General features: G+C 40.7%; 1 long non-coding RNA gene across 1 annotated transcript; it reads left to right on the top strand.

Moving 5' to 3' along the window:
- The first annotated feature begins 29,727 nt into the window (after nucleotides 1-29,727).
- On the top strand, nucleotides 29,728-74,306 carry LOC308057058. The gene is made up of 2 exons (XR_013925102.1): nucleotides 29,728-70,404; nucleotides 70,542-74,306. It is a non-coding gene; the product is annotated as an uncharacterized lncRNA (long non-coding RNA).
- Nucleotides 74,307-144,179: the final 69,873 nt, after the last annotated feature.

The raw sequence follows: 144,179 nt of genomic DNA, 5'->3' as shown, positions 1-144,179 counted from the left end.
GAATGAAAAAAAAAACATGTTTTTGATGATAAACACATAAATGATTTTACGTAACCAATGTACCACTAAATACAACGAAACACCAGTAAAACCCTTGTACAAATCAATTTTCAGTAGTGAGCTATGTTCCGGGGTGCCCCAAAATCTTGGACATCAAAAATCAGACACCCTAAAAAGTGTTATTGATCTAAACATGGCTGTGAAGCCCACTTAATATGTAAGAAATAGAGCATTTAAAATAATTCATCATCTTTGAAAATTATGATCTATTTAAAATTAAATATAAGATATGTCTAAAAATGGTTAAAAGCATTCTCAGAAAAGAGATTTGTAATGGCATAGAAGATGGGTATCTGCATTGTTGAAGTGTGAAGGATAATAATAAATGTGAAAGATTATTCCTAAACTAATACCTATAACTTCTGGAAATTATGAATTTAAGTAATGATCAAAAGACATTTTACTATGTTGAGTAACAAATTTATAGTGAAGAGTTCCTGTGTTTCTGTACCACAGCAGTGCTGGTTGTTATCTTAAAGCTACATCTAGAATAAAAAAAAGTACATTTATGATTGCCAAAATTCAGTTCACTTCCTTAAAAAGGTAATTAGATTCTCTATAATTTCTGTTTTTCTGATCCTCTTAAAAGATCCAAAAGAATGCCCTGTTGTCTGCATGATGATCAATCTCCTAGATAATCAGAGACAGTCTAATAACGCTTTGTTTTGCTTATAAATAGATATAGTGATGAAGGCAGAAAATACCTGTGCTTATTCCATTGCAGCTGCCAACGTCAGCTGAAAGGTTTTAGATTTTACTTCCAGTAACCTGAGTCTTTAAAAGATTTTTATGCTTCCCTTTTTCTCTTGCCTGCTTCTTTGTATTATTATCAATTTTTCTAATTTATCCACTGCTAAATAGAATCCTATCCAAAAAATATCACTTTGTAGGGATAAGATCATTTTCAAATATGACTTATTCTTGGAAGTACCACTGCTCAGTTATGTTCACAGCAAAAGTGTTTCCTGATGTTCACAAATCCTACACACCCATTTTGTGATTTTACTATGTTGAGTAACAAATTTATAGTGAAGTGGAGAATTCCCGTGTTTCTGTTCCACAGCAGTGCTGGTTGTCATCTTAAAGCTACATCTAGAATAAAAAAAAGTACATTTATGATTGCAAAAATTCAGTTCACTTCCTTAAAAAAGTAATTGGATTCTCTATAATTTCTGTTTTTCTGACCCTCTTATAAAAAGGTAGTAAAGGAAATGCCCAATTCAACAATAGAAGGATGGGGAAACCTTGTTATGAGCAGCCAAAATATCAGAGAGACTGCAATATATAATCATCATGCAAGAGAGAAAGTTATCACAATTTGATTGATTACCCACTCAATCACCTCCTTAAACTCAACAGCACAATAATTTGTTATCAAAGAAACATGTCTATATTCATATTCTGAAGAGCAGGAAGCCTAATAACCATTCAAACTAGCCCAGAACTTGATGCACAATGTGGCTATTGCCGCAGTAGCTGGAGATCCAGCTACTCCAGCTGGAGCTGCAACTGTGCAGCCAAGCTACAAACCCTGGTAAAAGAAAACGAACATACACCTTTGTTCCCCAAGGCACCTCTAACATTCCTTGGCTGAAGGGAACTCAGCTGAAAATTTTGCAGTAGATTTGCGCTTGTCTATTAAAATGTGCCTTATTAAAGTATTTTACAAAGCAAGAGTAGTATAGCCTGCTCATTTTCAAGATAGCAAGACGAGAAATTTTAGTTGCAATATGTAGGAAAAAAAATTTGCTTTACCTTACAACAGGTTTTGGAACTGTCTCCCACACACGCATTTTGTGATCAGCCCATATTGCCACACAACCACCCCTGAGCCTGAGGACACCCAGCAAAACCCACGCAGAGGGCTACTATGCAAGAACACAGTTGCTCTGGAGATCGGTAATACACAGAAGTGCTACTTAGAAAAAATACCAGTGAATACCTGCCCACCCCGCTAGGGAGCCTTTGACCTACACCAAAATCATGTAATTTCAGCAGAAGCCAACATATTCCTGCCTATCATTTTTGTCTTAGCACCCACAGAACACCATTTCTCTATCTCACGTGTGTGCAGAATCTCAGAAGGGCTAAGGTTAGAGGGGACCTTTGGAGCTCATCTGCTCCAACCTGCTTGAGCTGAGCAGGGGGCTTGGAACAGATGGACCTAGAGTGCGTTGCCCAGGACCATGTCCACAAGCTTTTGAAGATCTCCAAGGATGGAAACTCCACCAACCTCTCTGGGCAGCCTGTGCCAGTGCTCAGCCACCCTCCCAGTAAAAGAGTGTTTCCCAATGGTCATACAGAACCTCTTGTGTTTCAGGTTGTGCCCATGGCCTCTTTCCCTGTCATGGAAAGAGCCTGGCTCCATCTTCTTTGCACCCTCCCCCCAGGTATATAAAGACATCAGTAATAAGATCCCCTTGAGCCTTCTCTTCTACGGGCTGAACAGTCCCAGCTCTCTTAGCCTTTCCTCATAAGACAGAGACATGCTCCACACCCTTTATCACCTTAGTAGTCTTTTGCCAGACTCTCTCCAGGAGCTCCATCTCTCTCTTGTAGTGGGCCACCCAGAACTGGGCACTGTACTCCCCATGGGGCCTCGCCAGTGCCAAATAAACCACTTTCCTCCACCTGCTGGCAACGCTTCTCCTCATGCAGCCCAGGACACCGTCAGGTTTCTTTGTCACCAGAGCACAGTGCCGCCCTACGTTCTGTTTCGTGGCCACCAGAACCTCCAGGCCTTTTCTGCAAAGCTGATGTGCAGCCTATTGGCCCACAGCATAAACTGGTGCATGGGGTTGTTCCTTCCCAGAGGCAGGACGTTGCACTTGTTGTTAAACTTCATGAGGTTCCTGTCAGCCCATTTCTCCAGCCTGTAAGGCCCAACACGGTGGCAGCCTGGCTTTCTGGTGTTCCACCTGCTCCTCCCAGTTTTGTATCATCAGCAGACTCACTGCAGGTACACCCTACCCCATCATCCAGATCATTAACAAAGGATGGACCCAGTAGCGAGCCCTGGGGTACGCTGCTAGTTACTGACTTCCAGACAGATTTAGTGCAAGTGATCATCTGCCAGTTTTCAGCCTCCCTCACTGTCTGCTCATCCAGCCCATACTTCATCAGCTTCTCCGTGGGAACGTCGCCTGTCTATGGTGAGACAGTTTCAAAACCTTCAGTGAAGTCAGGCGAGACAACATCCGCTGCCCGTCCCTCCTCTACCAAGCCAGTCATTTCATCATAGAAGGTTACAAGGTTGGTCAAGCAAGACTCCCCCTTGGTGAACCCATCCTGACTACTCCTGATCACCTTCTCTTCCTTCACGTACCAGGAAACGGTTCCCAGGATGAGCTGCTCCAGCAGCTCTCCAGGGATCAAGATGAGATTGACCTACCTGTACTTTGCTGGGTCCTCTTTCTTTCCATTCTTGAAGAGTGGCACTTGGTTTCCTCCAGTCCTCAGGCACTTCTTTCATCACCGTGATCATTCAAACGTCATCAGGAGAGGCCTTGCAATGATACGAGCCAGCTCCCTCAGCACCTGTGGGTTCATCTCAGCAGGGTCCATGCACTTACGCCTGCCCAGTTTGCTCAAGCATTCCCTGATCCGATCCTCTTCCACCAAGGTAAACCTCTGTTGTTCCAGGCTTTCCCCCTGCTCTCTGAGACCTGGGATTCAGGAAGGCCAGGCTTGCATTTGGTGCCTCAGCCTTTTCCGTGTCCCGTGTCACCAGCTCTCCTGCCCTGTTGAGCAGGTGGGCCCATAGTTTCCCTAGCCTTCCTTTTGTCACCTAGGTATTTATAGAAGCCCTTCTTGTTGCCTTATATGTCCCCCACCAGCTCCAAATCCAGCTGGGCTTTGGCTTCCCTAACCTCATCCCTGCATGCTCAGACACTGTCACTGTATTTCTCCCAGCTTACCTGACCCGGCTTCCACCTTCTGAATGCTTCCTTGCTGGGACTGAGTTCAGCCAGGAGCTGCTTCTTCATCCACACAGGCCTGACATTTTTGACTGACTACCCGTTCATTGGGGTGATCCATGGGTATTCACTAGCTTTCCTGGGCCCCTCTTCCTTCCATGGTTTCATCCCGTGGAACTCTCTGAAGCACACCTTTGGAGAAGCCGAAGTCTGTTCTCCTGCAGTCGAGGGCTGTGACGTGGTTTTGCCTCTCTCCTCTCCTGAACGGCACCATCTCATGGCCACTGCAACCAAGGTTCCCTCTAGCCTTCACATTCCCCAGTGAGACCCTCCTTCTTGCCGAGTATTTAATACAGCAGTGCTACTCTCCCTGTTGGCTGCTCTATCAGCTGGGTCAGGAAACTGTCACTGGTGCCCTCCATGGGCAATCAGTCGTCCTGTTTTGTTTATGTCCTGCTTGGTTTTCCTTTCCGGTAAAGGTCACGGCAGTTGAAGTTCCCCACGAGGATCGGGTTCTCTGAATGTGAGGCTACTCTCATCTGTCTGCGTAGGACCTCATCTGCACGGTCTACCGTCGGGTAGTCCAGATCCTTTGCCTGAAGGCATATCTGGATCTTCCAACTCTGAGGGCAGTGAGCCTATTTTGTAGTTGTAAGCCCCTAGGCAGGGCAGAGCCTTTGTCTTCATGCCTGAAGCCACCAGCTTCCATCCTTCGCCTTCTTCAGAGGCTGCACTCTACACTAGAATCTGACACTGCCACACCTCGATAGCGGTTGGCGTCCAGGGCTTTTCAAGCTGTTGCACCTCAGAGAAGATCCTTGTCTATCTCCTGGTCATCTTCTCTGATGCTGTGCAGACTGCTCACCTCCTTCCATAGCTCCTCCACTTGGAGGCACAGCTCCCCCAAGATGGCACACCTCCTGCAGGACAGAGGGGCACCTGTCCTGGTGTAAGACAGAGGCCCCAGGCACTCCCTACAGCCTGGGGCTTGGAAGGACACTTCTGCCATCTGGAGCTCTGCCTGCGTCAAAGCCTCTGCCCTGGCAGGGACAGCTGCTCCAGCACTTGCTGAGGAAAGTGCCCTGTGGCATGTAACCACTGTACCTGGTGCTGTCTGCACTGGCACAGACCCAGCCGAGGCCTCCTCCTTCGTGCCTTCCCACAGCAGCTGCTGTACCTGCCAGCTGTGCTCTAGGCCTGGCTCTTACGTAGTCTTCTCCCAGGCACTGACCACAAGGTGCCTGACCCTCCCTAACCAGGGGGATCCTGCAACAGATGCTGCAGGCGCTCCGGCTCAAGGGCAGCTGACCACACTCGTGAGAAGCTGCCAGAGCCTCCTCACGAGGACGCAGGTGTAACTGTTTGATTTGACTTTGTGGGACAGAAGTATGGTCTCAGTAAAGTGAAAGGTGAGGTGCCATTGACGCCAAAGAGAAAAAACAATTGAATCTTAATAACATGCATTAATTCTTCATAGGGTCACGGGAAAGCAGGTATTGTATAATTTCTCATCTGTAGGAACCGATGCTCCTCAGGCACTTTGATTGGAAGCAATGAACGGGGTTATCAAAACTTGAGGAATGCAGGGACAACCCATGCTAGCTGTTTGCTAAGAATTCTCAGCATGTTTTCCGGATTTTGTAGCAAGGAGTGGAAAAGCAAGAAAATGCACTGGACTAAGCCACAGGGCTATGTCTTAAATGGCCATATTTAGTACAAGTATTTGAGAAGCTAAGAACATCTGAGTCACCGGTGGAGACTGCCGTAGTGAGCGGATGGAGAGAAGTGATCTGGATCCAGAATGAGTAACTTCTTCATTCCCCAGCAGCAGAGGAAACCCAGGCCCCAGGCTAAAGCATACCAGTCACAGCTGCTTGGGGTTACTGGCAACCGCAACAAAAACATGTCTGACCGTAGATCCTTAGACCCATGGGCCAGACACAAATAAAATAACTCTGGCTTGCAAAAGAGAATATCTAATGGTGGAGAAAACCTCTGAATACCAATGTGTGGCTGAAAAGACAAAGTCTTATCTCCATGCCGTGGAATTCTCTGTTTAGCTCTTCCATACTGACTTAGAACATCCAGACACAGGCAGCCCCGGTGCAACAGCTGAATGCGGTCTCTTTCCCGAAGAAGAGGCACTTTTCCATTCCTAGGGCAGCGGCACAAATTCATCACAGAACCTCCAAAATTTCCACACTAGTTATGCTGTATATAATTAGGTAGAAGTACTGGGGGGAAAGCTGGTACCATAAGGAGCACTAGTAAGATAGTACTTTCATGGTAATTTCAGGTAGACGAGGGAATACTTAAATCACAGGAAGAACCAGTGCTTTGCTTTTTTTGCTCTACATTCTTTCAGTTATTGATACACCAGCTCCAAGCTTCAGAACTGGGAAAGAAAGAAAAAGTATTTTTTAGCCATTGCAGAGTCTGTAGGCTGACACGGGTGCTTAGAACAGCGTAGACAAGACATGGAAGTATATAACTTTGTATGGCAACATTACGAAGAACTATATGCTGTGCTGACAGCACACGGCGTGAATTATCTTGTTACTATACAGAAAAAAATCATCTGATTAGCCTACAGAGTATTCACTGATTTGAGCTGATTGAGCTGCCGCGTACAAAGCAATTAGTAAAAACATTCCATACACCACTTGTTTTCCACAGCCAACAAGTAAATTGGTGTCACCAATCCCCTTCAGCTATAGCTGTATTTATTACATACAAGTTCTAGTTTTTAAAGGAATATACTACATTCTCGTATATACTCATCCTATATCTTGCATACGGCAAGCCGTAAGACATAGCTAGGGATTTATAAGACCTAGTTAGATCTTATAACCCTTGAATTAAAATTCTGTAGTTTACTGTACCTGTCTTCATAGGGAAAAATTTCAGACAGCTCAAGTGCTGCCTTTGTTTCGGAAGTAACCAGAAGTTCGGTTTATCCTTGCTGAATTTCCTGTGCTCAAGAGCAAGAAATACTGGGGCGAGGTGCTGCGAAAATGTGTATTTTAAGGAGTGGTTCCTTGTTCCGTGAGCTATTCACCCCCAAATCCTAAGTTAAGGGAAATCATTACACTGCAGAGGAAAAATTGGTTTGGCTGACATTTAATCTAAGACTGATGTGTAAATGATAATAATAAAGCAATCCTGCACCACGTTAATTTAATGTTTCATCAGCTTCCAAACAAGAGCCACATTCTGATTTTCAGTTTGGGTTTTAATATGAATTCAAATGTCTTTTAATATGAATTCAGAAGCGCTCTATGGTGGATTTAGCATTAACCAGTTTTGTTAAAGACTCTGCTGATAGAATGTCTTGAGAAATATAGTCTCAAGTCACACATATAGTAAAGAAGAGTGTAGACTACGGGTAAACCAATGAGGTAAGCAGCGAGGCTCTAGAGTGGCGCAAAATGTGTGTAAATAACTGGATGCACACAGGCAAGCAGCTGAGCTGCTCATGGTAAACTTTCTGTCTGGAGCCCAGATTACGACTCCTGTTAAGCTCTCCCTCCTGGGAAAAGTTGCAACTGCAAAACGATTTGCTGACTGCATTTCCCCCCAGAGTTCTGTTCTGAGAGGTGTGACAGAATCGTTTAATTTCATGAGATCAGACTATCAAATGGTATGAATTGCTGCAGTTCCTATCATTAACTTTAAAGAGAGCAGGGGACTTCACAGAAGTCAAGAACCTATTCTTCCTGCTGAACTGTAAGACCACCTCAAGGACTTGAGTTCCGCATCTCTCTAAGGCATATCTTCAGGCATATACAGTGTATATTCCCAAATCCTAAATCTGCTTGTCTTGTAAATGGAATTCAAGCACCTGCCTGCGCTGTTTCCTTCAATAACAGAAAGAGGTAGCAAATTTGGGGATTGCCAATGAAGACTTCCTCAATATTTCTGAAGAATTTTGCACGTAAGAAGGAGAAAGTTAGCTTGAAGAGGTACTCAGATGTTCAAAAGTGTTATTCATTACTCAAGGAAGAAGTTAATCCTGGACTGCCACTTCAACAAGAAGTTCTGGGTCGGAACTGGCGCTGTTACTCAAAGGTGCTGTTTAATTTTCATTGTGTTTACCTTCCTCTTAGCGCTGCCTGCTTACTGAAACATCACAGCCAAGTACTAAGACAACATGGGGGAGTTATCTACGTGATTTTCCCATTTCTTTCTTCTTCTTCAATTTTAGCTGCAACAAAATCAAAGCAGGATTGCCTGCCCCGGTTTCACAGCTGATACCACCAGTCACTTGCAAGCCTCTTTTGTAGTATTGAATCAATACTCTCTCTCCAAGACAGCACCACTTGGTCTCCCGTACATGGGTTTTTTCCCGGTCCTGCAAACTGAGAAGGTTGCTACAAGGTCTGTGAAAGCAGAGCACCATGAAGTGGAAGGGGCAAGTTTACAGCTCTATAGTGCCAGTAGGATGATTTAGCAACATGTAGTGACCTAACCTTGGCAATGGAAAACAGCTCCTTTGAAAGAGAGAGCTATAGACACGCACATTTATTATACACACACACACACACATTTACTGGGATATCTGTCTTTTCTACTAACTTGCAATATGGCACACTACATAATTGCCCATTGAGGGGAAAATAAGTGCTCGTAAAAGGTATTGCACATACCTTTGGAATCCTACTTTTTTTTCCCTGCATGACATACATCTTCAACAACATTATGCATGATCTTTGTTTTAAGGGGACATTCCCTTTTTAATTCTGTAATAGAAGGAGATTCCTTGGTATAAGGAGATGTGTTAAAATACTAGGTATTCTTAAAAAGGCAGGTCTGGATTTCTGAACTTGTTTTCTAGACTATTTGACAAATTACCTCAACTAGTTTACGTGACATGCAAACAACACACACTTGCGTCATCCATGTTTTTCATCAATCCTATTTCTGATCAATATAGGTTGCAATGCCAGGGAATCATTCATGTGAGTCCATACATGCGCAAGTGGCTAAGTGTTGAACAATTGTGTTTTCAGGTAGTTAGTGATATAAACCTAGTCACGCATGTGGAATCGAATACGTTGGAAAATGGGGGGAAAGTGTCTAAGGCGATTTGCTGAAGATATTGTGAGGTTTGTAGGTGCTTCCATTGCATTCAGCTTTTTTTTTTTTTTTTTCTTTCTTTTTTTTTTTTAAATTAGCTTCCCATTCAAAGAAGCAATTCCAGCCAACAAAATGTAAGAGTTGCTTCTAAGCTGGCTTGTTACCACTCTAAGCAAAAATAAAAATAAAAAATAATCTGGATCTAGAGAGATCTGAAACTATCTAGTCATTTCTTTATAGTAATCAAAGGCAAATGAAATGGTAAGAACTAACAGAAAAAGACCAGAGAGCAAGACAATCGTACTACCATATGCATCCCGGTTGCACCTGCATCTTGAATCCTGCATGCATGCAGATATGATGATTTGGTGTCAAAAGGATACTTTAGAAATGAAAAGGTACATAGGGGAGCAACTGGAATTATTGGAGTTGTGGGAAAATGTCCATATAAAGGGAAGTTAAATAGACGACGACTTCCTAGCCTGAAAAAGAGGCAGCTGGGGAAGACTATGACAGGTCTACAAAGTCCTGAAGGAGAGAAGAATGATGAAAGTTCTTCTTCAGGAAGTCTATGGTCACTGTGTGAAATTCACTGCTACAAGATGCTGAGGATCTCGGATTATAGGAAGGCTAATCATCGGTTAGGTAAGTGAATGGTAGAGAAACACAGAGGTATTAAACTGATTGAACATCACTACACCTCCCAGCTCAAGCAGTGCTGAAGCACAGATTGCTAGAAACTAGAATTCTGCTCTTAAAATACTCTGTGGGCTCCCATTTTGCAGTTTTTCCTCTGTGAGCACCGAGGAGCAGGGAGTTCAGGTACTGGTGTTCCTGTGGATTAACCTGACTTAGGCTTTGGCCGTGAGCCCACACATAGATGCCTTTGATAAATCTGCTCCTCACTTTGAGGAGAAAGTTAAATTGCATTGGGAAAAACGTGATCTGACAGGGGCAACTAAAGAGGATGATACCCGGGGGGAAAAAAAAACTGTAAAAGTACCTCTCACAACAAATTTGGCAACATTTGAAGCATTAGGAAGGAAGTTTGGGGGGGGTTTAGTAGTATTTCAGGACAAAATAGCAGACATGCCTTTATTGGTAGAACAATGTGAAACCAAGGTGCCTGGCTGGAATTAGAGAAATTATTGTTGCTGATGCTGAGTAACAGCATACAAAATCCAGACTGCTGTATCCTGTGTGTATAATAAAAATATGGGATCATCTTATGGTAGATGGTGGGTTTTGTTCAGCAGTAATTAAATTGCTTTAAAAGTGTTCTAAACACTGCTTTTTTTTCAATGATTTTTTTTTCCCCCTGTTTTAATGAAACCAAGCTAAAAGAAATGAAAGTACAAGATCTGGACCACTCAGTATGAGGACAGAACACAGAAACCCTCTCTTGAGTCCCAAATAAAGAAACTTTACGTGTATTCGTGTTCATCAATTTGGAAAATGACTTGGAAATGAAATATTGCCAGTTAATGGCTGGTTGCCCCAGGTTCCAGGAAAACTAAAAAGTAACTTTGCAATGTAAGTACCTCATGTCTTCACAAGCGGTCAAAACCTGTCATGTGGTCCAACTGGAATCTCGAGTGCTACTCACAACATTCACTAGGGTAAGGGATCCCGCATCATGCCGGAGTCAGAAGACTGTTTTTCACAAGTCACTCGTGTCAGTACCAGTCTCATGAGAACAGGAAGCTATAAAATGGCACATAGGTTTGGCAGCAGAGGGAGGAGATTTTTTAAAAAGCATTAAAATATGATCAGGGAGCATTTACAAGACAATAATTTCCAGTTGCATACCTAGAAATCTTGATAGGTTCTCAACTCCTTTCAAAAACCATCATCTTAGTTAGACTGGAGAGCTATCCTATGACATCGTTTAGCTAGGAGACCAAAGGATTTTATTTTACCTCCTTGTAGAAACAATCACTTAAAATTAGATTCTTTCACAGAGAATCTTGCTCATCTTATTGTTGCTCTCCAAAAGTGCAGAGAGAAGAAAAGACAAAGACTCTCCTGAGCTCGGTTTCCCTCCATAGCGGAGTTCTTCAGTGACAAATGACCTGTCAGATTAGATTGGCAGAGAGATCGTTTTTGCACCGATTGCTTCAGCCCTCTGAGAGTCTAAACTTCTTATTAACAAACTGACATAATCCTGGAAATGAATAAGGGGTTATAAAGTAGTTAGATAATTACAGGTATTTGAGCTTTCTAACTCACAGGAAGATGAGGTAACAAACTGGCACTTCTTAAATTAGGCCCTTATGTGAGAGCAGGTGGGCTGGGTGAAAGAGCAATGTGCAGTAACTGCGAAGCTTTCTCTGGTTTTGGTGTCATTTGAAAATGGGAATGAAGAGCACGGTCTGAGAGGACCTATTGCTGTGAAAATGGTAGGTGCCATTGGAAGTGAAAATGGAATTTAAAAAGACCGTCCGGCAGAAACAAGAAAAAGCAATACAAGTTCACAAACAATGGGCACCAAGGAAATAAACTGCAAGGCAGGTGTATCAGCCCTGTCTTCACCTCCAAGGAAAAGTCTTGCCTCCAGTTCTGCTGGCTTCCCCGCCTCCACCCTCTCCAGCCTTCCTGAGCTCTCTCAGATTTGTGTCGACCATCACTCCTTTGTGTGTTATTTCTTGAAATCAGACAGGATTCCACAGTCCCTAGCTCTAAAACCTCGAAGTAGCTCTGCAAAGCTCCTACTGCGCTTTGGGGCCCTATAAAACACTACTCCTGGTAGCAAGAACAACATTCGGGGAAAGCTTAGAGTGGAGCAACAATATTTACTGTGATAATCGCTAATATCCAGTAACAGCAGAGCTTTTCATCTCTTTTAATTCCTTTCTCAATATGTCTTTCCACTCCATATCCTCTGGGTTTAACTCAGAAGTAATACCATTGAATCAGCTTCAGCATTGCAGAGGGAGCCGGAACAAAATCAAGTTGGAAAGGCAGGTGGTTAAACAAATAGATAAACCTCATAGACATGGGCAATGTCTGTGCCCCACTGACAAAGAACTATTCAACAGTATTTTTAGAACTAAAGCCCTGAACTATTTCTATAGCAACTAAGGATTTGGTCTATAAATCACATATTCCACTGTTCCTTTTTTTTTTTTTTTTTTTTTTTTTTAATTGCTGTTAAAAATATAGCATTAAAAACTCATTTGAAGGTTAGAGAAGTAAATGACTGAAAGCTTTAACAACATGCTGATTGTTACTATGCTGCATTTGAGAGCTGTCAATAAGAGGCTGATTTCTTTTGAAATTATCCTATTTTATTACAGCTTTAGGCTTCAAGGATTTTGCAAGATTGTGCTTGTCAGCCACTTGCCAGGCATGAAGCATGGTGCCTTGAAAGCAGATTATAATTAGTTGGGTATCAGAGGTGACTTGTGCAGTAGAGTTTTAAACAGGTATGCTGATCCCCCTTCTTATGTCACCGAGGAAGAAGTGTCATTTCTAGAGGCTTTGACTTTGGAAAGGTTTTGAGCACTTACACAAGGCTAATGAAAGATATCCTCGTTGTAATTCACACAAAGGAAAGGAGTCGTGGTGTTGTTCATGCAACAGAATGACATCGGCAGTCTGTCTTAAGTGCTGCTGCTTAAGGCAGGAAGAGAAGGGAAAAGCGTGGCTGGTGACTTCAGCCTCAGTTTGGATGACACTTTTAAAGCCATGTTAATAACTCCCTGGACTCCTCTGCAGTATGATTTCAAAGGTACTTGGCCAACAAAACTACCTCGATTGCCATGTTTTCCTCATTCTGAAAATCCTCTCAAGAGCTAAACGAAAGTTTTGATGAATTATTCTAGTCTTCCGTTTGAAATTTCTACGGTCCCCCTACAAATGCTGCGCAAACTGCTAGACCAAACTTCTGACAAAGTGAAAACATGAAACACTCCGAGGTGTCATTCCTCTCCAGGGCTGGTTCTTCGGGAAGGAAGATCAGCCAGCCTGTTCACACTGCTCTCAGCAGAAAAAGGCTTATTCCTCACCACACCAAAGAGCTTCCAGAGAACGTACGTGCACAATTCACCACCCACTCCAAAGGTGCTGTATTATGCATAAGTTGGTGGTGTAACTAACTAATTTCTGTACTGTGCTTCTCCGCCTGAAGGATTTTCAGTGTCTCAGGCATTCATAATTTGGGATTTCACACTTTTAAAAAAAACATATGTGACAACATAGATCTTACCGTTTGGGAGAAATGCCTGGATGATGGCAGTCAGGGAAGTAAGATGGGAACTTATGGCCAAAGCCCAGCAGAGAAATGCACGGACTCCATAGGTACTGACATCTGGTAGATAAAACACACGTGTATCAGCTTGCTTGCCCTCACTTGCCTAGGTCAGAGGTAGTCCATCACGACCACTTGAACAAAATGATCTTCAGTATCTTATAATATCCTGACTTTCTAAATGTGGTTTAGTTTCCAACAGAGCAAACCAAGTTTTTAAGTCTTCTTAGGGTGTGAAAAGAAAACTCCTATGACAAGAAAGCAGTGGTGAGGCTGAAGGGACCTTTCAGCAGCCTATTAATGTCAGATTCATTAACGATTTTGGCTGGGAACCTTAATTCTCAGCACTTTCTGTTTTTTTTTTTTGTTTGTTTGTTTTGGTTTTTTTGTTTTTTTATCTGTGGTAGGTGAGCACTTAAATGATGGTAAGAAGCAATAGCAAAGAAGTAATTTGCTGTGCTGTCGTCAATGTCAATTATTACATAAAAAGACCTAAGACTTAAAATTTGCTAAACATCTGCTGATCATCTAGAGGAAATCTGCTTTATCCTGCAGCTTACACAAGAAGTGCTAGGACAGATACTTTTTTGTTTGTTTGTTCCACCTGAGCACGTGAAATAAGCTGTAATGAATGTACTCAAATTGCCTGAGGCGCTTCAGGGCCGTACTGGGTTTGTGGTTTATAGCTGTGAAGCTGTTGAGCATATGAACTGGCCAAATTTTCTGAACACACTGCCGCTTTGGCATCCTCTTAGGATGGTTTTGTTCGAGGCTAAGAATGCACAATAACTCTTCAAATGGATACCTTGATGCTGAGCTGAGCTGAAAACAGAAAGTCTGTTAGTGTCGTGTGTTCCATTTTTCCTCAAATATGACCAGACAAGGATTTAGAGATCCGGGATGCAGGTCTTGTGTCTTTCCTTGCAAAGACAACAGCAAGAAGAATTTGGTAGCTAAGGTGACAGTTTAAGTGGAGCAAATGGAAGGCTTTCAGAGGTTATCGCAGTTGATGATCTTTGGACCAGATGTTGACATTTCAGAACAGAGGGTAAACATTTTCACAGGTTACAGACACAGTCCTCATGTGTCTTGACTGATCTGCATGTTCATTTGAAACGGAGGGTAATTTAAACAGTTTGGTTTGTTGTTTATTTTCTCTGTTGGTGGAAAGTGACTTTTACACACCTTGGCAGAGCAATCAACACCAGCCAGGTTGCAATCGATTCCTAGGGGGTTTGGCTTCTACAAGGACCTTGAGAAAGAATCCTCCTTTCAAGCCCTTGCTCTGTTTTCTCCAACTGCTTAAATGCCACCAAAAAAAAGGGGGAAGTTTTAAAATCTGGGTTTCAACCTAGACTCTAAATTCACCTCCATCTGTGACAGCATAGAACATTCTGCATAAGCCTCTACATTCTGCTTGGGCACGGGAAAGTATGGATATTCTGAGAAAGGAGAAGTTCACAACAACTCTCTTTTTTCCTTGTGTTCAGCACTTCAGCTTACCAATGTCATTGTATGCATGTTCTAGATGAAGAGCGATACCAATCTCTGCAACCCGTGCCTTGAACCATTTTTTTCCTGTGTTGCTATTTATGACAAAGAGAATCATCGGATCATTTAAGTTGGAAAAGACTGGTAACAATCATCAAGTCAAACCACTACGCCAGGACTGCCACTTTTCGAACACTTTCATGGATGGTGATTCCACCACCTGGGCAGCCTGTTCTAGTTCTTGAGTACCGTGGCAATGAAGAAATTGTTCCTAATATCCAATCTAAACCTTCCCTGGCACAGCTGGAGGCCATTTCCACCTGTTCTATCACTTGTTACCTGGGAGAAGACATGTGCTTCCATCTGTCTATAACCTTTCTTTTAGGTAGGTGTGGAGAGCGCAAAGGTCTCCGCTGAGCCTGCTTTTCCTCCAGGCTAATCGTTGCCCATTGCCTCAGCCGCTTCTCCTAAGACTTGTCCTGCAGACATTTCACCAGCTTCATTGCCCTTCTCTGGGCACGCTCCAACACCTCAGTGTCTTCCTGGAAGTGAGGGGCCCAAAACTGAGCACAGTATACAAGGTGTGGCTGCAACAGGGCCGAGGACAGGGGGACGACCACTCCCCTAGTCCTGCCGGCCACACCATTTTGGGTACAGGCCGGGATGCTGTTGGCCTTTCTGGGCACGCTGCTGGCCCTTGTTCAGCGGGCTGTCAACCAGCACCCCCAGGTCTTTTTCCACCAGGCACTTCTCCAACCGCTCTTGCCCAAGCCTGTAGCATTGTGTGGGGTTGTTGTGACCCAAGTGCAAGACCTGGCAGTTCTTGTTGAACCTTGTACCATTGGCCTCAGCCCATCAATCCAGCTGGTCCAGACCCCTCTGCAGAGCCTTCCCACCCTCAGGCAGGTCAACACTCCCACTCAACTTGGTGTCATCTGCAAACTTACTGAGGGTGCACTCGATCCCCTTTTCCAAATCATTGGTAAAGGTTTCCCGTGCTCTGCCAGGGAGCAGGTGCACAAGAAGCCAGGAGGGAGCAGAGCCAGGACAGCTGATCCGAACCAGTGAAAGGGGTATTGCATACCATAGAATGTCATGCTCAGTAGATAACCTGGGGGAGCTGGCCAGGGCCTGCTGATCGCTGCTCGGGGACTGGCTGGGCACGAGTCAGTGGGTGGTGACCAACTGTATTGGGCATCACTTGTTTGTGTTGGGTTTTTTCCCCTTTGGGCTTTATCCTTCTCTCCTACTCCTTCCTTTTCATTACAGTTGGTTTTGGTGATTATTATTATTGTTATTTTATATTTTACTTCAGTTATTAAATTGTTCTTATCTCAACCCAGACGTTTTCTGATTTTCCCCATCCTTCTCTCCATCCCACGGAGGGTGGGGGCAGATGAGCGAGCTGCTGCCTAAGTGATACCCAAGTACCTAAGTGGTACCCAAGTACCTAATTGGTACCCAAATACCACAACTAAATTGTACTTAGTTGCCAGCTGAGGTTTAACCATGACAAGGCCTCAAACACTTGTTCTTCCTAGTAATTTTTTTCAGCCTAATCTGCAAATGAAAGAAGCTTGTAACATAAAAGCCATTGTAAGACATCATAAAAGTTTACCAGACTGCTCAAAGTTTATCAGACTTTACTCAGTGGGATGTCTGGCAGGGTGTCTTTTATTCTTTTCTGTTGAAGTGATGAGATTCAGGGCTGTGACTTCTGCTTTTGGAGTTCCTTGTATTTAGAGATTGACAGCATCATGGATCAAAAATTATCTTCCAAGAGCCATATCACCTTTAGTGGTGAATTTTATCCCTGGATGCTGATAGGGTATTTGTTTGTATGAATTAGAATTTAATATATCTTCCCTCGCAGAGAAGGGAGACTTACATTTCCTAGTGCTGCATGGCTGCAGGTCCATAGTAGCTTCTGAATTTGTCAATCATGCAACTTCTAATTGACTGACTTAGAAGTTTAAATACCTAAAGGGAGTTGTTCTACCTTGTATAATAGGAATTGTGCTGCTGGTTTCATGTCTTATTTGTCAGAATCAATGGTGTATGGTTCATAACTCATTGTGATGATCAGTCTGACTTAAAGAGCAAACACTGTGTAACCAGTTTCATCCTTATCTTTGTATTGCATTAGTCCCAATCTTGGCATTTATTTTGCAACATTGAAAGTGTTGTGACCAAGCATTTTGTGAATCCTGAAAAGCTGTTCAGGTGACATAAAAGTGACCTACAGAAGCTAACTTTTACTACCTAGATATGCCTCATTTGGTAATTTGTTTCTTTTTCTGAACTGATCCCAAATTTAAGCTAAAGTTAATGAAAGTGCTTTTCATAAGAATGTTCTAAATACTGTGCAAGACCCTGGGACTGCTTCAGGTTTCAAAATAATTCGGCAATTCACTTGCTCCATATTTCTGCTGCTGTTTTGTGCCTTTTTTTATAGGTGCCTGGAATTACATATTTTTGGATGTTTAAGTAACAATCTGCTGGCTGTTGTGGTTACAGAGCTGATTTGTCACTGTCCCTCTGTTATCCTTTCAATGACAGGCAGAGCTTTGATTTCTTTCTAGGTAGAATTTCATGATTTTTTTCCACTCTGAATGGTCCTTTATACACCCTATGAAAGAACTCCTATTCAAGCATGCTGACTTGATTTGGCACCTGTATATCTGTCTGGAACTGCACTCATCCTCCTCAAATGAAACCTTATGAAGTTTCAACTGTAAGAACTGAACATAAAATGGTTTTAACACAGTAAGAGTTCAGATTTCTTGTGCTAAATCATGTAAATAAATATTTTAGGAGATGCAAGTGCCAAGCAAAGTGTTGAACAAGTGCATACAGTAACCAGCTGTGTTTCTGAACTTTTCACGCACAGGCTGGTCAATGCATTGTGGATTTATCACATTCACTGCACGTGTCTGTGTACCACTTCTGTACATGTAGTATTTGTTTGAGGGGACTGGCAGTGAAGCATTGCAGTGCCAATGGTCAGAACAATCAAAGCAGCAGTTCCAACTGTTTAACATCTACAAATCCCAGCAAAACTTCAACAGAAAAAAAAATGTAAGTCTTGCTATTTTTACAGCTCCCTACTTCATTGAGGTATTCGAAGTAAGTCGTAAAAAATCCTGGGGAAAAATTTTCTGGGGAAAAACAATATTAAAAAAACCCATCGTTAAGAGTATTGGTTTGGACCAGGTGCCATGGTACTAAGTAATGCACAAAATTGCCATTCTTGTAGCTGATGTCCTTAGGCGCATCTGCAATTTATACTTATAAGGACAAAACTGGTGTTTAGAGACACAAAGGACAGCTCCCTTGATGAACGCAGTAGTCTTTAAAAACATTGGTACTTCATGGCAGTATCTTTATTAAATTGCATTCAACATACGATTGTCCATAGCTAGAGACTGATGTTATGAGGAGTACTTTCTTATAGTGACTTTATAACTAAGGGCAAGCTGGTAGTGCATCTGTGATCTCTGCTTCATAATACCCAACTATAATTTAGCCAAACGCTCAGATATACTGGAAGCCAAAACACTAGTGACCTTTCACAGAGGTATTAAGTGTTTAACCCATTGCAATGTGGAGTTAAACGTAGCACCACAATGCTACTGTATAGTAAAGTTACAGTTGTGGCCTACAGGGAATGATTTACTGACAGGTATTGAAGAGCTTTTCTCTTTTACAACAAAGATCCTTTGAGACAATTGTTCTTGCCTAACCTGATATGTACCATATGTAGAGTTGCATTACAAATATCTTCACTTGGCATTTCTTTAATAGCCAGGTCACATTGGTTGCAGAAAGTTTCAGTGAACCCTTGAGGCCCTTATTATTTATGAGATGTTAATCTTGGAAATGCATAAGCAGCAGCTGCTGACTCCCAGCCCATACCATCAAATTTAGTGAGAAGTACCACAGTCCTTAAATGTCAAGAATCCTTTCAAAGCAAACTTTAAAGTTTTAGTTTCTTTAAAATCATTACTTGCCTTATTTTATTTTTTCCCCTTATGAAAATAAACCCCTATATATTCCTTCCTCCAGAAGGAATGGCTGGCAGTGTGGTCTGTGAAATGAGTAGTCCTATCATGGCAGGCATCAGTCAGAACATGTGGAGTAGGCAGAGATGGTGACCTAATCTTCCAGCCTAGAGCTGACATTCTGCTTTGCAAAATCGGAATATGCAGTACACTTGGGAAGATATCTAAATTCTCCCCTACCTCTGCAACTGTGTGATTACTTTGTTATGGTGGGAAAGCTACATCAGAAATATGAAGTCCTGTGAGTGGAAGTACTCAGCAAAAAAAAAGCCCTTGCTTTCAGTAGGGACTGCTACAAGAGCTGTATTTCTGGATTGTGTTCATTACAGTGCATGACAGCTCCTACCTAAAGGTGTATTCACAACTTCATTGGATTTTTCCAAGTAATATTTCAGTGGGAAACTGACTCTCCAATTCTTTTTTAGGATGCAAACCTTTAGTCTCTGACAATGGCTGTCTGTTCTGGGATTTTAGCCCTACTTGTACTGAAATCCCTTTTCTTCCATGGTGCCAAGATGCTGGGATTTGCCAGTCAGCATCACTGTGAACAGAAAAAGAAAGTTCTGAACTAAAGGAACTGGTCAAATGTCAATACTGTATTTGCTAGTTACCTAAAAGATGAGGCTTGAAGTTTTAATACCAAAAAATATATTTGTTTTTTTCAGGAAAGACTGCTTCAAAATAGCATATTCCACAAGTTATCTTAAGGACCATGAACTGAGTGATATGGCTGGGCAATTAAGGATGTATGAAACACAGTGAAACTCAGTGAGAGCATTAGCTCTCTTTCTTCAAGCTCTTGTTTTCTCTTTTGGAACTTGGAGTACAATATGGGTATGTAAAGCTCTATTTGGGAGCCTGAATAGCAAGTAAGAGGGAAATATATGTGACGGGGGGGTGGAGTTGGGGGGGTGGTTCTGCATAGTTCTGTCTTACAATATTTAAAGACTATATTTTTAGCTTTTTATTGTTTAAGACAGTATGTATGTGTAGCCTGCACAACGGAAACAAATCCTAACTATCCCCTGTGACAAGTATAAGTGGTTTGTTCCTTACAAACATATTAATATTCTATAAACTCATGACTGCTGGTGACTGCAAAACATGTTCAAATGCACACTGGGCCCTATAATTTTATATACGGTACCTCAGTAAGTCTTTCAGCAGGTGCAGGTAGGAAGAGCAGACCAAAGCCAGATTAGAACTATTTACTTTACATTGCTGTTTGGACTGGATTGCAGCCAGCAAACCATACGTCATCATCTTCTCCTTCTTACTGACCTCATTGTAAAAACTAGTCCTTTTAGCTGCTGGATCTAAACTCATTCTTCCATAATTTTAGCCAAGACTTATAAAGGAACTTTATGAAAGTGTTTGCTAAGCTAGAATAAGGTTTCCATAACTAGGTGAATTCATCCAGAAAAATTTTTAAATAAGGACTCTATTCATGGGAAAAAATACAAGTTGTCCTGTTTGGCTTGGATGAATTGTACAGTTTGTGTGCAGTATGGAGGAGAGATTCTGCAGTATGTGCTGCTTCAAAAAAGCTCTGTGTGCTGTCAGAGAGTGGATGCACACTGAAGAATTGCTCTGCCACTAGCATCCATCTCCATGCTGATTCCCTCCTCTTTCTGCTTTTGACTCACCATCTTCTTGATTGCCCCACTGTGGAGACTGAAAAGCCCCAGCTCAGTGCTTTTCTGAGGTTTAGGAAAAGGCTAAAAAAGGCTTCTCCTTTTTTCTATGTTCCAGTTCATAACAAAGCAATTCAAATTACTGTCTTCAAGAAATGTAGCAGATACATTGGCTCAGAAAATTCAGTGAAAAATCCAAAGAGATTTCATTTCATCCTGAGATCTCTTAAGCTATTATTTCAGGGCTTATTGTATTTCAGCCCTTAGTAAATTATAGGATTTGCAAACAAAATGTGTAACTGTTGTTGGACTCTCAAAGGAAGGTAAACAAAGTCAGTACTGAATTGTTCGTATGTTCCTATGCAATAGGCATGATGGAGGCAAGTACCAAACCTATGAAAATGTCAATATCCGTCCAAAAATAGGACAAATATTGATTCAAAACAGAGAGAAAGACTAAGCTAATTTAGACTGAGCAACAATGTGGCAATGATTTAAGATTAGGCTCACTTGCACAAATAGTGGATTGCATTATTCTAGAACTGGCTTAATTTTTTTGAGGACTACGTTGTGTCCAAGTTGTGTGGTGTAAGAAGTGAGTTTTCAAAAGGCTGGCTGCCTTTTGTGTCTCTGGCCTTTGTGCCCTTATCTCTCCCAAAACAGGGACAAACCCCAACATATTAGAAGGCTTATCATGTAAATTTACATGAAGATTTTGGATTCTGATGCAGTGCAAATATAATTAACTAAAATCTAAATGTAAATAAATGTTGGGTTTTTTTCTAGAGACAGTCCTCTACATTTAAGCATAGAATAAGTAGCAATTAAACACAAAGATCACTAAATTTACTCAGTTTTCTGGGGTTCGTGCCTTTAGAATACTCTTCATTTTTGTTTTTGTGTTTTCATTTAGAACCAACAGGTTAACAGACACTCTTTGCAAATGTTGGGAAATTCTGAACCTTGTAACTGATACCAATATGTGCTACAGTTTGTTTTTAGAATATATTTTCCAAAATCAGTTTCATAGCTTGGAGTTTTAATTTTCACTTTTTTAAAAATTATTATATTGCTGCTCATAAAGTAAAGAAGATGATGGTGTCGTGGGGAAAAAGGAGGATGTTGCTTTTTTATTGAAGGCATGTGGAGTAATTCACATACAGGTATGCTATAACTGCAAAGCTGCAATACATTTTCCATCTTTCCTCCCATCCATTAATGTTCCCTCTCATGTAGAAGGTGAAAAACCAAATATTTTAAAGGCAAGTATTTGTTGAAATATATAGTGCAAGGTTACATGAAGATTTATCATGCAAAATGACACTTTAAAAATCTGGAAGCAGAAGATTATCTCTGTGAATAAGTTGGTCAGGAGAAGGTGATACATATTTATAGTGAGGAAAAACAATTCTAAACCCACAACAATTAGGTTGAAAAAAATATATTTTTGTTAAGTTTTTTTGGTCATTTGCTCATAAGCAAGTTATGGAAGTCATTAAGTAAAATATGTATGCTGGCATAGTATAAGGAAAAGAATAAATTGTATACCTAACTGATTTCTATAAAGCTGATCATTCAAATAAATTTAAATAACCTATTTGATAGAAGTAATGATGCTTTATTTTTTAATTGATGTCTTCTGTCTTCAAAAAACTCGTATCCATTGACAAATCAATTTCTGTTATTAAAAAGAGCCAGCTATTTTCCTTATTAGTAGTAATTTTTCCCCCTCTATATCTTAAAAGCAAGTTTAAGGCAATATGTAAAAAGTTAAATATACAGCCTGGAAGAAAAAGAAAAAAAGAAAAGAAAAAAAAAGCTGTTTCAAGCGCTCCTTGCTTGAAGTAGAGGAAATAGGTAGCTTTACCTTTTTCACTTTTTAAGAAAAGATAACACTGCTTCTTAAAGACTGAAGTCTTAGGGATTTTGTTCCATCACTGAAGTGGAAAAGCCAACATTTTTAGCAAGTTCTTCCATCTGTTGGAGGGACTTAGGACAGGATTCACACAGCTAAATTTTAGGTTAGACTGTATGTTAACTTCAGCGTGGATCACTGACTTCTTCCTTCAGTCAATGCAGAGGGCAGTTCATTTTATTCTAAAGTGGTTTAGAGTCTATGAATTTTTCATTTAGCTCCAGTGATTACCCTATCTTGGTGCAAATCTATGACTTCCCTTAACGGACCTAATAGCTTCTTTAGGCAGTCTGAGTTCACAGACTATGATTAAATGATGTATTCCTCCTGGTACATTCTTTGGTAGTTGCTAATAAGCATAGCTCCAACTTAAACTACAAACATTTTTCATAGCAAAGAAGTTAGCTAATGGCTATTTATTAATTTACTAGCTAACAAGGACTAGATGCCAGCATTTCATGAGAGAGATTTTGCCTGTCTGTACTTCAGCACAACTTTATCGCAATGACTTGCTTAACCTTCTGTAAGGTTATGCAATTAAAAATTTACTTACAGACAGACAGAGGAGCCCAGCATGTCACTGGCAGGTGAGGTGACCCAACAACCTCATGAGAGAGCTAAGCCCCTGCCCCATGAAAACATCAGCCCCACTGCCCAGGAGGGGCACCAGAAAGTCACCCCATCACCGCTCACTCTGAGAGGTGTGCTACCTACCATGGTACAGACTTTACTACAGGATGCAGTGAACAGCATTTTGGGATTATAGAAAACTTCTTAGGGGAGGACAATAGGCAGGAAATGGAAAAATCAGGGTGGGTTTGGGAGTAACAAGTGCGGAAAAGCAGAGGGATAAGGGCCAGAGTGTTGGTTCCATGTAAAGGGGTTGCTGGTCAGTATGCATATCTGGCCATGCCCTGTGCCTGACAGGGCAGAAGACAGTCTGCCCTGTCTTCTCATTAAACTCCATTTTCCTGGGTAAGGAAAAATATCCTGTTTTCTGTGCTTGGAGTTGTAAGTGCCAACCACTCAGCTTGGACTGTGGATGAGAGGGGCCTGCGTGCATGGGGTAACAGCAACCAGGCAGGCTGGGTATGTGCATACTGTGTGGTTACTGCCACTGTGTCAGTGTGTTATCATTAGCGTAAGCCAAGCCAGATTTGACAGTGAGCAGGGCAAATTGTTTGGGAAGCCAGGAAGAGAGAAGTGGTCTGTGAGTAGGCTACAGAAAGAACCAGGAGTCCAAGCTGGCTACTGGGGACACTGTGGAGTGTAGGGCCTGGCCGAGTAACACATTTGCATGTGTATTTGGTCACGTATGAGGTGACTGGAGACAGGAGGATCTGTGAGCCGTCTACTGAGTGGACTGGGTGTCTGAGGGAAAATTACTGGAGGGATGGTCAGCAGGTGTGTCTCTGTATGTGCATTTCCATGTGTGCAAGGGAGTTCTGTACCAGCAGTGGGAATGGGTCTGCAGCCCTGGAGGGTCATGAGCTCAGATGCTAGCAGCTCAGGGGACCACAGATGCAGGGGCAGCCACGAGACTGAAAGTCTCAGACCAAGTATTGGAGAGTTCTATACTGTGTAAACAGTGTAAATATGTATCCATATAAACATTTTCCACTAACGGACCTTCATCCTGACCCTGACCAGTAACTGAGGGGAACAGGGTAAGGTTGTTCATGCTGCTTTTGTTTGAGCACTGTGTCTGTATTTGTCAATCTTTTGACTGGCTGTGTATATATGTATGTATGTGTTGTACAAGTATGCTTGGGGTGTGTACCTACTGCAAATAAGAGGCCAGCTTCACACCTGGTCAGATCTCAGAGCACAGAGCTGCAACAACCTTGCCTGTATCATAGTACCTAATTCAGTAACACCGAACACCTTCTATCTCCCAGCAGCTGGCAGTGCACAGATACTTATACAGCAAGTATAATAATATATGCCCAGATAGAGTAACTTGGGTCATGTTAGCCTGCATGTCCAACTTTAGGTAGCAGCAATCAGATAAAGAATTCTTTAAATACTTTTGATCCAGCTCATTTTATTTGTCTATACAAATAAGATATTTTTTTCCCTATTCACTCCTCTTTTTCCTCCTTTCTCAGCAAACTCTTCTGTTTGCTTTTTCCACTAACAGTGAACAGAATATACAACAAATAAGCAAGATAGGTAACTGCATTGTTGATATGCATACCTTAAAAAGAAGATATCTTCAAAATAGAACTGCAAAATTCAAGCCAGAAATTAAAAAACAAAAAACAAACAACACACACAACAACAACAACAAAAACAACAAATAAACTAACCCAACCCAACCCAAACCTCTTGGAAAGGGTTGGTTTTCCTTGGAGTTGCTTCATTCCAAGCATTAGGGTAATAAGTAGCTTTGGCTTCTCAAGCAAAGCACCGTGTTCTCTTACCATGACTTTTTGTTACAATATTATGCAGTTCAGAAAATGATGGGTCTGTCTGAAGAGGAAAAGCATATAAAGAGGGGCTTTTTCCTTTGTTTTTTAAAAAAATCTCACAAAATCATTCTGCTTAGGAAATATGGATACAAAGATACAATAATAAACACTTATTCTATACCTATTTGGAAAATTGCAGGGTAGTGATGCTTTCAAGCCATTCATATGAGCAATTAACTTGATCATAAAACTGATAAAGCTGATTTAGGCATGTAAAATAGAAGTAGTCTTCTACTTGGAAGAAAGGCTACAATTTGCACGGTTAGTAACAAAACAAGGTTTGTTAAAGAATCTCCTTCCCTTCCTAGAAAGCAGGGTTGGATATGCATTGTAAAGTCAAATGAGAATGTTTTATTGAAAAGATACAATTTGCTTGTTTTAATATTGATGAGTCTATTTTGGGGTTTGTTGCATAAAATCACTATGTGTCAAAATATATAATCTGAACAACTAAATTGTGGGGAAAACCAGCATTGTTCATACATGTCAGTATCCTAGATAGGTAAACTGTTTTTAATTTACTATAGTCAGAACCTATGCAGACACAGAGATTTGTGGGACAGAAATACTTGTAAATTATACAATAATAAGTACAACCATATGAAGAAGACATGAGGGTAAATTGGCTGAAAATGCCTAGCAGAAAGTTTTCCTGGCATCAGGGAACTCCTCGTGATAAGATACTGGTTCTGGGTCCTGAACTGCCACACAGCCACATATCAGACCTGGAAAAGGAATAAAACAGTGACAGGAAGACTATTCTAATGCAGGCATTCCCTTGCTTTTTTTCTTTTTTTTCCTTCTTTTTTTTTTTTCCTCTCCCTTTGCTCATATCAAGAGTTTTTGTGCAAAATAGTATGGTCACCATCACTCCCAACAGTAACCATCTACTAGGAGGTTCTCAAAGTTCACTATGAATTCTAGGTCATAGACCTCTTCAGTTTTCTTTTAGTATTTCATATATTTTTAAGATGGATGAGTCTATGTAGCCATTGAATTTGAATGAAATAATTATAGTGTGCTCCTCAGACAGTTCTGTCTACTGACACTGTGAAAGCTACCTTCCTACCTCAAAAGATAGTCTGATGATTATTTAGGCATCTTTTAGGCCTCTCATTTGACATTTAGATTACTTGTACCAAGAACAGTTCATCTTAAAGGAAAATATGGCTGGGAGCTCATGTGTTCTGTGTAGGCTTTCTTTGCCTACTGCAGGTCAACTTTTTTAATTCCAGAGAACACAATCTAGTGCTTATACAAAGAAGTTCTAAACATAAAATTGTTTACTTGTATATCACTAGGAATATTAGACTAGACAGAAAAGTTACACAAGCATTTGATCATCAAGTTGTTTGCTGTAAATACCTTTATCTGGATGTAATGATTTTATGATCATTATCCTGAATGCCCAATGGGAATATCACAGTTTTCACTACAAATATATTAGCTTATTGACATCTGTTTTCTAGGGTTTGGGTCCCTACCAGTGAAGTTTCAGTGTTGTCATTGACCACAATGTATGTTTAATACCTATAGCATTATGCATCTGTAGGGAGGAAATAGCAATTTCACATTGCCAACATTATTTTTTTCTGATTAGGTTGGCTATGTACAGTGCTCACTGGATTTAAACATATCTTTAATTGAGCAATCAAAGTGCTGAAGGTTTTCCTCTCAAGTTTTGAGAAAAGTGAGCAAAATTATTAAAGGGAGTCCTTAATGTCTATGAGGATGTAAAGAAATGCTTCAGTGTTAAATTCTTAAGAAGATTTTTTAAAGAATTATTTAAACGGGAATAATAATCACATTGTAATCAACTAGGAAAGAAACTAGGAACTACTGTATTGTTAGGGAAGATGTAGAGGGCTTGAGGCAATGAAGAACCATCTTCAGGGGCTCATCTTAAGTTATCCATTTATTAAAATATGGTTTAATCAATGCCACTGGATGCATAATTATGCCAAGTTTCCAGTAGTGACTACAAATTCAAAATGTTTCTGTGAAGGCAGTAGCCAAGCCACCATTAGAAATGACACTGTCTGGTATTATTGTCAGCAATCCTGTCATTGAAAATAAGTGTCAGGGAGCATTGAGTGAGGGCCTGCCCCACGAGGGGGGGAGGCAGAGGCTGACCCACACAGATGATGCCCCCCCACCCTGTATCTGAGCAGGGGACAGAGCTGGGGCCTGTAGCATCCATGGCATAGCAAAAATGGGGGAGCAGGAATTGGAGAATAGATGTGGGTCGGAGGAATCCACCAGGACATGGGGCTAATCATTGTCATCCCATGGAATAGATTCAACATCCATCCAGAGAAGATCTGGGTGTTCCAGTCTGAGCTTATAAATGGGACCCCTGGAGTGGGTGCACCAAGCAAGACTGGTCAGGGCCATTAAGATCTGACACTGGATATGGAATGCAAAGTGGGTTTTTAACTGCTAGAAGGATCCCTTCAAGAGTGGATTTTGACATCAGCAGGACAACACTTACTACTGCACACTTGCTATACCTATTCCATGAACAAATACCTAGATGGCTTTACTGCTTCAGGTCTTTTATTTTTTGTATGCATTTAACCATCTGACTGGGCACAAAATTTCCAGTGGGATGTACAGAAAGAAGCTGAGTTTGGTTCTGTGGAAAACAGAGCTGTTGCAAGTGTAGGAGAGCGCACCGAGGAGTTTCTAAGTGAGCTACAGACAACACATTGCATATCATCTCAGGAAAGGGAAAATCTGGATAGTGGAGATTGGCACGTTCTGCATCCTCTTACTCCTGCTTGGTCTGCCTTCCTTTTCCTTCAGAAAGAATATGGTCCTTACGTCAACCCTCACAATACAGTAAGTCCATTACATAGAGCTGAATGGACTTTGCTCTGAAGAAAGAAAATAAACTTCAGCAGCAGCTAAAATGCATTCTTTAGGCTCATGTGGTGTGAGAGTTTCCTCTTTGTTTCCCTAAACATGCACCTGAGCCAGGGAGCCTAAAAGCAAAGCAAAAGGACAATATCAGATCTAGTGCTTGAAGTACTAAAAGAGGTGGTCCATGATTGTGAGATGTTTTTTTGCCAATATGGCACTTCTTACTATCCTTCCACAATAGAATTTTTTCTTTCTTGCCATACCGCAAAAATAGCTTACAGTTCTAAATCAAAAATGCATGATCCTACAGTAGATTTTTCTGTGGGAAAGACTTGAAAGGGAATTTGTCCAGAAGAAAAGGGCAGTAGAAGATCCAATGTGATTGTATTCTGAAAGGGTAGAGTTTACCAACTTAGAGTAAGTCATCAATTTCATAGAATCCTAGAATTATATCATTATTTAGATTAGAAAAGGATTTTAAAGTCATTAAGTCCAGCTTCAAACTTAACACTGCCAAGTCCACCACTAAACCATGTCCTTAGGTGCTGCATCTACATGCCTTCGAAATACCTCCAGGGATGGTGACTCAACCAGTTCTCTGGGTAGCCTGTTCCAGTGCTTGATAACCTTTTCGGTAAAGAAATTTTTTCCTAATACCAATCTAAAATCAATCAATTTAAATCAATCCCTCTTCTACTAATCATCACTCTGAAGCAGTGTTTCAAACATGACAGTGCATCAGAATACTATGTAAAAGACAAGGCAGCGGGGTAACACAGTAAGCATGGTTTGAAACTACTTTCATGAGAGTCTTTCAGGTACTGTATGGCTTTACTGAGGGTGATCTTCTAATACTGAACACAGAAATATAACATATGCTGATGGATGAAATGCTACTGAAGAGACGCAGAAAGCTCGCAAGTCAGAATCTTTTTTCTTTTTCTTTTTTTTTTTTCTTTTATAACAACAGGAAATGTATTAATGATTAAGTTCTACCAAAAACCCTGAATGCTGTGTATCCTAGATCCTGCCCTTGTCTGTGGTGGAGCTTGTGAAGTGCAGTAGAAAATAACATTGTGAAATCTGTTATCACAATAAAGCCTAGCTTCAGTCGTCTCCATTTATTCTGGAGCAGGCCAAGTTTCTGTTAGGATAATGAGGATCTGTGCAGGGAACCATACAAAAACAAAAAATAATCTTAGTCCAATAACATGAAGATAGAGCAGAGTTATGAGAACAATGGGTCAGATGCTTCAGTAGATCAGATGAGTCTCATGTCACTGTGCTGAAGCAAAGCCAGGAAACCCACCACTGTGGTGTTGGTTAATTATAAAGCATTCCTGTTTATAATTATATATAATATATATGCACAAATATCTATACAATATATATAAATATTACTTTTAAAGTATATTCACTGTTGTGAAACAACACCACTGTGTTGTGGGTTAATTATAAAGTATTCCCATTTTCAGAGCACTCTGGCTGAAGTGGGGTATCAAAATACAAATAGCACGTACATTGCATGAAACCTGTCTGGTTTTTGTACAGTATGTTCTGGCTGTACCCAAGGGATGCTGTTCAGTGTGTGCATTTTGCAGGTGGGGATGCCCTGGCATTGTACTCAAGACAGAGAGGAACCTCTTCATTCACTTGCTACTCTTCTCTCACAACCCTCCAATATTTGTTAAACTTTGAAAGTGGTGATGTTGAGGAAAGGGGAGACTTTCTGGTTTCCCTGTAATGGTATCAAAACCACCGATGTTAGTGCACTTTTCTAGAGGAGAAAAGAAAGTTTTGGAAAGTCATGTCTTTGCAATGTAGAGGTTATCTCAGTGTGATAAGCCATTCTAGATCTGGGAATCTACAACATGCCTGGCTCATTAGCTGTCTTGCTGATCAACAGTTTTTGTTGTCAACAACAGACAATCAGTCTGGCTTAGGCTACATGCTCTCAAAAATTACAATTCTTCACCTCTTTCCTCTCATCAACAGTATGTAATAAATTTCAGAGTTATAGCCAGTGAGCAAGGCTGAAGTGCTATTTATGAAGTGCTCTCTAGATGGTCAGCACATTGTTTAGGTCTGTATAATCTGTTGCTTTTAACTGTGACATGTCCTGGGACTTTGCTATTACAGCCTGATGTAATCATTGCCTCTGTGAGGATTTTTTGAACAAAAACCTCAACAGCTTAATTCTCTGCCTGCTGGGATCTGCAGACATCACTTAGCTGTGTTAAGTGCCTATTTACCATTTGCCTGTGTTGTTAGTGACAGCCATCAGAGATGGACACATCCTTGTTTTCACAAAATGTTGGCAAATCCTGGAACTTCATATTCTGACTATATTGTTTTGCCTTCTTTGCCAGTACACACCTGCAGGTTCCTAGCTGCCCTGATGTTAGTTTCTAATGCAGGCTTTAAAAGGTCAATGGTGACAAGTGATGTTTCACCAGTGCTGTTCTGTTTTTCAGCCTAACTAAATAGGCATCAGAGCCTGACTTGTATCATTTTAGCAGGGCATATTTTATTATTTTCCCACTGATTTCCATTAAGACATTTTGCACAGGAATAATGGAAAGTAGTACTTCACCTGTGTTTTGTTGAAATGTGGGTGTCCCTGAGGTATTTTCATAGCACATGCTTCATCTAAAAATGAAATACTCAATATACAGAATCTCTTATTTACTTGCATTTTAGTAAGACTGTTTCAGGGAACTTAAAAGATAATTAATTTTTTCTGACAGCAAGCTCCACCTCTTCCAAGGGCTATTTCTTTACAGTGTTGGCAATATTGTCTATAGCGCTTGCCTTGGTTTATTTTTGGCCATTGCATTTCTCAGTGTCTCTACTCATTTAAAGCTAGGGAAAAAAAAAATATTTGATTTTTTTCCAGATCCCAGATGATTTTCATGTACACTAAAAAAGATATTTCTTCCATGTCAAGCTGAGGAACTGCCATGCTGATATCTTCAAACAAAGTTTCATCTTGATTGAGAGCTCCCTCTCTTAACCAATAGTAGGGTGTGGACATATGCTGTCACATACTGGGTCCCAGTTGCTTTTAATGCTAATGAGCAGTGTCTCTGATACAACTTGAAGATGCACAGGCTTTTTGTTTACATACTTGTCTACTTCTCTTATCTAAAAATTCAGGATCTTGCTCTGCTTACCTTAAAGATTTTATCAAATACAATAAAAAATTGTTTTAATTCAAGTATAATTGAGCTTGTAATTCTGATGTAACCACTTTATTCTTGGATCTGGCAGTGCTGATGTGGTGTTGCTTAGCACTGAAAATAAATGTTCATTTTAGCTAGTCTTGCCTTCTTAATTAAAAAAAAAAAAAACGGAACAGGAAAGGAAAGGAAAAGCAAAAGAAAAGCAAAGCAAAGCAAAGCAAAGCAAAGCAAAGCAAAAGAAAAGAAAAGAGAAGAAAAGAAAAGAGAAGAAAAGAAAAGAAAAGAAAAGAAAAGAAAAGAAAAGAAAAGAAAAGAAAAGAAAAGAAAAGAAAAGAAAAGAAAAGAAAAGAAAAGAAAAGAAAAGAAAAGAAAAGGAAAGAGCAAAGCAAAGCAAAAAGAAAAGCAAAGCAAAAAGAAAAGAAAAGAAAGGAAGAGAAAGCAAACAAACAAATCTCTCCAGCTCTGTAGCTACAAGCCACCCCCCTCCTTTTTCCTCTATTCAAGAGTACAGATGCCAGGGTTTCACTAGTACCATAATTCACAAGAGTTCAGTTCTGACCGTTTTTTAGATAACTATGCTAATACCTTCCTTGCATGTATCCTGCATGTATCATACTCTTGTGTCTTAACACCTTGGGAACCTTTTTAGTGAAATCTTCAACTTTATTCAATATTTTATTTATAGTGAAATCTCATGTCCATTGGATATGCCTTCTAAATAGTCCTCATGTGCTGGTTACACACTTAGAACGGCAGCACATTCTTTGCAAAGCTGGCCACTCTGCAACTTTCTATCCCTCATTTGTTGGTCTGGGGATATGGCCATGTGTTTTGAAATTGGAGATGTGCTTAATGTACCTTGCTGTCCTTATTTCTGCTTTAGCTCCTAGTCTTAAGCCTAGTAGCTTTGCCTGTTTTAATATTCTTGTGAAGCACTGTATTGGATGAGTTCAGCCCAAATAGCAAATCATCAATCAACAGTGCTTTTTGTTGAATGCACATTTGCTCTGCTGTGAACTGCTTTCCTAATCACACCTACTATTAATCAGCTGAATATCTAGCAAGGTATCAGACATCTCTCAAAGAATCTCTGCCTGGCAGATAGCACAAAATATATTCTCTTTTTCTTATGGGATTTCATACCTAAGTAACCACTTCGTCTTTTTGAAAATTATTATTAGCTTTCAGACAAAATTCAGGCAAAATATTTTGTACTGCAATATTTCTAAAGAAATACACTGGATTGCAAGAATCATTTTGGAAAAAAGTGTAGTTAAAGGCAGTCATACTAAGAAAGTGTTTACTGTTATGCAAGGGGAACTATATCATTTATAATCTTGTTAATGGCTCATCAGTAAAATATGTAAGGCATCAAGGTTTATACTGCACGTATAGCTTGTTAAACAAGAAATGTAAGGTCTATCAATTTTTCTTAGTTAAAGAAAATAGTCAGAAACTTATTTTCTTCCTGCATCACTCTTTAGCAATATCTAGACCTCAAAATTTTTTGGTTATGTTAAGGCAGAAAGTTTCATCTTGATCCAAACTTTTGTGCAATTTGGTTATGTTCTGATTTCAGAATGAAATTTGGCCTGCAATAACTTAAATCACAGAGCTGTGAATGCAGACAGAAGACAGTCTAGGCACTTCCTGTGTGCATCTGGATTTCCGAGTGGGACCTATGCTAAATAGTAGATTTTACATACATCATTAGTAGCTACATAGAAGAAACATGTAAGGTAGATAGATGGGGATGTAATATACAGTACAGAAACACTGCTGATCTTTAGCTTCCCTGAATGGATCTAGGCTGACAAACGATTTTCTGCTCCTATGGATTTTTGGTCAACTAGTATTCATGCACAACATTTCATTGTAGAGGCCAGTGTTGAATGTGAGATTTATTTTAGAAAGGAATCTCCATAGAAAATCCTTTGAATTGGAAACTTTTGGACTGGACAATGAGTAATAAACATATTTTGGGTGGTCCTTGTACTTGTTTGTTTAGTAAGTGCCTGATATAGCGCTGTATCCTGCATGTGATATATTAAAAGGTTCACTTTTAGATTTATTCAGTTGCTGGAATTTTTTTAAGTTGCTTTTAAATAAGCAAAGTCATGCAATGGACTGGTAATTATATCATTCCACTGACAATCCTGCTGGAAAAGGAAATTACAGATCAGAAAGACACCAGTTTCTAGTGAGGAGCATAGCCTGATGTGTGTGTTTAAATGATTTCTTATTTCAGAGAGATTCTCACTTCTAACCTATAATACCCATTTTAGGCAGAAAAAAAGATATCAGAAACAGTGCAAAACGTCAGCAAAGAGTTTTCCAGGTGTAGCACGCAACCCCCATGAAAGCAGTTGAATAAACAGATAGATGCCTGAATTTGACTGCAGAGGGAATGCTTGCACATGAAAAATGACTAATCAAGTTGATAGAAGGGTGGCAAGATGTAGCAGTCCAGTGTTACATGCAATGCCATGCATAGTCATCACACCTTGTCTAGAAGGCTCCACAGAACAGCAAACAAGCTTTATGTAGGCACGTAACGTAAAACTGTAATTCAGTTTTACAGATGAGGAAACAGGCTTTGGAAATGTAAGGGCTCTGCAGTTCAGTGAGTGCCTTCTATTTTATCCTGGGTACATACAGAAGAGTGGGTCACATTTAACTATCCATAATAGTAGTAAGGAATTTGCGTTGTCATAGAAATCTTCTCCAGATTTAAATATGAACTCACCCTTAAAATACCTTCTGTTATTCTACATGGTTTGAAAGGCATTTACATTCCATTATTTTAAAAATTTGGTCATAAATGTGCATTTTACTCTTAAATTTGACATTTAGCACCACTTTGCATTGTGTGATCCCTCTTCCTCCCTGCTGAACCCCACTCCACCCCCAGCCTTAAAAACAAACTTGAGACATTCTCTGATCTTGTCAGTTTAGTTTGCTGCTGTGAGCTGAAAATTAAAGCTCGTCTAGTCAATGCCTTAGTAACTCAAATGATTTTGCCTTTTCAGAACATATTTTATTCTCTCATTCATGCATCAACACAGACATGCCTTTCAGATGCTCTTCAACTACAGCTGTGTATACTTGTATTGATAAACTTAGCAAATAAACTCAAGGAAAATTGACTATCAAAGGGAAAGAGATAACAAAAAATGAAAGAAAAAGAAGAAAACATCAAGTATTCTTAAAAATAGGCTAAACCAATGCAAATATTTTCTCAAATAGACAATAGCACTCTGTAGGAAAGGCAGTTGTGATTATTACTTGCAGTTATTGAATAGCTTTCATCTAAAAGATATTTATAATACATGCAAGGTATGTGGGATGTTTGATTGAATGCCCTTCTATTATTATATAATATCTTACAATTTATGCACAACAGGCTGTCTCATAGAGTACTTGTATTATGTCATTCTGCAGATGGGTCATCCCAAATGCCTGCCACCCAGGACACCCTGTTTGTGCTTGTTTTCTCACTGCACATAGTTTTCCTGCCTTGGTTTATACAACTGCACTGCTGTTTGCACCTGTGGGAGGATGCTGCTGTACAGCACCCCTCACTCTGAGGACTCTCATGGGCAACATGTTTGACATCTTTAAATGAGAATGCTTCCTTTTTGCTGAGTGCCTGCCACTGTTTATATGCTGCAGACATCTCCTACCATATGGCCAGGCCACTAGGGGAAAAAACAGTTGCAAGAAACAGAGCAGCCTCTGCAGATATACAGGGGGCAGAACAAAGACAGTTTCTGCCTGGATAATGTTTTTTCCAGACCAGCCAAGAAGAACAATAGCCTGTGGAGAGCAAGGAGAAGAGGCAGTGGAGATTGGTATCTTATTTCGCCTGAATGAGGTAGTGGCCAAAAGAAATGGATCTAGTAGTTGATGGCTCTTATTGTACCTTGTCAACTTGCTTGCACACAGGTCTGTGGCTGTAAGAAGGAGATACTGCAGCAGCACCTGCAATATGTTAAAATAGGAATCTTCCATGATGACTTCTGAGGGTCAAACTCCTGAGAGCTAGGCTAAGGCACTTCACTGGGTATTTTTTAAACGGTATCTGAGGCTGCTAATTAAAATAAGTCATAGGATTAGATTAATATAAGATAGGAGGAAGGTACAGCTGAAGTAGCCAAAGCAGCATGATAGAGTTGTTACAGATGTGCAATATTTTCACTGTCTTTGGCAGCTTCCTGTGTGGTCAGATTTAGTCCCCAGCAATTTTCTCACCCACCAGATTTAGACCAGGTTATAGTGGTTATGTTGCATTGAGCTAGTCCACTTACTAGTTGCTGCAAGTTAACTATATCAAGCTATGTCCCTTGATCCAGTCCTGTTAAGGCAACTTGAGGTAGTTGGGCCTTCCCATCTGGGAGTTCTGCTGGTGTTCATTTCAATGTTCTGGCAAGAGCCGTGGTGGGGTGTTTGTACTTCAGTGTTTGATTTTGCCTTACGGTGTGATGGGCTGAACACCGCTGTGACAAACCAGCTGGGAAGGAAGAGGGAACCAAGCAGCTGCTAATGTGTAGCATCTGCCTGAAAGGGATACTTTGAGGTATTGCTGTCAGCTAAGCAGTTTGATGGTATTAGATCATGTGTCAGGGCTGATGCCAGGGAGGTTTGTTGGCTTTATTCAGAGGCTAGTGGCGTCCAGGGTCAAAAGGAAGCCAGTGAGAGTGTGCGTTATGGATGCCTTTGCACAGACGTGGATCTCAGATTGTATTAATGGGACACAAGCTGCTCCAAGCTAGACATAGCTGCTGTTTGGTAGGGTGACAGGGATGTGTTTGATACAAGAATTATTTACTTTAAAGAAAACAGAACTGGAAAAACAGAGGATGTTAATCAACCTTACAAATAATTAACAAGATATGGCCTTGGGAGAAGGAATAGACACCATAAAATAGGTCAAGCTAAGAAATAAGATAAACTCAGGGGGAACCAAATGGTTAATGACAACAAGCAGAAAATTACTTGAACTATGTGTGAACGATCCTCATTAATATACTAAATGATCCACCCTCCAGCAAAGAAAGCCCACTAGTAACAAAAGGACCTCCCCACAGGACATGGACAGATAAGGCTCCTAAGAATCAGTGAGAATTAAATGTGATCGAATGTCACTGTAAACAATTGTTCAAAGTGTATGAAAAAAATTCTCATGAGTTAAGAGGTGTGCTAGCTTTGTGGATTTACCACCTAGCACCCATCTCTGCAAAGACATGCAATAAACAAGTATCTCAGCTCTGTGTGTGTATCAGTTCTTGCACACTGGGTGGAGAACTCAGACTTGGGATAACAGATGTGCAACACTGAACATCTCCCACGCGATGTGATCTGTAGTATGTACTGTGTCAGACGGTGCTAATGAAAGAATCCATGACTCCCTCAGTGAATTGATACATTCTCCTCGTCTTACCAATTTATCTCCCAGGCCAGGGCAAAAACATTATTTTGATCTGGGGAAGCATATTTCATATCATGCTATGGTGTTTTTCTGCCAGATTTCCCTGCAAACACTGTACTGATCTATATCTGTGATACTAGGCTTTCTAAAGATTCTTGTTGCCATTGATGAGTCAAGGAGGAGATGGGTTATTCCTGAAACATCTCTCAGGTCTTTAGCAAAACATGGTTGCTTGTATTACTCTAAAATAATCCCTTCTAGTAAATGCTTGAACAAGAAAAAAGAGATGTTTATGTATAGGAATTACATTGGAATGTGCCCCAGGAATAAGAAGGTAAATGGGACTGACTTACGAACAAGCTCCAATCTTTTCTCATCATGCATGTTCAAGTAGAAAATTAAAAGGCTTATAAAAGTGTTCACTATCCTTCCATTACTTCTGTTATTAAAATAATTGAACTTCTGGTAATGGTTTTCCTATACTTTGTGTCCTTGTGGAAAGCCAGAGGAAATGCATTGTTTAAAATTACAATTAAAGAAAGTATCCTCAGAATTTATTGCCTCTGAATTGTGATATTCTGTCCCTCATGCCCTCCACTTCATTTTTCTAGAGTTTTCAATAAGCTATTCAGTTACATTCCTGTCTTAATGGAGTTCTGATGGGATGGATACAGTTACAGACAAGACCCATTCCAGTTATGCCTGCCACTTTAAAAAAAATATTTTTCTTTCGAGACTCACCACAACTGTCTGCATCTGGTACAGGAAAAGGTGGTCAAGATACACCTGTATTCCAGATCATAAAAGGCCCTTAAGCCTCACATTAATTTTGAGATGAACCCTCACTCCATGGAAGGTATCATTTCTAGTCCATGGCTGCTCCAGAAAATGTTGCTGAAATTGATCTACAAAGGCTTTTTTGTGGTTGTTTCTTCACCATATTCCATTCTCCCAATGCTGACTGTGATGTGCTGTCTTTGGTACTTTGATACTAGATTTGGCAGTGGAATCACTTGCAAAAGTAGTGCTCTGATTCCTCAGGCTACAGGCAGGAGTTGAGACCATTAAGGGTGTGTTTTTTAGATCCTTGTCTTTAGACAACTCTAATTTCTGTTCAAATCTCTGATCTAAAAATATTTGCATTCTGGTCAAACATATCATGGGACCAAACAGATAATAGATCCCTAAAAAGGAAAAGAGTCCAGCACCCAGGAAGGACTATATTGGGGAAGCATGGTCCCTCTGTTAGATATGAGCAAGCTCACATCTACTCAAACCAGAGATTTCTTGCTGTAGAAAACTCCAAAATTCTGATCTTAAAATTTGTGCCTGCATGTGAACACAAGGCACATCAGGACAAGCGTACATTTGCTCTGTAATACACACCAGCTTTGAAATCAATTGCTTCAGTTCTTCACATCTGCTGAGCAGGGTCATGTAAGGCAAGGGAAAGCAGATGAAGAACAGTACAATTCTTATTACCAGTGGGCAAGAGGCCTGCTGTGATGCTCAAATAATGAGAAACAAGTTAACAACACACCAGCTTCTTCAAGTGCCCTTAGTTATCATTATCTCACTGTACCATTAAAAAAAAGTGAAAGGGAAGTCTGATATCAGTGATACCAGAAGTTTAATGTATAACATTAATATATGTACAACCTTAATATAATTCTTAGATTTCAATTGAGAAGTCCCTGTATTAGTATAATTATTAGATTGTGATCAAGAAGGCCCAGTATTATATGGATGAGATTTATCATCCAACTTGAAAGGATTATCTAGGATGAAAGAAAAGAACTGGTTGAATCTCATGGAAACCTAGCAGGTTTTGCCAAGAAAACATCGTAAAAGGACTAAGATGACAAGGTCATGATGTTTAGAAGCCAACAACATCTCAGTGGTCACAAAAGCAGCCCTCTAACTCAAATAAGAAGAAAACTATGCATGTGTAAAAAGAGGAGAGACTAATGTAAATGAATTCTGACTAATAACCAAATATGAATGGGATTTTGGGGAAATGTAATGCATGCGTATGATTATACAGAGTACAAGGAACATGTATTCGAGGACAAGGTGAGTACATTAGGAGGAGATATCCCCCGTGCTCCTGACACCTTAATAAAGAATGTCTGCTTTCTAAACTTCAAAGCAAGTCTTACAAAGTTAATTCAACTGATCTTTCAGCAGTAATCAGCTTCCACTACTGACAGGAAGCTGAAGGAAAATAATCTAATGCCAAAAGCACCCCCTTGGAAAAGAAAAAAAATGTCCTAGAAGTACTAACAAAGATCTTCAATAAATAAAAGTAAAAGTAATGTTAACTGTGTTTGAGTAAAGGACTATGACTTCCAATGGCTTTAATGATGTTTCATTGTGTCTGTATTTATCTCTTAGCAACGCAGGAAGAAGTTCATGTTAAACTCCAGAGGAAGAGAATCACTAAAGCGTAATTCTGTCACTGAAACTTTGCAGTAGATCTCTTACTATTCCAGGCTGTTGCAATTTTGAGACTTGAACATCATCCCTCACTTATAAGGCAGCTGCTTTTTAAAAGCAATTATTGCAGGTCTAATGCTTTAGAATGTGTAATTCAAGATTAATAGTGATGCGCTTTGGTCCTGAGCTTAGAGATAAGCTTTCAGAAAAATGTACATATACATTTTTTGCTAGGGAGACAACCATTTTCATGGTTTTGTTGTTCAGTCAGATAACTAATACCCTGATGTAAGCACCAGAGTGCCAGGCAGGTAAGTGACATCCAGGCTGTTGGTCCATTTCCCCTCAATATACTCTGCAAACTCTTTCAAGCCACTTCCCTCTATGCACGCTACTTACTGCACCATGGTATTCTTGTAGTAGCAGCATCTTCAGCCTTGATACATCCCGCACTGAGTGTCCCCAACCTGGTCTTTTCCCTAACTCTGGCAAGGACAACTATTCCTAACTCATGTTTGAACACTTGGAGCCAGTTTCTTAGATCTTTTAATCTTTGCAGAAGTCGGTCTTTAGCAAGATACAAGATAACATCTGAAAATGGCTGTCCATCACCTGGGGTGCTCTTCATGAATACAGAATTGCCATAGCTCATCTTAGGCCATAGTTTACATTTGTGGGGATGAAGGTGAAGGCTATGCCCCATAGCTCTTATTTGGCTAGCTCCAATGGCAGCACCTAGTAACCATTCCAATCTGTTCTGGTGGCTATGTCCTGAATGCAGTAAGCTTTAATGCACTTTTCCATTATGCCTCTTCTCTGCTGCATTAGACTGCATCTCAACACAGCAGATCATCTAAGCTACAGTCAGTAAGTGCCAAATGTTCCTGGTTTGCCCTCTATGCCTTTTTTCAAATACCACTGACAACCTTAATACCCCTATCAAGGTGTTAGTAAACTGTTAAAACCTATTTTGTGCTAGCAGGCCCCAGTCTAAGTCCTAATGCCATCCCACAGCTGTATCTGCTGTTTGAAAGCCCAGAGGTGTTACATCTCAGAATTTAGAGCCTGACCACACAAAAAAGGTACATCTCCAAACGGATGGTAAATGCCTTTAGCTCCCAGAGCGTTCACTTGATCAAATTCTTGATTCTTCAAGTATATAAAAAACCTATGGACCTAGTACACATTCAAAAGAGGTCAAAACAGAGTCACAAAGTTTATTTTATAAAGATAATTAGTTAAAGTTACATGTCACTACAGTTAGGGAGATGTTTTGATTTGTGGAACACAGGCCCGGAGTTACATCCCAAACTCTTGCGTTTAAAGTCAGGGCAGGACTTCCTAGCTCTTTATTTAACTGATATAACTGAAGAAGGAAGGAGCAGCTGTGTTTTAGCATATACTTAATTAAATAAATTACAAATTCTGCAATTCAGCAATTACAGTTTTTCTACAATGTACATCACCAAAACCTAGAAAAATATGGGTTAATGTGTAATGGTACATTAATTATTGCTGTGTTTAAAATTCATTCTAATGATTTTGAGTGGAAAGACCAAAGAAATATGTTTTAATCTTTGCTTTTACAAATAATAAGATTAATTAATGGTATGACATATAGAAGATGGTCAGTGTTGTTATATTGCCATATATTAGAGAAAATCATAGTAGGATACAAATCACCACAGATGAAAAACAAACCTGGAACTGATGTCTTCTGAGAAGACCAAAGTGGTCTGTTTAAAGTCCACTGATGACGCCTTTCCCGTCTGGGCCTGGTGCCTTGTTCAGCTGGGGTATGGCAGTAGGGGACTGGGGGTGGGGGGTGGGGGATGTGGAGGGGTATAGGTTTTGGAGAGCTTTCTTTTTTAAAGGATAGATTAGAAAAATAATAAAGGCATATTACCCAACCACACCCATAAACAACTTTTCTGAGATATATATGCTGCCAAATTGTCCAACTGATTCCTATTTTCAGGACTGTAGAGTGTCCCAAGTATGTGGTATAGTTGGTGGAAGTGATCACTACCTGAAAGTGGTTGTATGCTGCCTGGTAAGTAGAGATCTCAGAAATGCTGTTTGCTAATGTGATTATGTAAAAACTGGTTAGCGATGTCCACCCAGGTCGACACTGTTCAGCACTGAGATGAATTTTGTACATTAGCCCTGGGCGTAGCACAGCTGGCAGTAAGTGCCCAGAGTGAACCCCACACAGCATGCAGCTATTGCAGTTATTCATCAGGCAATGATGGGCATATAAAAATTGTTGAAATCCTTCTCCTTTAATATCTGGATGTATTACATTGGCATATAAGCCTCTTTCTAAAGGGCATCTATGGTCTTTCTTTAGGATGGAAGATAGAGTATCTAAGTCAGTGTAATATCTTTGTATTTCCTAGGTTCAAAAGGACATTTCAACCACCTGCTGTACAGGATTTTCTGCCCTTGTGAGCATTTTAAGGTAAAACAGTAGCTCCATTTTGGAGAGAGGAAATTTCTGTAGCTGTTCAGCTTGTGGCATCTTATGTATTTCACGGTGGCCAGGGAGATGTCTGAGATCTGCTTTTCTGTGGAGAGCAGCCTGAGGTGCTCAGGTGCTCAGACAGCTCCAGTCTTACCTAACATATGTGATAAAATCAGCTCAAAGCTGAGCCAGTGCCTTCCCCTGACCACTTCTACCTTTATAACACTAGAGCTATGTCAGTGTGAAATACTGTGGTTTGTTCACCTTGTTCCTGCACTGTTCCTTGAGCTATGCTAGTGTGAAATACTGTGGTATGTTCCTGCACTGTTCCTTAGTTATCTTCTTGAAAAGCAAATACAGGGTGGATGGACTGTACCTGACCTATTCAAACCATCTGGCCAAGAAGTCATGAAGATTACTGGGGTCCTTGCCCATCTGAGAGTAACTGAGCAGACAGATCTTATTTTCTAGCAATGCCCTGTGTCTTAATCCTCCAAGACCACTGGGAAATACAAAAGCAGAAAGTGTAACTGGAGTGGGTAGAAAGTAAGCAAGAGACAATTTGGCTTTGCTCTCAATGACAAGTCTTCCTGAGGGAAAAAGGTAGGTCAGGAGTCCCAAATTATCTTTCTTCCAGAGTTACTGGATGTAATGGGAGCTTCATTAGGAGCAGAGATCAGAATTCAGGCTCTTCGTGTTCACTGGCAGTGGGTTAGGTTGCTCATGACAGGGTTTTTTTTCTTTTGAGAATATGGATTTTACATTCTCTTTTGCACAGTGGCTCAAGCTTACAACAGGATGGAGGGTAGTTTTGGCATGGCATGCCCAAATACTAAAGCATGTTCTGCTGTCTCCATGTCATGTGTGTCCCCCACCCCCCAAAAGCTCATAGATTTTAACTAGTATTAAATTCACTTAATTTTTCTCTTCTGTGAGTGGTACACACACATATCCATATAATATTGGTTATGTAAATAAGGATCTTACACCAGGATTCTAGGTGATGTAATATATATAATTTATATTTATCAATTACTTCATTATTAATTATATAATAATTAATAATATATAATTATATTAATTATATATAATTTCTGAAATATATATAATGTAATATATGTAAAATACAGCATATTCAGAGGAATGTGGAGACTGAAATTCACTTTAAATTCAGAATTGGTCCTGTGTCCCTTAAGCTGAAGTTATGAAGTCCGTAACATGCTCAGAAAATAAACCGATGTCCACCTGTATATAGCGTAAATTTAATGTGTGGTTTCTTCAGTTTTTCAAGCATAATAACAATATGCTTTTAAAATATGCATCTTAAAAAAATTATCCTGTCTTGCAAACATGACATTGCTGTTCCCACTATACTCTTGCAGGCAATATTGCTATACAGCAGAATAAGGTAATTCGATAAATTATTGGAATGCATTTCTCCGTGTACACTAAATAAACAAAGGTTGCTCACCAGTTAAAAAAAAAATACAATTAAGTATTCTTATCTACCATACATCTGGAGAAAACCTAAACCAATTTAGTGCAGTTCTTACTCTTGTTTACTGAGTGATGATGCTGTGCTTCACACTATTGAAAAAGTGGAATATGTGAACAGTGGCTCAAAGATCTTGCAATTTTATAAATCACAGCGGACTTCCAAATGGCAGACCTTTATGAGGAGAAATAGGACATTCGAGATATTCTACTTATAAATTTTCTTGTGCAAGCCAAGGGATGGGTCTTTCCCCTCACAAAACAGATGCACAAATCTTCATTGCTCTGCTAAGTTAATTTTTACACAAATTACTACCTGCCCATTGATATCCCTGTACCCATCTGCATGGATGGGGAAGATTTGGGGTTAGTTAGCAAGGACAGGTCGAACAGGTGTCCTGTTCACTTATGTGTTAATTTCCTTGAGTTAATGAAAAGGAAACTGCTTTTCTTGGTCCTCTCACTACCACCTGGTCTGCATCTTCCTCTGAGAGGGAGCTTCACAGGAAATTGTGCTCCAAGTGCAAGTGGGTGCCTATTGTCATTGCAGATTAAAATGCATGTTTAGCTTTTGTACTTCAACCAAATTCTTAAACAGACCACCATACAGATTTTCTTGGAATTGTTTTTTACAGTCTAGCTGTGCCGTGCAGAAAATATTGCCTAGTATTCCACCAAAACATCCTTTTTCTTTTAGCTTCTTTTCTGGATCTGAGAGTTTACTTATTTTAAAATTTTGGGACATGGGATAGTTGATTGTGCCTACAAAGGTTTTACAATTAAGTAAAACCTTTACAATTTATTTAGAGTAAAAAAAAATTTCAATCTAGAAATTACTATTAGACCTTCTAATCTTAACTTCTTTCCTAAGCTATTAAATCTTACTAGCAAGCTTTTTAATGTGTTTCTTCAAGTTGTACCTCAAAAAAAAGTATCCAGCTGAGTTAAAAACACCCCAATGGGAATCCATTGCTCCCCATAGCAGGAAAAAAGTAACTTGTCTTTATATCATTCAAGATGCCAATGACTTCTGAGAGAGAGAGATCAAAAGAGGGAGGATTTAAAATAGCTTTTAATCTATTTTGTAACTTTCTGTAATTAAGTGAAAGTTATCAATATACCATTTTGCAGGTGAAAATTTTCTCATATAGAAGCCATTTTGGGAAGGATAGGGGCAAACACCAGTGCGCTGGTGATGACTGCAGCACACCTGTTCCATGGCTGAAGCACTATACTGTATCTCCTTAGCTGGCAAGCTACAACTAGGGATGGCTGTTAGTATAAAAACTGAATTATTCCCACCATTTTCAAATAACTGTGCAGAAAATTCTGCTCTGTTGTTTGCAAGGGGAAAAGGGGGAGAGAGGAGGTTTTTCAAGTCTTCTCAGCCCCGTAGCATTTCTGTGCAATACTGAGCCTGTGGTAGTCCTGCAAAGGAACTACTGGTTTCTGTATTCTTCGTATGAATCTCTAATTAATCCAAGTAAATAGCTGTACCAGCTGTCATAATAGCATTTGCAAACATCCATAAAACCAGGGAAAGTGTCTTTCTGTATCAGAACTGCAAGCCAAATTTCTACCTGCTTATACAAGGCAGTAAAAATGGTAAGAGTTTGACATGGGATTTTGTGAAGTGTCATTTCAAATAGTCTCATCTGTTCCACAACAGAAGTTGCTACATTCAGTCAAAATCAAACTCTAAGCCTAGTATGTGTTTGCTTCACTCTATTTTTGATTCATGCAGTCAGGCTTTTTGAATAACCAGATAACATTAGTTAGGAAAGATGACATTAGTGACGAAGATATTTAACACTTATTAAAGCAAAAATCATTGCAAGGTCAAAATAGCTCTTCAGGATTCAATTGGTACCTGTCATTTAAACAGTTAGTTCCTTCTGGATTTGAAACCGTTACAGATGATTAATAAAATCCAACAAATGTTCAGTAAAACTGCAGGGTGATGTTTTATTATAGTCTGGAAGCCATACAAACACTAATACAGACAGCTTCTGAAACTGCTTTTCTGCAAAATGAAGTGATTACCAAAGATATGTCATAGGTTGACCAAGCAATATTTGGTGTATTTCCTTTCTTTGTTTATAACTAAATAATTGAAATTCCGATGGATTCCTGCTTGCAAATAATTTTCTTATCATGGCACTGATGTTGTACCATTCTCAAAGAATATTTCATAAATATAACAGTAGTTGCAACTCTGCTAATCTGCAGGAAAAAATAAGTTTTTAAAAAATCCTTTTGTTTTAGGCTGCACTGTGTTTTGCAACACTGTCACACAATCCAGCGAAGCCTGCCAAAGGTCATCCAGAACAGCATATATCACAAGGGAAGCGGATGTCTCTTTACATCACTTTAAATAGAGACAGTTACTGTTTGAGCTGAGCTGCAAATTCAATTCCCTGCAGTAATTTAGCACAAATTTCTTTAGAGATCCTCATATATCCATCTAGGTCAATTTGCTTTTCAGCACCAATTGAAGAGAAACACTTTGTGGAGACAAACACATGGGTATATTTAAGGAGGCAATGCATTGTCTCTTTAGAGATGATGTTAAAATCGGTATTTTTAGGATCAATAGAAGAAAATGGAAAAAATCCAAAGCATTATGCCAGGTGTGGAAACCCAGGGTTTACTCCCTGAGGACCAAAAGTTACAAATCCAGGTGTCTGTAATATAACAAACAGGCCCTTGACCGCTGAGGTGATGGTAATCATAGTTTGCAAATCTTGAGGCCTGGGCATCAGAGCTTGCAGGCTCCCCTTAGATCTCCAAGTTGGATTTCACTTCCAAATACTGAAAGCAATCTTACATTACTGGGAATGAGGGGTAGGCTTGGAATTGAAAGGTGGCAGGGCTGGAACTGGAAAAAAAGCAAAGGAGCCATGGCACCTGCCTGCCCTCAGCTTGCCAGTTTGAACTTCCACTGGAAGAGTGGTGGCTGCCTCTTCCAGGCCCTGGCTTCCAGACTTCCCGCTCCAGCTTACAGAGAAAAGGTGTCTCTGCATGTGTAGAAATAAACAAAGCCATCTGTCGCTCTGTCTGACAAATAACTGTCCCTTCTATGTCTTGTAATTGCTTCCCTTACAGGTTGCTAGCCAACAGCTAAAGTTATTTTCTTTCAAAGCTTGCATCATGTCTTTTTGCACTTTCATTTGAGGCAAACAAAGGGTTAATCAATGACCAGTCGACTTTCAGAAAAAATACTGTCTATTCCGAGCCAACAGCTCTGCAGGAGAGAAACCCCCACAGCACCACCCCATAAAACCGTGAAAAATTTAACCAGCTGCTGATCAGTTTTTAGCAGACAACCAGCTTTTGCATGGTCCTTGTATCAGCCCAGGCAGAGGTACCTTCATCCAGGGGACATATCTGTTCTCAGACTGAGGTTTAGTGACACTTCCATTTAGCGTATTCCTGCACATTCCGTGACCCAACTTTGCTTTATGTATAGCGAGTAAAAAACCCATGCAGCTTGACATGACCTTTTCTTGTGCCTTAAGAATGCAAACTTTTTCAGTATGCTGCAAATAGTACTTGTTTTAAGTTACTGTGAGATGGATTTTTTATTAGAAATGAGTATTTAGTATTTTCTTGTTTAATAACCTGATATGTTACTGTGCATTCCTTGCCTTGTGTCAGAATGTATTTTTACTGTAGCTTACCGAACAATTATCTGAAAATAATAATATAAATAAGATTTTTTTGCTACCTCCTCTTTGTAATCTTCAGGTTGGTTTATAGGTTGTCAAAAGCTTGTAATCAGAAAGTTAGTGAGGACGACATATAAAATCAGTAGACAGAACACCTTCCTTTGCTAAATGCAGATCAAAACGCCGAAGATGGTAGTTTCATCATATGAATCTGTTTTGTGCTTTTGAATGTACATATGTGCATTCTGTGGGGTTTATCTGGAATCTGAAAACTGTAAGCTCTATCATGGGTTTTTAAAATCTAAGTAGTAGAAATCAAACTATTGTGTTTGGGGTTTTTTTTCCCAAAATGACTGATATCAAATCAGCAGGTAAGCACACAATTATGTATTTGTATGTTTACGTCACATTGAATCCCCCTATCTGAAACGCATTTCATAGATGCTCATTGCCTCAAAACTGTGTCATTTCTTATTTTGATTTTATTAGTGGGTGTGGCTGAATAACTAAGTACTCATCTGAAATACACCTGTCCTGCTTATTGGAAGGCACAGCAGGATTTTGAGTGTCCTGGGATAGATTCTTAGCCGGCAAAAGCACCTGTGAAAGCTAGTTCACACTAGATGAATTGTTTCATGTGTGTTTTTCATGTGCAGCTGGAATTGCGTTGGCAGGCCACGTAATCACGACTGTGTGAACTACATTATCTAGGAAGCTGCTGAAGAGCGTTTGAGAGGGCGTACAGCAGCGGTGGTTCATGCCTCCTAGGAAAGGTCAGGCAAGAAGTGATGACTAGAGATTAGGACTACCTTCCAAAGCAGGGTGTTCACATTGCATGGCTTTAAAGGGAAAAATGCCACGCCCACGTTAAACAAGGAAAGATGTAAGGAGGATCATTTTGTAGGAGGTTAGTCAATTAGTATGGCAAGTTTATGCTGCAGGATGCAGCTGACACATGGGCTATGCTAGGTATGTCTGGTCTGTCTTTTTCAGTGTGGCTGTCAATAGGAAGAATAAAAAATGAACTGTGCTAGGACTGTTGTAAGGGCATTGAAGCCTTGAATATCCCTTTGCTACTCAGAGGACTACACGAGGCATAGCATCCTCCCTTGGTTTTAGCTGAGTTTGTTATAAATAATAAATATTGATTTGATTCAATCCATGTATTATATGGCATTAGATACAAACAGAGAGATTCTATTGGTGTGTGACTTGTCTGATATGAAATGCACGTGCATTTTTAAAGCCAATTGACCCGGAAAACCTTGTAGTGCTAAAACAGATTCACCTTTCCCTAATGAATAAATGTGATTTTCTACCTTTTGAAGGATTAAATGATACAAACCTTAGGTCAGAGGAAAACAGCCATGTCACAGTTCAGTCAGTGTCTCTATGCTCTGAGCTTCAACCTACCTGAAATTTTGGAAGTAGCAATTGTTTTTGTTTATTGGGTTTCCCTTATCATTCCCTTGGCCTCCATTTCATTTATAAAGGATTTTTCATTCAGGAGTTCAAAGCCAAGGAGAAGACAGTGTACAAGCAGCAGACTTTTGCTACAAGGGAAAGTATAATTGAAATTGTTTTCAGAGTAGAAAATCTATTCAAACAGCCCTAAGAACCTACACACAGGGAAAAAAATCACTATGGAAGCTAGAAGGGGGAAACATGAAGCAGGTCTCAATGTTTAAACAAAGTTCTTAGGGCACTCAACTTCATGGTGTATTCACCCCTTCACTCATAAGTTTATCTTTTTAATATCCTTCAGAAATGCACCTTTTGTTATGCTGTGGCTTATGAAGAAAGTTTCTCCTTCTTTTTGTGTGTGCCTCTCTTCAGCAAGTTCAGCTTAGGAAGGCTTTTGTGCCTCCTACCAGAGCTTGGCTCCAGAGGGAAGGACAAGGGCAGGCTCTTGGAACGGTGTCTTCTCTGATTTTTGCTCAATAAGGAATCCTGCAGGGTTGACCAGACCATCAGTAAAAGCCTACACTACACTGTTAATTTGTAGGTACACAAATGAGTTTAATAGACACAGTGTCACTTCAAAAGGAATAAAAAGTCCATTATGCTGAAGTAAACAACTGTTTTTTCACTGTGGAAAGCAGAAAAAAAAACGAGCTGCTGAAGGACTGCAGGGCCTACATGATAAGGAAAGAGTAAACATAAGTCCAAGTTTGAGAATACTTATTAAATGTATAACTACTCAGATACAAAGAAATATACGTAAACCCAAAATGAAACATCAAAGCTTCATTATGTCATGACTGCATGTGGAAGGAGTATCCATTAGGATTCTACTACTTAAGGTACATGACAGGGCAAGTCCCAGTAGCAAAGCAGTGCAGGGTAGGGCAGATTTAGATAAAATGTTTAGAGAAAATATTTTATCAAAGCTAAACCTTGAAAAATTTGCTCACCATCCCCTATCACATTCATCAGTTCAAAAATCTATTTTTGATTTTTTTTTTCTCCAGGTAGCAAAGTTTTGGTTTATTTAGACAACTACTCATTAATTATTCACTGAGAAATAAAGTAGTAAGGTCTTACTGACCTTTTCCAGAGCATTCTGAATCTCTTCAATGTGTTGACCTCATAGTAAGCATCAGCTGTGACACTGGAACTTTTCTCAATTAAATCTATATAGAGTTGGTTATTGGGCACCCAAAACAGAACTAATACTGCTATGGAAATAGCTTTATTTCCTGGCTTCTTTACCAGATCAATATTCATGTGAAATATTAAACTGAGGATATTGTGGTTTCAGCTCTTTTTTTTTTTTTTTTTTTTTTTTTTTTTTTTTTTTTTCTGGCAGAAGAAAATTCCCATACACTGATGAAACTTTTTGCTTGAATCCAGAACAAAGTTTTTGCTGAAATCAACAATAAACTGTTTAGTAACTTTACCAAATATTAAAACCAAAACTTGTGGGCTTTAGTCAAGTAGGTTTTGATTTATTTAAAACCATTAACTTAATCTCAGTGTTATACAGCCACAAATATCCAGAAAGTTAATGCAGTTTTATATTATTGATCAAGGTAAATGATAAAACACCAAAAGGCACAATGGAAAATGCATAATTGGCCAGGGTCTCCTGAGATAGAATCATTTCAGCTTTTTTTATCGTGAAGCTTCAGGAAATGTGTAAACTGGCTATACACAAATTACCTTCAGATAATCTATGAAAGACACCATCTGACTCCATCAAAAAAAGATCACTAAGAATTATGTGTGTTACTCCTTGGAAGCAGAATGAGAGTATTCTCAGAAACTGGCATTTTTATCCAATGTTTCATCACTTACATTTAATGCGTTTCTGGAGGAAGATAACAGCTGCTGTGTCTATATAATAAATTCTTTAGGACAGAGAGCTTCAAAGGTCAGGGAAAGCTGTATGCTAACCTATCCCCTTCCTCCCTGTCCCCCTATACACAAGAAAGGCAAATGAATTTGACAGAAAACAGTCAGCAGAACAATCAATCAAAAATGGAAAAAGAGCTAGAGCCAAGGAAAACCAGCTCATTTAAACCAGAGAAATGGCTGATTACATGACTAACATATTAATTTAATGAAAACTGAAAATAAGAAATAAGTCAAGTAGAATAAGAATTTGAAAATTGTCTACAAGAAGCAGTGTTTTCCAGAGATAAAACTCATACAATCATAGAAGGAAAAATTCAGAGAGTGACTGTATTTAGATGGTATGGCTTTTGATGCTGGAACAACATGAGCTTTTGAGAGAAATACATGCTTTCTCAAGGGGTGCAGAGAGCTTGCATGACATGGAATACATTTTTTACTAGCTCTGATAGCACACCAGACAATGAATAAATTGTTATATGCTAGACTGTTCATTAAATGTAAACTTGCATTCAAATCTGGAGTTTCCTTAAAAACTTTCAACAGTAACTATGGTTCACATTATATTCTGGGTAGTCTCTGTTTCCAACAAAAGTATTTGCAATGCTTGTATAAAGCATGTTGCATTTGACATTACTTAATGAGAGTTGATAGAATTAAAGATTCTGAGATTAATTCTCAGCAGAAGCACTCGGGCTTTTTGCAATTTTTATTTCTATACTAACATACAAGGGGAAATAAAAAAGTGTATCTTTGGAAAATTTGTTTCATATATTCTGACCAACAGGACTATTTGAAGTGATGTCTCTAGGATTAGAAGAGTGCTTGGGGCATGCTGGTATTTAGGATGCACAGAACAAGATCATCTGGCACAAACATTTGCATTCTGCTAGGCATATTTCTGCTGACATGAAGGCAGAGTAATGTGATTTGTTTTTTTAAGCTGGACTAATTGCAATAAAAAGCATTTTGATATGAATTTGTGTAAAGATACAGGTATAATAAAAAGCTATTCCGAACTGAGAGGGAAATTCACAAATTAAAAGATTATTTTGCAATGGTATAGCTAAAAAAGCCAGTGTAGTCCTTTGCTGTATTAATAGCTACAGGATACGGAAGTAGCAGAATGTTTTTTATTTCTCTACATGACATTAAAATGTCAAGCTTGGAGTTCTGCAGAGATTTTTTAATGCTTTTTTTTTAAAAAAAGATATACTAAAAAACTGGAAATCGTGTAGAAGGTCCATAAGAATGAAGAAAAAGCCTTATACCACTTTGAGGGGACAAACTTTTTAGTGGGACCTGTAGCTGAAGAAGAAAGGGGTAATGGTTTTAAATTGAAAGACTGTAGATTTAGATTAGATATTAGGAAGAAATTCTTTGCTGTGAAGGTGGTGAGACACTGGAACAGGTTACTCAGAAAGTTGTGGAGGTGCCATCCCTGGAAGTGTTCCAGGCCAGGTTGGATGGAGCTTTGAGCAGCTTGGTCCAGTAGAAAGTGTCCCTGCCCACAGCTGGGGGGTTGGAACTAGGTGGTCTTTAAGGTCCCTTCCAACCCAAACCACTGTATGATTATGTGATTAAAGAGCTTGCACTGTTCAAATTCTCAAAAAATTAATAGATCAGTTAGCTGGTTACAATGTAGAAGCTCTTTCACACAGTTGTGCTCACCAAGTAGGCTATTTAGCTATAATAACAATGACAACAATAAAGAAAACAACAACAATAATTATATACTAATACTAATAATGATAATAATAATAATAACAGTAGTAGTAGTAGTAATAATAATAATAATAACAACAAAGTTGTAGTAGTAGTAGTAGCAGCAGCAGCAGTAGTAGTGTTACCATCATAGGGTAATCACTATGGAGAGATTGTTAACTGACCCTGGTTATGTAATTTTATGTTAAAAGGGAAAAAGTCACTTTAAAATTATGATCACTGGGAGACCATTGATTAAGTAACCAATGAAAGAAACTTGGACTCTCCTTGGGCTCTCCGTATAAGGAAACTAAATTAAGGTTCAATGATCGGTCAGCTGTAACTATAGGGTCAACTATTGTTTGAGGCCCCTTAGAAGACTCAGATACCTGTAAGGAACACGTGCAATGCTTAATTAATATAGTATCACCTGTTGAGTTAATATGTATGTTTTTTCCAAGAAATGTAATGCATAAACATAAATGTGGACTATTTAATTTTGTTTAAATAAAACATACGGCACACATGTTAGGTGGAATGATCCCCCATGCATCCAGCACTGCAATAAAGGAATGCCTGCCTCTTAATGCTACATTAGCGTTAAGAAGTTTTCTTATTCCCAATTCCAGTGACAGTAGTAGCTGTAGTACATCTAGCAACTCTGTCTAAACCCTGTGGAAGGGAAAAATCTGGGGCCACTTTCAGTCCTGGTCTCCTGACTGTGCAGGCCATTCCTGCCACTGGAAGGATCCTTCCTGTGCAGGGGAAAGCTTTCATTGACACATGGATTCAATGAGGCCAGGGTGCATCCAGCCAGAGTGAGAAGATGTTCTCAGGTAGCACAGTGACTGAAAGCAGGACCGATTCAAAACAGATAGTCACTAAAAATATAGGCTGATGAGACAGATATATCTCCAAGCATAGCAGTGACTTCAGAAGATCAGGACTGGGCACCCTTCTTCAATACATGCTTAGCCAAGCCCAAGCCAATGGGTTCAGTACTGTGTGGAGCATCTCTGGGGCTGCCTGAATTTGACCTGAGCAATCTGCTTACATATGTGTTCTGTATAAGCTGATGGTTGCTTTTGGACTTAAACACTACAAAATTATGCACAGATTTTGGTAAAGACATAATTAGGAAGCAATCAAATTGCAAATTGTAGGTGGGAAACTAATATGATCACCAGAACCTGTGTTACTGGTACAAGCAGATAAAATAGGAATTAAACCTAATTTCCTAGGGCTAAAATGTGTGTATGTGAGAAACTGACATTTCTTACAAAGAGAACACACTTTATGTGCATGCAAAATGACGATCACTCTTAATTTTCACATTTAGTGGTGTCACAGTTTTAATTGTTTATGGCACACTAACAATACACTTTAATACTTGCAGTAGCTGGCTGCCTTTAGATACTGTATGGTGTACAGATTTGTTGTATCTAGCAATCCACTGCCATAACTATTTATAAACATAGTTTCAGACCTATTTCATACAGTTTTGCATTTCAGTTGTGATGTTAGACATTAATTATTGGGTTATGCCTAGACAAAGTGATGTGTTTTCTTTCTATATAAGCCCAGGTGCCCAGTAGCAACAGCATAGCTGTCATGGGCTATGTGAAAATCACCAGTTAAGTACAAGTCATTCATCTAGGGTAGGCTAAGAATAAGACTGACATACATAACCTTGGTTTCACACCTGTTTAGAGTGGAAAAGGAGTGACAGAAAAGTCTAACTGTAGACAGCTTAATCATGAGTAGGAATGTTCAGCATTAGAAGGAGCGCACAGATTGTAATGAATCAGAACAGAAGAGAGAGGGGATGGAAATCACGACAGTTACAAAGCATTTGGTATCATCTGATGTTTCCCTCTTCCATATAAACTGTGGAGATTGCCACAAGCACATAATGGATTACATTAATTCTGTATCTTAAATATCTTAAACCCTAAGACAATGTAGAATCTACACATGGCTTTAACCCATAAACGTAGAATTATTCTGAACACAAAGGAAACAAAATTAATTCTGTTGTTTATGGGGTAGCAAAAAGATGCATTCTTAAAATTGTGCTCTGAGTTTGATTTGAACAGTCTTGTTACTAACCTGTTTGAAAAAACAACCAAACAGAAAAAAGCCTTCTAGCAAAAGCAGTGATAAGGCAAGACACTGGTACAGAACAGCCTGTTTGGTGGGGGTTATTTCCTAATACATGTGATACAGATATAGACATTAATTTCCTTATGAAGTACTGCTAGCACATGGCAAATAAGCCTTATAGTGCCTATGCACATATAATTCTCTTCTTAAATTATTTCAAATTAATTTGTCCATGTTTCCCCTCCCTAGTTCTGTGAACCACAGTGCCACAAATTCAAAAGGCTGAGTATAGCTCAGAAACGGATGCATCTCTTCTCCCACTGCCACAGGTTTTACTGCGGTGCTTAAGCAAATATGTCTCTCCTGTAGCCTAAGCACACAGATTCAGTAAAGACCTGCTGGTTCCACGCATGTTTACACTCATATCTGGATGGACACAAACTGCTGAAGTCATGAAGTCCTGCCATCATTGGCTTGCAGTTTGTCTACACTTTATGGGCTGAGTCTTCAGTCACACTGGTTTACGTATGCATATTGTTCATTTTTTCATTTTTACTATTTAAAAAGCCAGAAGGCAGAGCATTACCATTTTTCTGTGTGATGCACAAATGTATGACCACAGGCACCTTCTCCTAGCAAAGAACTGGAAAATGTATTACTTCTTGCTTTTTATTCCTTCTCACCAGATATTGTTTCCCTATACTTAGTAACCATTTGAAAGAAGAGAAAAATGTACACAAAGGAGCAAGAAGTGTCATGTCAATTTCCCTAGCAGTGGGGTCCTGGAAAGAGAGCAGCCAAAACAGCCTCCATGTGAGATGCCAGCACCCCATCTCAGAGCTGAACCAATTGCCCAGCAGCTGCTTATTTAGAAACAGTTGTGAGCTTACTTTACAGATCTCACATGACACGAGCATTTAACCTTTCTTGCCTCTGGCTGAGTGTCAGAGCTCTGCATTTTGTTTTGTTTCCTGTCATCTTTGACCTATAAATTGGTTTTGTTACAGCTTCATAGAAATCACAGAGAGCAGCAGTTTCTGGAAGATTCAGTATTGGGCTACAGCTGTGGAAAGCACACCTTTGCTTTGATGAGACTACTGTAAAGCAACAGTGTACTGTACAAATCAACATGGAAAGGGTTCTTACAAAAAAATTACATATGCAACAGAATTAGGCAAAGAATTCCAAAGTTCTCTCCCAAACAGACATTCCTGTTAATTCCTGCCAACTATGCAGAAATATAACATGAGGAAGTCCCAAAAGGGCTAGCACTAGCTGCAGAGATGGCTGGATGCTTCAGAAACAATACACTTCTCCTGTGGTTGTTAGGTACCTCTCCTGGGTCTGCATAAGAGCAAACTCCACCACAAACAAAACTGAGAAGGTCAACCCTGTCACAGCATGAGTTAAAAATCAGCGTGCCTCTCAGAATTCTGTCTCCAAAGTGCTTCCCAGTAAATGGATAAAGTCACACGCCACTGAAGGGATGAAGAAGAGTGCCTCCCCTCATAGGAGAAAAAAGTAAACACTACTAATAATGTCCAGTATGTTCATACTGATCAGCTTACTAAGACAGTTCTGCAACAACTTCACCTAGTGGTAATACTCTACTAGAGGTAATTTGCCTAATAATCTACTAAAGGAGGCTTCTTTTCCTTTTACCCTTTTCCTTTTTTCCCTTTGCTTTTCTTGGTGTTTTGCATTGCCTTGCTTTTGCTTTTATTTTTGCAAATCCTACCGAACAGAGATAAAGAAACTAATGAAATTCAAGAGAGTATATTTTTGATTTATTTATCTCCCCCCTCACTGCTTTCATTTCATTAGCACTAAATGGTTTTCCTTCCCACTCTTTTGGCTGTCTCATCATGCCGTCCCAAGGTAAATTCAGTATGAGATTCCTGCTCCAGAAAGCATCCAGAAAGGGACAAGAAACAATCCTGAGATAGGAAATTCAGAAGGAGAGAAACTTAAGCACTGCCAGCAGAGACTAGAAATGACTCTGCCAAGATCCATGTATTGGATGATAGTTGAGCAAAGAGCTACACAATCAGTTAAGTGAAAAGAATGAAAGAAATGAGCAAGATGTATAGGTTATTTGACTCTGCTATATTTAGGATATGCCAGAACAGCAATCATGTCTTAATATCAAATATTTTTTCCTGTAAAAGACTTATAGATGGAAAAAACAACACCAGCAGAAGCTTCATGCAGGTAAATGACATTAGACATTTAGGACAATGTAATCATTTGGCAAGAATTATGGTTGGTGTATTTTTCTTTCATTTCTGCCATTAACACTTCAAAAAGAAGACTCTCAGCTCTAGGAAAAAGGGCTGTGGACCAGGTTAAAAAAGGCTTCTGTATTTTTGCCTGGCCTCCCTTTCCTACTGTAAGAACTGGGACACCACAAAGACCTGCTATCGTAATATTTTAATTTCTCCAATGTAATTAAAAATCAATTTTAAACAAATTTGCAGATGCAGAATCTTCATCTGTACTTGACACAGACATTTGTCTCCCCTCAGGATTCAGTATTGTGTAAATCCTCCTGCAATAACAACACATTTATAACTCCCAATTTTGTTTGAAATATGTTTGCAGATTCCAATAATTTGATCTAGTTAGAAAATTCCTGAAAACAAGCAACATAGTATAACCTACTTCTGAGAACTCAGTTCAATGATTATATCACCTTTTACTTATGAAAAAATCATATTAAATAGTTGTGATCTGTAAAATAATAAATATGCTGCTGTATCACATGTTGCTGCCCTAGTAATTTGGAAAATTAAGTTTGGGGATTTTTGTTTAAATATTTCCATCGTGGCTGAAATACTTCAGACACACAAAAACTCTGCACATGATTTATTTTTCTATATACAGCTTGTGAATTAAACAGTTTATTCAAAGGTTTGTAAAGAATCACTGGAAACACTTATCTGTTATATGCCTTCACTTAACTCATATTACGTTCTTCCAGTGACTAAAATTGATAAAGGATATATCTAATAGAAAACCTGTTTTCAGATACTGTCCAGTGCGTCTTCTGTTTATATAAATGTTAAATGCATTGCTTCTGTTCAAATCAGGTTACAATTTTAACGAAATGACAACCAAGATGAGAGGATTTTTTGCATGCATCAGATACTCCACGCAAGTGTTCTGACCAAAAATATCTTTCAGCATAATCCTTGTTGGCAATAGGTTTACATAGCTGCTAAAACATGAGCGTAATGATAGATATACCAGAGATGCAGGTCTCTTAAGATCCTGGGGAAGACAGTACCATGATATATTTGCTTCAGGTATGATGTTATTTTTCAGATAGGCAGGCATTATTACTAGTGTTTATTTAACCAGCTATTCCCCATTGTTCACCTGAGTAGAAGTATCACGCTTTTTTGCTTTTTTTCCCATACTCATCATGTTTTGGTTATATCATTTCCCATTGATACCTTAGCAGAGTTTCAAAGTCATTGCACTTTCAGCTGCAAGGAACAAAAAGAATTAAGCTGTACCACCCTAAACTCCAAATGTTGCACTTTATCCCCAAAGTGTGTTCATTTTGAATTCCATATGGGCTTGTTTTTTCATGCAAATAAAATATGATCAGAAGGTTAGGTATGATACGGAGTAACAAGCAATCATAGTCAACCTATCAGAACAATGTTTGTCTCAACTGACCAGCCCAGCAGAAACAAAATGTTCCTATAAGATTCAAGATAGAAATTAGACTTATTTACTCTCTTACATTGATATTTTGTCCAACTAGAATAATTCGTTTGACAGGCTTTACATTTCAGGGCATTTCACAATAGCATTACTGTTATATGCAATGCCTCTAACACAATACAAAGAACTTCATGATCTGGTGTAAATTAATAAAATACCTGTATCTGCTATGCATTTCGATGCTGAATTTATATACAATCTTCCACATGGATTTATAATCAAATATAAATTGTTATTGCGGTATTTATTCGTTGTCTTTCACCCGTGACTAACTTTTAGCAAAAACTGCTTTAACTTACTACTTTTCTTCTGACTCTGGTTCTTTTTGTTAAGAAACTTCTGAGAGCATCTGTCACCTTTGATTCTCATTATTTTTGTGATTTCAAGTCCTTAGGTATCAAACACGGACAATTATATAGTCACCAAAGTTAAGGATGTAAGAATACATTTGCTCAGAAAGTTCTCGAAGACTTTGCTAAGATAATACCAATAAGGGCTGTCATCCTCTTAAAGTTTGCACTAAAAACCCATGAGCTCCTGGATCAACAATGACTGAAGTCAGAAGAACATACCAGTATAGATTTTCTTCATGGAACAATTTCTAGGCTTTACAAATTTTAGCTGTTGTTCCTTATAGCTGACAACATCAAGATGACTGTGTAAGGAGCTCGTCCAGAGTCTGAAGGACAGCAAGGAACAACTGGAGAGGGAAAGAAGATTTATTTGAATTTGTGAACCTTTATTTTGTATGAGGAGTAATTTGCAGGACTGAGGCAGAGGTGGAAGAGAATTTCTCTTCATGTCTTTTGACAACTCTTACCCTTTTCCATTTTCATTCTATCTCCAAAACATTATTTAGGTCACATTTGAATTCTTGGTATTAAAGAAAAAAAAACAGTTCTTGAGAAGACAAAAAGTTCTCAGGAGGGATTCCAGCTCTGAGGAATCTCTAGGCTTTCTGGAGGGACTTCCCTGCCCAAGATGGGGAATAGTGTCAGCAGACACACTTTTTCTCCTGTCCTAGGTCTCATACAGGCTACTGGCTCCCATTTTTAAAATATCTTCCAATATGCAAGGAAATTATTTATCATAATAATAAATCACAGAGGCACAGCTAAATAATCACTCAGGTGTCACTCTCTAACTCTAAAATAATTTTTGAAAGAAGAATGTGTGGGGAAGAGACAGGAGTCTTGGATGAGTAGCCTGAATTGCAAGAAAAGCGTTTAAGACCTACAATACTATCTAGACAAAAGTATTAACTGATTCCAGCAAGCATAACCACCCTGTGTCTACTCATAAAAGTCAGCCATATCCCTATCAATACCACGGGAGCATTTTATTTAAAATATGGCATTAAATGTGCGTGCTTACGCAAACCATAAATATCTGTAACATCAAACTGTAGCAGAGGCCATAGGGACTCCTATTCTAATCAAGACTATTCACTCTGCTTTCTTTGTATTTTGTTTCAACTAGCCATAAAGATAACATTTAACCAAGTTAAAGTTTTACAGCAAAGTGTAAAGCAATGTTTTTTCAAGAAAAGAAGAGGAGAGAATGCCTGAACAGTAAACAGCTGCATTGTACTAGCACAGTTAAGGATGCTGCTTGATTTCCACTCCTATTGCAAGATGCTTTTAGTCCCAAAAAAGAAACAGAAGGCAAAGCAGACCTCTAGCTCTGTAGTTTCATTGCTGTGTGGTCTGGCTGAGATTATCTCAAAGTAATTGCTGAAGTAAAATGATAATTCATGCTATTATAATCTGTTTTGATTTAAAATTGTTCTGGAGTAAGCAACCCCAAGGAGCCTCTCAGTTAAACTGAGTGGTCTGAAGACCTGCAGCCCAGTTTTTCCCATTCTGCCTTTGGCTCAAAGCATCCCTCTCACATGTTGAGTGACACTGAGGATAGACTTACCACAGTCATATTTTTATTCAACATTACACTCAAAGCCATAAAGAGTCTCTGTGACTGCTGAAAGCACCTGCATACTTGGTACGTATGTTCACCAGATTGCCTGCTGGAATTCCTAAATCATTTGGGAGACTGGCTATCATGAATCAACAGAGACACTTATGGGGTCTTGACATTTCACACATCAAAAGTCAACAAAATAGGCTACCCTGAATGGTGAATTATATTTATCACTGTACTGAAAGACAAACATGTGAGTTGATCAGCCTCCAAAGCGGATTTTCCTAATGATTTATAAATCGTAGAGTGAATTCAAAGAATCAGAGGCTGAGGTTGGAAGGGGCCTCTGGACATCATCTGGTCCAACTTCTGCTCAAGCAGGGATATCTAGAGCAGGCTGCCTAGGACCACATTCAGTCAACTTTTTAGTATCTCCAAGGACACAGACTCTACCACCTCCCTGGGCAACCTGTGCCAGTACTTAGTCACCCTCACAGCAAAAAAGTGTTTCTTGATATTCAAACTGTGCCCACAGCCTCTGGCCCTGTCACTGGGCACCACTGGAAAGAGCTTGGCTGCATCTTCTTGACACCCTCTCTTCAGAGATTTATATACATTGATAAGACACAACTCCGCACCCCGCCTCCAAGCTTTCTCTTCTCCAGGTTAAACAGTCCCAGCTCTATGGAAGAGTCTTAGAAACTCTTGCCCTCTGTGCTTAGAGCAAAAGATTGGGTTGATATCTCTCTGCAGCCAAGGCAAGAACAGCCAGCCTCCAGCCCACCATCTACACCCATAACAATCAACACAACCTGTGTTGCTCGTGGGTCCCCTTGTCCCAGGGGGCTTTTGCATATACTTTGTGTCTAGGTAGGTGCAATGAGAGTTTACATTACATACTTGCCTATATAACTTGGAAGGCATTTGCAGTAACGCATCAAATGAAAAAGGCTTCCATATAGGTAAGATGGTTAACTGTGGACATTGATCAAATTACAGTTACATGACAAGAAGGAACTACAACTCTTAAGTAAAATGTATTAGATCCATACCATTGTAAAAGCTGATTCTTATGGGCTATTTGATTAATCTGTATTGCTGTGGTAAATAACCAGCAAGGTATTGTCTAGTAAACTCTTTGGCCACATGTCATCAAGAAAAATCCCTTTTAAGAGAAAGGTAAGAGTAACAACCTAAATGCAGTTAGATGGGCTGAAAAAAGAGAAAAGAAGAAGTATATACCTTCTTAGGGAGCTGCAGGGGTGGTAGAGAATCGATCCTTAACCCCCAAGGAAAGAAATATCGACATAGATTCAGAATGATTAATGACATAAAATACTGAAATAAAACTTGAAAGATTCATAGCTTCTGTCAGTGCACAACCTCAAAGCAATCAAACTGGAATGAGACAAAAATATATATTAACTGGCTCTTGATTTGTAGGAGAAGAAGGGAGAGAAAAAAACACACCTGGTCAGAGATTTGAAAGAAGCCTTTTGTTACAGCAAGCAGCCAAAATGGACTTTTTTTCCTTGCACTTGAAGCAGAGTGGAGTCATATTGCTATAAAGCTGTATCAGTGCTTTTAGCTTTATCGCAATCCTAGAAACACAAGAAATAAAGGGACTGGTTCTGATACTAATAAAACTAGTAGAGTCATTTTGCTAAGGAAGGCTTTAAAAAAAAAAAAAAAAACCAAACAAAAAAACCAGACAGATATTAAATACAGTTTCAGTACCAGAAGGAACCTAATTTTTTTTCCTGTGCAGAAAAATAAGCACCGGAATGTATTTACAGCTATGTCCATCCATATACATCTATGTTGAACTTGCACATGTCCAAACATTTAGGCCCATATGTTTCTCTTGCAAGTGACGGTCCATTCAGATCAATGAATACTTAGACTGGTTCTTTAATACTTCACAAATGGAAATTTTGATCTGATCAAAATCTTCCCGTACTGCTTTTCAGAGGAGAGGGACCGCTCATATCTGCAGATATACTTGTTCATGCATGCATGCAGGAGTGGAGTCACAGTCATGTAGGACAAGCTTTTCCCGTCAGTTTACAAAACATGATGACAATTTTTTCTGAACAAATTCTGCTATTGGGAATGCCTGGAATGACACAAAAGACAGTCAGTATAAAGGAAACCACTGTACCTCAGAGGCCAGCTACCCTCTCAGAGGCACATACTCTCAATGACTTCACATGGACAGTGTGAGTCTTATTAACTAATGTCATTTCACATCAGTTGTTGTACTAACTTTGTTACTAACTGCATTTTCCCATAGCAAGCATTTTATTAACAAAATACAGCAATGTTTTTTTTCTAGCCAGTGCAAATTGCAATGAAGAATAACCTGGTTAATGATAATATAACTTTACTACTAGTCACAGAGAATTTCAAACACCTTCAACTATGCTCTAAAAATATTTAAGAGCCTCTTGTAATGGATGCCTGTGGCTTTATTAAAAATAAAACTTTCAGAAATTTAAACCAAAATAACTGAAAACTTCACCAGTGATAAGTTTTTTCTTTGTTTCTTTATTTTTTGATGCACACAGATTATAAAGATTAGAGGAAGGAAAAGAAAAGAAAGGAAAATGTCCCTCAGTTATTAATGCCCTATATTCATAGTCTGGCAATTCTTGTTTAAATATATTGTTATATGATTTGAATGCAAATTCCTACAAAAATAAGAGCATTTGCTTTTACATATTGTTGGCAATGGGTTATTTAGCCTCAGAACCAGCTTTCCTTTATTGCAGTTGATGCTGTTAGCTATAAAGGCTGTCAAACAGTTTCTTGAATACATTGTTCCCAGTTTAATAAATAGAGGATGCCTGTTTTCACTGCAAAAAATAAACCACTGCATTAATGGCACAAGATGAAATGATGGTGTGAGCTTGTGTATAAAGTCCCTTATAACCTTAAAGGTGGTTAACTCAGGATAGGGAAAAGTATAGCATAAAACCAGATGTAAAACAGAAAAATACAGCAGCCCTTCTTCCTTGCAAAGAAGAGCACAGAAAATATTCCTTTCAGAAAATTGTTTTATGAGGCTTTATAAAGGGGAAATTAACATTTTTTTTCTTATTCATACATTTAAATCCCAGTCTTCCATATCTCTACCCACCCTATAAGCTTGATCAGTTGAAGAGTAGGAGCATAGACTCTCTTATCTGTGAGGCTATAGAGAGCAAGCATATCACATTACTCACTGATGAAACAAATTACAGATTTTGGAAGCATCAGCAATTTATTTTGCCTTCCTTTTTTTAAGCTTAATAATAACCGGGCAGAGTCAGTACAGGTTATAATTTGATGTTACAGAGGCAATAACAAACTCATTGTGGAAGTCTGACGTCCATTCTTGTCCCATCAGATTAAGTTCAAAGGAGCAGGAACGGCGTACTGCAGCTATAGGAGAATCAGCTGCTTGTGTCAGGAGAGGGAGAGTAAGACTGGGAAGTGTGGCGAAAACAGTAACAACTTAGGCTAGCTCCTCTTCACTAGTAGTTTCTACATACCGAAAGAAATCATTGTAAATCTTCCTCATGAAAAACAATGTAAGGACAGAAAGATGGGGTAGTTGCCTTCTATGTCAAAAATGGGATTGAGTGCATGGAGCTGTCTTTGAAAAACAGCAATATGCAGGTCAAGAACTTGTGAATGAAAATTAGAGACCAGACCAATGAAGGAAACTTTGCTGTTGGAGTCTACTACAGGCTGCCAAAATGAGAAGAGGGCATTGATGAAGAGTTCCTTCTTCAGCTGCAGGAAGCATCATGCTCACAGGCCCTGAGCCTGATAGAAGACTTCAACCACCCAGATATCTGCTGGAAAAATGGCACAGCAAGCTGCAAGCAGTTCAGGAAACTACTGGAGTGCGTTGATGAAAATTTTCTAGTACAGGTGATAGGAGAGCCTGAGCAGAGGATAGGCATTGCTGGACCTGTTGCTCACTAATGTGGAAGAACTTAACAAAGAGGGCAAGACTGGAGGTAGTTTGGGCTGCAGGGATCATGTCCTGGTGGAATTCTCAATCTTGAGGGGTACAGGATGGGCAAAAATTAGAGCCAGGGCCCTAAACCTCAGAAAGGCAAACTTTCAGCTGTTTAGGGTGCTAGTGCATGGGATCCCTTGGGAAACTGCTCTCAGAGTCAAAGGAGCAAACAAGAGCTGGGAGATATTTGAAGACATTTTTCTTAGGGCACAAGAGTTCTGAATCCCAATGTGCCAGAAGTCAGGCATGGGAGGCAGGACACTAGCTTGGTTAATTCCAGACCTCTTAGCCAAACTAAAACACAAAACCAAAAAGAATAGGCAGTGGAGACAGGGATATATATCCTGGGGTGATTATAGAGGCATGTCCTGAGAATGCAGGGAGGGGCATGAGAAAAGCCAAGGCACAGCTGGAGCTGAATCTGGCTAGGGACATGAGAAATAACAAGGGCTTCTTCAGGTAGGGCAACTAAGGAATATGAAATAAACTGTACCCTCTGGTGAGTGAAACAGGAGACCTGGCTACAACCAGCACGGAGAAGGCTGAGGTACTCAACTTTTTTGTTTTGGTCTTCACCTGCAAGTGCTCCAGCCACACCACCCACAGAATCCAAAGGAAAGGACTGGAAGAATGAGTACCACCCACTGTAGGAGAAGATTGGGTTTGAGACCATCTAAGCAACCTGCATGTGCACAAGTCCATGGGACCTATTAAGACGCATTCAAGGGTCCTGAGGGAACAGGCAGATGAAGCTGCTAAGCCACTCTCCATCATAATTGAAAAATCATGGGAGACTGGTGAAGTTCCCAGTGACTGGCAAAAGGGAAACATAAACCCCATTTTTGAAAAGGGGAAACAGGAAGACCCAGGGAACTACAGGCCAGTCACCTCTGTTCCTGGCAAGATCATGGAGCAGACCTTCCTGGAAATTATGCTGAGGCACATGGAAAATAAGGAGGTGACTGATGACAGCCAACATGACTTCACAAAGAGCAAGTTGTGCCTGACAAATCTGGTGGCCTTCTATGATGGGGTTACAGCATTGGTGGATAAGGGAAGAGCAACTGACTTTATCTACCTGGACTTGTGCAGAGCATTAGATATTGTCCTGCACAACACCCTTGTCCCTAAAATAGATATGAATTTGACTGGTAGACCACTTGCTGGATAAAGAATTGGGTGGATGGTTGCAACTGAAGAGTTGTGATCAACAGCTCAACATCCAGATGGAGATGAGTGAGGTCCCTCAGGGCCCCATACTGGGACCAATATTATTCAACATCTTTGTTGGAGACATGGACAGTGGGATTGAGTGCATCCTCAGCAAGTTTGTGGATGACACTAAGCTAAGTGGGGTGGTAGAGGGAAGGGATACCATCCAGAGGGACCTTGACAAGCTAGAGATGGATCCACATGAATCTCATGAAATTCAACAAGGCCAACCATAAGGTCCTGCATCTGGGTCAGGGCAATCTAAAACATAGATACAGACTGAGCAATGAGTGGATTGAGAGCCTGAGACCAGCCCTAAACAGAAAGCCTTAGGCGTATTGGTGGACCAAAACCTGAATATGAGCCAGCAATGTGTGCTAGCAGCCCAGAAAGTCATTTGTGTCTTGGGCTGCATCAGAAGTGTGGCCAGAAGGTCAAGGGAAGTGATTCTCCCCCTCTACTCTGCTCTCGTGAGACCCCACCTGGAGTACTGCATTTAGCTCTGACATGTCCAGCCTAAGAAGGATATGGACCTGATTTACCAGGTTCAGAGAATGGCCATGGTGATCAGGGAGCTGGAGCACCCCTTGTATGAGAACAGGCTGAGATAATTGGGGTTGTTTAGCTTAGAGAAGGGAGGCTCTGGGGAGGTACTATAGCAGCCTTGCAGTACTTAAAGGCTGCCTACCAGAAAGATAAGAAGGCACTCTATCAGGGAGTGTAGCAATAGAGCAAGGGGTGATGGTTTTAAACTGAAATAGGGTAGATTTAGCTTAGATATAAGGAAAAACTTCTTTACTGTGAGGGTGATGAGGCAGTGGAACAGGTTACCCAGAAAGTTGTAATGCCCCATTCCTGGAAATGTTCAAGGCCATCAAAGGTTGGATGGGACTTTGAGCAACCTGGTCTAGTGGAAGCTGTCCCTGTCTGTGGCATGGGGTTTGTAACTTTCCAACCCAAATCATTCTGATTCTCTGATTCTAACTTCCCGTCAAAGCCAGAAGCAGACACACAGCACAGGCTCTACTTTCAAAACCAAGCCATCCCTTTAAATAAGCAAAAAGGCAAAGCTGATTTCAAGTTCTTTTTGTTTCTCAGAAAGGTGAGGACCTTTAGTTTAAGGCACAAGAAGTGATAAGACTGAACAGAATGGCTTTTAGAGAAAAATTGCTAGGAACCTGACATCCACACTATGTGCCAGGGAGGTAATTTCCAAAAAGTATTTGTGATTGGGTCCCATGGATTGCAGATCTAACTGCCATGGACCTGCTGAGGTCCCATACCTGCAGAGAAACTTGCCTTGCAGTTGCTTTTTATCTACTATTTTTCTGTGCAGGCAGACTTTGACTACTCCAACAGAGCTGCTACCACCATCCAATCCTTGACACCTGTCAGTAATATTCCACCAGATTTATTAAATGCAGGAAAAAGAAGTAGAAATTTTATAGAGCCTAATTTCCCCGTACGCTTCTTTCTAGTGGATTAAATACCAAAATTAGTAAACTCACCCATTTTTGAATAAACATGTAGACCTGTTAATACCCAAGCAAAAATAGGACACATGTCAAAGAGATGTTTGGGTCTGAATCACAGCTAAGCTGTGACTGTTGGCTTTTACGTTGAATGCAGTGGTGTTACAAATAATGTAATGGAATTAATTGTTATCACTCAACACAGCTGTAGATTCAGAGACCTGCTCCTAATAACCTCCAGCTCATCCAGATTTCATAAATTCACTGCATCTTTTAGATTGCCAAAAATATGTCTGATTAGGGGATGAAATTACAAGTTTAGCAGGATATTTAAAAAGCATAAATCAATCTCATTTTTTTTTAAAAAATGAGATCTTTTCCTTATTCTCTATGATGTCTCATAGTCCTGAAATAAGAGAAGGATGGTAGAAAAAGATTCTAATTTTTCTGAGTTCAACCTTCTTTTAACGTTAGTGTCATGATTTCTTTCCCTAGGGTTTTCCAAACCACTTGACTTGCTTACATAATTCTTCTAGATCAAATTCAGGCTTCATTTAGCTACAGTAAATTCTTAGAGCAAAGCCTTGCCTCATTAAAAATCAGTTGCAAAACTTTTATTGACTGCTGTGGGCTTAGAATTTCATCTGAAGTGCCCTTACTTACATTTGTTGGAAGCACTTCAGATTTAAATCGAGGCCACTAGAAACAGTTCAGCAGTTGTAGAAATGAACAGGTATCTACGGTCTCATGTAATGTGTACGTGCAAGTGGTCATTCTGTAATAACAGTTTACTGTTTATTTGAAGTTCATTAAAAGTCATTTTATATAAACAAAGCTGCAAAAATACAGAAAAAAAAATTACATTTTAAAAGAAAAGAGCCATTTATACCAGCAACAATTAACATGCTTTAACATGTGCATTTCTTATATGGCAAACACGGTTATAAATTTCACTATTTAAATAAAATATTCATCAAATCAGTTCTCTTGGAAAATTCTAACACTGACCTAAAATATAAGCTAGCTAGACCTAAAATATGTTTTTAAAAATTTCAAGCACTGCTTGTGCTCCAAACAAGCCAAATTCCCCAAGGACAAACTGAAACTATACAAGACCATCTACTGATTGTAATACTTGTACTTGCTGCAAGTGAGATTAAACTAAGCTAAATAAAATTACCTGTAAATTTAGTACCTTGACATTCCCTTTTTAATTTTCCCTCCAAATTCCACATCGTATTTGTTAGGCTTGTAAAAATAAATAACTAAATAAGTAACATACTGGCATTCTTGGGAAGGAAAAGAGAAAAAAATGCACTGCCTGGAAACCAGTTCTACTTTGTTCTTTCTGGTACACTCACTGTTACCAGCAACAGTCAAAATGTGCCTTCTGCTGCCTGGTTACTCACATAATGTTGCTGTGGTTACTCCTGTGTGATAACAGTTGCAGTACTTGCTAATAGTGATCCTATGAAAGACAAAAGCCACAAAGGGCCAAGTCTTTCCAGTTTTAATTCCATCCCTACGTAATCCACATTTTACACACCATAAAAACTTTATTGGTGTATGAGTTCAAAGTAATTCAGCACAGTAGCAGGGCAGTTTCTGAGAAGAAAGAGAAACAGCTAGAAAGAAGTAATAGTTTTGGCTTTTGCTGAAGATAGAGATCAAGTTGTTAAACACTTTGGTGAAACTTGATTAAAATTAAAAGAGGTTTTGCATAAATAAAGAATAGTGTGTTCCCCCACTGCAATGCAGGAAAATAATACGTTCTGAAGGAGAATTAACTTCCTTCCAAGGTTAGTAAGAACAAAGAAGCAATAATAAACATTTTTGTATACTTATTAATGTTGGCATCAATTGTACCAACATACAAATGAGAAAAAGTTATTTCTATATACAGTCTTGAGCCCACCCCCATACATATATTTTTTCCCCTCAAAACTAATGTGGTTTGTTTTCTGGTCTTGTTTTATCCTGAATGGCTTTTTTTTCTTAGGCAGGAGAAAGTAACTTCAGTGAAGATAACAGAATGTGTTTTATTCTAGTTGCCAAATATTGAAGTCCTTAACCAAACCCTTCTGAAAAAGATTTACAGATTTTTAAAGTGATATTTCTTCCCTGCCCATTGTCTTTTTGCTACAATACGGCTCAAATTGATCTAACCCTCCCTGATACAAAAATACCTCCTAATTCCTAAAGTACCCAATCTCATACAAGACTCACAACAGATCACAACATAACAGGAAACACAGCATGCTTATTTCCTAGGTGATAGCTATATCCCAGTGGGCTCCTAATGCCAGAGTTTTGCATTCTTGAACACATCACACCCTGTATCCAGGTCCTTCAGGAAAGGATCAGAAGGAAAAACCTATCAAAGTCATACCCTCAGGAGTATGTCAATGACAGTAACAGATGCCAGTGTTAATCATGTTCAGAAAGAACAAGATAGGGAAAATACATGGGGCAACACTCCTACCCCATCTTCCTCAAAGCCAGCCTCCCTGGTCACAGGAGAGAAGAGAGATAGATCACCATGAGAAAGAGATCTGTTCCTGTTGCCTAGCTATTAAAAATGAGGATGAAGGAAAGAGCTGGAAGCAGAGAGCAATAAAAAGAAATATAACTTGGAGTTAAAGAATGTCCTTCAAATATGAGGTAAAATCAGATACTTGGGAGAAGGCACATATATCAAAAGGAAAAAATTTCACAGATAAACAATTACCTGTCCGACATTTATCAAGAACACCTTCCAAAATTAGACACAGCTTCTGAAATCGTATTTAGCTACCAACAAATGTTGAACACAAAAATCGATAAATCCACAAAGATCCAATCCTACCTGTATTAAGTATTAAAGTATATATTCGTACTTGTAAATATTAGTATAACAGCAGAAACACAAAAGCCACATCTCTTTATCTACCAGATCAGGTTCTTTCACTGCATCCTACATATAAACTTGTCACAAACCTCTTTTTATTTCTGCATAAGAATGAGTAGGGTCTCCTTGGCAAAACAATGTTACATATACATAATATGCATATTTAAGAATATGCAGTGATCTACTGTAAGCGTTTCACTTTACTGAAATACACTATTCTTTGACCGTCTCGTAAAGGACCATTCTTCTTCTTGTCATATTTCCTTTACAGTCCCTACCTGAACTACCATTCATAATCAGAACAGGAGCAGAGGTAGCATCTTCACTTAACAAAAGCCTGCAGCATTAGATCTGATATGGCACTAACATGAAGAGAGGGGAAAAAAACCACTAATCCTCTGCCTCCAGCATGTGGAAGAAGAAAGGAAATTTTGCTGTCACCAGTTTTCTTATCAGTTGCTATAGTAATGCCTGGCAAAAATACAGCATCAGAAATCTCTTTTTGGGGAGAGTTTGGGAGACTCTCTCTATTCTTTGGCTTAATTGTTTCTTTGGTGATGCTTCTTGTATCTATCTTTGACTTGGTGTCGGTTTTATGGCAAAACAACCTCAGCAACTGAGTGCAATTATAATCCCTGAAATTATCCTGCACAGCAGCTCAGGGCATCCACTCCACGTAAGGAGGAAGAGAGCATTTCAGAGTATGGTTTTCTGCAAACTTCATCCCATCACCGTTTTTTGCCTTGCCTCCTACTTTGGCCCACACACATCTGTCTCCATTCTCATGCCAGCCCTAGGGTTCATGAGCCTTAGTGTCAAGGCTGATCAATTACCTCACTTTTCTTCCTCTCCCAAGAGTTAGTTTCTGCTGGTTCAGACCAGTGATCCAGCTTACCGTGGAGCCACAGCGATACTAGCCATGGCACAAGGGAAAGAGTCAGCTCCTATGGAAATACTGAGAAATGGAGACAGAGGAAGGAATCCCTTTGTTGGCAGCAGATACTTGCATCTTAAGTCATGTAACTACAGCTTTTGGACAGCTTTCTGGATCCCAGACTTGAAGTTCTGGATCCCCAAACATGGAAGTTTATCCCATGTGTGCACAATGCCTGTAACAATATTTAGGATCCTACACGCTACGTGTAAAGAAATTGGGTCTTAATATTTCTGTATGAACACATACATCTTGAAAGATAGTGTCTCCATGTTGAAAGATAGTGTTTCAGAGATCTAAAGAGTCTATGGGTTGAAAATATAAATTTAACAACAGCACAGTCATTGCCAGGCTACTCTGGGCATTAAATATGGGACCGAGGAAAGTAGAAAATAGTTGTAAGATTAGAACTGCTCTGAGACACAAACACCTATTCTCTGTGTTCTTGCGTTAGTTAGTGTTAACTATACTACCCATGATTTCTGCTGTTTCCATTGCATGTATTTGTGTGTCATAGGAAATTCATGTAACGAACTATCCAAAAGACAAAAGAGCAAGTCAGTTATGACAATTTCTGTATTAAAAGGAGCTGGCTTAGAAAAGTGTTTTTTATTTGAACATTAAAATAGGACTAACACTTTAAAAAATTTGTATAAATCATAAGGTAAAGAAGTACAATGACAGAAGGATTAAATTAGTGATGTATAAACCAACTCAGTCTGTTACACATGAGAACTAGGACAACACCCTAAAAATAGCATTACATAAACTGCAAGTAGTCTTTCAGTCTTTGGTCCTCTGCATACAAGCAGAAAAAGATCTAACAAACCTACTATGAATGTTATTAAAGCTAGTTGCAGGTCCCCAGAGTATGCAGTTGAAATTCTGCTGTAATATCTGCATAACAACAGAAAGGAGTTTAAAAGGTTTACAGCTATGCTTCCAGCAGTGTGGGAGGGCCAACCTGGCAGCCATTAAGCTTTATCAAAGCTACTAGAAGAGAACAGGAGAAAAAAAGGGACATTATGCTCCCTTTCAACACATTTTTTTAATTACTGCTTATAGTGCTTTATTTACTGGGATTTGTGTACCTTTATCAAAGACAGACAAGTTCTTGTCTTTTGCATAATTCCGTGTATACTATTTTTCAGCTACCTGCCAATGGTTTGAAAGCAAAAAATCTGCTAAAACTTTCAGGGTTTTGACTGCTGGAATAGTTATTTGACAGTTTGAGAAGTGGGAACTGAGTACTGGTATGGCTGAAATATCATGTTGTCTAAGGCTAAATGTGGGTGGCAGCAACAGACTCAGAAAAGGTTCAGAAGAATGACTGTGATAACCTGGGAATGAAGTTGCTTTGAATAGACTAGTCTGAGTTTAAGCCATTCTATTTACATCACATGTATATGCAAGGTACCTCTAGAGAAACCTGTGGAGCAGGAGGTGCCAAGGTCAGGTTTACATCTGTAACAATTTAAACAGAAGAGGAGCTGGTATGCGAGTGGTCTCCTGACTTGAGTTTAACATGCCATGTAAGTAAGTCCTCAGCAAGTTAATTCTTCATTCATACAAAGCCAGGAAAACTGATGTTTCTGACATATGCAAAAAATAGAACAAAACAATTCTGCAGAATGTAATTTGTCAAAATTAAATACAATATTTAAAATTGTCACAAAAAAGAAGTCCCTATGCAACGCCTGGACAAGTGTACATGCCAAAATTTGAGGGGAAAAGTGCCGATGTCTGTTCATGAGTCAAACTGCATCAACACTTCTGTACAAGACAGACTGTGGGGCAAGAACCACCCAGAGGTCCTCTGCAAATAAATACAAATACAAAGCATTTGTCTACCACTTCTGCCACAATACTACCTTTGGTCACTTCTATTGCACCTCTGATATCTCTTCATCCTTCATTTTTCATTACCTTCATGCAGGTCCCATCTATTCCAGAAGTTTTCTGGTCTTCTGATGAGCTTGTAACCTAGACACAGATGCATGTGCTAGAAGGTCTGTGAGCAGAATTAGTTAAGTGCATCTAAAAATGCATGTACTTGAAAACAGTGGGTTTGACCTCAGACATTGCAGGGCAGGGAAGGGAAACAACTCCTAAAGACTTCATTGTAAGCATATCTTTTCACCTCCTCCCATGGAGCATGTTCGTTCAATTGTTTTCACGTTCAGAAATATTTTGCCTAGATGATAAATACTTTTAGGAAATTAGTATCTAGTCATTAGCATTTGCACCAAAAATCTGATCTAAATTGTTACTCTCCTGCACAAACAGCAGTATCAACCTTGATGTTTTTTCTGTAATTAGTAAGTGAATTTTTTTAACAACTAATACCAGTGAGAAAGCCTGGGGTTTTGATATATATTTTGTAAAGACAGAGTAACATTTCCCATGTAAATCATTCCTGATAGGGCTTTTTATTTTCTGTCCTCAACAAAAGCTATATTATTTGCAACTGTTATAGGTATACCAGTGGAACGCACTATTTACTTGTTTTTGAAATAAAACAAAGAGAAATTAATTTTCTGAACACCTCATATACTGTATAGAACTAGTAGAGAACTTGCTGCCATCACAACATTTTGAGAGAAAAATTGCCACCTTAACCATTTCAACCACTTGCCTTTCACTGGCAAGTTACACTATCCTATACAACTTCTTACATGGGAAACCAATATTAAGAAAGTACTCACCATAACATTTAACATCTTTAAATGAGCTGGAAATGCAGAAGTGTGATAGCGTTACTTCACCAGACAATTTTTCTTAAACCTTGAGTAGATGCTTTGAATCACCAGTAATCTACTATGTCCTCCTCCCATCATAATTTTCTGCAGCATTATATTTCTGCACCACAGTCAGGAGGGAGATCCCTGAGAGGACCAGGAAACATTTCACTGCACGCTATGTGTGATGTCCTGAATTTTACTACTTTAATGTCGCAGCACTCTCTAAACTAGCTGGCTGCAACACACTCTTCACGCCAGTCCCTCTGCTACCTTCTCCTAGTCTCTCCTCACCCAGGACTTACTTGCACACACACTCCCTCTCTTCTCTCTGCTTCTTCCTCGGCTGCTCACTCTTCATTGGCTGCCCAACCACTTAACAGAACCAGCCACAGCTGCACCTTGTCTACATCAGCCAACCCACTGCCCCTGAAGCCAGCCCACAGCTGTGTATTAGCAATGTTAATTAACCCAGCTTAATTCCCCTACACTTTAATAGCTTAAGTTCTGTCTCCAACAGCTTTCTCCTTCTTTTTTTTTCCAAACCCTATAGCTCTTCCCCTGTACTCCTTTGTTGACTACCCTTTAAACCTCCAGAAAGCAGCCACCTTTGCCTGATGTGCAATTTGCAGTTTCCACTGGAATCACAAGTATGTGTCTGATAAAGTAGTTACCCACCACTTCGGCTTCCTTTCCCTACCAGGTGCAATCCTGACATTTGGAGGAGTGATTCTGCAGAAGAAAACAAATATACGTCACCTTGTGAGAAGGCAATCCCATCTATATGTACATTTCCCCAGTCACGATCTTACCAATCACACATCACTATACTCTTAAAATCCATTACAGACCTAAAAGTTTCCTGAGTCCTACTCAATTAACTCATAATTTATTGCACAAATCTGTATTAACATCTGGCATAAGTATGTCTCTCCTCTTAAAAACACAGCTTCATAACAGCAGGAAAATTTATAATTATTGCAAAGACTCCTTACAATAATTGAAGAGAGGATGTTTCAGTAGTGTAGGTTCATCTTGTACATGAAGTTTAAAACTTATAAGGAACACATTTTCTTTCTTGTCATGCTGACATGACTGATAACAAAGCCCATTCAAATTGTTCTGACTGCTACTGAAAGATTAATTTGTCTACGCCACAATTTTGTGTCATTTACAGACAGTGAATATTAATATTTTATGTTTATTTCCTTGATTTGGCTTGTTTTTCAAAATATGGGCTTGAAAATGCATACTCAAAGATGTGTGTGAAGCTGTACACCTAACTGAAAGTTCTAGGATGAAAAGAAAATATAAGTCAATTAAAAGGGTATGCAAAAATTTAGGAATCCAACTTGCCACTTTGCATTCAGTCATCTTAAATTCTGTTGCCATTATCACTCTTTAATTATCTGTGCACACAGTGCTTGAGCCAGGATACTGCTGTGCCAGCTGCTGTATATGCACACATGTGCACACTTGTGCACATACACATGCACACGATCGCAGGCATAGTCATGTCATTGTTCTCTTCATCCAGTTCACTAGTCACACTCAATTTCAAAGGCCAGATGCAAAATCTCAGAGCTTAATCAGAAAAATACTTAGTTTTACAGTGAATCAGTCTGTACATCACAAGAAGATCCCCTAAACCTTCACAGCTGTACCAGACATGTAGCTATCCCCACAGAAGATACCAAGGCAGCCTGGAACAAGCTGCTTCTTTCATAGCTGAACCACCTCTGACTTCAAGAGTCACTGAAGCAATGAAATAGATCACCATATTGACCCCACTGCACCCCTCACTCCATCTTATCCAGTCGTCTGCCCAGATACCCCTGAACAATATCTACATTCTCATCTAATCACACAGTACCACAGCCAGCAATAATCACTGCTTGGTTTTCCAGCTACAAGTCTGCTAATTTTGAGGGCAGCATCTCATGAAAAGCAGAAGCTCACTTCAGCTGTTCATTGGAAATATCTGAACCTTTTGACTCTGCAACAAATTTTCCCAGCTTGAAGGAATTCAACCTCTTGATGACTTCTCCCTCTTCTGACTCAGTTTCCACAGAACCTTCTCCTCCTCTTCTCGATCAGTGCCAAAGCCTGGCTCCAGGAAAGTGAAAACAGAAGTCATCAGTAACTGCTGGTCCTGTGGGACCATCTCAGTCTCTGAGTCACCTTCCCTGGACACAGCCTGTTGTCATGGAGATCATGGTCCTGTTTACTGCAGGAATTTTCTCACTGCTGAACTATCATTTGTACCTGCAATTTCCCTATCCCTGGGGAATGTTATTCACTCTCACCTCCACGTCCTGGGCATTCAGATTCCAGTGTATTGACCCTGGAGTCATTCCTACTTTTTACTTGGTTATTCTGCCATACCAAAAAGATGTCTCCAAAATAGAATGGGTAACATTATAACCATGCACAGAACACAAGCTCTGTGAATAACAACTAAAGTTAAAAGGCACAAGCCATACTGATAATGAGCAACACATATATGCGTATTAAAAGGAAAGCCCAATGAATCTCAATCATGCCTTTGGAAATCAGAGAGCTTATTTCTATTCATTCTTTTCTCCTAAATAGCCTGATAAAGTCCTAGTAGACAGCTATGTTAAAAAATTAAAAATCAGAAAAAATTGAATATCCAAGTTTTACAAGAAGTGATTCTTATCAACATGTTCTAAAGTAGATGTTACTATCACAGAACAAACCAGTACATGAGCCAGTCATCCCACAGACTTCCAAATTTGTGATGTAAGCAATTAAAATTCTGCCAAGTCCAAAACAGTCATTGGAAGTTCTCATGTGAAAATAAAAACAAGATCTGCTAAGGTTGAAGAGGAATGTTGATTTCTGCAAACAATTTAAAAATGGACAAATTATAGTCATCTATCATGACCACGTGTTCTGCCCCACAACAGCAGCCTCAGACTGCAGCAGAAGGCACATGACTAGTGGCACTGCATGACCTGGCCTGGGCATACAGCCCCAAATTCCCAACATTCTCCCTGTCCTTGACTTTTGCTTTCTTGCTCCCCTGGTCTCTTCAACATAATTACACCCTCTGCTTTTCCTGAAAACTGGGGGTGGTATTTGTTAAATTGTAGGTGGCAATTTTCACATCTCAGGAATCTCCATTTCCATAGTATTAAGTGGAATATGCACCCTATATAGCATCAGATTTTTTCAGACTATTTATGCTTAGGCTTGAAATTCAAGACAGGTAACCACTGCATTTCAGATGTGAAGTTAATGAAGTTAAGATACAAATGAATATTTTGGTGATAAGTTCTAAAAGAGGATTAAGAACACTTCAAGAGATCAGCAAAAAGCAAAATACTCCTATTACAGTAAATGGTCAGTTTTATGAAAGTAACTATTATCAGGAAATTTTTGCCATTACAAGAAAGCAACAGCTCCTGTTATTCATGCTGGCATCAGAAAAGGGAGGGGGGAGGGGAGAGGGAATGACCAGAAAAGTCTTCAGTAATACAAAAAAGTCATAGCTACACACACAATGACCCCATCAAAATTGAGAGACATGTCACCAAATCTATAATTTCAGTTTGTCATTTATAACTTGTGATGGTGTGCTGCCCCCACGCCCCAGCCTGAACTTGATTTCCCACAGCCCTGCTCCAGTGATAACCACCAGTGGCAGTCACAATGGGTGGCAATTTTAGTGGATGTGTCTGGCTGTGATAGCTGCTGCTGCATCCTGCTTAAAATGGATTGGGGAAACAAATAACAATGCAATAGCCAAGGGCTAATTTGGGCAATGCACCCATCTAACCATAGTGCTGGTTAAGGTCTGACTTAAGCCAAGTTTGGAATAAACTAACTTCTGAAGTCAGTATCTTACTCCATAACTAATGGACAGCTCAAGGTCCATTGAGCTCTCCTGCATGGCAGTGGGCTCATGCCAGGATCTCTCCATGAGTAGGGATGCCTCTCAAGTTTACTCCTTAAGGTTGAGAGAATCCTTATTGCATCAGGTACTCAGTAAGTAAATTGGGAATAAGAGTGCTGAAACTGGGAACTCAGCCAAGTGATATAAAGAATTGATTGCACTTACATAATTCCTTGGGTATAAACTGTTGACCAAGTTTGAGTCAACAAGTCTGGGACTAAGTATGGATCCAGTCACCCCTAAACCTGCTCTGAGAAGGAGTTTAGAACACAAGGGGGTTTCTTTCTGAACGCCATGACTAAACCAGAAGGTCTCCCTGACAGTTTTGTCTGACACAGTCCTCTACATTGTAAATAATCCAGTATACCTTGCCATTGAATCTTGTTAAATACCATCATGTTTACCCTTTAAGCTTGTTAACTCACTGTTTTATATCAATGAAATACATTGTTGCTTGTCTCTTGACAATGAATTGCATGACTCCACGTGCGACAGTAACATATTTCATTCTGCTCTTTAGTTGAAATATTTTGATAAAATGCGGCACTCTTCTGTAAATGAAATAATTTCATTCACAATTCTTCCAATGGTTAACATAACTTAATAGAGATTACCCATCTCTCTCAAAGCCCAGTAAAAGTACTGACAATTTAGCCTTGATGTTTCCATTATTTAGCTGAAAAACATGGAGAAGAAAGTCTCAGAAAGAGAGTAACAACTACCATCTAGAATGAAGGACTTTACTACAGGAAAGTGATAATTAAGAATCTCTTCAAACTTCAAATTTAAAAAAAAAAAAAAAAAAAAAAAAAGCTGAAAAATTAAAGTCAGGTCTCCTATTTAAAAGAAAAAAGAAAAAAAACCCACACACACACCAAGAACTAAATCTCAGCAATTATATGTTACCTAGCAGGATTTATTGTATTTTTTAATTTTTTTTTTTGGTTTACTTTTGTTTTGGGGAGGGGTGGGTGGGTGGGTGTGTTTGGTTTTGGTTTTGGTTTTGGTTTTGGTTTTGGGGTTTTTTTTGTAATATGAAGCAAAAAGTGCTATAAATCTTCAAAACTCAGGAATTATCACACACCATACACATAAAGGTTGTCAACTCTAATTTCTTTCATCACTTGCAGTGGGGATCCACTTTTGGCATATTGATATACTAATGCCATTTTTGACCCACCTGTGAATTAACTGGAAAAAACTCCAGCAAATAATTTTGGTCTGAGATTCCATGACTTCTCATTTGAAAAATACTGCCATTCCTATCACTAGTGCTACTTGTTAAACATATATAATCTGTCAAACAAATTCTGGGTGTACTCTCTGGCTTATTTTTACGATGATCACTTTTAAAGTGAAAGTTGTTGAGTGGTTCCTGTGCTAAGGAAAAGAGTCAGTGTTTACATGTTGATAAGAAAAACAGGGTAAAATGAAAAAATGGAGATTACACATTTGGGATTACTTCTTCTCAGAAGACTAGAAATGACGCTTTAAAAGGGCTTCCATCATCTACATGGATCAAATCTAACCTTTCTGAAAAGTTTGCCAAAGTACCAAAATGCTTAATTCATAAGCTTGAATGCTGCTTTACATCAGTTTATTTTTATACTCAGCTGTAAAGGAATGAAGATGTCATGTTGTCTGAAAAATTATAGTTGGATAAATTAAGTAGGGTCAGCATTGTTCTGGAAAGTTTAAAGCAGCTGAACAATTGCAAAGATAGCTCTTGACTAATTAATTATTTCCCAATGCTTTAAAGGACAGGGTTGCCTGGTGTAAGCTATCGGTGCCATATTACTTTAGATGTATATTGGGTGAGTTACTATGCTTTTCACTTCATTCAGACCATGTTCTGAAAATACCCATTACATCTTCCTAAAGTTAAAATTACTACATTTATCTAATAGAATATATCATTATTCACTGAGAAGTGTTTCTGGTGGACAATAAAATAAATTTAGAAAATTTATAAATAATTTAAACGTCACTGAAGGAAGTATTCAAAACTTAAAAGGCTAATATGTACTGCCTATTTTCCATACACATAATCAAGATAATGGTTTCCATTGTATTTAAGATTCTATTAGAAAAACATTTAAATGGAGCTGTTTCTGAAATACTGTTTTTTATATTTGTTAAAAAAAAATGCTTCAGTTGAAAATCTAGTATTTATTTGGCTTATGACAGGTCATTAAGTCATAAATCATCCTCAAAAGGAGGCAGGGGGTGTGGGGTGGGGATGGACCAGGGAGGTGGAGGGAGGGAAAGAAGTGGGAAGCAGAGGTGAACTACAGCTAGAGGCGGAGTAACAAACCAAACTTTTTTAAACATCTTATGAATTAAAAATTATAGGCAGTTTTCCCTTAATTAACCATGATGCAGCCAGCATGTAAATATAACTCAAGATAAACAATAGATGAAGATGATGATGATTGTAATAATAATAATAATAATAATAATAATAATAATAATAATAATAATATATAACTTGGACATTTTATATACATAACAATAGATTTATTACTAATAGATAATGATTAATATTAGCTTTCCACATGAGACTGCTCTGTTACTTATGAAGCAGTATGTTCTAGAGTATGTAGCAACTGAAATTCTGGAACAGAAGCAGAAATACCAGGGGATGTTCACAGAAAAGGAAGAGAAAGAACTAAGAGAAAGAACTGAGAGACAGCTGGAGAGTATCGATGGAGGAGGAGAAAGCAAAGACTTTGGTGTCAATTATGTCAGCAGCATTAGCAGGGCAACGCTCCTGGCAGTAAAACACAAAGAAAACCCAACCAGAATAAAGACAGAAAGGGGAGATGTGAAGGGAAGAGTATAGAAAGGGGGACCTTGTTCGGGCAAGAAGTTCTCATTAGTGGTCTTAATAAGAACTGCTACAGCTGAATGGGAAAAGCAGAAATCAGGCTAAGACAGTTCAGCAGAAAGGTCAGGTAAGTGCCATCATATTTAAAATTACTAATTTATTCAGGTAATTGAAGGTTAACTGTGAAGATTCAGTAAACAGGGACTGCAGAGTTCAGATCCACTTGTCAAACCAGACCAGTTAGTACTTTACATCTTACCTCTGAAATGTCATTTGCTTGTGTTAAGGCAATACTCGTCTCCAGAAAGTATTCTGGGCAATACTCTTCTTCTGAAGCTAATCTAAACACCTTACTGAATCATGCTTCTTTTCCAGTTTTGTTTGTAATTCTACTTCACAGATCTAACACCTGAAAACACCCAATTTAATCTTTTTCTGAAAACTTACCAGAATTTCACCTTTGCTATCGTGGTTTAACCCCAACTGACAAGTACCATGAAGCCACTCACTCACTCCTCCCCCACTGTCCCTGCCCCAGTGGGATGGGGAGGAGAATCAGAAAAAGGTAAACCCCATGGGTTAAGAGCAGTTTAATAACTGAAATAAAGTAACAATAAATAATAATAATAACAACAATAATAATAGTTGTAATGAAGAGTATAGGGAGAGAAAGGAATAACATCCAAAAGCAAAAATAACCAAGTGATGCAGAATTGCTTACAACCTGCCGACCGATGCCCAGCCAGTCCCTAAGCAGCAATTGATGGCTCCCAGACAACTTCCCCCATGAAAAGCATGATGCTCTGTGGTACGGAATATCCCTTTGGCTGGTTTGGGTCAGCTGTCCCGGCTCTGCTCCCTCCCGGCTGCTGGTGCACCTGCTCACTGGCAGAGCACGAGAAACTTGAAAAGTCTTTGATTTAGAGAAAGCACTGCTTAGCAACAACTAAAACATTGGTGTGTTATCAACATTATTCTTATACTAAATCCAAAACACAGTACTGTACCAGCTATTAAGAAGAAAATTAACTGTAGCTCAGCTGAAACCAGGACACTTGCTTAATAAAATTGCAATGCAATTCACATCAATCAGAAAAAGCATTCAGACTTGAACTTCTTGTGCTCTTGTTTTCAACATTAGAACTTGGCTCTATACACACACAGGGAGTAGTGGAGTTCATTATAGTCAGGATTTCCAGCCTTCACCAGAGTCTAAACAAATAGCGAACTATAGGTAGCATCATGTTTTGTGCAGTCCCTCAGGACTATCATGGTAAAGTGATTTCATATAGCATAATATGCGTGTGAATCAGGGACCAATGGTCATTGTTTTAAAATTATATGAAGGACGTACAAAACAAAGTTGAATGACAGGAAATGTTATAACTTTTTAATAGGAAAATTGTTTACATTTGATAGACTTAGCTGAGGTGACAATATATCTATTGATTGACCCCAAAATACCTTTCAGAAACTTCCATCACCACTCCAGGAACCATTATTAATCATTATTCATCTGTGAATTAAATCAAGTGAACACTAATACAGTTCAAAGTAAGCAATCTTTCAGAGTTGTGCCAGACTGCTCAGTTTCTCTGACCAAACCTGAACACAGTCAGTCTCCAGTACAGTGAGACTTCATTGAAATATTTCAGGACAGCAACTAAAATCCTGACATCTTATGGTTTCACATAGCAAAAAATGTAGTTAACATGAACCAAACTGAAGATAATCACAGTTACAAAGCGTCATAATTACAGAAATTTCAGTTTTACTTACAGATTATTTGAAAACAGCGATAGAAAATAATACCCATTTTATTACTGTTATGGAACTTTTCCTTGTAACAGTTTTTAGAAACTTGTTGAGGTTATCAGCGTACAGAAAGCAGAAAACAGAAGTTTTTATCACTTTCTTTGAAATATTTTTCTCTATGTTTTTCCTGCTGCTCAAATTAATTTTTTCCTTAGTTACACATGGTTTAGTTATACTTTCCTATTATTGTCATCTTCACAAATATTGGTAGGATAGCTTCACCACCACCACCGCCTGCCCCCATCTTGCTTCTTTGCTCAGTTTTATCCAAAACTTACCTTTCACCTAAATCTAGAATCCTATATACTATTTCATATTTGTTTTCAGGAGTGGGAATAGGCAAGGCAAAAATAGCAAGAAATGGTTGAGGAAGAAGATGGTCTGATCTCTTGTAAATTCCCTTGAACTCTGTGCCTCTCTAGTACTTCAGAAAAGCACGCGGCATGCCGAGGGAAACCTGGTCTCCGCAGCTAGATGGCTGTATCAAAGGAATGGAAAACAGCACATTAGAAAGTTACCATGTATCCAAGTAGATAGTACATTCTTTTCTTACTCCCCTCAGTTGTAGCAAGTCTTTTGTCTAGCACTAACGATAATTCTATGTGCATTGGCAAGTTGTGAGATTTTCTCTACCAATGTAAAGTAAGGGTCTTCCTCACACTTGGGCTAAGATTTTTACAGTGACTGCCTTGAAGATACCACATTCAACTTTGGAACTGTAGCTTGATAAGAGGGAAGACAGTGGTAAAAAAATGTACATCTTTTCCATACCCAGAAATACCACACTTAGGGATGTAAACAGGAATCTTCCTGCCATTGTTGTCAACCAAACTTATTTTAAGGGTTTAGTTCTTTTCGCAGATGGCAGAAGAACAAGAATCAATACCTCAAATTGTCTTGTAAAACAGCATTCTCATTTCTAACTCAGTATAAATAATTTTTACAGATATAAATCCTGATGCAAAACACCTGGCTATCATATTTAGATGCAGAAAATGAGGAGGCACTTAAAACTATGGTATCAGATAAGCAAAAATATTCTGATCGCAGCTGGGTTATCACACAGACTAATAGGGTTTCTGTTTCCCCTGTTTAAATAGAACAAAATCACAACTCTGGTAAAAATTAGTGGACATTGGAAAGCTTGTGTATCACCCACTGAAGGCAATCTTGTTACAATGGCTGTTTCATATACTACCAAAGTTCCCTGACTTAAAAGACTCAGCATCAAGTGTCAGTACTCTGAAATATTTTTTTTCATTAGTCTTTCAGATTGAAGACACAACTATGGCTATGAGAACCTGTTAGTCTGAGTATCAGGATGGTCCCTTAAGCAGAGTGGGTGTGAGTGTTCAGAAAGAAAATTATCCTGGGATACCTGTCTATTACCTGTGACAGTCTTCAGTACTACTGTTGAGAGGAGAACATCTCAGCTGTTTGTGATGGGTAGGATTCTGCATGGCAACTGAAAACAGTTTAGATCAATCTTTTTGCTGTAACTCTGTGATCTGCTGCATTTCCTATGGCTCCTGTTTCTTACACTAAGGACAGGATCCGTTTCCCTGTGCACGTCACTGCTGGGGTATCCCTAGTGAGACACAGAACTGCCATGATGCACTCTGAACTTGCGCAGCCTTAAGCCAGAATGAACAGATGCAGGATTTATTATTTGTGTTAGGGGCTGCAGGTAAAAGGAAAATTTGTCTAAGTTCCTTTCATCTGGGTTTCCTTCCACATGAGCAAAACCAGGCTTCTGCAACAGCAGCATATTTCCATGCCTCTGGTAACAATGGCCCAAGGAAGTATTAGAAAGAGTTGCTAAATGTTGAGCAGTACCAGAAAAGGATGATTTTTTTTTTCTACTCCATTAAGCTCGCTTTTTTGCATAGCTTAATTTCAGTCAAAAGTTTTAATATATTGTCAGACCAGATGCTGCGTGAAGCATTCAGTGCTCAGAACTCTTCCATGTTCTCTCCACATCGTGATATTGTTGTGAGGTATAGAGACATACATTCGTTCATTCAACTGGACTTTCTAAAGCTAGTGAGATGCAATGCTGTAGGATTAAAAGTGCTATATAAAAAAAAAAAGCTATAGAAGTGCTTTAAGGAAAGCTCCAATTTTTTCCTTTGAAAGCAAAGGCAGTTTATAAAGGTAAGGATGTGTTCATAACACACTCCTACAATGAAAAATTAAGAACACACATGATTCAAAAAAAAAAAAAAAAAAAAAAGTTGTCTCTACGAACTAGTTTTTGTTTGACTGTCTTATGCTAAAACCAGCCATACTGAAAGCTTGCAAGCCTCTGCCATTTGGTTTCAAACTGGATACAACCCCTAATTGCATTAGTTTACAGTATTGAAACCTTAGGGTACAATATAAAATGTTTCACTCTGAACAAAGTACTTTGTACCTCTCCAGCCTTTCTTCTCCAGATGTTTTTGTGCACAATAATTCATAGATGCTTCAGGTAAGAAAGCCATGCCTTTGAACACTATGTCTCTTCATCCTGGACCAGAATACCACAATGCATAAAAACAGTTCAGTTACTTAGCAAAAAGAGAGAGGTTGCTGTGTTTTTTGTGTAAGGTTTTGGCATTATTTTGTTCCATTTTATATATACTAGACTTAATATAGCAATAACAAAAAACTTACAGGTCTAATTTGTGTTTAGGCAAAACATATTTCTTACGTCTTATTTTAGACTCAAGGTAAAAAGTAGACAGAAGATATGATTAAGTGAGAAGTCCATGTGATAAACTTGTAATTTTACTTGGATCCACAGCTTTAAAAGGTTGTTATTAGCTTGAATCTATCAAACTGAAATGAATTCTTCTTTCTGGTGTAGACAATTTCCCTCTGAGTAATGGAAAATCTTTTTTGGGGAGAAGTACAGGAACAGCAAAAAATACCAAGTAGAAATCTGACATTTTAGTTACCTTTACTGAAAGCCTAAGAGATGCAAACTGTCAGTAAACAAGCCTTTGCATCTCTGCTGCATAGGCCCTGCCCCAAACAGCGACAGGATAAAAAGTAACTATAAAACACTATTTCCTTCAAACAGCAGATCAGACCCATTTTTCAAACAGAAGTATTATGTCTGAAGCAAGTTTGTATGTCTCAGCTTTATGGTATAATTCCTGTAAGAACTCTCTCCCAATGGACTTCTTAATATAATTTGAAAGAAGCACTGTATATGTTCAACATCCTTGACATACACAATAGGTTCTGACCAAACAGAGTTTCATTTTTGAAGATGAAGTTCTTTATTTGTATATTAAAACCTTTCAACCATATCAGATTTAATTTGTTACTCATTTGATTTATAGAAATGTAACCTTAAAAGTGTTTCATGTATGCAAATCAACTCAATACAATCTAAACATTTAAGATTTGTTGAGTCTTAGGTTCTTCTTCAAATGTTCTCTTGCACATTGACTTTCTGTACCAGACTTCCCTGGCTTTTTTCACCTTTGCTGCTGCTGCCTTCACTTTCTTACCAAGATAATTAAGATGTTTTAAGATAATTAAGACTGGCTTATTTTCCAACAAGTAGTAGCAGATATGCCACTGTAATTTCTGCATGAAACAGAAAAAGAAATAGTTTCTCTTTTCTGTTTCTTCTAAAAGAGACTTGAGCTGTTAATACCTACTCTGTATACTGGCCACACAAGGAAGCTATTAGAATATCATTTGCAACTATAATCACTGCTGTGCCTTCTTCCTGGGACGGGACCTTACTGTACTAAACATTATAAAAATACAAACTGTCACATAATTACCTGCTTCTGATAATTTTCCCACATGAAAGACAAGTAAGTGATGGGATTTGTCTGTTGGAGCCACACAAGCCACTGCATCTATACAATCTCTTTCTGCTCCCAGAAGTGAAGGTTGCTACTGGCTGCACTCTGCGATTTTGCTCCATAAACCTTCCTACATCTTGACCATGGTTTTGTCTCAGTCTTCTCTGGTACAGTAGGAATGCAGATTATTTTATGTTTTCCCAGAGGGATCCTCTGACCTCTCACTCTCATTTCCTCTTCTTCTTCTCGACATACACCAGTGTGCTCTGCAGGCCAAGGATGAAATGGAGAGACCTTCCTACAGGTCTTTACCTCACAGTTAAGTGCTAAATCAAAAATGTAGCTGTGGATTTCCACTGAAAAAATAAAAAGTATACCTTTAGTGCATAAAACAGTGTATGTCTAAAACAGAGCTGGGAAATGGGAGTATCCAAAACATTTATCACAGACCATCAGAAGATGGCTGAATAGCCCAGTATCTTGTAGTCACTTCAACAGTGGATCTGTTTTACTTAGAATGTCATGGATTTGGATGAATGCTATTCTGATTTATTTCCATCACAAGAACATTCACAAGCCAAAAGCAATTGAAACCCCCCACATGCACCCCTTCATTATAACTTTTAACATTCAAGCTACTAGTTCATTTTGTCACAAAGTTCTATTTTAAATTATTTTCATTTAATTCATGAGCCCAGAAGAATTGTTCTTATATACCATTTTCAATTCATTATTATCTCTACCACTCTTCAGCAGACTTTTCAAGGACAGAATGCTGATTAGACTTTGCTTGTCAGACTAATTACAAACACAACACAAGCTGCTTTCCAAATACTGGTCAGTATTTGTACAACAGAAAGGTTACAGTCATAGGCAGGTAAACACAAAATAAGAAAACAGATGACAGGTCAATACAACCCTTCAGTTTCACAGAGACTCACTCATAACACCCTGTTTTTACTATGCCTTCCAGACTGCTGCATTGCTGCTACATTAGAACCTGAAATCTTAACCTTTGTAGGTGGAACTGTAAGCCCCAGCCTCTCTAAAAGGCATCCATCCTATTTCAGCTCTGCATCTTCCAGTTCTTTTTCATCCTGTTAGAGATTACTACAATGGTTTGTCATTTTTCTAATCAAAAAGTTTGTATCTTGACTATCCAGTACAGAATATTCAACATCCAACTGCTGACTGTCAAATCACAGACAGCAGAAACAAAGCCCAAATATTTTTGAATGAAGTGTAGCAAAGTAATTGAGGAAATCATGGTGTCTTTCTAGACACTTGCTGAGCTGAAGAAACTAAATTATGGCAGGATTTTTTCAGAAAGAATTTTTTATGAAATCTACTGGATAAATTGTTTTCTGAGCACAAGAAACATTAAGAAATAGGAATATGCAAGCAAACATTCACTGATTATTTACAAGCTTATTCTCCAGCGAGCCTGCATCAGAACACAGTTAAACACATATAACAAAAGCAAAAACAGACAGTGAAGGTATAAAAACATGGGTATTGGGAAAACGCTGTCTGAGTAAATCAATAAAACAATGTAAGTACGAAAATAATTGTTTTGTTGTTTTTTTTTAAATTCCATTAAGGCAATCACAGAATAAAATCAGTTGGAAGGGACATCTGGAGGTCATCTCCTTCAAACACCTTAGTCTGACCTGGTTCAGTTAGGTGGGCTGTGACCAGTAACATTCTGGATATCTCCAAGGATGGAGAATCCCTCTTCCAGCATTCCTCACAGGGAAAAGCTTCCCAGTGTTTCATCAGAATTTCCTTTGTTGCCATTTGTGTCTGTTGCCTCTCCTCTTTCCACCATGCAACCTCAAGGAGAGTCTCATTCTCCATATTCTCCCATTACAGAGCTGGGCTGCAATGAGACTTCCCCATTACACTTCTCCAGGCTCAGCAATCCTAGTTCTTTTCCAGCCCCTCCTCACATGACACATGCCTCAGACCCTTAATCATCTAGGTGGCCCTTTGTGGGACTCAATTCAGTTTGTCCATGTCACATTTCCTTGTACAATTGGATTCCAAAATTGGACAATACTCCAAATGTGATCTCACATTTTGGCTTTGCAGGTGGTGCTTATGGGCATGTCCCTTTTGTTTTGCAATAGCACAAATGGAATTTAGAAATATAAGAATTTTTAAGTTACAAAGTTCGCATGATCCATATTATCATGCATATTTGCCATAATTTGTCAAGAGGTGCTTATATTGCAGATTGAATTTGGTTCAGAAATGTTTCTCTCAATGTTTGTAGTGTGCCTAAATAAGCTTTTACATTCATGTGCTCAGTATCATCCTTCTTTTTGCAAAAAAAAAAAAAAAATTAGCAGAGTATATATTCCTTGTAATGTCAGTACAAATCATCACTATAAATTGGGGACAATTTGAGTTGACTCCTCTGTAAGAAGATTGTGCTTTTTGTAATCCACTATTTTGCTGAGGAGAACGTTACAGATGTAAAAGCTAAATTCAATACCAATCATACATACCCCATCATATTGATATTATTCATTATAACTGGAATTGTGTATCTTTCTTTCCCAGACTATCTGGAATAAAACAGGAATGTTAGATAAGAAAGCAGAGAAATGTAATGAATTGTCTTTTTGATGCTCTGCTTCTGTGCTGAGTGCAGAACTGGAATAAAAAAGAAGTTGATGTTGAGAAGCATTTTTTAGCTCTTTAGTTCTGGGTATTTGTAACCTGCAAGAGCTTACAGAGCCCTACACATGTCATTAGGCTGGTGCAACACTTTTATAGTAACAGGATTTCTAAAGCCATTCCTTTTCTTTTTTGCATAGGTGTAGATAGAGTAAGACCTCTAAAGAAAGGGATGGCTGACAAGGCTGACTAGCGGAGAAAGGGAGAGGGAGGCAGGGTGAGAGAGAGAAAGAGGGATCTTTTTCCTTTTTTTTATTCTTTTTTCTTATTATTCTTTTTAATTCTACCTTCTACAAACAACAGGGCAAAGGCTGTGTGGGGCTGAGCTGCCTACTGGTGTTAAGCCACAAAACCAGCTCGCTCTTGAGGTTCAAAAATTTAACCTTACATACAGTATTTCAGCATAGCTGCCACAGCTCGCATTAGGACTTGTCATAACTTGCACTATAAAATCACATCACAGAATCAACTGATGGGACACGTGTGTGCACAGTCTTCACTTTCAAAAAACTTGAGGTCTAGGGAACCTTCCTAATTTAATTGCTATCTTTCTTTTTACAAAGACTTTGTCCATAGTGCTCCAGAGAGCAGGGAAGACACTGCCATTCTCCAACAATTCAGTTCATCAGTGTGACATTGGCAATGCTTTCCTATAGTTACCAAAATGATAGGAAATAAATGAAAGCGAAAAAATAGATGCTCTAGTAAAGAGGCGTTGTCTCATTTTGTTTTTAAAGGATGGCTCTTTTCTTTGTGACAATGCCCCTCTTTTCTTCTACTACACCCTCTGTCCTGCCAAGCACTTCTTACTGGAGTTTCAAACAGATGCAAGTGTCTTTGAAACAGCCCACTAACCAGAAAAAACAAGATGATATTAATTAAAAAAGCATATGAAGTGCCTTAACATGTGCAAAATGATGCTATTTGAGCAACTATAATAATACCTCTCAAGTCGATACTTGCAGAACCAACCACAGATTTATCGAGGTGGGGGGGTGGGGATGTGTGTTATATCTTTTATCTTTCTCTTTTTTAAAAAAAATCTGTCATTATATCACCGACGTTTAAGGGCAGAATTCAGAATTTGCCTCTTAGATCCTCTTAGATCCCTGCACAGCTGGTCTTCATTCCTACATTCATCATGCACATCTGTGTACACAGAGAGGTGAAAGGGAGCCAAGCAGAGGAGCTGGACTGTACTGCAGAGATCTGAGAGGGAGATGGTGCTCTAAAAGGAGGAGGCTGGGGATATATCAGTGCAGCTGTGTATTATTGCAGCATTTCGTTGAACTCATCTAGTCAACCCACTAGAGAACCTGGCTCCAGCTATGTAGTTGTAGCTCTGAAGTGCTTTTTGATTTATGTATTTTTATCTCTTCCAATTCAAAGTGAATAGGAAGCATCAAAAGGACTGAAAAAACCCTCTTGCGATAATTTCTGTGTGATTGGAAAAGAGTTTCTCAAATTTCACAGCAGATAATGCTCACATAAGATGTAAGATTAATTTTAGGAAGTCATGCAGTCCAAATAGCTCTTCTTAGGGAAGAACTAGTGGCACTTATGTCTGAAGCATTTTTTGCTCAGTGTTATATCACACTGATACCTACAAGTCTCCTGCTCTCTGGAGATAGGTGATTAAACAGAACTAGACAAGACAGGCAAGAGCCATCACCTAAAACCTAAGCAACAGAGTGTCTATCCACCTCTTCTCAGTTTGATGACTCTTAGGAAGGTGTATGAATGAAGTTATTCATCACAGAAAAATCCAATAAAACCATCCATCTGGTCCTTCAGCATGGAGGACTTTGACTGATACTTGCTAAGAAGGAGAAAGACACCTTGAAGCACTTTCCCCCCCCCCCCCCCCCCCCCCCCCCCCCCCCCCAAACCATTACGCTGAAATAATGGGTTAGCCTCAGGAGCTACCTTAATCATTTTCCTATCATACAGCCTCTGCTCAACAAGCCTGTGCCATTTCCTTACCTGAAGTGATTTTCTCTGCTAAAGCTATGCAATCTTTCTTTTTGTGTACTAGATCATCATTAAATAAATACATGTCAAAATGCCTGAGAGCCTCCACTCCACAGCAGCAATACAAGAAAACCGTATGAGCACTTTTCAAAGCAGATAATTTCACTATTTATACAAAGAAATAGAAGAGAATTATGTGCTTCCTGCAAAATAGTCCCCCTCTAATGCAAAAAGTTTATTGTGTACCACTACTAAATATATCGACTATTCAAGAAAATGCTGTCAGTTTTTTATACGTTACACATTTATACATTACCAATGACTTACAGTTTCAGTGCAGAACTGGTCATTAGAGTTAAGCTTTCTTTCCCACAGAACTCATTAATATACATGGGGAGAGATTTCAGTTCATAAAACTCACCATTTTTTTCCATATCTTTTACTGTTCTTTGCAGCATTGTTCTGTTTATTTAATGGCAAGAATCAAAGTACTGTTGATTCCTCCTGAAGCTACTTCAGTCACTTTGTGCAGCCACTACTGAGTTCCACCATTTTATACTAACACACTTTTTTTATACTTGACCAACAAAATAGAAACAAATTCCTAGTTTTGATGAAAATATTTTAAAAAATGTCTTAGCACTGAGTTAAGCGGTAAAGCGTCCTTAGAAAAACAACATTCATGTTGTATGATCTGTTTCACAGGAATACTGCTGTTTAGCCCAGTTATAAGGATAGGGCTGAAGCCTGACTGCATCCAATTTTTCTCAGATTTGATAACCAGACTTGGAGGGTGCCTGAACTGTCAAGAGTCATGCTTACATACCTTCTATAAAGTGTACAGTTATATGTACATATTGGAAATAAGGATCATCTTCAGTTGCATCCAGTATGGATGCAAGATGAATTCAGAAGGGAATGAAGTTAAAAAGACCTGTCTTTTACTCTCCTTTAAAGGAATGTTTTTAGGGGATTACTTTAAAATGTGTGGTGTTAAGTGCAGTGTTTGGCTTGTGGAACTGAAAATCCTGTGTGAGTTTATCAGGGAGTTAGATGACTTCAGCACTTCATTCACACAGGTCTACAATATGTGTAAGATTACAATATACATATGAAAAAGCTGCTTGTAAAATTAAATAGGCCAAGGCTGAAGTTTTAGAACATATTCCTGGACATTTTTGTGATCTGGGAAATAAAAAAAATCATTAAATATTTCATCTGCCGTTTGCCAATTCTACTGCCCAAACAAATCTGACATTACTGCCCACTTTGAAATTCACAATTCAATTTCTAGTGGAACGAAAATGTGTGCAACTTTAGGAAAAGGCAGATGCTTCTGGCTGATCCTAACATATCCAAATACCACATGCATTGTGATGAAGTAACTTTACTAAAAAACACCACAGAGGAAGGAGCTGAGATGTATTGCTGAACCGAAGTACTTTGCAGAGGTTGCAAAATTCAAGGCAAGTGTTGCACTAAAATCTTTTCATTCTACTGATAAAGCTCATGGAGCTCAATGGCACATCTTCCACTGCAGAGCTCTGTCGATGTCCTGGACATGAAAGGCCATACGGACCCATGGTTCCTGTTATGAGAAACAAGTGCTGCTCCAAGTAGAATTGCTCAAAGCCACCTCTGCACTCTGTTCATCCTGGGTCTTCCAGAGCTCAGCTGGTCCATGGCACCAGCCCAGCCAGCCTGTGGTTTGTTTTGCCAGGCATCTCTGCAGCAGCACCATGGGGATCAGAGTGCCCAGGGGCTGCCGCTTCCAATTTCAGTCCCTGGTGCTACCTCAGCCCCAAGGATCACAGGCTGTGGGCAGCCTCCTCCTTGCTTAGCCTTGCCAAGGCAACAAAAACTTGCAGAAATGGAACAAGGAAACTGAAATTTCCACAGTTTGGAACCACTGGGAGTCCCATTCACATTAAAACCATGGAAAAGCCCAGTTCTTGCATGTTGCTATCTGTCACTCTTGCATACATGCTCACCAGTAAAAGGAGGAGAAAATCTGTCTCCACAAAGAGGAGACTTTTCTCATATCAGTAAATCAGGTCTCATATACACCAGTAGAAAATCAGAACAACCTGGAGAAAAAAAAAAAAATCACTAAAACCTTACATTTTGCCACAAGCACATCTCCTATTTCTGTTACGAATATACTGCAGTCAGGCCAGTCTGCACCCTCAGCCTTTGTCCTGCGGAGACCTATCCCCAAGCCACAGTCTCGTTGATGCCTCTTGCAGCTAACTGCCCAGTGCCAAACCCATCACTCCTGAAGGAAAGCAGATCTCACAGAGCACACAACTTGTCCTTGCTTCAGCAAAAGACCTTGCTGCAAACCCAGGGATATAAACTGTGCAATGAATCAGAGCTCACCTGCCCCTTATTTAGCCAACCAATTAAGATTTTTCCACTATAACAAGTTTTCCCATGTTAGTGGTCTTACACTGCTGTCTAAATGTGAATGTACAACACAACCAGCATCAGAGATACTGAGTATGATAATGCTGTTTAAAGGCTTGATTTAGTTCCAAGCCAAAACCAAGCTCCTAGTGTTCATTTTCTGAAGAAAGGAGTGCAGTTGCTTTTCTAAGGCAGGTCCCATAAAACACCATAAACCCTCCAATTCATTGTCTAAGGTTGAATGCTTCAAGTTTCAGATTCACTGGCTTATTTAAAAAAAAAAAAAAAAAAAAAAGAAAACAAAAAAATAACCAAACATGAAACTTTTAAACAAGCTCCCTTAAATGAAGCATAACCAATGAACCCAGTCCTGTCCCACTGATCCCAGATAGTTTTGCCACCTGCTTCACCACGATCAGAACAAGTCCATGATTTCTTCAGGAGCAGTGGGAGCAAGAAGCAGGCCAGGGATACAATATCCTTAATTCCCAGTCCCTTTCCCAGCAGTCAGACTACAGCTATTCCTGAATGAAATGTCTGTATAAAGCAGAAACAATCTGATCTATTTGGCTGTTAATGATACCAACAAAAAGATTACAAAAGAAGGGATTTTAACAGTTCAGTTTAATTTACCAAGACAGCTGTTTCTTTACTGTACTCACAATATTATTTTAGTTACGTTGTGCCTAATGTGAAAATGTAACTTTCCTTCAGTTTTCTGCCTTTTAAAAGCAGCCACAACAGTTCCAACAGGATTGCTGCTTTTCAACTGTGTTTTTATTCCTGTATAAGATGTTTTAAGGTGCTAATTAAAGCCAAAATACATGAGCACTTCTCACACAAAGGCTCCTATTCCAGCATTCATTCATCCCTTTGTGCCAGCATTGTAGTTTATAATCCTAATTATTGCATGTGCAGCTATATGCACTGGGAAGGCAGAAAAGCAAGAGGTTTAACTCTTAATTCAAATGAACCTGAAATTTATTTTACCACTGGGGGATTATGTGTTTATTTAGCTCTGAGGTACTATTTTTCAAAGGGTGAGGGAAGGGTGAGGAGTAAAAAAGAAGTCAGTGAGAGCCAGCACTGCTTTTATTAAACTTCCTAGTTCTACATATAATTTTGTGGCACTTATTTTATTACATTAAGCTTTGCAGGCTCCATTTCATCACCAAACACCTGCACATCCAAAAGGCTGAGAAAAGCAGATAGAAACAAAGAAATTAATCAACACTTGAAGATTCGTTGGGCACCAAATATGAGATAGGAGCCACATTATACAAATCACTGTAATAAATGTCATTCTCTGCTGAATGTGTTTTAGCAGCTATGATCTACTTGGGACTGTGCATCACTTGTTCCCACAGTGTGTGAGCTTTCTTTTAATAGTATATTTGGTACAACAAGCAGGATGCAGGTGAGTTAAGAGAGCTCCCAAACTGCTCCTAGTTCTGAAAGCTTCTAAGAACAGAGCCTGTTCACAGACATGGCTGCAAAAACTGTTTGGCAATAAGCTGCTTAGAGAGTAAATGGAAGCATTCTTTTCCAGTTGCTTTAAATAGGCCAAATCCTAAAGCATGTTGTTTGCACTCAGAAAAACTAACATATTGAGGCAAGATTACATGTGTAAGATGTCTCTCCACCACCCCACTGCATGAAAATTCTGTCTTTCCAGCTAGATAAGCATTTTTTTTTCCTGGAAAATATAGCATCCCCTTCTCATATATACACACATACCTCTTGGCATACAGCACTGCATTTACCTTGCCCCACATTGGTACTGACTAGGGAAAAAAGAAAAAAAATGATAGATCAGCCCACTGCAATGTATTTCATTCTGTGTGATGCATGGGTGGGAATCCAAATTGGTTTTGTACTGTGGAGAATTCCCAGAGAAACTCATATAATATGGGAACCACAGGAAGACTGTGAATTTCACCTTAAACATAAAGAGTACCGCCCATGCAAACAGCCAGTATTGTCTGCTATAAATTACAGCTACTTTTGCCTGGATTGATTCCTAGGCACCTAGTACACATTCTACATCCTGGGGGCGGGGGGCGGGGGGGGGGGGGGGAAGCCTTTATATTTTCCTTATATTTTTCCAATTGGTCCATCTAAACAGAAGTTTTCATGATATTAAGAGACAGATTCAACTCAGATATGCTACATGCATCTAAAAGTAACTCCTCACTCACTGGGCATGGAGAGAAGTCCTGTGGAAGGTTCTACTTCTAAACAAGTGAATTTAGTTGACTCAAGCAGCTCCAATTCCACAATGCTGTGATAGCTTCTGCCTTTCTACAGCCAGATACACACTGAGGAAACAAGAGCTTGGGTGTCACTGTAAGAACTTCTGTCTTTATGTGGAATTTCACACAAGCCGAGGCTGTATATTTTAGTCCAAATGTAGTTACTAGAATCCATAACAGTAGACCTTCTTAGGATTGCTTCTTGTGCTGGGACTGATGAAATGAAAGTGAACTTTCCATGTTTCCCACAGTATATGAAGGATAAAAGATGGGAAATCATCATGTGATGTGAGGTTTACATGATTATGGCTTGCACCAGTACATGCATTCACCCCATCTACAGTTTTAGTTCCTATTAAGCAGGAAGCTGAACTGGATCTAGGAAATATTTCTGGGAAATGCCTGCAAAAAAGATACAGCCCTCTTTCTCTCCAGTGCTATCCTGCTCCCTGTGGACTTCCTGCCTGCACTTGCAGATGTGTGGAGAGGTTTTGCAGAGATCAACACGTGGTAAAATGATCATGACCTGCAGTGTGCAAGTTTTACCAGCAGTTTTAACATGAAAACTGGTTATAAAGTTTCAAGTTAACTTCAGGTTCAAAACAGCTTTACTGCAGTTAAAAAGAAAGACACTGATGCCCTTTAAAATCTACTTTCACAAAACACAAAGCCTCTCAGACAGAAAATAAGAAAATAAATATCACACACCTATGAATATTCACATTACCTAATGTGGTATTAGAAGATCAGTACCACAACAAATAGTGGATAAGTATGCATATACATCAGAGTCAGTCAAGTCAGCGCAGTACCAGGTATTCAATATTGTGCTCAACATAAAGGACTGAAAGGTATTTATATCACTTCTCTGAGTTCAGCCTAGAAAGTAATGCTTAGACAAGACCTCTGGAAAAAGGAAAAGACAAATGTGTTGGCTAGTCTTTTCCTGCCTGCACATCCCCTCCCACCCAGAAGTTACAGGGTGCTTTGGTGCAGGGGCAAGGGAGAAGAGGTTTTGTGCTGTTGTGACTCTGTGCTCCTCTTGGCAGCTATTGAAATACAGTATGAATTACAACCATTCTTCATGCTAGTTTATCAAGAGACAGTGGTCAAACTAACCTGAAATAGCCTGCCTCAGGACTTGCATGAGGACGAAGTATAAATGTTCCTACATACCATTTCTTCCTTGTAGATACTCCTAATTTATTGCTCAATTGCTAAATGGCAGATTTGGGCGTCAAAAACTTGTGGTATTAACCCATGTAAATATTTCCCTGTAGTCTTCATTTAAAAAAGAGAACACTGATGGAGCAGTGCCTTGTCACGGGATAACTGTTTCCTACTTGAAGACACAGGGCAGGCAAATGATGCAAGTAGAAAACACAATGTCAGGAACCACACCAACTGGAAAACCCTCAAGAACACTCCCAAAAACCGAGGTGTCTCTTATAAAAGCACTCACTGAGCTGGAAAAATGTATTTAACTTGTGAACCCACCCAGCCTGCACAAAACACCCCCAGACAGCCTCATCGTTACAGCTGTCTCATAGAGCATACATTTGAGCCCTCGTATAAATAATTATTTTAACACAGTAGAAGATTTCTGCTAGGAAACTGTTTACAGAGGAAATATCACAAGGTTTTCTTGCTTCAGTTTATTAACCTACTGCTAGGTGTCTCCCACCGGCTAGGATGGCTCACTTGGACACATAACAGGTTAACGGGCTCTTTCAGTTTGCTCAGGCCACCTGCTTACAAACAAATACAGGCACCTACCCACTATGGTCTAACTATCCTTTCTGCAGATAAACTAGGATTGTGAATGCCTTTCATGATGGTTCATGGTGGTCAGAGGAAAAAAACAACAACAAATAAACCGCAAAACAACAACAAAACAGGAATCCTCAAAAAACACCCAAAAAAACAAACAAACAAACAAAAAAACCAAACAACACAAAAACAGGCTTGCCAACAATCATCTGCTAAGACTTTTTGTAACCATCAGTCTTGGTCAGACCTGAATTAGACAAAAACATCTAAAATCCCGTAACTAATTATCAGATTACAGTCATTATCCCAAAGCACATTTAAAATACAAATTAAACTCCTGACTGAGAGAAATTTCACTTTTCTGAAGTCAGCAAATAAATGTCAAGCATGACAGCAATGGCTCATTTAGATTTTATTTGGTGAAATCTAGAGCTAAAATGCTTCTTAAAAATACCGGTAAGACTCTTTTATCACATACGCATTCTGTTGAGAAATGTACTCCTAAGTTACAAAATAAGTCAGCTCAGGAGATGTTAATAATTTTGTGCATTGGAAAGAAAAGCAGTTGAACTGACTACCAACCCTCATAATATTTTGGAAACCTGATGGTATTATTTTACTTTTTATAGTTTGTAGGTCATACCAATTAAACTTACTAAGCAACTAAAGTTGGATATATTTCAGTCAGTTAAGGATCTTCATATCAGTACATTTCTTTTGGTTCTAAAATCTTCCAAATTGCCATACTACTTTAAAGTAATCTGCAGTAGAAAGCAGTAAATAGGCAGTTAAATTCAATTAAATAATCGGTGTCTACTAGATATAAAAATACAGTAATTTATGCATAATTCTGTTTTCTTCTTTCTATCTCTGAACAGCTGGTGCGTTTTTCTCCTGAGATATGTAAATTATTGTTTCCATCTGGTTTATTGCCATAAGGGACTGCTTGAGAATGTAGTTTATTAAAGCAGGTATGAATAAAAATATGGCAGTTTACTGGAAACCCTCTCTGCAATAGTGTGAATCCGTAGCTAACTCCTTCAGCATCTAGGCAGCCACATGTGCACAGACATAATGCAAGCACTGAAAAACAATATGGGGTTGGAGGCACTCCTTTAATCTCTTCCTATAATGATAATACTGGGGGGGGGGGGGGAAGTGGCTAAGTGGCTTATTGGCCAATGTTGCTTGCCTTTCAAGAAATTTGTCTGAAGCACTGAACACATAGTCTTCCTGATTTCACGTCAGATTACAGGTTATGGAAATATTATCTCTGTGGCTCCTCAGATGCTGAATTTCCTACTTCAGCAAAGGGCTAATGCTTTCCACACTGACTTGGTCAGTAACTGGCTCAGTGTTTCCACATCCTCAGGGTGATCCGATTTAAGTAAGGGCATTTTAAAGAAAATTCTAGGAACCAGGGGGAAGCTGTGACAACCTATGGTCCCAACTAGAAACTGAATCTTGGGAAGTTCTGCATGCTATTTGTCACCCCAGCATCCTGCATCTGCACTGCAGTAGCCAAGCTCAAGGTCCGTTCTGCAAATAACTTAGCTACTATGAACAGCTTTCCAGTTGCATTATTTCTTTCTCATTTAATTAGGAAATTTTAGATCCTGCTGATTAGCCAGGATGGATTAAAAGGTAATATACTGAAACAGAGCTTGGTAACCAGAAACACTGGTTTATTCTAAGAGTTTTCTATTCAGCATGCTTGGCTTCTTTTTTTGCTGAGGTACAGAGGAAAATATAAAAAAGTGATCTGGGACATATTTATACCAAGAATGTTGGAAATACTAATTTTAGCTTTTAAGAATTACAGAATATTCAGATTTCAAATATTCAAATACCAGTTGGTATTTGGTTGGTAAGTACAAATGGTATTGGTAAATACCATTGGCCAAATAAAAAGAACTCTGTGTAGCTGACCAATACTTTTAGTTCTGTTGTGGGTTTGATTGTTGTTTTAATATTGGTTATTTTGGCAAATAATCACATTTGGTTTCCTGTTCCAGCCCTGGTGTGCGCAGGAACAGTACTAAGGACCTTACAACACTGACAATTGAGGCATGGGTGAGAACTGGAACATTACTACCTATATTAGGGATTTAACCTCAACAACTGCTACTGAAAGACAGCACTTCTCTGTTAAGGGAGGTCAGTACTAAACAAAAGGGTGTCAAAGATAAGTAAAGCTGCTCCAGTTTGCAAAGAATGTTTGCCATATCAAGATGTGGGCACAATGCTTGTAATTTTGTTGTCCCTTTGATAGTTACTACTGCATATCCTTCTCTTCAGGTCCCATTTCACAGAAAGCTACTACCATCCACAGACAAGTTCTAGTCAGTGTCTTTCAAGTCCACTTGGCTAGAGTATATCTGTTCCATCATCTGTAAACAATCATGAGTTAGTTCTTCTTTTCCACTAGGTCCAGTAGTGAAGAAGGCTGTGGGATTCAGAATTGTGGAACTTTCAGTTCCACATTGTCTTGTTCTAAAAGGATGGCTTGATACTTTAGCATTCGGCTTGGTGACAACCAATGTCCTCCTTTCCGTTCCAAAACTGTTGTAACTGGATGGGGTACAAGTACAGCTAATTTTTACCTAAGTGTCAGTTTCTGGGCCTCTTGGATCAGTAGTACTGTAGCTGCTACTGCCTGGATACAGGCTGGTCTTCCTTCACTGATCCTTGTCTAATCGTTTTGAAAAGCACCTCACAGGTCCTTTCCATGATCCCAGCCTAGGCCAACACTCCTAAGGCCATGTGTAATCTTTCATGCACAAACAGTTCAAATGGTTTTTCTAAATCTGGGAGGCCTAGAGCTGGAGCACTCATTCAAGTCCATTTCGATTTAGTAAGTATGTTTCTGCACTCCTGAGTCCAGACAAGGATGTTTCCATTTCCTTATACAACTTCAAATACAGGTTTGACAATAAATCCGAAATTCATGATCCATAAGCAACACCATCCAGCCATTCCAAGGAATGCTCTAAGCTCTTCTTTTGATTGGGGTTCCGGGATTTGACAAATAGCCTCTTTTATTTCAGTTCCAAGACTACGCTGGCCCTGGGAAATTGTAAATCCCAAATACACTACTTCTTTAGTGATTTGTGCCTTTTTCTGAGATACTTTGTACCCCACTAGCCCCCAGAAAGTTTAGGAGGTCTATAGCTATTTGTATAGAACCTTCTATATTACTGATTGCTAGCAGTATGCCATCTACATATTGCAGCAAGGTGACATTTTCATATGTTTTTTGCCATCTTTCCAACTCTTTGGCTAATTGATTCCAAACATTGTAGGACTATTTTTAAATCCTTAAGGTAATACTATCCAGCACAGCTGGGGTTTTCTACCAGTCTTAGGGCTTTCCCATTTGAAAGCAAACAATCCCTGACTTGCAGCAGCTAGCAGAAAGCAAAATAACACATCTTTTGAATCTAATATAGTAAAGCATTTATCTGTTTCCTTCAAGGTTGTCAAGAGGGTATACAGGTTTGCTATCACCGGGTGGACATCTTATACAATTTGATTTATAGTTCTTACAATCTTGGACCAGTTTATATTCTTCTGAATTCAGCTTCCTGACGGGTAATACTGGAGCGTTATATTCTGATTGTCACTCTCCTAGCAACCCAAAATTTATGAATTGTTCTTTTAATGGCTCTGATCCTTTCCTGAGTTCTAGTTTAATTGGGTACTGCTTGCATCTTACTGGCCTGGCATTTGGTTTCAACCGGATGATCACTGGTTCTACCACTCGGGATCACCCTGGTGTTCCTGAAGCCCATATAAGAGGTGTTACAGTGTTTTCATCTTCTTCTGGTATCTTCTGTAACTCAGCTTCCTTCTGTAAGAAAAAAATATTGGGCACCCAAAGCTTTATTTTTCAGGAACATGGATCTGGATTCTCCCTTTTTCAAAAGTAGTTTGTGCATTTGATTTACTTAATATGTCGCATCCTAATAGCAACATAGGGCAATCTGGTATGTACACAAAATGATGAGTTAACACCCTTTTCCCAATTCCAAGCTTCAGAGGCTGGAAAAATGGCCAATTTTATTTCTGCCCTGTAGCACCAATAATTGACCTGCTTTGTTTGCTCAAGTTACCCTTGCATGTATCCAATACTGAATAGGTAGCTCCCGTGTCTACTAAAAATTTTATTTTCCCATTCTCCAACTTTACTATAACCAATGGTTCTGCTGAGGTATGTTCTCACTCTTCCTCCAGCCCTCCTCAGTCTGAGTCTAATGACAAGTCTAATGTCATCATGTTAACAGCCTGCCTCGGCAGTTCCTCAAGGCTCTGCCAACTTAGTTGTGGACATTCCCTTTCCCATGCCCTTTCTGCTTGCAGAAAGCACACTGATCCTATTCTAATGGTATCCTGGCCCATAGTGTTCCACCAGAAAATCTTCTTCCTCTCATGCCCCAATAGCTCAGCCCTCTAACCCTACTGGTTTCCTGGGCTATGGCTGCTGTCAGTATCTTACTATCTTTCACCTTTTCATTTCTGTTTTCTCTCTTCCACCTTCTCTCTGTTATTATATACTTTCCAAGCACTTTCTAACATTTTATCCAACAAGAGGGCATCTTCCCCCTCTAACCTTCTGCAACTTTGGTTTTATGTCTGCACCAAATTGTCCCATAAATATGCGAACTAGCAAGACAGCATCTGGCTCATGTTCTGGATTAAAATCAGTATATTTTCCTGCAGCCTCCATAGTCTTTCAAAGAAAGAAGAGGGATTCTCCTTCTTTCCTTGGATGACTTGATACAATTTAGACCAAGTCTTTGATTTTGGAATAGCAATCCAAATACCACATGAAATCAATCATTAGTACTTGGTTAATCTTGGAGCATGGATGTTGGGATCCCAGTTAGGGTTGTTGAAGGGAAAATGATCCTCTATCCATCCTACTTGTGTGGCTTGAACATGCTCTTTTTCTGCCTCTTCTTTAGCTTTAGTCATAGTAATTCTTCTTTCTTCATGATACACTGAGTTGCTTAAAATAACTTGCAGATCTTTCCAATCCAGATCCTGAGTTTCAACTGCAGTTTCATAACCTTTGCTACCCATTCAGGGTCCTCTCTACAAACACCTGCCATGTCCTTCCAGGCCTTTAAATCTGATACTGAAAATGGCACTTTTACCCAAACTGGTTCTTCCAGTCCTACTGCTTCCTAAAGGGTGCTTGTATGTTCCATGTTTTCCCACCTAGTCCTACTCACTACCAGACTGATGCCCTCCTCCTTGTTAGAGTCATCTTGTTCATTTCTCCTTGCCTCATTGCCCCTTCTTGGTCTAACATGTCAACATCATCCTCTTCTTTCTCTACTCATCTCTCTTTATATGTATTGTATTGATTACGGATGGTACATGCCAAAAAAAAAAAAACTTCAGTGGTTTCTTATTTTCTGCCTCTAGTGCTAATACACCATTTCCAGCAATCAAGCCACACTCCCTATGTATATCATAATTATCCCATAATGCAAAGAACAAATTCATATATGGCATCTCATCCCATTTTCCTTCACATCTACAAAACGACATTAATTGCAATACTGTACTACAGTTTATACTTCCGTTCTTAAGCCCTTTTTCCTGATCATCTAGGGTATACAAAGGGCCACCCATGATTACAATATTCTGTGATGTTTTTCTTGATTGAGGGGGTCAACCCCAAACTTGCTCCAGTATCTTAATATACAACCCAAAGGAAAGTTCTTAAGAACACACCCTCCAGTAGAATGTCCAGTCCCCATGTTACAAAGTTTCAAAATCACAAATACCCAGTACCTAAACAAAATCCGGCAAACAGAATCAAACAGTTTAAAATTACCAATACCTAAACTTCGGACTCCAGGTGTCCCCATAATAGCATATGGATTACACAACACTGCACTTCAAACATCCCGGTGGGACTCTAACCCACTCTCCAATATGACTTACATGTAAGCAACCAAAGTATTTATGACCAATGTCATTAATGTACCACAGAGCTGTTGCAGAAACTCACCGGGCCAGGGAATCGGAGGGCCTCCCTGAAAATACTCCAGTGCGCACTTGGAGTCCTCACGGCCCATCGATATTCCGGAGAGCAAGTCCCACCTGGGTCACCAAAATCAGTTACCAAAAATTGTAACCAGGAAATCTCTTCGAACCCAGTGACAGTTTATAACGCCGACATTGATTTATTGCAGCACTGGGTACATGTTAGAAGGAAAAATCTCCTATCATGTGGTTTGGAGTGTTTTCCTGGTTACAATTTTTGGTAACAGTCCAACTGCTTCTCCCAGAAGACTTTTCTAGAGCTCCACTGCTCCAGTGGCTGAAAACATTTGGCACAGAAGAAAGGAAATCCTTCCAAAACATTTTCAAAAGCAGTTGAAGCACTGCAGAATAACCTTTCACCTGGAAAGTCTCTTGGAATGTGATGTGTTCATGTCAGAACTCATATCTACTCAGTCTAGAGCAGGGATATGAACTCACATCTCTGGCTCAGTGGATTGAGTGTGAGAAAGTCAGGCAATATACCTCTGGTCCAAAATGGGGGCGAAAAATGAAAAGCCAAAGGGAGGGGTCAGCAATATGGAGTATTCAGGATCCTGTCACAAACGAGGTGGTGCAGAAATTCACCCTGAGTCTGTGTTATCCCAGACATGTGGATCCTTCTCAGCCCAGCCATCAGCAGTTGATGTCTTGGAGCACAAGTTCATCTCAGATGGAATGAAACAAGGCAACACTTTGAAGATTGTGCTGAAAAAAAAATTCTCTAACTACCTTTAAGGAGGATAGGAGCTTCCAAAGGCCTTTCATCTCTTCCCTGCCTCATTTTTGGCCTTGAATAAAATATTTCAACCTTTCTGTCTCTTTTCCTCCAGCTGTAAAATGATACCAGTATAATCCCTCCCGGCTTCTGATGCCTGCAGCGAGAATTAGGTTCACCTGTTCCAGCAGACAGAACTATGCAGAGTACCCAAACCAAGCTTCAGTCTTTTTTTATAGCAGCAGTGTTGAGCATAGCCACAGCAGAAGAGGATGAGCTACGTTTATGTTACAGGCAGGAAGGTGAGAGGAGGAAGGGAACAGAGAAACCATTTTGTGTACCTCTGTGAGCCCTGGTTGGAAGAAGCTTCTGCTGATACACATAACGTGGAGAATGTTTTCTCTGACTGGTGCTGCCTGCAAGGGAGGATCAATCTGGAGCACTGGCAAGCCTTCCTGCCCTCCTGTCAAATGGACCCTCTTCCACTAAAGCACCAGTTCTCAGTACTGGCCACCATAGTCACTTCTCTGCCTTGTGACAGGTACAGTATCAATAATACAAACAACTGATTATTAACACATGATGTATTAAACACATCATAAGCAGATGCATGTTTTGAATGACTGTATATTCTTAAAAAATATCTAAGAGATATTTAGAGCCATTTAGCATAGCTGATAGGCTTAACCACATTCAAAGTACTGTTTTGCCTGACTATTCTTTGATGTTTATCCTCTGTGGTAGACCTGAGATACGATTCAAAAGGAGAAAAAAAAGACAAAAACTTTTTATATGAAGTACCGGTAGCACGTGTACCTCTGGGACTTCCCAGAAACCCTGCAGAAGGATTTTTCAGATAATCAGACAACAGTTAACAAGTTCCTAGTGCAAATCATCAGGGCTTTCTACTCCTCCCTCCCCCTCATACATACCAGATACAGTGATCTTGCTGGAAAGCAGACTTAATATTTCATAAAAAAAATAACATCTTTTTCAGAAGGCTGTCACCTCAGACGATAAGGAAATTAATTCTGTTCTCACTTTATATGAGTCTTTTTATTTTCTTCCCCACAGAACTAGTGCTACCAGTTGCACCTTTTCACCATATGTCCTTGCCCCCTTCATACTGCCTTTTTAGTGATGAATATTTCATGATTTTTTTTCTGGGAGCAGAGGGAAATGGGTTTCAAAAGCAGACAGCAAACTAAGGCACAGAAACTTAGTGCTATCAGCTCCATTTCACATAGGATGTGACTAATGATAGTTCATTCTTTTTGTTTGCATGTGTTGTCTCTCTCAACACCTGCTGCACCTTGCTTTTCTAATCAGTCACCACCCACACACCTACATATGTATACACATATATCTCACTTTTCAAGAGACAGACTGTTTTCTTTGCTTGTTTGAATTGTTTCCAGCATATTTGTTTTACCATAATCTGTGGAGCAAAAATAGCAGCAGGGAACAGAAGCTTTTGGACCTTCAGTAATACTGTAAACCCCTCACCACCACTCCCTTGTATATCACTTGTACAGCATTGTTTCTGATTACATACAGGTCCCATTCCACAAAAGAGAAGGACCTTTCTATCTATTCTGAAGAGAAAATTAAAATGGAATTCCTCTTTCTCAACAATGTCTTTCCAGAGGAGCACTGTGCTCAAATATCAATATGCCTCAAAATGATCGGATTGCCCCTACTGGGGCTCATAGCAGACTCTCCATCACTTGCAATATTTTACTCAAAGCCACCACAAAAAAATCTATATCCAATATTCTGCAAGACAGTCCTTCTTCAGCACAGAGATTTTGATTTAATTTTACAAAGTCAAAAGTTCATTTATTAGTCAGACCACCTAGGAAGAATCATTACTGTATTTTTCCAGGCTGACCTATTTATGGAATCACAAAATCTAAGATGATACCCTGATTTCAGGAGTCTGAAAGGACTTGAAGTCTCTCAAATTCTGCTTCAGTATCTTCCACAAATGAATGAACAACTAGGTTTATATCATCAGCTACAGCTAGGAAATGCAGTTCACTCAAAAATTGCAGCTTCCTCAACAGCATCCACTGTTTCGCTGAGAAGGCAGCAGACTTTAAAAATTTTCCTAGCAACAGAGTTTGAAAAGTACTGATAACTCAGGGTGAAGGGTAAAACTGATAGCCTTAAACCCAAGACCTGCGTTTAAGTCTCAGATTAGTCTGGAACCTCTGGAGAAACAGTCTGTTCTCCATATATCAATAAATTTAAAAATATTTCCAAAACATTAATGTATTAATATCAAATTATTATAAAATTGCAAATATGTTTCCTCTAGACAAATTGCATCCATTACTGCTGGTGATTCAGGTGTCCTATAAATATAGACCTTATTCTGCTACTAAAATACTAGGACACTGATGACTCAATTAAATATTTGGATGTCTCTGAAGAACATGCTTCTATCAGTAGTCCCCCAGTTAGATATCTATATGCATGCTGGGTACTGCCCATGGTTCAGGTATCCAACTGCATGAACATCCTTGCCAACACAGGGACAGAAATAGAGAGGACTGGAGGCACTTCTGAGGCAGAAAAAGTGCTAGCAGAGAATCATTTTTGACATCCTGTCTTTGTTCTTATTTCTGAGCTGTGGGTAAGTAAATTTATTCAGTTAGAGATTCTTCATACTGCAGAGTCTTCCTAAATCATAATTAATTGCCTAGAGGAAGACCTGGGCCTTCATAATTGTTTACTGCACCAAACCTCTCCAGTGACAGATAATTTTTTACTTCCAGGTCCAGACAGATACACATTTCAAACATTTGTGGAAGAATGCTAAAACAAAAAAATGGCCCATGAAGAAAAAGGTAAGTCTGTGAAGGTATTCCTACAGGAGGTGTTTGTCTCCCTAAAAAGCACATTTACTTCTTTTTAGGAATAAATTACAAGATATGCCAAGACCTTTTATAGAATATCATGGTCTAGTGATCTCAGATCTACTCCACAGATCAGGTCTGTTAGTTATTTAAAACGATTAAGTGCTAACTTAATTAATTGCTTCAGTCGACAGACAGTTCAAGAGCTGTGGTTACTGCTCCATCAACAGCTTTCCAACTGACCTGCTAGTTTTGTGCTAAGCAGTGATCTCTCCAGGCCATTACCTTCTATCTGAGTTTAGTGAGCACAGAAGCTTTTCTTTCATTGGCAGCTTGGTCCTGCTCCATCATAGCTACATGCCACATCACTCTTGGTGGGAATTTGCATGCCTTTTTCCCCTTTAATGTTCTGATTGTGCTGTAAGAAATCAAATGTAGCTATGTGGCAGGCAACAAATCTGCATGGCAGGTGACAAATTTACATTTCCCAGGGTATGCAAAAAAACCCACCCTCAAAACAAAAATTGCCTGCTGTGCATAAAGAAAAGGGTGGTTGTTAGACTTGTACCATAATGTCCAAAACTCCTGGCACTAAAGCAAAAAAACGCTGTTTATGCCAATTTAGAAACATTCACATCCTGTCTAAATGTAGAAATGGAAGCCATCATCTAAGATATAGATAAAACTAGAAACAAATAACTGGCTCATATTATTTATGTAAAGCACATTACAAAGCTAAAGAAAGAGAAATACTCATGCAAAAGCAAGGTCTTGAAGAACTGTTCACAAGAATTTGCAGAAATTGTTCTGCAGCTTCAGAGGCTTAAATTGTGTAATTTATCTCCCATTCATAAGTGATATGTAGTTTATATTAAGGCCACCAAAGATCTGCTAACAGCAAAACTTGCAAGCTGAATTACTGGTGTGTTAATTTCAATGACCTCCTTCTAGATGTGACACAAAGAAAAAAGTTAATTTTTAAAGGCCAGGTAGATAATCTGACAGGAGTAACAGGATATAAAGAAACAGCATCTTTTTGTCAGAGTGGCATTTAACTGAGCAGGAGGGTATAGAACAGTAATTAATTGCTTAATTGTTTTGAAATGACAGGCACTAGAAAGTATGACCTTTCATTGACACTTTGCTGCAATGGTACATTAATTATAGCTGAATTTCAGTGGGTCTCCTGTGGGAACACATGACATTCTCGTTAACACCAGACAACTTTACTGTGGTTACAGCTTTTATAACAAATGCCTGATCCTAAATTAAAGTACCGTTTGGCTCTTGGTCTGCTATGTCCAGAAATCTCAGTAATATTTTTCTCTGATAAGTATTTCTTGGATTTAAAAATTAGTATTTCTCACAGTCCGAGGAGCTGGTAGCATGTAATTAAAGAAACGTACTGAAAAAAAGACAAACTGGAGAAGTTACGTAGAGTGGAACAGTCTTTTAGCTGTCAGTTCTTTTTGTTTTAAAAGTTCTCACAACAGTAGATGCAAGCTTTTGCAAAGTTCAGTGTTTTAGTCCAGCAAAGTCAAGGAACAAGTCTAAGACTCTTGAATAAAAGCGATCCTGATGGAGATCACACTACACTAATTCAGCCTGAAGCTAATGGTGCTGATGAGTAAAAGTTAACAATCTGAGGTGCAAAGAGATGATGTGATACAGAAGGTGTGTTCATTCACACAGTCAATTTGTTTGGCTTTTGCTGTTTATATCCTCCAAACTCTACCCTGTTTTTTCTGCTCTAAACAGCCATATCAGACTTGCCAGACTGTCAGAATAAAGAAGTTGCTCTACCAAGGATCTAGGAAAACAAGGTATTTGCACACAAGCCAGAGCCTCCTTTAGGAAAACCTTTTCAAAAAAGAAAATAAGTCTGGGAAAATCTCATCATGAACATAGGGATATTTTGATTTCTCACTGGTTTTTAAGCTTGTGAAGGGTCCTGAGATTGTCACGCAATTATCTAGGGTCCTGTCCTGCTAATTCCTACATATTCTCTGCAAACACAAGCCCTGATGTTTTCTTCTCAGTGTAGCAATAAGGACAATCACTCCCTCTAAAGAAAACCCATTGGGATGGAAGAAGACGTCTTGGTGTGTACCAGCAAAGCAGAGAGGACCCAGGACTCACCCCTCAGTGTGGTATCCATGCTTTGGTCTGGTTGCTCCCAAATGTCACCCACAATGGGGCAGGTAGCCTCCACAAGAGCTAAGACCAGCAAAGACTGAAGCCCCAGGTCAGCACCTCCCTTCATGCCATTCAATCAGGGGGTTGCTTGACAAACAGGATAACTTTGGACAGGCTGCTCTAGAGGGTTAGCTAAAAGGAAGGAAAAGCCACAAAAGTAACCAGGACATCTTCTGAACTCCTGAACATACTCTGAGTTCACGTTTCCTGCACCTCACAAATCTCTTCAGATGACATATACTCCACCCATATCTTTTATCTTGAAAAATTATTGGATGCTTTCCTAACAACACAGCTTTTTTGTGGTTGGTTTGGGTTTTTTCCCCAGCCACCAGTGCCAGGCTGCAAAGCTTTGAAAGCCTCCTTTTGAAGCATTCACAGTATTGCTTTTTGGTAAACACTTGCTTTTCTTCTAAAGGTATGGCAAGTAATTATGGACACTTTCTTTTAAGCTTGATTCAGAAGCCAGGAGCAGCCCACCTAAATGGTCTTCAAGTGTTAATGTATTACATGTATTGACACACTAAGGAAGAAGTGAAGAAGAAGGTCAGGCTAAAATTCCTTTTTATCATAACTCAGAGGAGAACTGCGGAGGGTACTACAGCATCCGTGTGAGCAGCTGAGGCTCCTCTGCACCACAGAGCAGCTGCGGCACAAGAGGAAGCTGGCAGAGGTGACACTGCCATGACTGTTGCTCCTGCTCCAGCAGTCAGCCCACATGTTTCCAGACAGCTCACTTCTCTCTCTTCTGCAAAATGTTCACCAGTTCTGTATGTCCGTAAGCAGAGAACCAATACTTAAATTACAGTTTAAGGCTTTAACTTAGAAGTGACAGAGCCCAATTTGCACTCCAGCTGGGAATCGACCAATGTTTTCCTAAATCTACTACTTGCTCGCAAATGGCCCACAAGTGTAAGGGCAGATTGTTTCTAACTCTTGCCAGAGTGAAAGAAGGAAACTGGCCCTGATCTGTGCCTGTTCCCCTACATGTTCTCCTTTTTTTCTACATACAGGCCTAACAAAAAGCAAAAAGGCATTTCTCAGGTGATATGCCAGTATAACCCCAGGGACTTGCCTTCCTTGTATTTCCAGAGAAGAGAAGTTCACCTCCATAGGTTTCTGCACAAATCCCTTCCATGACTGAGAGCTCTCCACCAGTCAGTGGCATGCCAATAGACTGGAGCTGCTGTTAGCACTGACATTAACCATTTCCTGGGTGTTATCAACATAATTTGTCAAGGTTATACAGTTGGTTTCAAAACTATAATTCATGAGGGTCCAAAGATTCATAATTTAACCAGAAAGCCTGTCACACAAATACTTTTCTATCACTTCAATTCAGCCTCAAGTAATCTCTAGCTACTTCTGCCATCACTTTCCACTCATTGATATCCCCTTGTTCTTTGTCTGCTACTTCTCTTATTTTCCTTAATGCTTTCTTCAAAGTGGCTGCTGCGAAGCCAAGCAGAGCTGCCTCCACCACCATAAGAAACCCTTCCGATTCCTAATGCAAAAGCTCAGGGAACTATCTACATTTATTATTTCCATTTCTGTATTATGAATGTAGCATAACTATAACCTTCAGTGCCAATTACAATGTCTTTTTGCCAGATAACATTTTGGAGTGAATCATCAAAAATATTGACCGAAAGTTCATTTCAGTTTCCTAAATATAGGAGTCCAGCTTCTTTTGAGACAGTCCCAACATATGCGAATAATATCTTACCAGCCTTTAAAAGACATAGATATTTATAGATAGATAGATAGATAGATATAGATATAGATATACATACAGATATACATATACATATAAGGCATTCTTAGCCCTGTAATATTAAACTGGAAAAATCCCAGCAGAGGAACAGAAAGGGGAAGAGAGCAGAATCTGGCTAGTCAGAGTCTTCATAAATTGGGAGAGCCTGCCCCCTAAAAGAGATACAGATGCAGCAGAACAATACAGACGGAGGAGCGGTGGTGTTACCAATAATTGTACCCAGGAAAACTCTCCAAGCCCAGTGACAGTTTAGAAAGCTGACATCAGTTTATTGCAGCACTGGGTGCACGAGGGATCTTTCCTCCTAATGCACACCATGTCATTTTAGAGTACTCATCACATACAGCAGAGAACTTGCACATTCACAGTACGTCACACATTCGTTTTCATTCACGCACAGGACTGGTTACAAGTCCCTCACTTCTGACGCAAATCAGTGGCAGCCTCAGGTAGCGCTGCTGAAGGGTTTTGCCAACCAGTCGTGCTCCCCGAGCGGGCTCTGCCCTCTCTCAGCGGGGTAGGGATATCTGTTGAGTTGGAGGTCATGATCTCCCATGACCACGATTTCCTTTCTCCTACTGTCAACCAATTTTCTGTCATTTGAAACACCTTATCAGCGTGTCTCCTCTTGTGCCCAGAAGTTTCTCAGTTGGAGGCTTCTTTCTGCATAATTTAGACAATGGTGTTGTTATCGTTCTCTTGTTTCCCAAAATTGGCTCCCCTTATTAGAAGTCCTTTCATTTGTCAGTTTTGACAACTTGAGGTGGTGGGTACTTGGGAGGGTGAGTCATTTAACCGCTTCAGAGGTTGGGTCAGCTTGACCTAAACCTTGTGCATATTCTTGTTTAACTAAATCAGAGTTCAGTAATTTGGGAGTTTCGGCAACAGCAGCACAGAACTCTCTTCCAAGTCCAGTCAGTGTTTTGGCAGTACAAGTAATAAGTATTTTGAGCAGCAGTTATCCCCCGGCATGTGCTATTCTGCCTAGATCCATGATATTTTAGAGTCACCTACAAGGAACATATGTACATTTTACGAATTTCCTTTTAGCATTGTATGCCATTATGTTTGCCAAATAATTAAATCATTACAATTGAACTAAGGTATCTACAGATAGCTTGGAAGAGAGGTAGAGAGTCTGAAAAGGCTTAGAAGACCTCAGCACTGGCTTTGAGAATGATTAGGCCATTTTCCTCAGTGAGGACAAATTGTGAGATTGGGTGTGTGCTTTAGGAGATCCATTACTGGAAGTACTAACTGGATTTAGGCCAAAGATTAGGTTGGGTTACAAAGAGAAGAGGCATCCTCCCCTGGGTACTCAACCAGGACAGCAGCTACTGGTTTATTCATAAGTTTCACTTCTGTGTAATCTTCTCCCTTTTAACCTGTAGAAGCAGTCATTACAATTAATGCTGTTATCAAACAGAGCACCTTGCCTTTGATGAATATGCCTATCCACAGGGTTCTTGAATGTTAATAACCCAGATCAACACACAGGATTTTATTTTCCTTTTTTTTTTCGGTTGAGGGGGAAGGAGTGCTAGATTCCTGAACACCAAAGCTCCTAGAACTTTCCCCCCCACCCCCAGATGTGTCAAATAGGAAAGTTAAAAGCCATGAGCAGACTGTTCCTGGCTGCCTGGCAGCTTGAAGCTGTAGTGCTCTCATGTCTCCCATAAAATTACACATGTCTGTCAAGGTCCATTTGGATCTCTCAAATTCTCTGTGATTTAAACTTTATTTAATGAGCTTATTAAGAAATATAATAAAGAAACATGACAAACTGGGACTCAGTCCCCTTTTGCCCAAACTAATTCACTTACTCACATTAATTCATCCAAAGTTTTCACAGCTTATAACCCATAACTTAATATCATGCACTTATGAGCAAAATAAAATTATTTACCTAGCCAACAGTGAGACTGCTCATCCCTTTCTTGTCTGTCAATGGTGCAGGCGCCCCCCTGGGTCACACAGGGAAGCACGAAAGCATCAGCAGCCCAGCTGCGGTTGGACCCCCTTCAAAATCCTTTTAGGTAAGCTGGTGATTTATACCCTCCAGCTTGGTGGTTTTGCTTATACCATTTCCTTAAGTTAGTGGATGTAAGAGACTGTGTTGATTGCTTGTCTCAACATTGCTAGGATATTAAACCACAAACCAACACCACTGCCATAGCAATGGAGTGATGGTCTAACCACCAGGCTAGGGGTTTCCTGTTTCTGCTGAACCTGAACACAGAGCTGGTTCCAAGAACTCTAACCTAACACTTATGCATGTGCCCAGACACCGGGTTTGGAAGATCAGGGGGCCCAGTGACCCCCGAAGACCACCTAAGACCCCCAAGCAACAGTGATGGGCATGCACACCACTGCCAGGCGGTGGGTGCGGTTATGCAACCCAGCTCGTGGAATATGCAAAATGGTTCTGAGAAAAAGAATGAATATTCAACAAGACAACTCCATAAAAGAACTGAACCAACCAACACTGGATGGAATGTTCCCCCACCAGACTTGGAAACAAATCCACCTGTCGGGACGCTGCAGTTCCAGAGGGGTGGCTATTGCTGTGAACTCTTTCCTTCTTTCTTTCTTTCTTTCTTTCTTTCTTTCTTTCTTTCTTTCTTTCCTTCCTTTCCTTCTTTGTCTCTCACCCTCTGTCCCTTTGCATTTGCAGATTTCTTGCTGGGCAAATAAATTTCCTTGGCTCTTGACTCCATCTTGAGTCTTAATTCTGTTCCCAAGAATACAAACAGAACCAGATCTGGTCTCAGACTGGCATGCGACAGCGGGTTCTGAGGGAATTGCCAGATAAAAGATGACCACTGTGGAAAAAAGCAATTTGCTGGTGATCAATGGCCCTTCAGCTTTTGCTGGCCACCTATCCTACCCACCTGGTGCTCTGGCTTTGACCTAATGGTGCTGCTCCCAGCATACATCAGTCCTTAGCACAAACTGCATTAGCCAAAATCTAAGCAGGAGTTGTGTGAGCCGTCACAACGTCTGACATTGGTTTGCCATTTACTTATTGCTCAGTTTCAGACAAAATATGCTTCTTAGCAGTCAGTACATCAGTGCATTTTATATACCTAGTGTGCAGTGCTGTAATGCCTTGTAGCAGCTTTATCCTAGCAGCACCACCAACCTAATACCAACATAGCGTGGTCATTACTGAAATACAAAAGCATTATCATTTTCCCAAATTGACTTTCTGCCAGACACCCAAAGTAAAGTTAGTGTTTTGCAGATTCTTACTGATTGCTTATTTAATCTTTCCATTTCAAATGCTTACCAAGTGACACACATTTGCTACCTTACCTTTAAACCACTTCACAGCTCTCATGTTGGTCCCTTTCTGCTTCTCCACCGGCAACACTTCTTCACGTATTTTGAGTGCTGTGCAGTAGGTTTCATTTCAGACTGTCACACTCATGCAAGGGTTAACAAGACCTCTAGACAAACTTCAAGCATCTGTGGACACAATATGACTAGACTGAGCCTCTGTCTCTGCAATTACAAACATGTCTTTCTAGTCATGTCACAAGAAAAATCTTCCTCCTGCTGCTCCAAATGATAATTCTCTTCTGTGCAGTCACAGCTTGCTTGTCATGGTATATGGCAGACAGTGCTATAGAGAACCCCCCTCTCAATCAGCATCAAGATCTAAATACACTGCTGATGTGATCTGGAGTGAGTTTTTAATCTGTCCCAGTAAGTAACCAAGTTGAAGCCCTGCTAGCTTTAATGTTAGTCAAATTGCCAAGACACGAGGAGAGTATCCCGCTGATTTAGGTTCTGCAAAAGACACTTCCGAGCCTTTGCCTTCTTCATCTCTAAATAAGACCAATAAATCCCCCAATATGAGTTGTTGAAGCAAGGTAAAACTGAGAAGAATCTTCTAAATAACATTAGGCCTATCAAGCTTGAGTTTTCCATCACTTCTGCTGTAGACCTATGCTACATACCTTTAAAAGGACCAAACAGACACAAAAAACTGGCTTTTTCCCAGTACCCAGAGAAAGCCTAGCCCCAGGCAATCCTAACATTTCACATACACATAGTCCTGGCACCAGTGAACTAGGAATCTAAACCTTAAAACACTTTTTTTTTTTTTTTTTTTTTTTTTTTTTTTAACTAGACATGCAAAGTATAGAGACAAATTCGGTTTTTAAGGCTGACTGCATGACAGCGTTCAATTTATTATCTTAGGCACAAAGACTGAACCGAACCACAGACACTGTGCAGAGCGAGCTGGAGCTCAGGTCTAGCTCAAGAGCCAAATGAACCTGAAGCTAATGGTGAGATGAAAACTAAGACTGACCCTGCTTCAAAACCTTTATTTTCTTGAAAAAAAAATGGAGTCTGAGATATGGCTCAGTAATTAATATATTGTTTAACTGACTGCTCTCTCTGTGGTGAAGCACTTTCTGCGGGAACTGTAGGAGGGAGGAGTCCTGTGCCGGGACAGGGGTTGTGCAAGGCTGCCTGTGAGTCAAGGCACATAGATGGGCTTTAGGGAAAGAAAGAGAAAACAAACAGGCTGGTTTGAATTCTGAATCCTGTCTAAGTACATACAGAGGAAGATGACCGGCAAGTTTCTTGACAAAGTCAGTTTCAAGCATTGGTCGGCTCTTAGACCCTAGCCAGAGCTTAAGGTGTTGTCAGACAGTCTGTGCTGACCTGTGAGCAAGTACAGGGCAATTTCTAAGAAACTTTATGAGCGCTGAGTTTTCTTCAATGTCACCCAAATGCCAGGTAAAAATTCAGTATTTTTCCTTGTAGTTGCTTTTAGGCTTCTAATTCCAGCAATAAAAACCTTTGTGATACAAATCCACTATCTACATAAAAAAAATTTTAAAAACTTTAGTCCATCAGAGTGTCTGAACTTCCTTATCTTTTCTCTCTCCCAGTCAGCATAATGGTAACATGGTTCAGTTCCCACCGAGGCTAGTAGGAAGACTTCACAGTTTGCTTCCAGATTATTTAAAAACAGTAACAGTGCTGTAATTTCAGAGGGGATTCCTAGCATTACATACTTAAACAACAGCAGTACCTTACTAAAAGAACTGTTAGTTCTTTTTGTTATGAAAGTTACTGCCCATTATAAGTTACTGAAAGCAGCCTTGCAAGGTGGCTAAACTGTACCTGCTTGGACTCAAATTTTGCAGGCTATTTTGGCCAAGTCAAGAAATACTGCATTGACCTTTTCCTGGAGAGATCTTGCTCCTATACATGAAAGAAGCAGAAAATTTGCCGAGAGGTAAACAAACACATAGCAAAGGAAGCCTTGAACACTGCTTTTGCCGGAACTAGTTCAGTCAAGCAATACCAAGAAAGTGTAAAAATTAGCTGGTTGTAAAATAGAAAGGGGTGAAATTCCTTTAACATATGGAAGTGTAGTTTCATAAAAGATAGGCTTTTTGTAGGCTAATTTAGCTTTCCTCAGATAGCAGCATGAGCCACAAAAATCTTGGGGAAGTGTAATACTGAAGATGAAAATGCATTTACATACAGCTGCATTTCAGAAATCACTAATGACACAAGAAGGGCAAAATGGTGTTCTGTGTGTGTTCCAAGCTCTCTTTAAAAAGAAAAAAAAATAATTGAAAGGTCTTGTGCAAAGTGCTTTAAAAACTAGGTTGCCTGTGTTCATCACACAACCAGGTAATATCAGTGTACGCTACAAAGATCTGATCTTGCAGAATCCTATTTACTTAGGGCCTGGGACTAATGAATTCTCACTGCCTCCCTGTGTGCATGCCTTGCTAATCATCCTCTTCTCAGGCACGGGAAAGCTATCGCTTTCTGGGTAAATTCAGCAAATCCCCTGATGGATGCTTTTTACCGCTGTTTTAAGAGAGTCTCTTTAATGTGACAGGTGCAACTTGAAGCTTCTTTCATATTGACATTTTAGCTTCCCCTTCCACCATCTAATAGGGTCTGATGAAATAATCTGAGAAGCACAAACTGAGTATTTGAACCTACAATGATAAACTGTTCCAAAGCTCCCTCAAAGCATACACCAGGGGTATAAGATTAATATCTTCTTTTGTAGTTCATTCCTACTTCCATACATTAATTCATCCCAATCATGCAGTGTGTATATGCAGTATAACTTGCCAAGTCCTGTTAAAGCAGGTATCAATATCATAAAGAGTCTCCTAAAGGCAATGACACAGTATTGCTCAAAAGAGAGTGTGAAAAATCCATGTAGCACATTGTGGGTACACTTAGGAATTAAATCAGCAAATGATCAAGCAGTATAAATGCATACTGTTGTCTTTTTTAATTTATCACCGGGGGGGAGGGGGGAAGAAAGCTTCATTCATTTGCACAAATATTTGGAAGAATTCTTACACTAAGGCTCTTCACTGACAGGGTAGAGACGCATCAGGCCCAGTCCTACATGTATTCAAGCATGAACAGTCCAACTCTAAAAATAGACCTGCATAAATCGCTCCTGCCACTTGGCAAAAAATTTATTCCTGTCCTGGAAACTGATGCAAAAGTCCAGATAGTTTTCCTTCAGTAAGAAGGAAAGAAGAATGATTTTTTTATTGTCCCCATGCAAAACAAAACTAGGTGCAAAGCACCAGCTTGTATGAAAATAGTGGGCTAAGTTCAACAAAGAGGCTTCTGGAGGATTCAATGGGAAATGAGCAATATAAGCTCATATATAATGAGCTATATAAAGATATATATGTATTGGTTGCAAATGGCCCACAAGTGTAAGGGCAGATTGTTTCTAACTCTTGCCAGAGTGAAAGAAGGAAACTGGCCCTGATCTGTGCCTGTTCCCCTACATGTTCTCCTTTTTTTCTACATACAGGCCTAACAAAAAGCAAAAAGGCATTTCTCAGGTGATATGCCAGTATAACCCCAGGGACTTGCCTTCCTTGTACTTCCAGAGAAGAGAAATTCACCTCCATAGGTTTCTGCACAAATCCCTTCCATGACTGAGAGCTCTCCACCAGTCACTGGCATGCCAGTAGACTGGAGCTGCTGTTAGCACTGACATTAACCAACATAAATATAATATAAGCTGTAAGGACATTTCAGATTGTAATTTTTTTAAAGCAGGTCTAAAATCTTCAACACACTGGTGTTTGTTGTATTCCTGTATGACTAGAAAAAACACTGGCCACCGTTTGTGAAAATTAAAAATGTTTTCCAAATTAAATAATAAAGTAAAAATTATTCTTCTGAGTAAGTGAAGAGAGACAAAACCCCAAAATAAGTCCTTCTGGGAAGACTGGGAATTTTGTATAGCTTTAATAACATATACATGACATGTTTCAGAATAAGGATACCTGATTCCCAGAATAGTGGAAAAAGGGTGGTAAACAGCTTCAAGACTGAAATGCTAACTTCCAGATGAACAAGAAGAACGAGATTCTATAGGGTTTTTTTTAGTTTTTTCTTTAGTGCAGTAATGCAGGCATTCTATAATCGTGTATCCCTGAAATGGAATACTGCCATTGCTGGCTGCAGGCCATAAGCCTTGTACTTAATTTGCAAGTCCTCAGGACTGAGGCTTATCAGTCTTCCTCTGTCTGAATTTTTCTTGACCTGCCTGAAGATTTGTTTCACCTGGTTTAGTGGTGACAGCAGTTTTGCTGGTTGATTTTACTTTCTTCAGTACAACTGAAGCATTATATAAGTAGCAGTAACAAGCCCTTATTTTCTATACAATTAGATATTTAATGGCTCTAACATAATGATGTAGTGTATGGAAGTAGAGATTGGGTACAACGGGAGGGTGCTTCAGAAGTAGAGACACAGATGTTGTACAGAGGAGCACTGGCATGGAGTGAGAGGAGGTAGGGCAGAGACTTGACATGGCATGCCACAGGTATAAGCAACTTCGCAACAGTTAAAGAAATATCTGGAGCTGGACTAAACTGGGGTTAGGGGTAATAAAGAGAACAAAGAATTCTGTACTGGGCACCATAAATTCAGACATAGCGTGGAGTTGCAGACGCGTGAAAAAAGAGAAAAGGTGAAAAAGTGAAAAGCAAGCAAAGAAAAATGGTCCCAAATGAAACTTAGAGAGAAAAGGAAAAAAAAAAAAATCACGTAAAACCAGTATTCCTTTTAGTGAAGAACCCCAGGTAGTGACACCTCACCACAGCATCCCACCATCAAAATTCAATTACCAAACTTGGACCTAGGAGGAACAGAGGATGTGTGTAATACCAGGAAAAAGTGTACAAAATGAAGAATTTTAGCTTAATTCTATACACACACACACACACACACAATTAGATCTGGACTAACAATGATTCTACTCTTAATTGCATTAACAGCAAATTCTTGGCTTACATAAGATGTATTACCTTTTTGCCTATATACAGAATTTTAAGCACAACAGCAGCAAGTCGTTATTTGTTCATTCAGGCATGTCATAAGCACATGCAATAGGAAACTCAGGCAAAGGTGATGGTTGACTCTACTGTATATGCACAATGCTGAAGGCTTCCTGCAAGAGATAAACCTCTAAAGGCTGTAACAATAAAGTGTGCTGCAATGAGATGTCAGATGGAAAAAACAACCCCAGAAAATCAAAACATAGAGTTATACAGGACAGCAAGGCAGCATGACCCCCTTGCTTACTTTTGCCTGTAACATTTTCAGACATCCCGGTTTTTAGGCAGTCTTGTCTCTAGTAGAAAGAGGCTATTGTGAATTAGGCAGCAGCCAGTGCTGGAAAGGCAGCTTCAGCCAGCATCAGTATTCGCTTGTCCTTCCTGTCTCTCCGGGACAAAAGAATGTCTCCAAGGCTTATCCTTCTCTCTCCCTACTCACATGAGAGCCCTCTGTGCACACCTTCCACCTAACCCCCCGCTCCTTACAGCAGTGACAAAGGTGTGTACACATCATTGACAATAGCTTTGTGTACCTGATTTTTCTTTTCAGGGCATGATACTTTTCTGATCTGAAAAGGAATCTACAGCTATGTTTAGGCAAGCAAATTGTATTTATATATTTCCTTAATTTCATTTTCATAGTAATATAACTTGTAAGTCTGAAACACAGAGATTAGCTTCGGAAAAAAAACATTGCCATAACATTTTCCCAATACAAATTCATTTAAATATAGAAGAGAACTGGGGAGAACAATGAGCAACCTGCAGATAATTCCAAACCAAAACAATCCATTCCAGGATTATCCTGTCTGCACAATCCGAAATTCAGTAGCAGTTAATCCACTGCAGTGAGTGTATCAGCTTCCATTTCTGTCTTTGATTACATCCTTTCTTTTAATAACATGTTTATTTGCTAGCCCGAACAACACTACAGTCTAATGTGGCCTGTTCTTTGGACTTTCTGTATTCTGTTTTCCTATATCTGGTATATTGTGTATTTGCTATAGCACACCATCATTAATTAAAGCTTCTGTGGAAAATTGCTTCTAGGCTACACCCTGTTCAAACCATTTCACCTTTATGTGAACTGAACACTGATAACATCTAGAGTGAATAAACCCTGCAAATATGCCCTGCTGATAAGTTAATGGTTTTATCAAATAATCATTGTGGACTATATGGAGTGTACATAATAGATATGGAAATGAGTAGATGAAAAGAAGCAGAAGTTATGTGTTTTATATGCTCCATTTAAACGTTACATAGCTGATATTTAAATAGAAGCAGTTGTATTGTACAAAGTCCTTAGCAGCTTGCTGTAGCTTTGGAAGTCCAGCAGATTCACACAGGATGCACTGCTGCAACAAATGATGGCATGCATGTTCTCTCCAGATCTACATTTGTTAAATTCACAAACATTCTTCACAGTATAAGCATAAGACAAACGCTTCCCCTTTTCTCTTTGCAAAGTCAGTTGCAGTGTATAAGCTGCCTGCTCTCCAGAGCAATTATCCCTGTCATGACACAATCCGGTCAAGAATTTCCTAATTATATCTTATTATTGTGATCTTCCTCCGTTTTGAAATGTATTTCTTCTCTCTCCTATATCCTCTTCCATGTTTTCCCAAACATGAGATTCAAAAAATACCAGGCAAGAACGAGAAGCTATAGAGGACAGAGCAAAGAAAATGAACAAGTTTGGAAGAAACTGGAGAATATAATAATGAGTACATTAAAATTCTCATTGCATACAGTGGGGACCACACTGACAGCATTAGCTGAGAAGGAAGATTCAGTGTTTCCTGCTCTATAGGTCCATGCACAGACCCAAAGCCTGGATGCCTTTGAGGTTTCTTCACTCGCCTCTTCACAAATTCTAATCCCGAACCGGGGCAATGAAAGAGTTTCCAGGAGCCTGTTGTAACTATTTCTTCTTTCCCATTTGTATAAAGAACAAAGAATTGCCAAAGGTCAACAGATTCCTGCCTAGAAGTACTCTTGTCCAATATCTGTACAAGCTGGAAGTGCCACTAATCAACAAGATTGCTCTCCTGTGTTTCAGCATTTTTAAAGCATAGACAACACACAATATATTTTTTCCCCAGAAGGTCAGTGCCACACAGGCATGCACTGGACATGCACTTATGTTGCTTGGTGATGCCATTTAAGTATTTTGACACTAACTTGCTGAAATGTTGAGATGCTATTAGAATGTGCATAAAGCCTGAAATTACCTATATATGTGTGTTTATAAATCAGTATGCTGAAGCAGTGTACTGAATGCACATTGCTTGTGTTTGCTGTGTTTTCAGGATTTACTATCAGAATCTTTGATCAAAGTCTGAGCCATATATTCAGGCTACAAAATTCAAATTAACACTGCAGACATACCATCTTTTATAAAGTTGCCAAAAAATAACAAGTCCACTACCTTCTCTGATAGCTTGTTTAGATGTTTAATTATCCTGCTAGAGATTTGCATCATTTTAAAAATGAAATAGTGAAATTTCAGCTTCTAACCACTCGTTGTCCCTTTGTCTTGTAACTTCCATAATATCTCTTTTCTGCCTTCGTATGAGTCACCTCTCAGCTTCCTCCAATAATAGCTTCTCAGGCCTGTTTTCCAGACTCAGGATTATTTTTATAGCCTTTCTTTTAACACTCTCTAGCACTGCTAGTATGCTTCATGCCCTTCTTGGAATTACAGGAATCATTTAATAAGAGTTTTAAAATGCAGTTGTATGATGTCACCTCACCCTCTTCTGTCCAAGGACTTAGTTTTCTTAGACCAACAGTGGTCCACTGAAAGCTTATACTGTAATTCTTCTCTTTGGTCATCTTAACCCTGTGTTTGCATATCTGCCCTCCAGAGTAATTCTTCACTCTCAGATGTATGTCAAGGACAGATGGTGGAAAGACAGTGGTGAAGATCGCCAAGTACAATGAAGACATTCTGGTGCCAATTCTCCAGGCAGTGCAAGGCAGGACCACAAAGTGAAGGAGCTTCCTTCTCCTAAACTCCAACCAAGGTGTCCACCATTGCTTTGCATTTGTTATCACCAAATGAAGTTGGAATTCTGTGATTATGTAAACAAGCAATTCAGATCTCTAACATTATTTTCATCATGTCCCATCTTGTTCCCATGTCCCATCCCCCTACAGTTCAGTTTGCAGACCTGTATACTCACAGGTTAAGTTAGGAATGATAACTGGGCCAAAAACTAATCCATGAGACCTCAACAGTAACATCCCTACCCACTGGTATAACCTGATAAGGATCCACGAGTGAGATCACAAATGGCCTTAAACTATACGTGCAGGCTTTCATAGTACAAAATTGTTGTAAGCAATGATGCACGTCTACACAAAGCTGAATCTTTTACTAGTTTCTCCCTTTAGGTTTCCCTTAAGACTGCGTACTTTAGGTGAAGTTGGTTTCTGCAAATATAATGAGAACCCATGAAGAAAAATAACTGCTTGACTTTGTATGGGTGTTCTTCATGTTGGAAGAAACACAAGAATTCTGGCAATGTAAAAATATAACCTCAGAATAAAAAACAGCAGTATCTCTGAGAAGGAAAAGGTGGAGGAGGCAAAAGGGGCAGAACAAATGCATCTCCTACACATACCTTCAGTGAACTCTAAGGGGAGAAACAAGGGCTGTTAAATTGTGTATAAAATGCGAGTGTTTGGAAAATATAAGTACAGTACAGAGAGCAAAGGCCAATCTAGTTTCATACACTAGATAAGCTCAAAAAATATTTGTACATGTCAAGGTTTCATATTCAGAGATAATGAAGGTTAACTTCATCAGCAAGTGATTTAGCAGTCATAGTACAGTAGCAAAAGCGAAGTGTAGGATGTAAGAAATAGCCACAGGAGGTATTGTGAGAGCTAAACTTGTCTTTCCAAGCGATTATTGAGGTAGATCTTAATCTAGGAGAACTTGAAGGGTATAACTACCAGAAATGATGCAAAATTAATGAATCAGCTACAGAAGACAACGAAGAGGACCACAGTGAGAAACATGGGCAGAAAACAGTGGCCCTTTCATAATACTGTTTTCTGGCTCAGGTTCAACCACCTGACAGCAAGAACTCATATGGTGCTGTGTTGCAAGGATCCAGCAGCCTTTGCACCAGCCAGTTTGGAATGATCAGAAGAGGATAGATGGTCAGCTAGTCAAAGCCAGGTTTTACACCGAACTAAAACTTACTGAATGAATGCCAAAACAAATCTACTAGCCACTCAGCAATGTAGGTAAGTCTGTGCCCCACTCTTAATGATACTTATTCTTTTCCTCTCAAATAACAGTGAATTTATATAGGTGTGTTCCCATTACACCTCTTTATTACAGACTGGTTTTTGAAGTCTGGAGAGTTCAACCTGGCTGAAAATTTGCTAGCCAAATAGAATTTTAGATGCAGTTTATTTCATCTCCAGTGGTATGATGTTTCTTACACAAGCTTCCAACTTGCCGCAGTCCAACCATAGAAATGGTACAGCTGCTGCTCTGAGGATTGAACTGGAACAGATACTGGTAAGGGATACTTATGTAAGCAACAATAAAATGAACAAAAAACCAGAAACAAAATCCCAGCACATAGTAATACAGGAAGTTTGCAGCAGAAGCAGCACATATGAATCTCAATTTAGTCATTCTTCATGCCCACTGGAAGCAGATGAGTGAAACCATTTGAAACTGCAAAGTCTAGAGGGAAATGCTTGTCCAAAAGGACACAGAGAATGGTTACAGCCACACACAAATTTGACTAGTACTGTTGCAACTCATCCAACTAAAACAAACACCCAGATGATATTGTGACTGACAAAGTTTAAAAAAAAAAAAACAACTTTGAGTGCTTTTCTAGTTTAGCAATGCTAAATATAATCTCACTTTAGTAACCAATTCACTATGTCACAATCCCTTTACATAGAGCCATTAGACAGGAAATACTAAGGAACAGACATTTAGCTGTTAATTTCCAGATCTGTGGAACATTTTAAACCATTACTTAATGTGTCTACTGAAAAGTGAGTCGGAGGTATTTTAATCACTCCTTATTTATAGCAAGAGTACATCAGCAAAACAGTGAATCTAAAGCAGGGTCTTTGCAATATCAATCCACCAGCCCAAAGTCTACCACTGCCTCCTTACACACCACTACCCAAAACCTGCCAATCCCTGTCCATACCACACCTCAGGCTGTATTGCCACCCCTTTCCCACAAACACACAGGAATTATTGGGTTCTGTGCTTCCATGTTGCTCAGGGAAAGGGAAATTCAAATTGCAACTGCTCCACAGAGGTGTGTAGGCTAAGAAGTTAAATTGCCTGCAAAAAGACATGTCAGAGACAGAGTTAGGTTTCCCTGGGTGATGAGAGAAGAAAGTCTCAGCATGGTCCTGTAGCCACCCTGGAATGGGAGCACCACTAGAGGATGGACCCAGGGCCAAGCTGAGGTGCCCCATGCTGCCATTCTCAGGATGGGTGCTGGTGGAAGTGGATATAAGGCACTGGCTGCTGAGGACCTTTGCAGACTCCCTGTAGAACTGTGTATTGTAGTAGGACTTTGCCCAACGCAATGTTAAGTTGTTATTTTCTATTTAAGCACAAATGGGTCTTTAATTCACCCTGAAGGATACCATAAAAATTCATCAACACTCAGAAATTGGGAACTGGAGGATGAGAAAAGCTAAACAGATTTCTGTTCCTATTACCAACGGAAAAACATATGCATAATTTACTGCTAGGACTCGCTCTTCCCTCCCTACTCCTCCTTCGTGGCAAAAGTAAGTATTTCTTTCACTACACTTAACCTGCATTTTGTGACATTTTGTAATACTTACTCCCAGCACCATGTGTTTTTAGGCAAGTATGAGACATCTCTTAGAGAAAAATCTTAAGGAAAGCTCGGCCTCTTGATGAGCCTCTGGGATTCTTTGTAGTGTGTATGTCAGGACCTCTTAAACCATCAGCACTTGTCTGCTTCAAACAAAATGCCCACCTAGGATAGTTGTATTCCCTAACAGCGAAATATTTCTAGCCCTGGCCATTTTGTGGCATTAGACTTAACTATCACCTTTAAGGGACATTAAGGACACACAACAAATGTGGTTGAAATCACACACATTTCCCCTGTAAAGGTGGCTACCGAAGATGTGCTTTCTCATGTATAAACTAATCCTAAGCCTAGATTAACTTCACATTTTTCAAATGCTATGTTCATGTGCCCTCCTCTACTGAGTCTCCCACAGGTTTGTATTCAACTTTCAAGTTTTCCTTTGCAACTTACTGGGGTTTTGCTTTTAACAATTCTACTTGCCATTGAACATAAGCATTTTCTGAGTATCTTCATGTGACATATAAACTGGTGGCCTCCAGTGTCAGCCGCCACAGTGAAAGGATGGCAGCAATGCTTTTCTGAGAAATGCATTTCTCTCAGCCAAGTTCTGTGCTTACTGAAGCCCTACGCCAGGCTTACCTAGCTCCTTAAACTACTAATAAAAAGGAGCAGTAAATCTAAGTAAGCAGGACGACAACAGTGAGCATGGCTCACAGCTGACAGATTTCACGTTACCATAAGAAACAAGCTAGCTTTGTACATTTCACTCAGCAAGAGTTTATAGAGGTCTTTGCCTTCTCTTCATGAAGACCTTGTGATCACCGAGTTTCGCTCAAGGTGTCTTGAAATTCCACATGCCTACAAAATACTGTTGATTTGTCCACTAGCTAATCAAAAATCCCCTTTTCTCCTGCTGGAATTTTAACATTCACTACAAATTTGGCTGATTTGCACCAGCCTCCATATGCTTTAAACCAGACTTCTTGCACTTTATCAGCACGTACTGCTTCAACAAAGACAGTCACCACTGAACAGGAGTGCACTACATTTTGTGTTCACGCATGGTGGAGACAGCAATAAAATTGCAAACAAAACTTCCCATGCCATTCTTTTGAGCAATTAAAGCATAGCAAAATGCAAGTCAAAAGCTGTTCTTCCAAGCAACAAGACAGTTTAAAGGAAGCTGGGGAGAAATACTTTGGCTACATGCTTTCAAAAGCCAGCTTCCAAAAGAGGGTCCAACTAAAACTATTAGAGATATATTATTTAAAATGTTAAAATCATAGAAACGGAAAGGTGTTCTGGAACACAGCTGTTCAAAAATTTAACGAATAATAGCGAAGAGCTGAGTTGGTGGCAAATACACACACTCAAATTACAAAAATCAAACACCACCAATTTCTCAAAAATCTGCATACCAGCTAAATATGCTGTATAACAGGTGTGAAATGTGTATGGTCTATGAAAGTCATAGCCATCTGAAATCAAGCTCAATCACCTTCACTTCACTCCTTAGTGTAAGTAATTCCAAAGGAAGATTTATGTGGCAGGAATCCTGATTTTTGAAGGACATTGTTATTATTCTTATGCAAAGAAATGAGAAAGGCTTATAAAATATTGTTTTAAAACATTCCTGAACATGGTCGCTCCATTAGGCTTGATTACACAATCCAAGTTGTGAGAAGGTCTAGATAAACAGTGTTGGCACAAAAGAGAACTTTGGTCTCACCGTATCACCAGCTCCAGCAGGCTGTCTAACCAGATGGTATAAATACAAATTAAATACTGGACAGAAGAAAGTGAGCACAGCACAACACCTATGGGGGTAGGAGGTGGCGTGAAGGGAAGGGGTGTGGAATCAATCCCTTCTGTCGCCAATGGAACTAACAGCATTCAGAACTCACTGCAAAGGATGAAAAGTTTAAGATAGTGGGCCATTAAAGCAGTCTGTGATTAGCTGAAACAGCTACACGCTATGTAGTTTATGTTTGCTAAGGGTTAATGGTGGAAAGTAAAATAAATCTGTATGCACCAGCTTGTGTCTTATGTTTTCATTACACTTCTGTTGTATGGGAAGAAAAGTAACATGGTGGTTTGGTTCATTGGAGAGGTAGAGGTTCAAGTGAATACCTATACCAACACCATGCAATACCACTAACAATACCCATACCATACAGTACATACAATGCCACATAGCACAATACAGACAATAAAATAAATACCATACAAAACACAATGCAATGCCATACAATAATATCAACACCACCTAATACAATAAATACCATGTCATACACATGTCATACACACACTGTACAATACATACCATACCGTACAAAATACAAATCCCATCATTAACATTGATTACAATACATACAAAACATGATACAAAATACAATACTATACGTACAATATTATACAATGCCATACCTTGTAATACACTGCAATACATGCAATACAATACATACAATAAATAGCATGCCATACAATACAATAAATACTATAAAATACAGACAACACAAAATACCACACAATTCACACCATGACACAGTGCATAGCACACCACGCAGTACATAGCACACATGCAACTTAAAAAAATGCAATACGTATGCTACAATAATTACCAAACCATACAATAAATAAAAGGCAAAAATATAAAAGAAAATTGAAAAAAAAACATAAAAGAAAAAATAATCTAGAACACAATACATTAGAAAATAAACAATAAGTTACAGACAATACATAACACGCCATAAATACCATACAGTACACACCACATACAGCGTACCATAAACTACATGCATTACATACCATATACACTATACCCTACATACAAATCACAATATATTACACATAATACTGTATTATAGACCACATACAACACGTGCAACACAACAAAAACCGTAACAGACAGTACAATACATACAACATACAATACAATAACATATAATACGATGGCATATAGTACATAAAATATATAGCATCAAATACAAACCATACCATACAATACAAAATAGAATACAATAGAAAATACAATAATTACTATACCACACATTACAAACAACACAATACATACAATAAAATAAACACCATACCATATGAAAAAGAAAACATGCGAAATACCAGACATAAAATACAATACACACAATACATACCTTAAAATAAAAACCATGACATACAATACTTACAAAAACTAGATACCACACTATACAATATATACAGTAAGGTAAATACCATACCATAGAACACAAAACATACAATGTGAACAATAAAATATAAAATAGAATACAAGACACACAAGAGCCAAGGTGCAATACATTACATACCATACTATATTCTACATACAATACACAACATACAAAACAAAACGCAGTACAAAATACAAGATATTACATACAGCACATACAATAAATACCATATATCAAATGCATCATACATACAATATGAAAAATACAGAACGCAATAAACACCATGCAACACACTATGAACAACACATACCAAATCATATGCACCAAATCTTAATACAAAACACAATTAAAAAACCAATATACAATACAAAACAATGCAACAAAAAACAATAAATAGCATACTATACAATAAAAACAACACACAATACAAAATACAGGACATCACACACACTGCACCAACCAACACTCACCTTAGCAAGCAACACAACACAAAGTAATATGTTCTCCTCACTGTCTATAGAGGACTTCATCAGTGCTAACACCCTGCCTGGCTGGTTGTAGGCCATGGAATAAACAACCAACCCCCTGCGTAGGACTTTCAAGTTGCCAGGACAGGCTCTCCAAATCCTCGCTGCAGCTGGAGCTCCTCAGCGACTGGGCATGTGGATGGTGGTTGCATATTAGGGCAGCTGGTGATGTATCCTTAATCCATACAGCTAACCTGGAGTAGTAATGGTGAGGTGTGCTACCTTGCTTATCTATTTTGCTGCTCGAATCATCGTAAGCTAATCCTTTTGGACGTGTATGTTGCCTTATTCTCTCTATTAACTTGGCACGAACAGTAAATCAAGGTTCCTCCACTAGATCGGTGTCTCCATGCTATCTATTGACCCTGTCAACTGGCAAAACAACATCACAATGTATCACAATACAGACCCTAGAAGAGATGCCATTCAAAACACAATAGGTACCACACAGCACAAGCACTACAATGCAACACAAAATGCAATACATACATACAGTACAGCCAATACCCTCCACCCCACCTCCAGTCGTGGGACTCATTCCATCAAGTCTCACAAACGGCAATGAAGACAGAACAGAATAAAATTCCTACTGTGTCAACTCCTGTACAAACGACCGCATGAGGCTGCAGTGCAACCTAAAGGACAACACAAACTGTAAAACTCACACGTTAAAGTCACAAACTTAAAAAAATAAAACACCACAATTCAATGCATTAAGAATGGCATTCCAACAGTAAAACAAACACCCATACAACATGCACTGCACAATAAGGTACCTGCAATGCAATACATACAATACATACCATGCACTCCACACCATACAATACATACCGTACAGTACCATACCTGCAAAACCATACCATATGTACAACCAAAATGCCAGCAACACAGGATAATACAGGCAACAGATAATACACACACCAGACTGACCCTAAAATAAATGCCGTACCCTACACCTTACGTACACACAACACTTCAAGTTAACACACAAGATAACGTACAAGTACCATGCTCATGCAATGCACACCATAAAAGACATTCCATTCCATACCATACCTACCACACAGGCCACTACAACGCATAACAGACCACACCTACAACAGACACGATACACACAGTACAACGCGTGCCACAGCGCGCACATGGTGCGCAGCACAGAAGAGGCCACACGGTAGGAAAACACACGCGTGGCCCAGCGTGCATTCCATACATAACAGCGGCCAGCACCGCCAGCGCAAAACGGGAGGACAGAGCGCCACGAGCAGTGTTGAGGCCGTGACACACCGCACGCCCCGGGGACAGACCGTGCCATACAGACGCACGAGCCGCGGGACAGGGCCCCCCGCGCCACAAGACCCGTGCCCCGCGACGCGAGCGGCAGAGCAGGCGCCCGCGCTACAACCGCAGGCGGAGGACACGGGACGCTGGCGCGTGGGGACCGGCGACAGCAGAGCGCGGCTCCGTCGCCCCGTCGCCCCGCCGGACGCTGCTCGGCCCGCCCGCCCCCTCCTGCCGCTGGGCCACGGGGCGGAGCCCTCGGCGCGCCCGGCCGCACCCCTGCCGGCCCCCTCGCCGCCGCCCGCCGCCGCCGCCGGGAGCAGCCCCGCGCACAGCCCACGGCCCGGCCGGACGGAGCCGGGGCCGCGGACGGAGACGGGGCCGGGGCCGGGGCCGGGGCCGGGCGCGGCGGCAGCAGGGGGCGAGCAGGGGCCCGGCCGCGCGCCCAGGGCTGACAGCGCGCTGGGGCCCGCTTCAAGCTGCCGCGCGGCCGGGCGCAGGCTCCGCCCGCCGCTGGCTCGGCCAATCGGCGGGGCGCGCCGCGCGGCTCGGGCCCGCCCCCTGCGCGGGCTGCGGCTCCGTGGCGCGGGGCGGGCCTGGCGCGCCCCTGCCCCGGCGTCCGGCCCGCGCTGCGCGTGGCCGCGGGGAGGCCGCGGGCGGCCGCGCTGAGCCTGAGGCGCCCGCGGGCACCGGGGCAGCTCCTGCCGCGTCGTGCCGGCACCCGGGTGCCGAGCCGACGCGGCCCTGCTGCGCGCAGGGCGCTGCCCCGCGCCGCGGCAGCCGTGCCCGCCACGGGCGGACTCGCCCTGGCCCTCGCGCAGGTGCCGCCCTGGCGGGCCGGGCCGTTACCGGCCGGTGCCTCACCGGTGCCTTGTTCCTCACCGGAACGGAAGGGCTTGGGCCCGGCGCCCCAGGAGGCGTGGCAGAGCCCTGCGGAGCACCCTTGGGCCCTCACCCGGTGCCACAGCGTGTCCCCTGTGAGCTGTTGCCCTTCAATGGCACCAGCTGCCTGGCCGGAGGGGACAGCAGAAACGGGCTGCCCAGGAACCGGGGCCTACGGTTATTTCCTCGAAGGGAAGCGGCGAGGCACCCGTTGCCGCACCGGAGGGTGTAAGCACGCTTGCCAGCGAGAAACCCGTGCAGGCAAAGGCAGCGAAATCCCACAGCGGCAGCCCCGAGGCCGGGAGCCGGGTCTCGGGCGGGCGCCGGCAGAGAGAGAAGGCTCTGACCGCGCACACGGTTGCGGTCACCTCCTCCCAGTTTCCCCTCCGCTGGCAGGGCAAAGCTGAGCCTGCAGCCCGAGTCGGGCGTAAAGCTCCTGCTTTGTGCGCGAGTCGTCTCGTCATTGTGCTGTCATGAGAAAGGGGGGAAAGCATCAACCCCTGTGCTGATTTCAAAGAGCAGCAACGTCTTTATAAAAGGAGAAAGGGAGGGAAAGGGGCAGGGCTCTGGTGGTGGGAAGAGAGAGGAACAGAAAGCAGCCCCATCTCCACCACTGGCTTTTCTGGAACGGTCTGAGGACATGAGCGGAGTAGGTGCCTAGTGTCGCAACCTGAAAGGAGCCGTTTTGGACCACCTCCCTCCCCTTGGAACTAACAACCAAGTTATTAGTTACTATTCCCTTGGCCTCCATCAAGGTGAAATGATGCCAGCCAACCAGGGTGATGATTTATTAATACAAAATACAAGGCATGTGCTTCCGCCCGTTTCCAAGAAACTTCACGCGGATGCCCGGAGGTCGGGATGCTATGCCAGGCTAGGTGTGGTGTGCTGCTGCGCAGGCTCCCTGGAGCCCGGGTGGTCACAGGGCCACTGTTGCGGGGGTCACGTCAGACGAGACCCTCCGCGAGGTCCACGACCTAGTACCCTGCACATGCACAGCTAGCTGTTGACAGGCACCGAAACCACAGCGGGTATTGCCGCTGGAAAAACACCGTCTCGGTCCTTCCTCTGCAGGGCCAGGAACGGGTGTCTTGTTCTTTCTTGTGCTTGGAACACCTGCTACGTGCCCGAGTCAGCAAAGCTGGCGGCTCATGCACCAAGAAATGTTTAAGGGAAATGTCCACTCACCTGTCCGTCACACATAGACACCACGCAGAGCACGCTGCTTGCCCTTCACCTTTTGGCTAGCATACACGGGCAAAGTTTTCCCTCTGTGAACAGCCAAAAAGTGTGATTATACTTCTTGCTCTCTACAATAGTAGAGATAGGAGAGAACAGTTCCACTTGGCACGCACTTGCAACCATCCTTTTAGTCCAACTGCCTGATCGCTCCAGGCCTGACCAAAAGTTACAGCCCATTATGAGGGGCAGTGTGCAAATGACTCTGCTTAAGGCTCTGAGAGGCACGGCACATCGAGCACCTCTCTTGGGCGCCTGTCACAGCGTCTGACCACCCTCGCAGTAAAGGAAGGTTTCCTCTGCCACGGCTTTGGACTGTTCCACACGTCCTGTTGCTGGAGTTCCAGCGAGATCAGCACCGCCCTCTCCACTTCCCCTGCTCAGGAAGCTGTGGAGAGCAATGTGGTCGCCCCTCAGCCCCCTTTTTGCCAGACTAGATGAACCCAGTGTCCTCAGCCGCTTGGCATCCTTCTGCTGAGCGTCTGCCAAAGAGGGGTCCTTTGCGAGCAGAGGAGAAGCAGCTCCAGCACCAAGGTTTGATCTGGCCGAGCGGCAAGAAATCCTGTGCTGGAGGGCAGCAGCATGGTCACCTCTCCAGGGCTGCGCTCCAGTGGGGCAGCTCGCCACATGTGCCAGTGCCTGGCGTTGTCCCTCCCCAGGTGCAGGACTTGGTGCTTCCCCTTGCTGAGGTTCTTGGGAGCCCGGGCTGACGCAGAAGGCAGCACCAAGTGGTGACTCCGTGCAGGAGGAGGGATCTGGGCACCGCCGTGGCCAGGCTGCAGCCAGCAGTGCAGGCTGGTAGGGGAGCAGAGCCGCGGGACGTGGGGGCAGAGTCTGCGGTGAGGAGGAGGATGGGCCTGGGGTGATGAGCGATGATGGGGCACAGGGTGGCCCTGGAGAGCCCCCGGCTGGAAACATCTGCCCCGGCACCAGCTGCAGAGATGCCTCTCGGTTGACTTGTGGGCCAGCACGTGCCCCAGCTGCTGGCCCGGCCCGGCTTTTGGCAGCTCCTGGGACCGGGCTCTAGCGCTGCCGCTGGTGTGGCCTCTTGCGGGGCTGGGAAGAGTCCTGGCAGCTGCCGGCCCTCCTCTTTGGGGCTCGCCGTGGCCCCCCAGAGGAGCAGACTCTGTCCCGGCTGGGAGCAGAGGGTCCTGCCACAGCCTGCCCTGGCTCCTCGTGCGGCTCTTCCAGCTCCCCATGGGTGGTAACGGGGGCATTGCGGGGGCTGCCGGGACCCCCGCGAAGAGCCGCACCTGAGGTGCTGGGGAGCTCCTCTTGGTCAGAACCCGCAGGAGCCTGGCCAGGGGCAGGAGACCCCCCTCGGGAGGCAGCAGGCTGGGGGGCAGCCGCAGGGCTGCCCTCTAGACCCAGCAGCCGGTGGGCCTCCCTGCTGCAGCGCCGCACAACGACGTTGATGAGCCGCTGCACAAACGTCGCTGCATGGTGCTGCAGGCTAACTTCCAGCAGCCGGACCAGGACCTCTTCGTCCAGCCCAAAGAGGCCCAGGACGGCCAGGATGAGGTCCTCCATCAGAGCTGCTGTTGAAGGCTCCTCGGCAAAGATGACCCGCAGCTGCTGCTGGAGCCAGGGCAGAAAGTGGCGGACGAGTTGTGGGTGGTCATCGAAGAGGGTGGCCCAGGTGTCGGGCTGGAGGCCACCCACCGGAGCCCGGGGCACCGATTCTCCCGCCTGCGGCTCTGGTGTTACTGGGCGAGGAGGGCTGGGAGCTCCTCCTGCCTGGTGGGTGCCAGCCGAGGCCAATGCCAACCCAGATGGTGTGATGGCACGCTCCTCAAAGTCATCGTCCGCCCGCACCGAGTGCACGATGGAATGGACCCTCCTCTTGCAGAGGGGGCACTCGGGCTTGCTCTCAGCCCACCGCAGGATGCACGGGTAGCAGAAGCGGTGGAGGCATGTCATCACGAAGCTGGGTTCCTTGCAGCTGTCCAGGCAGATGGGACAGCGCTCCTCCAGCTCCGCGGCCATGCTCTCCACGTGCTGCGGTGGGCTGGGGGGAGCCGGGGATGGTGAGCAGCTCCCTCTCACTGGCGCTGCAGCAGCGGGTGTCACGCTAGAAAGGGAAGAGAGGCCACTGGCGGTCACTGGCTGGCCCGGGGAGGGGTGGAAGACATGCCCAGGCCCCCCCAGAAGGAAAGCCTCCCCGCTCCCCAGGGCAAGGTGTCCCCCGCCAGCTCACCTCTGCTGCTGCGAGCGCCCCTCCTGGGTGCCCCGGCTGCCTGAACCTGGCAGGGCCGGGGGAAACCCTCCGACGGCTCTGGGTCGGGCACCGAGAGCTGCACGGAACAGCTCCCTGAGCACGACACCAGCACCAAAGCCTCGCTCAGCACTCCACACCTCGCCAACTCGCTCAGCTGGAGTCTGGGCACGCACTGGCTGGGTGAGGCTCAGCACCTTCTTATAGGCTGCCAGGGACGCGTGGTCACAATGCATCGCTAGGTGACATTGCAGCCCGTCCCTGGTGATGATGGAACCCATGTCTCCGGGGTGTCACCTCCATTGCTTGAGGATGTCACAATGGCCCATCCTCACCTGCAGCTGCTCACCCCATCAGCACTGCAGTCCCAGCACACGCTTGGGGGTTACCACAGCGCTAGGGGCCACCCTGTGACCCATCGCTGCTCTTGTGCTCAGCATCGGTATTTCACACCATCACCGAGTGCCCAGGCGTGTCTGCCCCGGGCCCCTGCCATGGGTAGGGACACCTTCCACTAGACGGGGCTGCTCAAAGCCCCATCCAACCTGCCCTTGAACACTTCTAGGGAGGGGGAAGCCACAGCTGCTCTGGGCCACCTGTTCCGGTGTCTCACTACTCTCACGGTAAAGAACTTCTTCCCATCTTATCTAAATCGACCCTTTTTTAGGTGAAAACCATTACGCCTCATCTTATTGCTACAAGCCATAGTGAAAGGTCTGTCCCTGTCTTTCTCATGACAGCATGCAATTTCACGAGTGAAATAAATCTTTTTTTGAAATTAAAATCTCCCTCCCCTCCTTGCTTTGAATTTTGCAATGTCATTGAGTTTTGTGGATACAGTCTGCAAGTGACGTTTCTGGCTGGAATGCCCAGTATTCCCCAGGGGACCCTCAAAAACTCGGCCTAGAGACCAGTGGTGCAACGTGATCTAAAGAACTAAAGGGTTAAGATTACTTATCATATTGCACGGCCCTTCTCCCTGTCCACGTAGGATTTGGGGGGGCGGGGGGGGGCAGGTTGTTACACAGAGTGCTAGCCAGGGATTGAAGTCATCCTGTTTATAAAGGGGACAGTGTGCGGGAGGGAGTCTGAAAGATGAGCATGAGCTCTCGTTGTTTGTATGTCCCCCAGTTGTTAGTTTTCACCAGACATTTCAAGGTAACTCGCCTCGTGCCATCTATAAGCATACAGAAGGAAGACTCGAATGCATTGCATTATCCCAAGCCGTCCTCCGATTTCATCGTCCATTTGCAACTTGTAGGGCAACACGGCCACAGAGCAACCAACCAAGTTGACAAGTGACCGAGCAAGCAAGCAAAGGAGAGGGCAAAGAAGTACCACATAATTTCAGTGACCGCTCTTACTTCACCCCCCTGTACCCAGTAGTCTAAGGAGAAAATGCCCAAGATTTAATGCGTTCTTGCCAAAATCAAAGGAATGCCTTAGACTGCATGAAAGAGTAAGAGCAGCTCAGGAAAGGTGATACACAGAAGGGAAGATGTGAGGTCACGGTGGCTTTGGTGGCCCAGTGAGCTGAGAGGAAGAGGTACTTGAGCCTCCTTTCCTTTTTTCTCCTTCATTCCCCTAAACTCCCCTGAAGTAGTGGGGCAATGGGCTTACAGTTTGTTTCTAGAGGAGCTGGGAACTCCTTTCCCATTCCTTCTGAACCCTTCAGTTGCTTAGAGGCACGTGTTTCCCTGCAAGGTGTGGGCTTCCACCTTAAATCATGGCTGCTTGGGCATGCCTCGTGGCAGCTCCCCTGAAACCAGACGGGAACAGCATTAAAAACCAATACCTGGTCTCCTGGCATTTGATCGGACGCCACGCAGACCACGGGTTGGGAAAAAACCCTTCAGCACCCTCCTCCCAAGTGCCTTTCAGTCGGCTAGTAGGTGCTCACGCTGTAAAGTCTATGCCACCTTCCACCAGGGGTAAGGAAAGCCCTTTTCTGTCACGGTTGAAGATTTTGGGGGTGGGAGGAAGGAGAGAGGGAGCTCAGCCCTCTGCTGAGGCAGAGCTCTGTTGGCCTCTGTCAGAAACAGGTTTCTGGAAAAGGCCTCTCGTGGGTCTGATCCGGCGGGACAGCTTTCCCCATACAAGCTCGCAGCGCAGCCATCTCCCAGACACTCTGGAGGCAGATTCCACCAGTGGACACCGTGGCGTTACGTATTTCCTCACAGGTGGAAAGGCCTTTGCCTGTGTTCTCCCTATTTTCCAGCTTCACATTTATGAGCTCTTCTTCACATACTTTGACACAGTCCTATTTCAAGTGATGCCGCAGCTTCTGTGGAATTTCACAAGACAGCTGGGCTGGCTGGACCAAGAAAGCTTGAGCATGGCTGCCTCATGTTCGTGGAATTGTTCCCTGCATCAATCCTGTAGATTGTTATTTTTTCCTACAAAGCGCAGCTTAGTTTTAGAATTATGCTTCTCGTTCTAGCATCATTATTTTAGTACAACAAGCTTTAGCAGAGAAACAAGCAAAGAGCTGGGATTCAGCAGAGTGCTTTGAAAGTGCTGTTTTTCCCGCGAGAACTTGAATTATCACACAGCTAGTACTAACAACATACAAGTAAGATCTTGTTATGGTTTAGCGGCTGCCTTCGTGGCACTAGTCTGGTGACAGAGAGAGCGAGCCACATCTCCATTAGACCAACGCCAGAATGTCTGCACAGGAAAGCCAACACGCTCCCCTCCTCTGTGCGGATGAGCTCGTAGCGGAGCGCACGGGTGCGCCTTTGGAAGGGCGCTTTTCAGAGGGACTGTGAATCTGACAGCTATGAAGGCATCCTGCTTGCGACAAAAAGTCTAAACCTTTATGGAAAGTTGAGTATCTATGTGGGAGGCAGCAGGGACTGGCAAGTGACAATGTGGCAACGTGCTACGTCCACGGTTTCTCCTGTGTGAGCCTGGGGAGCTGGTGAGAGGCACTTCCTGAGGGCACACAGGAGTGAATCTCTCCCCGTGGTTTCTGTCCTTCACGTTGGAAAGCTTGAATGCCGTCTCCTTGGATTGTTCCCAACCCAGGAAAACCTACACAGCTCATCCTTGGTGTGCTCATTCCTGAGAGAAAAGAAAAGAAAAGAAAAGTAAAATGTCCATCACTTTTCTGGAAGCTTTGATTAAAACCTCCCCCCGATAGAATTCCCTGCATTACCACATTACTTCTCCTGATTTTCAAACCACAGCGTCACAAGAATGCTATTTTCCAAGCTTCCTATCAGATTGTTAGTCACCCAAAAAGAAGGAACTGAAAGATGCTTCCTCCCCAGCCACCTGTTCACTTAGGCGTCCTGCGCCTTCAAACAGCCCCGTACCGATTGGTGGCAGTCAGGCAGGAAAAGAGGGTCTTGCCAGTTGCTTCCTGGAGATTTGGTTTTGAATTGGAAACACAGAGAGGCCAAGAGTGTAGCTGTGAAGAGAGGAGGTCGGGGAAAATACGTTCCTGCCTGGTTCCTCTCTTCTCTGCCCGGAAGGGCGCAGAGCCACGAAGTCCCTGCAACCCAGACGTGCCTGGCCCAGCGCGGGGCATGCTCTTTACGGGGCAGGGGGCCCCTCCAAAACGCAGTGGGACTCAGGGTTATCCCAGGCCCATCTGTGGCTGCAGTGACACCTGGCTCCCAAGCTGCAGCTGTTGTGGGGATAGGGGGACTGTGTTGGGGAGACGACCACGCAGGCGGAGGTGTTGCTTCCTAACTTTGAAGGGGGACCTGTGGAGAAACAGGAGAGCTCAGAGGACGGCGCTGTGTCGTTTGTTGTGGGAAACTTGCAGGTGAGGGGCCTTTAATGGGGTCCCTCATTCCGGCCACTTCCATGGAGCAATTTTGTTTTCACCAATTCTGGTTTTAAAGAAAAGCCTTGGTTTGCTTTACTTGTCTGCAGTTACAAATCTGTTCGTACCCAGCTCCAAATCAGTATCTCCATAATGAAGGAAACGGGAAGGGAGAACGAAAATACCATAGGAATTAGAACTTATGTAAAAAACCTTCTAATTCCTGACAGAAAAATAGGGGGGAAAACAGCTTCATGTACCCCGTCTTCCCCAGAAATTCACCTTTACTAGAAGTTTAGTTGTGCTCTGTATTTAATACTACCAAGCCTAGACATTCAAGCTTGAGTTTAAGCTCCCACTGCATGGAAAATGCACATTTGGCATATCCACTTTCTAAATGTCTTATGGTCCTTTTCAAGCTCATTTCCATAGCGGTATGTGGGGGCACAGAAGTGTGGTGTGGTGCGGCTTGCGGGAGAGAAACAAAATCAAACTCATCAATTTCAGTGAAAGCTGATAGTCACCTGTACTGACCACAGCCTCCTAGTCCTGACCTCTCAGAATTTCTCTCAGTATTCTCTGAGAGCAGTGATACAAATCTTGAGTCTTCCCAAAAGCATTGTCATTTTTGCATAGTTGTTCATGGTCTCACATAACATTAATGACTACATCACAAAAAAGTCAAGCACCTTTTTGTTCTGGTTTATGTCTTCGTTTAGATCCTTAATTCACCAAGGACGACTTGATAGCAGCTGCCAACCAACCATAAACTACAGCAAGTCTGGGCTTGTTTGCCCACTACGCTTGAGGTGCAACACTAAAATAAAACAGCTCTTGGGAAAAAATGGAAGAGAGGAAAACCTGGCACAGCAATTCTCAGCACCAATATAAAGGTCTTTTGGCTCACCCATTCCTCTGTGATCCTGAAAAAAACAAGAGATGCTGTAGCACCACAGTACAATGGTGGTGTTACATTTAACCTGAGTGCCTTACAGGACTCTGGTTTTGAGTCCTGTTAAGGAGGCCATGAGAAAAGTTTAGATTTTCTCATTCTTTTTTACCAGTCAGCTGTACAGAGCCAGAGAAAACACTTCCAGCCCTCTTTCTTGTGCCCAGATAACTGCATAGCAGGTAGCCCACACACAGGCTGTACACTGTTTCTGCATTCAATTATCCTCCTATATTGGTGTCATTGACATTTCAGTTTTTGATAGAAAACTCAGCTCAGTGGAAGCCCTCTGTCTCAGTGCTTATCATTAGGTTGGGATGACTGAAGAAATACAATACATAGTATTAAAAGAGAAGTATTCTGAATAAAACACTGACTAGAACCAGAACTGAAGTTCATTAATGTAATCCAAAGTAACAAGGTAGTTCTGCTATGCAACAAACAAGGGGCAACTTCCCCTTCCTGCAACTCTGAAAGAGAAGAATTAGCTGACAAATTTCTGTGCTGGGTGCTGCAGTAGGAAATGCCTATGTTACTACTTAAGGGTATAGGAATAACAGACTTCACAAACTCACCTCACTAAATCAGTTGTAAGATGCCCACTCTGTGCTGTCACCTTGTCATGAGGATCCTGCTAATACCTGAATCACTAAAGTCCTGTTTGAGAGGGGACTAGGTGAGTAATCTGTTCCTTAGCTGTTGTACAACTGAATTGTATAAGGACACCTGCCTCTAGGGACAGAAAATGTGTTACACAGGAGGGAGAAGGTTGATCAGTCCATAACTTCTCCTCACTGCAAGCAAAATGCATCTCTCATGTTATAGAAGAAATTGACAAGACATCCAGGATAGGCCTAAGGAATTAAATTACTGCACTCCCATGGGGAAGATCCCATGGTCCTGTTACCCAGAAGAAGAAGCTCTTTAACAAAGCCCAGGTATTTGGTGATATTCCAGAAAGAGAGCTCAAAAATACTTACTTCAGTTCCAACTTTTCTGGACACACTCAAGGAAGACAATAGCACAAGCCGTTAGCCAAAATGAAGACAAAATCCAAGAGAAAAGAACTACAGAACTGTGACAGCCGTACAAATGACTTAAGGGAAAGATGAATGGGGTATAAGCTAACTGAGAGAATGCAGCACTAATGAAATTTCATGCATAAAAGCTGGCTTTCTCTTGTGGCTTAATTTCAGCAAAGAAAAAAAAGAAAACAATCCACAGAAAAAACCCTAAAACAAACAAACAAACAAAAACAAAAAAAAAAGGCAAAAACCCACTCAGTAATAAAGTGTTGTATATTTAAGACAGTGAGAATCCTTTAACAATCCTAAAGCCACCTGTGCTTTCACAGCCTGACTTGAAGCCTCAGCCAGCTTGCAGCAGCTTTCTATTTCCATGAAATTGCAAGCAGAAGTGCAGTGTCTGCATTTCCTCCAGCTGGGCTCCCACAGGAGCCTTGCACCCAGCTGAGAGTCGGGGTGATCTTTCTCCATCCACAGGTGAGTACTACTCCCTTCCCAGGTGCTGGCAAGGGAAAGGAGATGAAGTGGTGAGTGCCAGAGAAACTACAACCAGGCATCCATGTCAGTCTTGGCATGTAGTTCACGCAGCTTGTCAGTGCTGAGTGTGGGAGCATGCAGCCCTGGAACTGCAGGATTTGAGCTGTTGCCTCTACCACCAGTTCCCCCCACTCAGTGAAGCAAGTATACCCTGGGAGCCAACCTACACCCCACCTTCTGTTGGGGTCCTTCTCATAAACAGAGGGACCATAACAGTGCTCAGAGGTGTTCACACCAGGGTGTCACGACTGTGCATCAAAAATGGATGCAAAGACACCTGTGAAAGGGCATGTTTTTTCACCCCACCACGTTGCTCCTCTCACAGGCTCCTTTAGCTTGCCACCCAAGGCTGTCGAGGCCGCACACAGATTCCAGCCCGCTCCCAGTGGGAAGGTACAGGGGGAGGTAGGAGAGCTTTCTCAACCACTTATTCTTACTCCTTTCTAAATATAGGGACCCACGTGCCCAGGGAAATGAAAGGCAAACAAAAACAACAAACAAAGCACAGGAAACAAGAGAAAGTCTTTTCCTTGATTTGCCACACAGCTAGTATTTTCATGTGCTCCTACTCATGCATGCTTTGGAAGGCAATTACTAAGCAGAGAAACAGAAACCCAAGGAAAGGTCTGAACCAGACCTGACAGCTTAAGCTTTTATAGGTTAATAGATGTCTCTATAAAAGGTTTAGCATATTCATCTCTATTATCAAAGAAAGTTTGTTACAGGAGGATTCACATTGTATTTGTAACAAAGCCCAGATTCTGCTTTCTATTGGTTCTGAACAGCACAGACCACCCCCAAGACAATATTTTTATTGTGTTCGACTATTAGTAGGGAGCCAAATCCTGAAGTTTTAATTCAGGATCATACCACGTCTCAGATTTACATTAAGGTATTGAGCTATGCCAATAGCTTAGAGCAGCCACCCTTCTGCATTAGACAATATTTCTGTTTCTGTGCAGAGCACCTGGGCCAGCTATCATCATCACAGGTAGAGCCAGGGGACATTTTTACAGCACAGGGAGAAAGCACCCACACTCCATATTCCCACAGGGTTATGAGCATCCACAGCCATAATTTTGTACACATATCTTTGGATGGGAATGAGAGTTGGGGAGGAAGTATTTTGCCGATTTCACATCAGGAAGTAAGAATAATAATGATGGGAATTTCTTAAGAAGGTCTCACCAGCCTCCAAGAAATTACTTCATGCTGTCTGCAGGGAACTTATCTTGAAGTTCTTGGAGCAGCTAGGTAGAACTAGTTGCTGTGCTGATTTAGCAATTGAAGAGTGGGGGGGAAATCAAAGAAAAACAAGAAAATGTCAGACTCTGCCTCCAAGTAAGTGTCTCTGAGCAGGAAGTAGTGTGAGGCAAAACTAATTAACAACATACCGAATGGAAGAGTAGCATCACTGAAAGCACACTCTGAGAAGACACCAGCATTTCATGCAAGTCCAAGTGATATGTGCAACAACAGCAGCTGGAAACCGAGGGTTTGAAATAAATTGATTGTGAAATAACAGGCGGCCCCAGAGGAGGGTCAACTGTCAATATAATGAGAAGGGGGGGAAAAGAAATTTAAAAAATTGTAACATTTTCTTCAGATGGGGAGGACAGAAGGAAGGTAAAAGCTCAGAAGAGCCTGTGCTGAATGATCCAGGGTTGAAGATGTAGGCTAGAGTTGCAAGTTCTAGCTAGGTCCCTTGTGTACCCAGTTTGGACTTGGAGGAGAAAGGACTGTGAAGAACACTGAAGATGACAGAGCCTCCTGAACAGGAGCTAGTCTTCGACAAAGTAAAGAGATTTGCTAAATGACAGAAATTCCCTAGTCCAGACAGAAGACACCATTTCCTGAATTGCTGGCTTAAAGAATAAAGCCAGCACAAGAAGTTTCCACTCTTTTTTCTCCGGAGGCTTGGCCACAACTTCACTGAACTATGCCTTGACGTGTTTCTCACAGGAGCCAGTTGGAAGTGGCTATGCGAAGCTGAAGAACAGTGCTCAGAAGCCTGAGCTCAAAGGATGAAGCAAACTGATGCCAAAGTCCTAGGCTATGAGCTGTTTCTGATCAGGACATGGTTTTAGGCAAAACATATTAAAAGCTTTCTGAGTGGAGAAAAAGTATGCACTAGGACTATACCATTGAAATAATTCATGTAAGGAATAACCCTTTTCTTGAAACATCCGAAGATTTCAATCACAAAACTCTAAACTGATTTTGCTACTGAAGCTAGCATCTCACAAACTGTGCCCCAGGATGTACAGTGGGAGGAACGGTAGTGTTATACTGCTGTAATTCAGAGATCTTTTTTAATAATGTCCATTAAAACAAACAAAACAAACCCTTCAGGTAGAAGAGAATGTGGAGCTCGGTGTAAGAGCTCACAAAAAACATGAACATGTCACATGGGGCTACAATACTCTGGCAAACAACAAGGCAGTGCCCAGCATTTGGAAAGCAATACAACTGAAATGAATTACAGCACTTTGTGAAAGTATGCAACACCACCACGTGGACAAAGACGATGGCAGCAGCACTCTACCGTGAGGTCAGAGGAACTTTTCTAGCAGCCTGCGAGCAAATAAAGATTCATGCATTTCCACCTGACAGCAAGAAAATGCACAGATGTGGTGCCAGAAATACTGGTATTAGTATTAAAGGGGAACTACAGGAATAGCAGTTAGATTCAGTGAAAGCCAGAGCCAACCATAGTGGAATTAAGTACATGCATTAAAAAAAAAAAAAAAAAAAAAAAAAAAAAAAAACAAAACAACCAAAAAAAAGTAATCAAGTACAATGCAATCTGCTCTAGTACTCTCTGGAACCCCACTGGTAGTTAGTAAGTTGTTCATATGCCTTTCAAACTGTGCATAATATTATTGTTCATTACTGTTACTAGTTTGCTGGAAAAGGAGTAAGCAGGGAGCTGCCCCTTTCAGAAGGCGCCACATAAACCAGGTGACACCAGCTTGGTGTTGAGCTGGAGCAGGGACTGTTACACAAAGCCATCCAGCTGAAACTGCCATGCTGAACGAAAACCTGTCTGGTTCTAGGTGATTGCTGAACTACGTACAGCTCACCTCAGCAATGGCATCTACATGCTGGCTGAGTCTTAGAGCAAAGAAAGACCCAAAGACTCTTCTCACTAGAAAACGATGGGGGATTTTCCTAGGTAAGGAAGGAGACACAGGATATATTCATAGGGATCGACCTAGATTTTCCAGGAGATTCGGATAATCTCTGAAGATCCCTCCAGTTCTCACAAAAGCATTTTTGTTGCAGCTGGGGTCATCCACACAAACAGCAGAGGTTACTTCTAATAACCTCATTTTTTCTTTTCTTAATGAGCCAATTATTTTCTAGAGATACTTTATGCATTAGCATTTCGAGATGTCCCTGGCTTTGTTGTTGTCAAACAACCATTTTAAGTCACAGAGGAATAGTCAATCCCTCTTTTCCCCTCCTCCTTATCATAGTAAGTTCCCGTTTTCCACTTAGAAATTTTTTTTGAAGTAGCAGCCGCAAGAGAAACAAGAGCTAGAGCCTTTTAAACTTTAATTTCCAGCTAATACAGTATTCCCTTGGGTGCTTCCATTCTGTTGCTTTGAATGCCTTTGGCATAGCAGAGATTAATTACCGGACAGTGACTCACAGGGACACTTGGCTGCAGTGTGCTGGATTTTGTAATGAGAAGGTAGACAACGACACAATGTGAACTGTTTTACTTTTTGCGGTGTACAGTAACCCTCACTCTGCAAAGTTTTATCAATGGGTGTCTTTAAATGGGAGAACTACACCTTATGCTTAAAGCAGTGATAGTCATAGCTGACCATTAAAGCTGTCTGGGACAAGCCTAAAAATGAATTATTTACTCAAAAATAATTTATGCAAGGAAGAACAGTTTTATACCTGAGGACCTAATGCCTCTTTATGTCCTCAGATATGTATACACACATACTCACAGACACACACACAATGTTTACCCCTTCTGCTCATACAGAGAGCACTCTGGGAGTTGCTTGACTATGGAAAGCAGAGGGTTGCTCATACAAGCCATGCCACTCAGATGCCCCACACTCTTGCTCTCAGTGCAGGCCATTTTTCTGTGCTGGTGAGACAGAAGTTTCCTTGCTTCCTGTCCCTCCAGTTCTCATGGTGATCATTTGCACAGGCACAAGGCTGCACACACAGGTGCATTGAGCCCTTGCACTAGGACATGTTTTCATTCTCCATTTTTGCCTGCATTTCTTGCAGGCCTGCAACAGTGCCAAGAGGGTGAAAACCACCACAGTTCAGGTAGTACCCTATACCTACCCTGCACCAAAATAAAATACTACGTGGCAGTCCCGTTAAGTCAAGCAAGAGCACAGAATGACACTGTCACATGCTCTCTCCCTTCCAGGGTCCCTCTCACTTGCTAAGGGCAAAGAGAAGTTTATTCCTTAGTTGCTATATATTTAAGATTCCTGTATATAGCTAACTGAAGCAGCCCTCAAGAGATTTTTCATTTTTTATTGTATCTATCTAAAAAATAAATAAATAAAAAAAAATACCCACTGCAACACCAGGATTTTTCCAGAGAAGGAATGAATTGCTCAGGTAGAGTTACCACTAACTAAAAGTTATGGTAATGCTAAAAGAAATTTTCAGAAACCAGAGCAGGTAAGCAGGGCTTGCTCTTTAATTTGGTCAGGCAGTTTGATGAGTGAAGAAATGCAGGGCCTGTCTCCCGCTTACCAATATTCATTTAGTGTGCACATTTGTGTACATCTGGATTATTCAGGGCTTTGTGAGTTTTGTAAGCGTCTTTTCTTTGGTCCAAAGGCTGATTTTTCTT

The sequence above is a fragment of the Falco punctatus genome (assembly GCF_963210335.1).
Source record: "Falco punctatus genome assembly, chromosome: Z".
In the NCBI taxonomy this organism is placed as follows: domain Eukaryota; kingdom Metazoa; phylum Chordata; class Aves; order Falconiformes; family Falconidae; genus Falco; species Falco punctatus.
Note: the sequence above shows the minus strand (reverse complement) of the source record. Positions and strands in the feature narration are given on the sequence as shown.